Source organism: Zootermopsis nevadensis, unplaced genomic scaffold (assembly GCF_977971745.1).
Source record: "Zootermopsis nevadensis isolate Lab colony 2312 unplaced genomic scaffold, Znev_1.0 Znev_ptg000020l, whole genome shotgun sequence".
In the NCBI taxonomy this organism is placed as follows: Eukaryota; Metazoa; Arthropoda; class Insecta; order Blattodea; family Termopsidae; genus Zootermopsis; species Zootermopsis nevadensis.
This window is the reverse complement of record NW_028259152.1, coordinates 17,913,177-18,057,355: the sequence shown is the minus strand read 5'-3', so window position 1 is coordinate 18,057,355 and position 144,179 is coordinate 17,913,177. Positions and strand designations below refer to the sequence as shown.

The 144,179-nt window shown below is 40.1% G+C and overlaps 7 protein-coding genes and 1 long non-coding RNA gene across 14 annotated transcripts in view; 6 read left to right on the top strand and 2 right to left on the bottom strand.

Annotated features, from left to right (window-relative positions):
- The first annotated feature begins 30,130 nt into the window (after positions 1–30,130).
- On the top strand, positions 30,131–33,796 carry LOC110834347 (BOS complex subunit TMEM147). Its single transcript, XM_022073422.2, has 4 exons — positions 30,131–30,306; positions 30,401–30,539; positions 32,278–32,499; positions 32,729–33,796. Exons 1-4 carry the CDS (start codon positions 30,230–30,232, stop codon positions 32,978–32,980), a joined length of 690 nt encoding a protein of 229 aa, XP_021929114.1. The 5' UTR covers positions 30,131–30,229; the 3' UTR covers positions 32,981–33,796.
- A 1,181-nt stretch (positions 33,797–34,977) lies between these two features.
- On the bottom strand, positions 34,978–44,838 carry LOC110834344 (DDB1- and CUL4-associated factor 8). The gene is made up of 9 exons (XM_022073402.2): positions 44,132–44,838; positions 42,275–42,533; positions 41,521–41,756; positions 40,517–40,688; positions 39,689–39,854; positions 38,876–39,006; positions 37,756–37,875; positions 36,990–37,106; positions 34,978–36,144 (listed from the first exon to the last, which is right to left on the bottom strand). Exons 1-9 carry the CDS (start codon positions 44,836–44,838, stop codon positions 35,959–35,961), a joined length of 2,094 nt encoding a protein of 697 aa, XP_021929094.1. The 3' UTR covers positions 34,978–35,958.
- A 699-nt stretch (positions 44,839–45,537) lies between these two features.
- LOC110834345 (KN motif and ankyrin repeat domain-containing protein 4) lies at positions 45,538–56,942 on the top strand. 5 transcript variants are annotated; one of them, XM_087352063.1, is made up of 7 exons: positions 45,538–45,678; positions 46,485–46,729; positions 48,184–48,382; positions 50,127–50,245; positions 52,138–52,331; positions 53,673–53,811; positions 55,974–56,942. In XM_087352063.1, the coding sequence occupies exons 2-7, from the start codon at positions 46,551–46,553 to the stop codon at positions 56,080–56,082; spliced, it is 939 nt and encodes a 312-aa protein (XP_087208189.1). In that variant the 5' UTR covers positions 45,538–45,678; positions 46,485–46,550; the 3' UTR covers positions 56,083–56,942. The 5 variants fall into 5 exon arrangements, with proteins under 5 accessions (XP_087208189.1, XP_087208186.1, XP_087208190.1 ...); XM_087352060.1 differs by having other exon boundaries at positions 48,181–48,382; XM_087352064.1 differs by having other exon boundaries at positions 48,181–48,382; positions 53,673–53,818.
- A 422-nt stretch (positions 56,943–57,364) lies between these two features.
- Pcmt (Protein-L-isoaspartate (D-aspartate) O-methyltransferase) lies at positions 57,365–67,072 on the top strand. 3 transcript variants are annotated; one of them, XM_087352065.1, is made up of 7 exons: positions 57,365–57,685; positions 57,894–57,986; positions 58,067–58,203; positions 61,370–61,595; positions 63,151–63,236; positions 63,828–64,000; positions 64,141–67,072. In XM_087352065.1, the coding sequence occupies exons 1-7, from the start codon at positions 57,631–57,633 to the stop codon at positions 64,238–64,240; spliced, it is 870 nt and encodes a 289-aa protein (XP_087208191.1). In that variant the 5' UTR covers positions 57,365–57,630; the 3' UTR covers positions 64,241–67,072. The 3 variants fall into 3 exon arrangements, with proteins under 3 accessions (XP_087208191.1, XP_021929111.2, XP_087208192.1); XM_022073419.2 differs by having other exon boundaries at positions 57,370–57,685; positions 65,819–67,072; XM_087352066.1 differs by having other exon boundaries at positions 57,370–57,685; positions 63,828–67,072.
- A 73-nt stretch (positions 67,073–67,145) lies between these two features.
- LOC110834355 (putative glutamate receptor) lies at positions 67,146–83,207 on the top strand. The gene is made up of 11 exons (XM_022073439.2): positions 67,146–69,060; positions 71,323–71,498; positions 72,080–72,196; positions 73,044–73,244; positions 73,629–73,714; positions 74,163–74,321; positions 74,774–74,985; positions 76,253–76,467; positions 77,793–78,055; positions 78,257–78,505; positions 79,906–83,207. Exons 1-11 carry the CDS (start codon positions 68,865–68,867, stop codon positions 80,045–80,047), a joined length of 2,016 nt encoding a protein of 671 aa, XP_021929131.2. The 5' UTR covers positions 67,146–68,864; the 3' UTR covers positions 80,048–83,207.
- LOC110834361 (potassium channel subfamily K member 13) lies at positions 79,199–111,507 on the bottom strand. Its single transcript, XM_022073453.2, has 3 exons — positions 110,346–111,507; positions 81,884–82,323; positions 79,199–80,672 (listed from the first exon to the last, which is right to left on the bottom strand). Exons 1-3 carry the CDS (start codon positions 110,776–110,778, stop codon positions 80,010–80,012), a joined length of 1,536 nt encoding a protein of 511 aa, XP_021929145.2. The 5' UTR covers positions 110,779–111,507; the 3' UTR covers positions 79,199–80,009.
- LOC147873326 (uncharacterized) lies at positions 93,376–111,537 on the top strand. The gene is made up of 3 exons (XR_015535986.1): positions 93,376–93,530; positions 99,951–100,307; positions 111,471–111,537. It is a non-coding gene; the product is annotated as an uncharacterized LOC147873326 (long non-coding RNA).
- A 4,648-nt stretch (positions 111,538–116,185) lies between these two features.
- Ndg (Nidogen) overlaps positions 116,186–144,179 on the top strand; it is a 31,052-nt gene continuing 3,058 nt past the window's right edge. Inside the window, exons 1-24 of the mRNA XM_022073428.2 lie at positions 116,186–116,481; positions 122,556–122,692; positions 123,388–123,529; positions 124,511–124,719; positions 125,450–125,544; positions 125,951–126,094; positions 126,509–126,742; positions 127,627–127,827; positions 128,513–128,731; positions 129,434–129,527; positions 129,802–129,977; positions 130,746–130,880; positions 131,471–131,740; positions 133,033–133,158; positions 134,697–134,825; positions 135,329–135,457; positions 136,418–136,638; positions 136,882–137,038; positions 137,808–137,936; positions 138,763–138,873; positions 140,222–140,393; positions 141,187–141,362; positions 142,697–142,805; positions 143,716–143,834. Of these exons, the coding sequence (XP_021929120.1) occupies positions 116,290–116,481; positions 122,556–122,692; positions 123,388–123,529; positions 124,511–124,719; positions 125,450–125,544; positions 125,951–126,094; positions 126,509–126,742; positions 127,627–127,827; positions 128,513–128,731; positions 129,434–129,527; positions 129,802–129,977; positions 130,746–130,880; positions 131,471–131,740; positions 133,033–133,158; positions 134,697–134,825; positions 135,329–135,457; positions 136,418–136,638; positions 136,882–137,038; positions 137,808–137,936; positions 138,763–138,873; positions 140,222–140,393; positions 141,187–141,362; positions 142,697–142,805; positions 143,716–143,834 (3,826 nt within the window). The 5' untranslated portion in view covers positions 116,186–116,289. The remainder of the gene's footprint in view (positions 116,482–122,555; positions 122,693–123,387; positions 123,530–124,510; positions 124,720–125,449; positions 125,545–125,950; positions 126,095–126,508; positions 126,743–127,626; positions 127,828–128,512; positions 128,732–129,433; positions 129,528–129,801; positions 129,978–130,745; positions 130,881–131,470; positions 131,741–133,032; positions 133,159–134,696; positions 134,826–135,328; positions 135,458–136,417; positions 136,639–136,881; positions 137,039–137,807; positions 137,937–138,762; positions 138,874–140,221; positions 140,394–141,186; positions 141,363–142,696; positions 142,806–143,715; positions 143,835–144,179) is intronic.

Sequence of the window (144,179 nt, the reverse complement as noted above, 5' to 3'; positions counted from 1 at the left end):
GGATTATTAATTAAACATAACGCCGGGCATTAGGTTTCAACCGTACTAATCGCGTGGTGTTGAAAAGTTTCAGGTCTTAATATTTGATACAATAATGTCCCTTTCTTTATAAAATACAGAATTCATGTAAAATGCTGCTTCGAATAGACCAGTACGAACCAAAAACAAATTTTCTGAACACTTTGTGTACATTAATACCAAATTTCATCTAAATCGGTTGAACATTTTCTGGGGTAAAATATGCTGACGGATAAAATTTCGCAAGCATTTTTAAAAACGAGTCCCTTCTGAGTTACCTCTATCAGACGACAGATCAAGAGCGACACGTTTCTCGGCTGTCCTGAATCAAACCCGTAGCCTTACACGATCAGACAGGTTTACTCAATGGTCCCTTTCTGCTATGTATGCTCGTGGCACTCTCTCTCTCTCTCTCTCTCTCTCTCTCTCTCTCTCTCTCTCGCTCTCCCTACTTTTTCCAATGCAGAAAAAAGTATGACACAAAAGAGAAAATCTCCCTTGGGAACTCGCAGGCACACAGGCATCATGGGGCCAATATAAGCAGTCTTAAAATAAATCGACTTCTTACAAGCGGATATAAGACTTTGCATTTACTTTTTATGTATGTCTGCGCCATTTTATACATTGATCTCTTTCTGTGCGTGCGTGCGTATATACATCTCGTCGTTCAATCCGCTTTTCTTCCCACAGTAAACTCAGAAACACCAAAGGGATACTCAATGTAGCCTGACTGCGGTCCATATATCTAATAAAAGTGTCTCTAGTTAAACTCTTCGAAGCCCATCTTAACAAAACTTATAACTTCAGTTCCTACCTCAAACGAAACACAATGCGTCTCCATTACAAAGATCGACTGTTTGATGCAATTTTGGAAAAAACAAATCGCTGTTTATTCTGGGAATAACATAAAACGCATAAACGCACTGACTGTTAACGCAGATGATAAGCAAGGGACGGAACAACGTTGCTCCGAGATGTTGTTCCGCTAGGGCACACGGGACAAACGCTCCGAGAGTCGAGAAGTTCCCCGGCGCCTTCACAAAAGCCTACCACCAGACGCCATCCTGAGAACTTCAAGCACTCAAAGTGTTAAATGTGCCCAGATTTCCGAACTGGCCTCGTCCCGTCGGATTCTCCGAATAAAATTTTTTATGTACTTCTCATCGATCCCAGAAGTGCTACATGTTCTGCCAATCCCCATATTCCTCGATTTCGAGGTACTGATTACATTCTGTAGAGAGTACACATCACAGTCTTGTTAGCAATCAAATTCTTCAGCCGACAAGCAAATACGACACTTTTTTTTTAATTACATTTTTCCACTAAACGGGTCAGAGAACCCACAATGCGACGGAAGGCTTGCCATGTCACGTAAGAAAACATCTGTAGAGCTGTGCAGAAACTTCGAGAGGAAAAGAGCAAAATTCAGAAGCAAAGGTTGCTTCCCAATTTCATTGCTTTAATCCGGGAACGAGAATTTAGTGGGAAACTGCAGTTTCATCATTTGCTAGCGTCCACCACCTTTAATACCGTGCGATTTCAATAGATTATAAGAGATGCTGGCCTCTCCCTTAGTTACGGTATAATTTGCCCCCCCCCCCCTGGCATGCAAATTTATAAAATGTAAAAGTACTTGGAAAAAAAAAGGATATATTAAAAATTAAAAAAAATAACATGGATAAATTTGATTTTCAGATTAATTACCCGCGCAGACCCTGCGAATATGTTAGGTTTTCGTTCGCCTTTTCTTTGGTGGTAAGAAAGTTGAAACAGCAGCCCCTAGATACAAGCACGAGACGCGCATCTCAACACCCTCGTCCACTGATCGCCCTCATCTTCCTTCGTTTCATGGGTCATTTTCCTATCTGCCACCCCCCCCAACATATCACCCCTGTCCATCCACTCGTCTCCCAGATCAAGAGGGACGTGCTAGCACACAGACCGCGCGAAGATCACGTCAAATACTAGAAGACATCTTCTTACGCGCGATACGCCTATGAAACGTACGCAACTCAACCAAAAACACTTATAACTTTGGTGATGTCCAACGTAAGTGCAGAATACTCGCATGTTCTGTGCCGAAACGGACTCTTTAATGAGCAGACGGGGGGGGGGGGGGGGGGGGGGAAACTAAGTGCGGTTCATGTCGATCAAAACGGAACCACGTAGGTCACTGCTGCACTCATGTGACTCGAGGTCATAGACGGTCCCACGAGGTGTTCTTCGCCCGCACTACATCGTGAGGACTTCATGGTGAGCGGCCACCGGTCCAGCGCCAACAAACTGCCTTCTAGCATTTGAACAGATATACGCGGTTATGAGCGAAATTTTTATACGTCCATACATTTTCGGTCATATTCTATTTTATCGCTGGATGCGAAACGTATTCATGAAAAAAAGTTCTGAATCATTGATCAAATCCTCTCCTTCTAAGGGCCTCTTTCCAAGACGATAAGAGAAATAAAGTTTGCAATAGATAATTCTCTGTAATATGATTTACGATGCTGGATGTGGTTTATTTTTTATTAGAAGTCGCCTATGTGAAGGACTTACTTAACCTCTCTGACCAAACTAATCATGGACGAATACGCGATAAGGGAATTACGCTACAGGGGAGAGGAAACACAAAAAACACGCACTACTAGAGTAGCCCACATTCTTCTATTCAAGTGGGAATAAACCAAGTACGGCAAATGTATCTACAAAAAGCTTAAACTCCGTTCATTCTGAAATTAGTATTAGGTGAAAATTGGGTGTCTGTCCGTTGTTATGACGCAATAAACGTAAAAAGTCGTAAGACACGCTAAACCCGCTTAGAGTCAAAACTCTTCCGAATTTCTTTTTTAACGTGAACATAAACTTCAAACTTTTCAAACATTAAGCCTATTAAGATTAAATAACATTTAAAAATTCAGTTCCTACCTTAAAAAAACACAACACGTCTCCAGCGCAAAGGTCAATGAGTTAGTAGAATTCAAAAGATAGTTGAATTAAGCCGTGAAAAACAAATTAACGTGAATAATGAAGATGACTCATCATCATCTGTGGCTCTACAGTGCGTTGTGGGTCGTGGTCGCCTCTTTTGGAGGTCACTTCATAATCTATTTATACATTTGGTAGGAATAATGAGCTATTAGCCTTTTAAAAGTTTTACTGACGTTTTAGAGGTGCATGCTACCACCATCATCAGGCCCTAATCATTCTACCAGAAAACAGTCAGTCATCTTCATATTTGTCATTTTGAGAACCTAAAATCTCAAGTGGTTTGTAACACTCACATGCCATAACAATCCTATAATGCGTCTTACACAAAGCTTACTATAAAATCATTCAGAAGAATTGAAACATACACATTTACTTTCTCCCTTAAATAAAGCGTATCCGTGAAGTTAATTAGGGATGAATCTTATGAACGACGCTACTCATACATTACAATTTCTATACAGAAAGTTTCACCCAAGTCGGCATATGCACAGCAAACACAGTGGCCCTTAGAGTAAACTAATTTGCACATATATGGTATAACAATAGCTACATAATATACATAATAATCAAAATCTATCAAAACAAAGAAGATAATATAATATAATGAAGTCATGCGTAAGAATGGAGTTTTTGAATATTTCAGAAAAAGGAAATCTTCAGTGCATTCAATTGCTGTGGAAGTTTCAAATTAACAGAAACATGTAAAGTTCATGTAGGCCCTTAAGTGGTCCTCAAAATATGTCGATCTAATCTAAAATCAAAATTCTGAACAAAATGTAGTGTGGGTCCACAACACAGAATTCTACAAAAATCAGTCTAGTAGTTTGACCCTTGTTACAAGCGACAGACTGACGTTGAGAAACGAATGGTGCAGGATTCTTTCTTATTCCAGCTTAAAAAAAAGGAGAGCGCTACAGGAGTTAACGCTGTTTCAGTGTAAGCAGTGCTCTTCACCACAAGTACTCAAATTTCAACTACATACAGTTCAATTTATGAATGGGATTCAACCACAATTATTTTAAGAACAACTTGAATCATCTGACTTCCTGGAGAAAAAAAATTTACCTAATATCAGACTTTCTTTTTTGTTTGATGCAGAAAAATGTACTTTCTGTTATGCAATTTCCCACTATTATATTAAAAGAAAATAACATTACAACATTTGAATATTTAGCTTATATCCAAAATAAATACTTCATGCTCTCTGTACAGCGTCGTCAGACGCTCCTTTCACGAAGGGCCACGACCTGGCTCACAGCGAAGACACAAGTCTGAGAGTTACATAGTGACGTACCAAGATACTGATTATTAATGATGTATTTTCAGCAGCATATGAATGTCATGATGACAGTGAATCATTAACTGAAATGACCTTGGCCTGCATGAAGTCCTGACCTCATGGAAGAACTGACCAAAACAACCTCAGTGAGAACTAAACTAGAGACCTTAAGAATATGAAGACATTTTGGTAGACAGATGTTGAGAAATATTCCCAAAGTTAATAAAACACTTTGAGATGACTCGGAACACAACATACAGCTCCTCGTGCTACTTGCCAGTCCTTCACTGTGCGACCACAACTACAGAATTACATCACAAGAGATCAGTAAGGAGTCAGGAAGGACAATGAGAGGCACCGGTTACAAAGGAAAGTCATCGCGCATGACCAACGCTGAGTGTTCATGCAAATCGAGAACACCGAGTCCTCGTTCAAACAGAAGACTAGAAGTTTGAAATACACACATTAACAAGTAACAACAACGAAGAAGTACTTGTCACTGCTTGCACTTGACATCACTTATTTCAGCATCTGAGTTCACAAGTGAAATTCTAATTCTGTTTGTCTCAACAATCGTGTAAGTTTACGAATTTAAAACTATGCACATGTCCCTTCACATTCAAGTGCAATTTCTAATGTGGCGCGCTTGTTCTGTGTACATTCCAGGCTCAGAATGCACAGAAATAATTCAAATCTCTCACTCTCGACACTGAACGTCAGTCAGCATTGCGACTCTGGGCTGACATTCAAATGAGAGACTTCGTTAATAGAAACCCTACTTATGATGAAGTTCACAGTTCACTTTTGACTTCAGGGATCAAATATAATGGCAAATACACAAAATATTAGTATCATGTTCTGTGAATCTATCCAAAATAAATTTGCATCTAAAGCACAAAGCATGCAACATCACATTTCATGCCTTCATTCAAATTGTTTATAAGCGTTCGACAGAACAGACATGAAAAATGCTACGATCCACTGACCACAACAATAACTAATCACTTCCAAAGCATCCGTAACATCTGAAAATTTCTGGTAAGGTGCACAAATAAGTACTCGGTATCATTGTACATAAACTTTATTTTGTGCCGAAGGAGTCGTTAACATGACTCGTTCTGAGAAAACAGTTCATCACCTGATTAATAGTAATCAGCTTGCAGTATTCAATATCAGGGGGAAAACTGTGTGGATTTATTTAATGTGAAATTACATACTTCATCGTTTGTGTGTTACTAAAATAATTCTGTAATTATGAAAAACTATTCAGATGAAGTATCATAACCTGACTCACTGAAATAAACTGGTTACGTAAACTGAAAATAAACCAACTTCATTTAGTTGTACTATAAAACACCTACTCATGCAGTGAAGAATTCTGATTCGTCTTACTGCCAACTGTTGTCATAATCCAGTAAACACGTCGTTTCCATCACCACTGCACCGCACTCAAATCTCACATTTCACTCTCACTAATTATGTAATTACATTTATGAAGCTACATATACATGTGTGTGTGTGTTTGTTTCAAATCAATTTATGTTTCCAGAAAAAATAAAACCTTGCCTGCATTTTGAAATTATGCTTTTCACCAATACACACAACACATACTTCTGACAGGACACAGAAAATACACAAAATTGACACTTTCTTAAGAATTAAAGTAAAAGAAAACTTCACAGACAACTGGGGAGTAAAAGTTTCCACTAAACAGAATGGATACGAAGCCATAATTAATGAATCACTCCAAAACCAGAAGGCGACAGCAAATTCAGAGCACCTCCTGCAGCTGCGGGTCTGCACGAGCGACGGAGAAGACCCGGACAGATTGGGACTCGTATCACAAGGACCTGCAGTCCTACCACTACAAAAGCTACTCGACAACTAAATCAGTAAAGCCGAAGCGCAGACTTCCAACTGAATCTGCGAGCTGTGCGCACGAGGGGAAGATCTCCACCAGGGAGCTCTGCTTTGTTGCTCAATCGATAGCTGATGGGACCACGTCGCACACATCATTTACAAGATTTTCAATAATGCAACCCTTTCCTGCATAAAAAAATAGCAAAAAACCTTCAATCCTTTTATACAACACCCATGTCCCTTTGTACAAGTTTTCAGCTCGTGTGCCCCTTCTATTCAGTTACTCCCCCCTTCAGCAAAAGAGTTGTGGTTTGAAGTCATTCAATTTACTAAAATGAGCCCTTGGGGGGTTGCTTAATTCTGATACTCATAAAAAGTTACTCTTTGGATAATCCAACACATGTCCCTTCTATAAAAGATAAAGAATATTCCATTCAGAACAGCTCGTTCCTTTGTTTCAAGGTCAAATTCTTCAGTTCACTTTAACAGAAGAAAAATGAACATTTAAAATACCAAAATGAGGACATTAAAGTTTAGTGCATCTATACCATATTCAGGAAAAGCATTTACAATTGTCCCAAAAACTTGTTATTGTGATTCTGTGTTCCCTGTTTCCCCATTCTTCTTTCTGTTATACTTGAACTGGTACGTTATGTAAATTTCCTCCATGGCATTTGCAGAGTTTCATCTCCTTTCTTTCTACGCCATCACCTACCTCGCTAATTGAAAAAGTGTCACATTAAATTCAACAACAGGATTAACTGATGACATGTAAATCTGTATCCCCCACCCCTTCAGACATCTACACATTAGAGGAGAACAGTCTTAAATGTGCACATGAAACATGAGCTTTTAATAAAGCTACAAATCATCTTGTCCCTTCACCTCCTTTAACAGGTACCAGGGGACTCCCTTGTTGAACCCTTCATTCACAAGTTATGTATGAGTTTTTTACATAACCTCTCTCTCTCACACATAAAAGGCTTGTGCCAGCTGACACAGGAAGGTGGGGTGATGAAAGGGTAAAAAAGGAGCTTTTTAAAGGGATGGGGTGAGCATGTGCCATGGGGAGTTTAATCTCAATGAAATAACCCTACAATATATCTTCACCCCTTTATATAATGTGGAGTGTGCCACTGACAAACAAAAACTTCCAATATTTTTTTAGCTCCTGTGCTAACAAACATGCTCTGATTTTCCACCCTTGAATAATGCATTACCTAATGTGAATGAAGTTGAAATTGCATTAATTTAACACAGTTAATTGTCTGGATACATAAAAAAATATTTCTTAGGTCTCCCACTCCCTCTGCAACTGCAATGTTAGTTTGAAGGCGCTTTGAACCATCTTTTCTTTTAACGATTCATCCGACAAAAATCCGTGAATTTTGAGAAAGAATTGGAGTCATCAAAATTTGACACAAGGTGTCTTTTGCCCAGTGACAACATGTTGATGGGGGAAAAAATACATTTGTGTGCGCGTGCGCATGTTGTGAGAGAAGTGAATGATCCTGTTAATGACAACCAAAATCAGATGCAGTCGTTACATATTTTTGTCAATTAGTCTTAGGAATGCATTTTGAGGCCCAGAAAAATCAGCACGTCTCAAGAAACAAGAATCCTTTTTTGTTGCAACGTACTTCAGACAGTACAGTTATTTATTCAAAGAAGTAATACATTTTCAAGTACCACCGTATGGGTTTTGTATGATGTTGGAATAAATGTAGGTTACTTCCTGAACCAAGTGATCCTTGTAATGAATATGTTCTCTCTGAGGTAAGAACTGAAATTTGAAAAATTGTTTGGACAAACTTTGGGCTACAAAGTGTTTACGCTATGAGAATAAAATTTATTACCAAAATCTGCACAGTACAGAACACGACTTTATTATATTAGCACTCGAGCCCAACGCAGACAAAGTCTAACGTGACTCGATTATTTAATCATTCAAAATGATATAACCAAATATGAGGGAAGGAATTGTGCTCAGATCATTAATTTTGTTTTTCTTTATTCTAAAATAAAATGTTGGTACCTTTCTCTGATATCCATTCACTCCTGCTTCAAACTGGATGCAAACAAAACCCTATGAACTCTGCCGATTACTTTGTTTTAACTCCAGACATTTGTTGAAGTATGTAATCTGCAGGCTAGCTGAATAAAAATGCAGCAAAATTCTAGTATTAAAGCAGCACTGGCATTAATACACTTTCTTTCAGGCAAAGTAATACAGAGGCTCTCGGACTGCAGTCTGTTAGACCGGGAATAGTCTGGTGGTAACACTGCTTCACATAATTCAGTGCCATCAGGACAAATTTTATCAGAATTGCACATATCCTTAAGATTATGTTGTCGAGATAAATTATTAATGACAAAATTTGCTACTTTTAGAAATCAGAACATAATAAATAATGGAAATGACAACTTATGTTCATGAAGTTGGTATTAGAACTGATCACAGAACTTGGGCATGCAACTGGGTTTCAAACTTGGTCTATCTATGATGTTGATGCAGGGCAGACTTCTTCATGTCTCGCTTATCCTCTGATTTTCATTCGACTTGCATCATCATCCTCCGTTCTAGTTATCAACAGGCCTAACAATTTCCAAATAACCAAATTTTTCAAAAATCAACGTGGAAATTTGTCTGCCAGTGCCACAAACTTAAATTTCAGTGTTGACTGAATGCATCAGTCTTGCAATTTTATCTAGTCTGGTGCTTACCTAGTTAAAATCACCAATCAACTTGATGATGGAAATGGCAAGTACCTCTGAAACACTGAAAAACTTCTACCAGACTACACAGCGCTACAAGCCAGGATACGGCCATCTTCATGTCTGTTGCCTTGAAAACCTCAAATCCCACTCAATAAAGTAGAAAATATATTTTCCCACAATTTAAACCTAACCTCACCTTCAAGCAGTAATACTGCCTCGGTGGACGGATTTAAAAGATTGTCCAGCGCAATACCGCCTCATGTACACAGTTTAAACTTACAAACCGCTGGTCTTATAAAAGGCGGAGGATTTCTAATTCTTATTCTTGTTAATGATGTCATAAATATTAATTTGTGGTATTCACGCTGATCTGCTGTATTTTGCTTTCCTTCCTCTACTGACTGTGATCGTAGCCCAAATTCAAATTCTGACAAATTCATGACTGAAGAAGCATTTGTACATTTTCTGACATGTCTTACCAGGCATCACAAAAGGTACATATATATATATATATATATATATATATATATATATATATATATATATATATATACAGTATGGTCAACACTAGAATGACTTGTGTTACGGCGAGGGCCGCGGTACTTATTTCTGTACTCAGGCACCAACATGACACCAATTTTAAATCGAGGCAGTGCAGCCTCAGTATGAGAATGGTTGATGCCACACTTAAAATATAAAACTTGGAAAAGTTTTGTGGCGGGAAAGTCAGAAAGCAGATGAAGAATTCTGTTCTGGTATTAAAACTCACTAACTTAAAGTTTCTTATTTCTCTGTGGGTCATTTATCTTCAAATTGGGTCCTCAGAGCATAAAGATGTAATGTAACCTCCCTCGTATCATGACTCGAGCTCAATTTCTTTCAAATGGAAACACCTAAACACTTTTATTTTCAGATCAGATGATTCATATATAAAATATATTCTAATAAATGTCTTTCTATAGAAAAATAAAAGAATATAATTACCTAATGAATCATTTAAGGTTTTCAATTCTGTTCTTATTTGAGTAATGGTATTTTAATGACAGAAATTAGTTATAATCAACAATTCTTAATTACAGAACAGTACAAATCAAGTCCACTAATGAGATCTGCATGACTTCTCCAACGCAGATGATCATCAATTTGTACACAATTTTACTCTCGTTTATTGTATATATTGATCATATTGGTTTGTTATTAGAGGGAAATTTTATAAAGTTTGATCAAAGCTGAAAGTAAGATTATTGGCTCATAGCTGTAAAGATAGCTTTGACAATTCTACAAAGCAAATTAAAAACTGGTTCAGTGATTATTACACTAACATAATTTGCAAATATATGAGGTGTAAGGACCCGATTACATAGGTTATTAATGCAAAAGATAAGTCGACTAATTTGATCATGAATTTTATCTAAGTTACAATAATCGTGACTATGATGATTACCTGTAGTTTTTATTGCAAGTAATTGTCATCTATTTTAACACTTGACATGTCAGTTACTAGCATTTCCATCTATTCTATTAGCTACTTCGGTCATTAACATGATAACATCAGTAACGCGATCGAAAAGTAGTAGCAAGAACATGAAATTCCTGTTACACTACCTTTGTTACGTAATGTGTGAATAAAACGTTACTTCGTCATTAGATGATAAAACCGAACGTACTGTACAAGTAGGTCGAAATCGGTAAGTCCATTAGATTGTTAATTCGCTAGTTTTCATCTGATTTATTCCCTTCACACAACATGTAGATTCCCTTCAGCTTTAAATGGATCATATAAATTATGTTGCTCCATGAATATCTTCCTTGAGGAATGGCGGAATACGTAAGCCTGAAAGTGGGACAATATGTGAGCTGCAGTGTAGAATTACATATTATCTTGTAAGTATGTCGTCATCAAAGCATGAGACGGGTAAACAGTGGAAGTGGCTATTTATACAATCACCTTCCACGCTAATGCACGACGTTCTTGTGCCACACCCTGACCTGTACAACTACTCGGCCTCAACCACGAGCGTTTTATGGAAACGGCGTCTTCTGCCGTGGAAGGAGAAGCGACCTAAGTAACTACGGAAGGGCAGTACATAATTATAGCCACGCGAAAGTAATGATGGTCGGTCACAGTTAATTATAATAGCGTTTCACTTACCAAGATTACTCGGAGAAGAAGGTTGAGAATGGTGGAGAAACGCTTGTCACTTGGAGGGAGTTCCATTATTGGTGCGGTCTTCTTTGACATTCCTCACTCTGAATCACTCACACATCACCAGGTAGTATTGTGTACTACTTAAAACAACAAGGCCAACACCAAGCCTCACGACAATCAAATTACAGTCAACATGGCACCACAGAAAACGAAACAAATTCACACACGCAACCTTCACACATAACCGCACTTCACTGCCATCTTGTCACATGACGCTCAAATATTCGTGCATACCAACATAGGACAAAAGTTGCAAAATACTGTCACATTTCGACCTGTAATGTTGATCGATCAGGTCCGTGTGGCTGGATAAACAAAGTTTTGCCAACTTCAGTTCTGACACTGTGATTTATGTAAAACAAGCGAAAGCACAGGCCGTTCCAATTGTACTAAAACAATGTAATCTCTTATTTATTATGAACAGGCCTGTGCGTTTACATTGACCACAAAAACAATAACTGAGAGGGACCGTAAACTGTAGGCGTTCTGGAATAGTGCAATTATTATGACAGTTTTTTTAAATATAGGTTATGAGAGTTATATATTTGTCGATTAAACAGTGCAATGTTATTTACCACTGTGCATTATAAAGTGATCATTTGATGCATCTAACACGTGCAATCGAGCGCATGACAGCAGCAGATCTGCAGACTAGTCTGTACTCTCTAGAATATTCTAGACTCCCAAATCGTCGAAAGGTTGGTCATTCTGACTGACACTAATATGACGTAAAATATTTATGCACATCCGAGACAGCTATGGTGTGGGTTACTACACAGTTCGGTGCCTTCGGTTTAAAACTATTAACATTTTTAAATGAGTTTTTCTCGGCGTTGCTCTTAAACTGCAGAGCGCTCTAAGCAACGATTTATGTTTATGGAACGAATATTCATAGTAAGTCCAAAATTATATTATGGTGCATTCTGAATAGGTCTACATTTCGTAACAAATTCCCGCGCTAACCAACCACTTGACATGCTTACAGCCAATCACCTTATAAAGAAATTCCTCGCCTTTTATGAAAAACGAAGGTTCATTACCGAATTCGTAAGCGAGCAACACCGGTCCCCCATCCTGAGCCACGTGACTCCAGTCCTTGAGATCGATTTTAATATTGTCCTCCGATCTTACTTTTGCAAAACACGCTGTCGCAGTGTCGGTATTTAGAAGTTCAGTCATGGGCCGTTCTGACTGGCACGTACTGTGGTGAAGTACACCTTGAAGAAAACCAAATTTCTGCCAAACATTCTAACACGTTCATCATCTTATATACGCAAACAGAGGGCCAAGAATTAAAGATTAGGAACAATGCAAATTTGTGAGACGTAAGCTATTCGTCGATGAACGCTCATGTCCAGAATAAGATGGCATCGAGCGAGTATAGCATAGGACAGCCTTCTTGGTGTTGATCTTAAAACGTTGTTCAGTAAGACAGTCTGTTGTCTGTCATAATGACGCACTACAATTTAACTGCTCCAATGATACCTCGTGCTGGATCTGAATATATATACAAGGTGAGTCAGAAGTATATTTACAAACTTCGTGTGCGTGTTCCTGGATCAAAAATAAGAAAAAATATTCCTATGAACATGGGGTCGCAAATGTTTCATTTTTGAAATAATAGCCAAAAATAAGTTTCAATGAACGACTTTATGTCAAAGTGAATCCAGCAGACCAAAACCTTTAAATGGGTCCCTTGTCAACTAGGCCTGGAGTGTCGGAAGCTTGCTGACACAGGAGACGGCCTACAGATATGGATGGAAGCCGACAAGGGGTGGTCATCCATCCCTACTAGCGGGCCCTTGTGAACTCTCGTGTTCCGTAACAGACGAAGACTGCCATCGTCTGAAGAACTCTGCTCATGGAGTTACTCAGTCTCAAGACGAGATAGAACTTGGACGAGTTATTTCTGTTCTCTGGCTCCAAACAAATGTTTAGTCAGAGGAGAAAGCCTAACTAAGGACCGAGTGTGCTGTTCACACCCTTCGCATGAGTACGGAACGTTGTCATGATGGTGGCTGACAAGAAGAGAAAATCCTGCCACTTCGACCAGCCCATATTCTGGGACTGAAGTCCGGTCTCCGTGGTGAAGAACCACTGTCTGACTGTCTGAGCGCGGACTGTTTCCCTTCGCTGAGATTTTTCGTGCATTTCTTCAGTACTTTCAGACGAATTCTGGAAAGTTAATAAATTCTGACAGGTTATTTTCCTCGATGTTTCAGCTACAGTTCCTAATAAGGCGGGCAAGTCGTGGCCAACTTCATGGTACTATCCTGAGGAACACCGAATGAGGCAGTGTATCCGCGATTTGAACCACTTACTTCCACATCAAAATTCCAACCTCCCCCAGAAATCCCCTCCAATTTTTCATTCAGAATCATCATCTGCAAGCACCGCACCCATTTGATGAAGCGTAGTTAAATAAATCGACTGGCGTACGACGGAGCTGCCCGCGACAGTTTTCTTGCCGTGTGTCCTCTGTTCAGACGACAGGCTAGCACCCCCCTCCCCCCAATTCCCCCAGCCCAGAACGAGAAGCTGCTTCGGTTGGACGAAGTCTGACTTCTGTCGTAGCGTTTTGGGGGAACTCACAGTAAGATTAATTGATTCATTGTCCGTACGACACCGAGCGACTTAGTTTCGGCAACACGTGACCTGATCAGTTATCATCAGTCGGTAATAATTTGGAAGCAGGCGGCCACGGCCGATTTTAAGGAGGCAACTGTCCTGACAGACTGATGAAAACTACGAAAACCCTCGATCAAGAGAGTAACCCATTCTGAGAGATTGCAAGCCACGCCACTCACTGTGACACGAGGAATTTTAAATGGTATTTTCGTTTCTTCAAAAATGCGTTCCTCCCCTGTACAATATTCTGCTTCTTTTAATCCATCTTCCCGGAAGGGGCATTTTCCTCATTAAACAGTAAAGACGTTGCTTTTTTTTAAAAAATAAATCGTTTGTATCTTTCAGCTGTGATATGCTCAGTTGTTCCAGATCGTAACGCAAATGCTCTATTAACCGAAGCGTGTGACTGAAGTCACAAGTAGTTCTGGCTCTCAGCTTTGCGTTACAGAGCTGTCGTAATGTTATACACAGATCGTTTCCCAGCGACTATATAAGCTCGCGAAACACAGGTGAGATGGAGGCTGCAAGGACCTCTGAAACGTCGGTAATCTACTACGGCGCAGAAGACAGTCATCTGTGACGTTCGCAGGCATTACGAAAGTAATGTGGAGTAGGACATTGCTACAAATTCGGAGAGTCAAGTAGAATACAAGTCTACCACAAATGTAACTGAAGGTGAACAGGTAAGGAAGTATTTCGGTATGAGATCTCGAATCTACGAGCAGGCAAATGTAAATCTCGGCGTGTGGACCACCAGGGCCACGCATTCCTAGCTGTCCATCAAGTAACACGCCTCATTACAATGCACACACACACACACACACACACACGCAGAACAACGTTGCGGGGGAGGGGGTGAGAGCGGCCATATTGCACGTCCCTCGATAATTCTGCCCCCCCTGCTGCGTCCTCCGTCGCAACCTCCACCCTCCACCCTCACTAGCTCTTGGTCACTCGACAACCCACCCCAAGCTGTCCGTTCATTCCACCCCTGCATCCATCTCTTTCACACACGCACAATTCCTCCTACACAAACCGAGAATGGATGTCGGCCATTGCTCAGAGCTCGCCGTCCTCCTCCCCCGCCAAAAATACTTTTGTTAATGTTCTACAGGATGTTTCACAATTCATTGCCCTATGAAACTACGTGCAGAAAAACAATGACCGCTCATTTATCTTCTTTTTCATCGCTTATTTTGTTATGATTTCGTCTGTTTGTCTACTTGCTTCGTCTAATACATCAGATTCTTGTTACGAATCCCAAATTATGGAAGCTGTTTTATGGAACTATTGTACATTGACCGGAAGAGATGGTGAAATGTGTAGAATAACAAGTGACCATCGGAGCAGACAAGCGCTGTCCTCTGCAATGCAACGTGGCCGAAGGTCCGCTTCTCTAACACAATTGTAATTTCGGTTAAATCCGAGTCGCATTTCACGAGTCCAAATGCCTGATTAACAACTGTGTATTCAGCGTAATTTGCAGTTGAATGGGAACAGTGAGTGGGGACAGAATTAATATTCGAAGTTTAGTTACATCCTGCTACAAATCCGTCCAGAGCAGCGTCGCTCGTGTATTGGCCTTCCGGGCTTGGTACACGTTACCACAAGACCCAGGCCCGAGGCACCAAATGGTCTTATCATTAATTTCAGCTGTAAATGTTTAACATATTCTTATCATTAATTAATTACATTTAATGATTATTAATATTGTTTTGAAATCAATTTTATACAAATTCCATCGCGTTTAATTTGTCGGGAAAACACCAGAGTTTGCATCGGTGTCGTATTTCAAAGAATATTTGATACGTGGCGCTCCTGTCTCTTAAGTTTGCGTATGTCGGTGACGTTGCTACTTCCGACTGCAGAACATTAAAAATACGAGACCTGCGTGGCGTTCAATGGAGTAACTTTCATACCAAGTTTCGTGAAAATCCGTCCAGCGGGAATTTTTCCTCTTCGGCGCTGCATTCAGCCCGATTCTGGACGCCATCGCGTCGCAACAGACACGACACGAAGCGAGTTTGCCAGCCACCGCAGCTCAAAGCTTAAGGAAGGCAGGACAACGCGTGAGACGATTGCAAACCGCAGTTTCACGAATCTTCCGTCTTCTGACAGCGTGTAGGCACAAATTGTGGACGTCCTGTACTATGGAATTTGGGGTGAGCCGACAAGCAAAGCATGACGGGGCGAGGGTTGAGACAGTCGCCCAAAAGCAGAAGCAGCTGAGTCCTGGAGTGACGTTAACCAATCCTGCCAACACAATGACGCTCATATATTCAAATTGACAGCCACATTACAGCATCATTATCCTGACTGAAGAAAGCTGCCATAAAGCAGCCGCTGACCGGGGTCGGGCTCACAACGCCGTTTGGCCATCGCCGGAAAGGAACAGCTCTCTCTCTTCCTCCGTCTTCCCTGTTTGTCAGCCCACGACAGATAAATTGGCAGGAGGATCGGGAAGACTTGATGAAGGAGAGTAAGATTGGCCAGACTTCTAGCACGAATCAAGGTGTTAAAGAGGCGTGCGGTCGGGAAATCTGAAGGGAACAGGTTCACTTGGCAGATGCAATCGTACATGAACTGTGATACTATCAAGAATCTCGAATAAATGTAGTGCTTCGTGGTGGTGGCTTCAGGTGCCTCAGAACGGCAGACAATTGTGAACGTGGTAAAGAGCCCGCCGGCTCTGTACCCCACAAAGGGAGGAAGTTCTTGACCAGAAGAGCGACCATCATCCTACAATACTGATATCTTCTTGGGTTAATTTTATCGATTTTAATTGTGTATTCCTAAAATTCTGGTTGTACCTGATCGGTAATCATTTAACCGCTCTGTCCTGACGCACGTCTTCCATTCGGAACAGCTTCACTACTTTTGATCCTTCTAGTGATAATCGAGAATTTACGAACCAAAAATATTGCTTTTGCTTTGAGGAACGCTCATGAAAGAGTTCACGTTGACAGAAGGATTTTTAGGACGCGTGGAAATATTTCCTGTTTCTCACAAATAAGAGGGCGTCAGCTTAGGCGTATCATCCTAATTACTTAATTACGTAATCTAAGTCAAACTGAGCTACAGTCAAATGTATGAGGAAGTATAACTCACGAAATGCAGCTGCAGATGAAGGCAGAAACGAGCTTCGTCCTTCGCCACGTGTAGACAGCGCGTGTCCCTACTCCACTCCTTATCCTGTCCGAATATTCATGAAACGTGAGGTACAAGGGAAACTCAGACTTTCGCTCAGAGCTCAGGGTTGCGTCGGCAGGGGATGGCCACGGAGGTTGTGCAGAAGCGATACTTCACGGCTTCTTAAGGTCTGATTGCCAATACTCGAGATTTTAATTTCTAAGCAACGTTTTGTGCGTGCTGTAGGTAAGTTCACGTACACCCGGATTGCAGGTTCGAATCCAGCTAGGGACGTCTCTTTGTGGTTTTTATTTATTTCTTTTTGATTAAGCAGAGACATTGTGTCAGGTCGAATCACGCCGAACTTAAAAACCTCCATTGGTTCAGAATTATTATGCCCTAATTATGAATTCGAACCAAACAGTAAGCTCAGTGCGATCGAGTGGAACAAGAAGAAGAAGAAGAAGGAAATGAAATACAGCCGCTGCTTATGATCAAGAAATTGCTGGACCGTCTAATGATAACAAACGAGGATCAACCTCCGAGTTCCAGTAGTAAAACACAACGACACAAAGTGACAGAGATTAAAAATGGAAGATGACATATTTTTTAGTTTATGTGTCGATATTCGTCTGGAAAAAGTGTGAAAAGCGTCGAAGCATCTGATTGGCCAGCTCGAACAACAAAATACGTTATCAGTGTTTCACCATGATGAGAGGCGGCTTGTGGTGAAATATCTCATTTCCTGTCTTCCTTGCTAATTACAACCACAACCACCCGCTCCAAACAGCATCAGCAGTTTATGCAGCGTCGTTTAATGCACTAAAGATCTGACGCTATGTAGTCTTCACGCCTGAAGATGGGGGCGGCACTTCTCTGGAAGACGTTGGTATTAACTGTACAGAGTCACAACCCAGAAGACCAGAATCCATGAGAATCTCAAATCTTACTGCAGATACGTCAGTCTTCTGTCTCTCTACCATCGTCAAATTGAAAGATTTCCCTTTCGCGTCTGCGAACAGCTGAACATCGCAGCTGCGAAATCAGTAGCTTACCTGCTTCGAAATCAACAGACACCAGATTGAGACCTCGGTCCAGAGACCGTTTATGATATTCACTGGACAATATGTAATCCACAGGATATTAAAATTTTACTTCTGTTTGTCTGTGATGTTCGTGAAAGGGGGAATTGCATTTACGTTGGAATGTTTGCTGATTGCAAAATGAAGAGATGTATTATTTTCCTTTTGATTTCTTAATTACACGTAAAATAGAAACATTAGCAAATAAAAGTCGATCGAGTGACGTAGGTTCGTGAGATACGTGTTAAGGCGCGTCTGTAAACAAGTTCGACTTCATTTTCCCGCTGTAGTGGACCAGCTCTGACAGAGATTAAATTCGTCCGACAAGTTCTATTGAACATTACTTGCACTGTGTAAAAGAGCCAGTGGATTTCTGGCTTCAACTGAGTCCTGTTGTAACATCTGCGGAACAACTATGCAACCTCCTTGGTCTTGGCTCCCCCACCCTCTTGTTCCACTTTTTAAGACCTTGCAACCTTCATTTCCTCCGAACTCGGCTAAAAAGCCGCCCTAAATAATACGTGATAACCTTGAAAACAGGAATTGCTTTAAAACGTAGGTAAAAACTGGCAGAAAAGAGAGCTTTGTTGTTACAGTACGAACCCTTCGAGATTACTGGGTATTTTTTTATTGCACGGATTATTCAATTGGTCGGCTTTGGGAAAACCGAAATCCTACGCATTTGTGTGGAAAATGCTTTTAAGGTAAGTTAAGGGTAGGATGTAAACTGGAAGCCTTTCCCTTATAAAGCTCATAAAATTGGGCAGTTTCTAGAAACATCAACGTAACACAATTTGGTAAATGAATTTCTTAAAACAGAATGTAGGTTGTGCCAGAGATCTACAGTTTAACGGAGTAAAACAGACGACAAAGGAAGGGAAAGTTTAGAAACAAAATCGACTATAATCGTACGTGAATGTAAATCAGATGAAGTTAGACCAGAATATAAGCCCAATGAAGTTGTAAAGTGCTGATTACCACGAGGAACCGCTTGCTATAATCGAAGCAGTTTAAGCGAACCATAGAAAACAACGGGTAAAATTGTAGTTTTCTTTTCTTTATAGAAAATGGGAAAACCAGAAATTCTGAAGTGCGTGGTAGCACGCTTTCCGCGAATTTGATAAGCTCTTCTTTTTTCGTGAATGCAGTTTCGATTTGTTCCCGCCATTCCCGAATATTCTAACCTCACTACATTTTTCAGAACGTTTATAATGTCCCCTTATAAAAAGATTTTATCCTTCGATACATTTACTTCTGGACGAACTTCCTCAGTTGATATGAGTTCGCCCAATAAATTAACCTCATCAGTGCAGACCAGAAGTCAGGCGTTAGGAACAGTTTTAGGCGACGACCTTCGCTCTTTCATCTACGAGAGTTGAAATAAAATGTGTACTTCACTGTTTCTTCTTAGAGAAACATAAAACGTGGTTCGTATCCATTAGTCGCATTGGCATTCTAAACGATGTGGCTCTCAGGTGCGCAATTTATGCGCGTGTTGACGTATCTCGCGTTAGATGAGGCCAATAAAACCGCGTTGTTTGGATTCCTTACCTGGAAATTTTGTCGGTTGAAAGCCACAGAAGTCGTGTGTTTCGAATGACACATACTGTGATGAATAACAACTATACGGGGGCAGGGGGCCCTGTGCGGGATCTTGGGTCTGAATACACAATAAGACCCCCCCCCACACACACACACACCACCTCTTCTAAAGCGTCTATTCTCAATGAAAGAGTGGACCAAGTACTTGCGCGGGACCGCGTGGTCACGGAGAGATGTAAAACTGTAAGCCGGTTGAGTGCCATTAAGAGACGACAATTGTACATTTATGTCCATACAACAGTCAGTACAAACTACATTCCTGTATCAGAAGACACTTACAACGAATTTGAATTATTTATTCGAGGAAAATAGAGGAGAAACTTATGGACCATTGCACTGTTTATAAATGAAACAGTCGCCCAAGTGGTTCTGCATGAAATTCGAATGTTCATTACTGTGTTCGCAAAAGCCCGTTTCTGGGACCAATTTCATTAATGCAGTCTACACGTTGTGCTACATGGCCGTAGTTTACCTCTGAGCTTCAAGCAGCTAATAGAGTCGTCGCCTCTGCCGTCGAGGTCAACCGACGGTGGAACATTTTTTAACCATGTTTCTGGCAGAAAACGCCTGTCGGCTACGGGACCAACAAGTGCGAGCCTGCTGTGGGCGTGGCAATGTTTCGGCGATCTGATAACGATTTGAGCCGAGACAGACAGCTCAGTCGCTGAAGCTACTTCCTGTGTTCGACCCCCGGAGGTCTCTCTTCGCCACCACTTCCAGACTAGCTCTGGGATCCACCGTCTCCCGACGACCCCTTTTCCAGGCTAAGAATGTCTGCGTCTTCATGACGTGTTGCATAAGCACAGGGACAGCTTTACGTCTCATCGGGTTGTTGATGGAAATATTACTTTGGCTCTTTGGTGGACCGAAGCTGTCGTCTGAGTACGGACCGCGGAAGGTGAAGAACAACATGAGAAGACGTAGTGATTATGGGATGATAAATAAAACATACATTACTTCTGCGTGATTGTTTCGTCAACATTTACAAGAGAATAGCTCATATTTTTTTACTCACCTTCGAAAATTTCCGACATTTAAAATTCGGCTAAGATTACACTTTCATCGTCTTACGGAGTACGAGAATCGCCAGTCCTTGTCTGGTTTCACGTCCCCCCCGTTCGCTTTGATGCCAATTCGCATCAGAATGCATCAACATAATTTGGTCCTTTTGAGAAATCCGCCCGCACCAGCTCAGGTGCAGTCGAGTTGAACAAACCAGAAGGGGATCCTCCCCAGCTTCACCGCTGGACCGTGAGGGAACGTCCTTTCATTCTCAGTCGCTTTAAATATTGTGTATGATTGGAAAGAAAATTGCCCTCCGTCGTCCTTTCAGCTTGTTTTTGTAATATTACGTCGTCCCCAGCCTGAGGACAAACCTACGGACAGCAGGCCGTAAACTTCCTTACAATTTTGCTCTGAAGTTACATAAATAATAGCACGTGTACATTTTCATTCTTCTTACGCTGTTACTTTGTCTTCTCGTCACGAAGTCAGGCCAACACCTATCCTGTTTCGCCTGCAACACTTTGGTTATTGCAGTGGTCTCAATAGACGTTCGGGTCCGTCCCCAGTGAAGACGTTGTTTCGGGCGTTCAGTGTTTTCATAGTTGTTGTTTAAACCGTGCTAACTGCGGCCGCGTTGGCGTCTGCGATCCTGCAAACTGTGTACCGCTGTGGGTCCCAGAAACCAAGTTTGTGTCATTTTCAGTTTCCTTACGTCCACAAGTTAAATCTTATATAACCTGAATCAAGATTTTGTTTGAACTGAATTTTGTTTCGTCACAATGTTCAGAATACCAGACACTTAGAGAAATACCATAATCCTTAAAATTCCACATCCCAGATGTGTGAATGTGTCTTCATTGAGATCATATTTCGCTACAAAGTTGTTACTTTGTGCTCAGATGCAGATGAAAATAAAGCGACGGGACTGTTTAGTAGCTCAGTAAAATCACGCAAATTCGGACCCTCTGTAAATTAGATAGTCTGTTCTTAACGGAGAATTTTGTGTTTTGTTTAAGTAAAACTGAGATTTTTTCCTAAACGAGAATTTAACGATGCTCTTTCCCACTTCCAACGATGGAAAGACACACATAATAAATTTTGTTCTTTTATGAACTACGACTTTAAAACAGCAGTAACCATAATTCCAGCTCTCCAGCGAGTAAGGTCGCCCCTTTCCCTGTTGGTGAGATCAGTGACGTCTTACGGTGAAGCCGGAGACGACGACGACGACGACGACGAAATGTGAGTCTCTGAGGACTGTGTCAGTGAGGCTGTAGCTCCTGAGCTACTTTGTAGTGCTTTTCCCCGCTGCAGAAATGAAAGGTTTCGTGCGTTGTATTTCTCGTAACGTTCCTCTTCTTTCTTTCTTTCTTTCTTTCTAACTTCATCAAAGTCCTTGTCCACAAAGAGACGGCACGGGACATTCTGTTATTTTAACGTTTTGTTTGCCCAGTTGATTGCAAAGTGACCTTTCCTCTCGACCGTCCCCCCCCCCCTCCTCCCACAGCGAGGAGCACAAACAAAACGTCACTAATCATACGGATGGACTGAGGTTGTGTACCAACTACGAGATGAGAATACTGCATCTTAACTTGCATTTACTAACAATTGAGTTATTTCATCACTTTATTATGGAAAATAAATTGAAGATCAGGATGAATTTAATTCGCGTCAAATAAGATTGAGATAAAGAAATTAGTTTCGGATCGGCCTGAGGAAAACATAGAAAAGTAGGATATATATATATAGGAAAGGATAATTTTACCTTTGGCGTACTTTCCGATACAAAATTAGCCACTGAAAACCATCTATCGTCACTTGTTGACGGTCAGACAGCCACAGGGAAATGTTAAAATTCAATTACTGTAAGCATTTCGAAGAGACTCATCACGTGATACACAAGTATTAGCTATGTTTAGCTGTGGATTAAGTATTAAATTCGGATTATCTGATATATTATAACCTGTGATTGAGCAACTGACAAATTTTCGGGCTGCCTGAGAGATAAAGATCTTTCTTGAACTCTCTTTAAGTAGGCACATGTTTGAAAACTTTTGTTTTATTCTTAGAATCCACGTCGCACAGCAAACCAAAGATTTCTTTACGGCCGATTCCGCTCTCAGTTTTCTGTAAATCTATGACAGTTTCGTACGTTTGTTTTTCCAGTTCGTCTCCAAGGTTCTGACCCTGGTCGTTGGCAGTCCACGTGCACAGAACCATCCTCTCGCTTTCTGATGATAGTGATGGAGGGCGCTGAACACATTCTTTAAGAATCCCTAATGTATAACCCCCCCCCCCCCTCCCCCGGTCCTTCGCTGCACTCAAATCCCTTTCCTTATCTCCCGTAATGCATTCACTTAACATGTAAATAAATAAATAAATAAAAATATAATGCGCAGTGCATTTATCAAAATTCAGCTTCCGTGACCAAACAATCTTTGCTGAAAGATAAAGTCGATTGTCCAAGGCCAGAAATCGATTTATCTGTGACAGGAACTGCTAAGACGTGTTTGTGTTTCAATATTCCCTGTCTGCACGCGTTTCGAGCGCGCCTCCAAAAGACTAGTCATGGCTGTCTGTCGGTGGCCTGTAAAGCAGTGAAATATAATATTTTAAATAGGACATTCAGGGCTTTATCTCCTATAAATATAACAATCACAGCAATTTTTTACAATAACTTACCTTAATTTTTAGCCAATATTTTCCAGTAAACAAGATCGCATTCAAAACACGTCAACACAACGAACAATGCAAAGACACTCGCTTACGTTCTACCAGAGACATCTACCAAAAATGGCCGTCCGCAAGGATTGATCCACAACTAGACCGCGATCAACATTCATTTCCCTTACCCTAAGCACGCTTCCCTATCCTTTGAAACTAACAGACAAACAAAACATGGCTGAATGTCTCGTCAGCTTGTAAGTGCAGCGTTTTCATTTGTTTTTCTCTCATATTCCCTCAATTCTGTCCTTCTTCATGAGCGAGGTGTGGAGAAAACGTCACTACCTGATTCAAGATCACCGAATAATGGCCGACCTACGCTTTTGTCAGAATTAAGTTACTGCGTCACTCCTAGCAGTTCTACGCCAAAAGTTTTAGATCTGAACTCTTACGCGGGTGCTTGGCCCCACCGTGAAAGGATCGGGTTCTACCACACGCCATGAAAATTACCAGGGGCACAGAAGTGAACGCGCCCTCGTGCTCACTGCGGGCACAGCTAGAGGCCCTACCAAAGACTGACGCCTTTGTAAAAGCCAGTCTGTGCGTCACAAAAAGACGCCATCATTCGACGAATTCTCAAACCGCGGCCCGCCACAGACCGGTCTTCCTCACTGGGGGTATTGTGGTTTTCCTCAGTCGCTCAAAGGCAAGCATCTGGATAGTACATTAAATTAGGCCACGACCGCTTCCTTGCATGTCCTTTCCGATTCATCGCTCATTAATGAAGTTATCATTCGACACTGCATAATCTGTGGTGCTTACAGCATCTGTGATAAACTACAACAAATAAATAAACGCATTACTTAGTCAACTCTTCTCAGTCTTAAGTCACACAAACCAACGAGCTGAGAAGGTTCAATCTCACTCGCAATTTTCGATCTACACCTTCAGATAATGCTGAATCAACTGCCAGGTTTATTCCCTCCACCCTCCATTCTGCTCTCACATGGCGTCAGTTACTACAGCGCCCTCCCCGAGAAAATCACGGTATTTTGACTTTTAAGTCTCTTCTCCCTTGGAAGTTGACCGCACCAGCTCTAGTCAACAGTGCGCAGGTCAGAGATCTTCACACGTTCCTTTGTGTTTCATTAAGCAGGCGTAATTAACATGTCGACATTTTTGTTGTCAAATAAAAATTATAGGTCTTAACGAGAGAGACATTTTTACCAATAGCAGTCTTGTGAGCGACGAGTCATTATTAATTAATCATTAACGATTAATCTGAGCTGGATCGATGGGAACCAAAGTAGAATCTGCATTACAGCTTCCAGCATGCACTTCTGGTAACAGGTTTGATCGAAATCGGTTCAGAAATATCGCAGGTGACACATGTTGACGGACAGACTACCTCAACAAACCTTTTATGCCTTAAATTCGTAGCCATTACCTCCTAAACATTTGTCTGATTAGCAATTAATTAATCTCCTCCGCCCTAAGTAGTAATTGACAAATCACGTCAAAACCAATCTGTCGTGACCGGCCGAAAGAATTTTCCCTCTGTTTTAATTTATCCGAAAACAGGTCGAACCACGCAGGGAGCCGCTTTCAGACGCTTAAAATGCGAAGGTGCGAACAAACGACGGATTGATTTAAGCAATCCCCGAGCCGATTTGTGCCGCGCGGTGAACGCCTTCACTCAAATCAGAGTTTGATTGATTATTAAGCGGGCAGATCCTGGCGATGTTAGATACGAGCGGCGTGCATCAGAGCTGCTGGTCCAACATGGCGTCCCCTACTTATCAGACTGTCAGTTGCCAAGCCACAGCGAGCGCTCGATAAACGACGTGGAGGGGAGAGAAACGAGGTAAAAGCCCAAAGTATGGACCCACGGCTGTCCCATTAAACCCTGACATCACGTAGTTCCGAAGGCAAGAAGAGAGAGGGAGAGGGAAAATAATAATCAGAGATTCGTTAAACGAGAGAAATGAAGATAAAAAAAGAATGGCAAACCAACGAAAGAAATCCATTACAACCGTCTTTGTAACATTTTCGTTTCGTTTCTTTTCTTTTCCGCAAACTTTTCCTTCTTCACTTCCGCTTTCCTCTAGCTGTCTTCATGCATTAACAGGAAAACGAGAAATCCCCGGAGGAAAACAGACTCCGGCCGGAACTTAGTAACAGGGATAATGCGATTAATGTAACATATGATTGACGTGAGTATTAGGGTCCCGTGTCATTTCATTACCGCGGTCAGATCTTTTTCTCCTTTTCTCTTTTTGTTTCGGGCCAAACAAGTTATTAGCAGCAGCGAACCAGCGATGTAATGCACCTCTGACTAAAACCCTTTCGCTGTTAATAACGGTGTAGCGAATTACGTGAGATGCGTCTGTGTGGCTGAAACTAGAAACAAACTCCTGCACGGTGTCGAAAACAATTTCCGAAACGCAGACCCAACTGAGGTGCAGCTCTCTTACTGCGACGCTCGGGGCACCTCTGCACCCGCGGTGCCGAGTTCGACCCACAGACTGCCTCACCGGAGTGACGGAAGCCTGCCTTTCACAAAGGTCAATTGAAAGGAAAGAGTTTAAGACACAAGTCGGACTCTGTTTCAACAGAGCAGCGTTCCTCTTGCAAATCTGACAGTCGCTCAGCTGTCCAACAAATCCCCAGCCCTTATGGAACCCTCAGGCTAGTCACTGTGTTCTCAGAATTGCATCCTGCCTATGAGTACAGTCCAAGTCTTCACAATCGATTTTGACATCTGTTCCACTGGCATTCTCCACCGGAATTCGTGTATCTCAAGGTCACAGCTTTCTACTAATTTATCAACAACATCTCCCATGATTTTTTTCATACGATCATCTTAAAGCAGCGATATTCGACGAAATAGCAGCCCACCTAGAAATTATGAAGCTCCGAATTTCGTAATTCTCCACGGCGCCCTATCAGAGCCTCCTTCTTGTGCTTAAATGTTCTCGGCACCCTCCCCTCCATGTGAGAGATCAGCTTTGAGACCGATACAAAACGCAGGTAAAATTATAATTGTGCGTTTCAACATCTTCATTTTGAGAGACACGCCTGAAGAAGGCAATTGAGAATACAGCAGTAGCAGTCGCGTACATGCGACTAGGGGTTGTCCTTTAGCTGGGTGTTGGAAACTTCTCGTCGTAAAAAAGGAACGAGCTTCAAGTTTGAACCTGGTCTGTCAAGAGTCCCTGAAGGCCAGTGTCACGGTGAATGTTTTCTGGAATTTCTGTGGCCTTTTCAGACACGAAGGCGGAACTTGTACTGCCCTGACGTAGGGTCTTGTATTGTCCGGCCTCCTCAGGTAAATAAATATTCTTCCTAAACCGGGACGAGGCATACCGTATTCACAGAATGGCTGTCGCCTGACCATAGTCCAGTTCAGCTTATACGTACCTTCACACTAGTTTAAAATTTTAATTTTTAATTCCATCTCAACTCAGGTGACCTGCATGCTACATGTCTCATCAGTGCCACCCATTTTCATTACTTTTTTTTTAAGCAGGGGCTTTGCGAGGAGCCGATCTCCCATGCAAGGAGTCCTGCTGACGAATTCAAAGTTTGGGGATTTAGTTCCGTAACAGAAGAGGCAAATGGCAGTGGCGGAATCAGAGTTCGCTGTTCGCCCTTCGCATTTCGTCTCTCGCCGTAATGAAGCCGTGGCTGTTCGCTGGTTGACAGAGACGACGCGGGCAGGCGTCGAGATCCGGCGCAATCGCCCCCCAATGAGGGCGCATCATTCCTGAATTTGACACGCCCACTCAGGTCCTCATATCGATTGGCATACGAGCATTGTTCACCTAAACTTCGAATGATTCTAGGGTGCATGACACACATTACAAAATTATGATTTCCAAGTGACAAAAGCCCTCCGCCTACCGCGTACGGCGTCTCCAGAAGCGTGGATTTAACGTCCTCACTGATACAATTATGTTACTCTGTCAAACACGGAAAATCCTACATGAACGCACGTCAGAAATCAGCTCTATTACAAATTCATCTTTAAACCACATCGGCCGCCTTCAAGGGTTAAAGTTTGACACGTAAGTGTGCGTTGTAACCAGAACAAGCCGCGAAGGATGCTTTGTTATAATCTGCACGCTACAGTAGGCTCGGGTGGTGAGAAACACACAACGAAACAAAAGTTTTCTTGGACAACCTGAAGATCTGGACACGGATTGGAATATAATATTAAAATGTATCTAAAAGAAAGAAGGTATAAATCACGGACTAACTTCAACTGCCCAGTACGAGGCTTTTGAGAGCTCGGTAATGAGCATTCGGATTTCATAAACGCAGGGAATTTCATGACCATTAACCATCATCGGAGTATGATGCTATAATGAAGTAAAACATGTAAGGTCCAATTCTTTCTTATTATTCTACACATTACGGATTTAAGTTGGTACTAACTGAAAGCAAATTTCGCAGTCCAAATAGGCTTCATGAAGATCAGACGGGACTGAAATAAGCGAGATTTTTGAATTAATACCACGCGCCTTCAAAAATTCGACGACACTCGGATGCATGTTTCTTCTTCGCCGAAAGCTGTACAGAGTAAGGGCTTGGTCGCGGAGGAACGTCGTCCTTGAACCGAACGGCCTGCCCTGAAGTCCTTCTGCACAAGCCACTGCTTCGACGATTAAGCGGATTCTCGTTCAAAGCGCGTTTTTCAACAAAATGTCCTCAACGACCACCCAGTTCAAAGATCTGCTGTCTTTAGCCACTCGTTTCTTCTGATTGGGGTTGGTGGGTGCTTGCCACTCATTCTGGGATTCCGACCACCCCAACATCCGCACTTCTTTCTTCGGTGCAAGCGAACTTTCATATCTTGTCCACGGAGCAAACACTTGCTCAGCATGTCCATAAGGTTTATCACCGTGCTCGTAAAAGCACGAAATTGGACTTTATAAACATCCCCCACCTTCACATCGACTTCTACACGAACCTTTTTAATATCATTATCTAAAATAAACGGACTATATACCCTTACAAAACAGTAAGTAAATTTATAAAGATGACTGCCTTCTGAGATGGTGAGCCGGAGAAATTAACCGACGTTTCAGAGGTGGTTGATGCGTCCGTCGTCGGCGATATCCCAAAAGACAGTCATCCTGTTACTGTAACCTTAGCTATGACAGAGAAACGAACACAAATTCCCGCTCATTTCCGTAGTTTGCTTGGGGAGAAGCGGGGGGGGGGGAGGGGGGGGACAGGAGGCTGCGTGTGTGTGTGTGGGGGGGGGGAGGATTCGTCCCCACAGATTAGCTGGTCCTCACAATCATCTCTCCCGTCATCGCAATGGGGGATGCTGACCAGAGGCAACTCAGGGTCGCAGACGACGATCAACAAGGGGCCGGAAATGCAATGATGAGCACTGCAGCAAGGCAGATGACGCGCTTGCAACTTCGCAACCAAAGCGTCCGAGCTGCGTCTTTCTTGACGTCAGCCGATCAAGAAATTCCCCGCCATTTTCGGCACCAGAAGACTCTCTGCGGTGTTGACAAGTGTCCGCCACTGGACCACGTCACCACCGAGTTTCAAGTTCCCATCTCCTCTTCCTTGACTTTAGCACCGTCTAGTGAAGATTGCAGATAGTGAGTGAGTCTTTCCGCAAATGTCTGCACTCTCCTCTTGCGTGCGTCTTCTGTTTCAGGACAAAATATTTGCTTCAGACTTCCGACCCCAAACGTTCTCAATTTGTAATAAGCAGACGACAGATTCAGCCGGTGAGAGTCATACAGTCAGATCGACAGATTTTATTGTTGTCCGCCCCCCCTCAACACCAAATTTAAAAGAAACCTGTTGAATAATTTCGGATATAAAACTTACGGACAGGCAGACAGACACGATGTCCATGTAATAATTTTATTATATGCATTTCGCTCGAAGAACGCCTGTGGCGAGCCATAGCCTGCGCGCGCAGGTCCTTAGCCTGCGCGCGCAGCCAAATATTTTGCATGCCGACGTAGAGTGCGCTAATGCCACTAGTTTCTCGAGCAAGGAGGCTGTGCCTTGCTCCATCTACACGTCAGGTGATGATCACGTAATTTTTATTCTGCCAGACTGTACGCGATGTTCCTTCGTCCGCCCCCTTAAGGTCCCCAAATGGGAATCCACGTTCAGCATTGATGCTAATCCGTTAGAATTTCAGACGAAAAGGTTTAGTCTGCTCTGAAGATGGAGGCAGCACTGAACTTGTCAAATCTGGTTCTCTCATATTTCCATTGTAATTCCACGTCGTCAGGACTCCAACAATCGCATTATTGGTACCGGAACGACTGGAGTATTAGATAAACCACTAGCAGTTTCCTGATTCAAGAACCGGCGACCCTATGACGTGTCTCACATTACTACAAATACGCAAGTCTACAAATCAGATCATTAGCGTGCAACATTCTAATAAAAGTTTTAATTTCGGTATACGTTATAATCACTTGCATTAAACATTCGTGATACGCTCGAGGTCATAATCTGACGTACAATGCCTACGTCTGCGTGTCGTCCAGAGGAAGTTCTTCCGAATTTAGAGAATCGACTTTGTTTTTATAACAAAGTAGTAGACTACGTATGTAGGGTTATAGGCCTCCTTGTGAAATGGTTTCCAGTAATTTGTAATGTTTCCGGAATGTACATAGGTTTAGTTCTGATCTAACTTCGCGATGACGGGAGAAATATATGTTACAATAGGAAAATGCAGCATAAATCAGAAACAGGTACAAATAAGTAGAGTTTAAATCTAAAAATGATTATCGATTTTTGTGTTTTGTACGTACGATAAATAAGGGGCCAGGTGTTGAGTTTCACGTAAAGCAAGTACTGTCGGCATGTTCAGGACGGCAACCTGAATTATGGGTCCCCCGACATCTAGCGAGAAATTGTTTGAACTACGAATCCATGGGGTGACATCGAGAATCGAAAACAACTTCTCGAAAAATCTAACCACCGGATTCGAGATAACCTCAGTATACATTACGGAGTAAATTAAGTTAATTTATAAACATTATACCATTCCATACAATACCAATGACATTATACCATTTTGGAAACTGTGTCGCGTTAGTTTATGTACCATTTTATCTGACATATAAATATTCTGGTTTGTAAGTACTGTGAAGAACTAATATGACTCGCAGTTCCATACTGAAATTACTGTGATGATGTGCACATGACCATAACCTTGCTTTTAATTTTTAGGTCAGAATATGGGGCCTTTTGGAAATGTATCCAAGCCGGTGGAATTTACGTCTTCACACAGCTGTGTAAAATGCTGGTACTTGCAACTTTCTTCCCTGCAAATGATGGTGGCGGACAGGGAGGCATGGATTTTGTTGGGGTATGATGTAAAAGGAACGAAATTACTTTTATATTGCTAATGGCCCTGACTGTAAAAAGTACCTAGCAGCATAATCGACGAATAAATTAATGTTCCCCTTTAGAAAATGAAGTAAACAAGGGAAAGATTACAACTGAGTGAAGCCTATGTGACTTACACTAGCTCTTCCCAGACACATATTCTGCTATAGATGATTAACTGTAAGTAAAACTTAATTTTGTTGCAGATTATAAATTAACCCCTTAAGCAGGGAGACAGCTTTAATTTAACTTATGCCAGGTGGGTGACTTCAGGTGCTTTGAGCAAGAATGGACTGCATTTTATTTAACTCCCTTTCTGAATTTATCAGACTAAAAGCTCTAAGAAAACGTTTACACAAAAACCCATATTTCACCAAAAAATATGCTTTAGTTCATGTTCTTACATATTATCATTTGGAATTACCTCTGATTTCTGTATCACATTTGAAATTTACTGATATTCTCATTCTGTAAACCTCCTTTGGTGATGTTTATAAGCACCTTTATGGCTATTTACACTTTCTACACACTTCAGTTCTTGTCCTGTTATTGGTCTTGAAGTGAAAGATGTTTGGAAACAAGGCGCTGGACATGTATTTTGTTTTTTTTCTGCTCTTTCTTGTCCATGCCCACAATACTTCTTTTCTGGCATGTTTCCTCATTCTTTTGGTATAGCAGAATTTTTGTGTTTTAAGATACAGAAATTATTGCATTTGCATCTGCCATAATCTCATCCTTCCCTGATAATTATGAAAGTATACGATTTTCTATTAATTATTAATTGGAGTGGAGCAGAGTTTAATCAAAAGAAACTTCAAACTTTTTAAATATCATCCATCTAATGAAAGATATCTGTAATATTCCACCTACTTACAACACAGAAAATTCTGTTTAAATGCCTGGACTAGAATTCATAAAGTGTGGGAAAAGTTTTTTTTTTTTATTTTTTAAATTTTCATTACCTACCATGATTGAGAAACATGGTATCTGTTTAAGTCGTTCCTGTAACACACAGACACGTGCAGAAAATTATCAGCAAGATTTCTGCAGTGTCTGCTCAGTTGGCATTCTGTGGTTATATTTTACTGTAGTCAAGGATATACAAACAAGAACTCTGAGAAAACGTTTCCTTATTATAGTTGGAAAACCTAAAGGAAAAATTATGGCTTGGAAGATCTGTGGTTGAAAGGGAAGCTAATATAAAGCTGTGACACCGTGCATTTGGTTCAGCCGGCTCAGGACAAAGGCTGTTGTGAACACCGTAACCCAGTCACCTGAAATGTCCCTCCATCTACACAGAAATATGGCTGACTGCTTACTAAAACATTCCATGTAATAATATGATTTCACACTGTCCATGAGTCAGCAATAGAAGCAGGAGATTTTTAAGCAATGTTTTTTTGGAGCCATCTATTGAATGATAATAACATACAGGCACCTACATGGAGATTACACAGTGACCAGAGTTCATCGTACGACTTTAAGGCCACGTGGGTGTCTGCATGCTGAACTTGTTAGAAGAATGTAATGGGTTAATGAATGTGTAGGTTCCAGAAAAGGCAGGGAATTTCTTGATCAGCTGTGTAACTATCGGCTTCTCAAGAAGGCACTGCTCCGTGGAGCTACTTCTTCTGGTCACTTTTATCAAGTGTAATACTTTCATTTTTAGAGCCCTAAAATATTTTATGTATGTCACACATACTTTTTGACTGTTTTAGGAATTCCTGAAGGCGACTGTTGAGTTGGCTGACCTTGGAGGCTTATATCTAGTCTTGATGGGAATTCCTGGCAGAAGTCACGCTAAAGTATTGACAGCTGGGGTGGGCTGGGCTGGAGCAGATTTACTACTGTCTCGATTCCTTTTCCTGTGGTTTGGTGCTCGAGGAGTTGAATTTGACTGGATGTATATCCAAAAGAGTTTTGATTCTAACATCAGCCTGGTAAGTCTGCATTTGCTGCGAGGTTCTCACAGCAGCGAAAATTAACTCTGATGCTGTGTAGTCTTGTACCAGCATTTCAGAGGAACGTTAGAATCTCAGGTGCCTGAATTCTAGGTTAACCCTTTCAATGCCAAAGTATTGTGGTTCCTGTACTCGCTCTGATTTTAAAACAATTTTACTTTACAGACATCAGAACAGGGTTATTATTACTGGTATGTTTTGCTTCTAGGTGCAGCATGTCACCACAGCAACCCTTGTATGGCTGTGGTCTCGCCACGATCTCAGTCGCTCATTACTTCCCATCGTTACGGTACTGCTTCTCCTCTGTTCTTACAAGTTTCTATTGATGGAGATTTTTGTTCATGCCACCATCAGCAGTCCATGGATAGAACTGCTAGTCCGAGCCGTACTCACGCTTTGCCTGGCGGTTACTACACTACAGATCTATGCTGGTTTCGCTCAGTCGATTGGCATTTATTAACTGCTGGACATGTGACCAAAGTTTAGTAACAAAACTTTTCTGTGACCTGAAGTTTGATAAATACTGGCGCCAGAATTTCAAACTGGAGTTTAGACATGTTTTAAGGTGACAGTTTGGGGGATTTACCTCATTTGTGCTAGAATTGAGCTTATAACTTTAAAGCAAGAACTCCAGTTCCAATGGCATTGTATCTGAAGTCTTTAGAGAACAAACTGTTGCTTGGTGCTGCCGCCTCAAATGTTCCTCCAGTGATCATGAGTTTGGGGCACTGGCAGAGTGAAGAAAGGAACCCCAGTGCCAATTTTTTTCATCACATATCCCACACAAATTTCCTTGGGCTTGAACCAAGGCCTTTGTGATAAGAAGCCAGCAGCTAACCTCGTGAGCTGTGGCACAGTTTCACAAAACACTGATGTCAAAGGATGTCCAAAAAAAATAGTGTCAACTGATGAAATTAGATGTGTTGATTGATAATGCAACAAATATCATATTACAGAATAACTGGAATGCTTTGTTATAAGAAAACAGTAGTTACAAATTTGATCTCAAAAATTATGTATGAGAAATTATATTACTTTTCATATAAATTGATATAATATGTACGATGGGGTAATTATGAAATAATAACAACTGCTGCGAATACATCAGATTCTGGATCATCAACCTTTCAGCTCTGAATTACCATATTCACCCAAATAAGCGATTCTGAATCTAAGACATCTCCCCACTAAGAAACCGACATTATAGTCTGATTTCAATTACCACAAACGTGAGAGAGAATAAATATTTGAAAAACGCATTATACATCAGATCAGATATCTTCGTTATGGTCTTAAGTCATTGGCTTTTATCCACTTTCACCAATCAGTCTATCTTCACCAGTCCCAGGTTCATCACCCTTACAGTGATATAGCTTCATGGAGAAATTACTGCTTCCAGTTCACAGCTTCAATGTATTTTGGGCAAAATCGTCATAATTCGTATTTCCCGTCCTTAAAAAATATTTCTGCCTCTCCCACTTGCCTCATTTATAGCATGTACACCAACTTAATAAAATCTTAAAATAGGTACATTTACATATGTTTCACATTAAAAGTCAAGACAACCATTTTGTAACTTTGAAATTACAGAACGGAACTCATCTTCCATTAGGATTTTTATGAGCGTCTGTATGCACTTACATCTACATATTGATGTGAACTGATTTGTAATTAGCATTTTGTATTGTATAAGCTATGAACAGAGTACTGGAAAGTTGGCAGTGCACTTCTTGAATGGTGCACCACAAACCACAACTTACAGGCCCGACGACACTCCACCGAGTCAACAGGATATTGAGAAAAACCTAAGTTTGTACAATTTGTCATGTATTCATTATTATTATTATGAAGTAATGATCCAGATGAAAGAACTAATCTTCAGTGTAGTTGTATTTAAATTAAGGAATTACATTTTTGGAGCCTTCCACTACAAGCCTCTAAAAGCTTCCCACCGGAAGGATCGTATTTTTAAGTCTGACAAAGTGGAAGAGGCCGCACGAAGGAGCCCTCCCATCTGAAAGTTCATTACTTTCAGCAGGGAGCCAGCCTGGTGTTCCACTTCTGGGGAGCTGGCAGTATCGGCAAACCGGGGGGGGTGGAAGAATTGGAGACAACCATCAGATCCAGTTATATAGGGTACTGAAGTTCGTGGGCAATACTGGGCTGCAAGCAGACTGAAGAGACTGGGGATGCTCAAAGATCAGGAAATGGTCATCGTGTAAGGGTCGGTTGGGTGCCCACTCCATTCACATTCATCCATCAAGTGATGGATGTCAGGGATTTGAAAGGGCTATGATTACGTGCCATCTGTTGCCAAGTACCGAATCTAGGCGAAATGAAGTAGTCGAGAACATACCCGCATGTTGCTCAGAATGGCTGCCATCTCGTGCCACAAGTCGAACTCAGTATTCCAAAACAATGGATTAAATCTACAGTGCCGAGATTCCTACTCAAGTGTTGCTTTCCATCATAAATATCCTTTATTTTCACTTCTACCTATGTTATATTTCACTGTACATGCTATTAGCTTCAGATTTACATAACTTCTCTTTGCTAAATACATATCACCATTACTTAAACTTGTGAAATTTCTATTTATATCACAACATTTCTGGTCATGCGACATAACTTCACAATGTTAGAACTCAACATGACAGTCTGCAAATACAGTATTTTCTTCACGTATCTATCTGCGAACATTCCTTAATTCACCAAAAAGTGTAGGACCTTTCCATTACTTTCTTGTATAATTAACTCTTTCATCTTATGTGAAAGAACTCTTCAAACTACTGCTGTTTTTTTAATATTGTTATGAGACTGAAGAAACACTCCCTACGTAAATTCAAGGAAAATACAGTCACTATGAAATGCCTTTAATTTATCTTCCTTTTATCTGGGTTATTATGTGCATGCTCTATTTTTAATGCAATACTTGCAAGTAATATCCTCTTCTGTAATATTCTAATGTTATGCTTTCTTAACTCAGCAATTTCTTTGGAAAGAAAACACGTCACACTTTTCAACACTCGGTATAAATAATTCTGTCATCCTTATGCATAACACCACAATTTAACCAATCACAGTTTTATTAATTTTAATTTAGAATGAGGAAAGTCCATTTCTGGTGAATTATTAGAAACAGAAAATCTCTGAGAAATATTTAAAATATTCCTTTTTGTCAGCAAACGTTTGTAAACAAAGGAGATCCTGTGCTACTTTTCAGAAAGGAAGAGACTTTACTAACAAATAGTCCACTGACATCTTGGGCATCGGACTTTTTAAATCAAGGTAATTACAGTTTCTTCTTTAGATGCTGCAATATAAATCATTGATGACCTGCACAGTATTGTTAGAACAAACATAAATAATGTAATAATTATAAATACTCCTCAAAAAATAAGGATGCCCTCAGAAGAGCATATACCTGGTACAAGTTTCTTAAGAAGGGGAGCACTGGACACGCTGCGCTCCGTCCTCACTGTCCGAACTATTGGAGCTCTCGCTGGCAGTCGTGTCCTGGTCAGGTGCCGCTGCAGACGACCTTCGCTCTCCACCACTACTGCCACGGGAGGAATGACTTAGAGGAGCAATAGATGACCACCTTAGTGAGCTCTCATTCCGTGACTGCAGAAATGAAAATAGTTGTCGGAAGGGGCAAATGATTTCCAAAGTATCTAATACATACACACCACAACAAGTGTTCCATGGAGTACACACATTTTCCAAAAGTGTTCAATTCTGCATGTCATCGGCCTTGATGCAGATTTACTGCAGATGTAAACTACTGTTGCAAAAGTACTCACATGTAAATTATGTTTTGTAGTTTGTTGTTAAATATTAGATAATTTGGAATTTTTTAAAAACAAAACCTGTACATCTTAATGATGCCTATTTTATGTCTCATACAAATCGTTTCTTTTTGTATGAAGTATCATTTTTGAGAAATTTTGTAGTTAAATTTTGGTTCTGTATTAAAAGATTATGACCGACTGGTACGCACAATAATTTCATTGCTTGACAACATTAAGTGCAAAGCCCCAAAACAAATTTTTATCAATCTCTGTAGTTTTGGATATGAAAGATGGTAGATGGATGTCTTCTTCACTGCATATTCAGCACTTCATGCAGACAAATCACAAAGATGTGAAGTCATGAGAGAAAGTAGAGGGAAATGAGGACTGGAAATCTACAGTATCCCTGATAATGAATCCCTTATTTATAGAACTAGATGTCTGCAGTATTCATTAAAACACTACCTAAATAAGTGTTATTTGCGTTGTGACAATCTGAATTAACCAAAGTAAAATCTGACTGATGATGAATATTGAAAACCAAATTTAACTAAAATATATTCACTCAAGGGGACAGATGTAGATGCCAAAGCTGAACCCTGTGAGACACGCTTAAAACTAATGTTAGAAGAAGAAGAAGGAGTACAGTTAGGACACTGCAGCTTGAGGATCCCTTACCCTCCTAAGCTCAGTACGCCGAATATGTCGCCACAGAAACCAGAGCATCTGACCATCAAAAGCATCTGGATCTCGCTGACGGTCATGCTCACGGCCCTTGTAATTAGAAACTACAGCCTGAAACAGGAGCTGGATTGTAACTGACATGCTTAATAACATAAAATATTAAAACTATGACAGATTATGGAAATTGGTATCATGTGATATCAAAATTGAACACAGAAATTTCTTACTAACACTCGTGCAAAACTTGTTTGAAAATGCTAGGAGTTTACCTAATTTCTGTTGTCCCACTGCAAATGAGCTGTCATAGAAAGAAAACTTACTTCACTTGAGGTAAATTTCAGCAAACACGTGCCAATTTTTTCATAAAGATTGAATTGTCACATTGGTTTTGAATGAACGAAAGTGTAAGTAAAATACAAGGAGAGTTATCTGGGGCTGTGTATTGGTGTTCTGAATAGTACAAAAAATACTAAATGTGGCATACTGACGAGTGCTGATAGCTTTTGAAACAAATGACATCATCAAACATGTGTAAAAGAAAATTTAACCTATTTTTTGATGTGTTTGGCTGACCAAAATGCATCAGTAATGAAATGCCCAAAGCCCAGCATAAGGGTTGCTCATAAGATAGATGTTAAGGGTTAAGGCAAAGTACTAAACCTATGATTTTTGCATTTCCCGCATTTTTACACCACTCTCCATCAGTTCCCAGAAAAGCGTAAATATGGGGTTCCACTGTAATTGTAGCATATGAACTTACAGATCTGAGACCAGTCATGGTGGGTTCTTGCTCACAGGAAGGCACCCATATTTTCACATCTTCATCCAACCCACAAGTTGCTAGAACAGGAATCTGAGGATGTGGCTCCAAGCAGTTCACCTATAAATAAAATAAATAAATCCGTGGCGTAACAGCTCCAGAGAGCCAAAACCGACTAGCTTGACTGTTGGCCTCACGTTCACATGCCTAACCAGAGGTGAACGATCATCTAACCAGATACAGGGTGACGTGTGGTCAGCACGACGAACCCCCAGCCATTGCTAGCTTTCCTGACCGGATTACGCTACTCATTGTAGCTCCCCAATTTCCTCACGATGCTGGGTTGACACCGGTCCCATACGCCGGTCGAAAGCTCATGAGAAAATTTCTTCTCCCCCGAGACTCGAACCAGCTCGCATTCCGTATCGCCGGTCCGAAGCATGATGCCTCAGACCGCGCGGCTACGGCGCGGGACTGTTCACCTATAGAGAACATTTGTTTTATATTCGCTGTGGGGCATTATGAGAGTTACTTGATATAAAATCAAACTTCAAGTTAACTGAGTCTTTGCTCTGAATCAGTGTCCAACAAAATGTGTTCACATAGGGTTACATTTTAATCTCGATGTCCGGTAAACACCGCAGGTAATTTTCTTAATAAATCAAGTTTCCTTGAAGTTCACTTCAAGTGGACAACTGAAAATAACAAATGAAGAGGAGTGAATTCAAATCCTACAAATCAATCATTTATCACCTTATCTAATTCATTTTCTTACTTCTGTGGCTCTTGCACTGGCCACAGAACGTTTAGGAAAATAATTTTTATGAGGCACCAAATTTAAAGACCAGCTCATTTATTCAACAACAGACGTCAGTAGTTAAAAGAATACTGACAGGCATCAGGACAAAAAAAGTTCTCAGTAAGTTAAATAGCAACAGAAGAAAAGGAAATTATAAGACAAAAGCTGCCTCACCTTCCCAGACATTACGATATATAGAGAAACAGGTTTTGGCCCAACATGGAAACCTAACCCAACTGGTGGTCTCACTTGTCATAAGGTGTCAACTGTGTTCAAATCTACGAGATTATTCGGGGATATAAAACAAGTCTGTGATCTTACCACTCCATTTTCATCTCCAAGCATCCACTGGACAATGGATTCAGTCCCTTTGTCCCAGAAGTAAATATTACCACAGTCTGATCCTGAGACTACATATTCACTCTTGGGACCAAAGAAGGTGATTCCTTTCACTGGAACAACAAAATAAGGCACACAAATACTGCAATAGAACCGTAAACACGGTAACAAACCACATGATGTGTAATGGATATGAAACTAGGAAGTCTGAATTCATTAAAGAGGCCATTGTGACGTAGTAGACATCATTTGCATTCATTCTTGATTTACATTGTTTGAGGAGGCTGGAACAGAGGTAACATTCTCAACTCTTATTTGGGAAGTACCCCTTCATGAAGCACCACTGCATCATCTAGGAGTTGGTGTTTGGAATGAAATCAGTGCAAGATGAATAATTCCCCAGACCACGGGTTGTGTAATTTTTATTTGTGGGGTAGCATGAGAGATAAAGTGTACAAAAGAAATCCCTACACATTACATGAAGTTGAATAAAATATCTGAGAAAAAATGCCCAGGATTTTCCCAGTATAGCTGCAACATGTGCACCAAAGCGTGTTCTCATGCTGTAATGCACGTTTTTGAGCACAAGGGGAACATTTTTGGAGACTCCTCTGAACTGGCAACTTTATATAATTTGTTTTTGTACCTAGTTTGGAATGGCTTTGTTCACAGCCAGCCCGCCACAGCCGTCTGGGTCATGCGAGTGCCATAGGCAGTCCAAACAAAAAATGACAACCTGTATATTTAAAAGACAATACATAAGAGTAAAATAAACATAACCAACAATTCATATACCTGTAGCATTGTTTCTATGACCCTCAAATCGATGTATGAAGTCAGAACCATCGGGATGCCTTGTATCAAAGAGGTAAATGTCTTCATCATTGTATGAGCCAAGAATTTCTGTTCCATTGTAATTGAACACAGCACATGTGACATGAGTGAAGGTGCCAGAGCTTGTCTGTAAGAAAAACACGCATGTCGTTGTAACAGCATGCAGTAAGACGCACGTGAGGAGAATTGCAATGCTAGCTACGGCTCTCCAGATAACTTTTCAGAGAACGAGAAGGATATGAGAGTATATGATGACGAGCGTCAGCAAGAATTTCTGTAAAGAACTAACATATCTGCTTTTCAAATAAAGCGCAGCAGATGAATGAAGGTGAGAAATGAATTCATAACAAGAAAATTCTGCTACTAGTTAACTTGGGATGATATATTCAGGGCAAAATTTCAAACCTTAGACAATTCAGGATAACAAGGAAAGTGGTTAAGGTTTGTTGTTAACAGAAGCCATTTCAGCACTTGAAAAATCAATTAAGGAAATGGGTCTGAAAATTAATCAAGAGAAGACAGAATTTATGCTAGTAGCCCCAAAAAAATAAGAAAGGAAAGTACCGACTCTCACACCTCTAAGGCTTATCGGAAGACTGAAGGAAAGGTGACTGGATGGAGTCAATAGTGACGCCAGGACGAGAGGGATTAGAAGGCGGTGGACAAGAGCTCTGGATAAAGGAAAGTGCCGGAGGCTCTTAAAGGAAGCAGACTCCAAGTGAGTTCAAGCGCTATTGATGATGATGAATCATGCTTATGGAATGAAGATTATACACGATAAAAACTTACCAGGTGTCTAGGGCAGAACTTTTTGAGCTGAGTGTTGTCTGACACCTTCCTTTTATCATAGATACGTATATAATTGTCTCGACCACTGACACAAAATTCATTGTTATTCAGAGGATTCATATGAATGCTGAACAGTGCGATCTTCTTCTCACCATCTTTCACATGCAGAAGCCTATAAAAGATTATCTTTCAGTATATCAAAAACACCTTAAATCATCACAAAAGACGAGGTATTAACTTCTAAATAAAGTATGTATAGCTGGTAAATATAACTCACACAGATACCTCAGAATGCATATTTATTACCTTTTTCTGCAGCCATGGTGATTGTAAGGAAAATGTCAAGTTGCCAGTCTCATGAAAACTAAAGCAATTTGTAACTGTGCTCTAAATGTGTTGACCACATAGAAAAAACTTACAAGATAGCACTATCCACGCTACTCCAAAGAAACTCTACCCTACTGGAAGGCAATTATCAGCTAATTCCACAAGTCGCACAGGCCTTCAGCCAAAGCAATCCTGCCCCTCTGGGTCCAAATCCCAGACAGCCATCCAACCAAAATCGTTTTCGCAAAGGACCTGACGAAACAACCTCTCATCAGCAGCAACAGACCCTAACTTAAAGTCAAGGCTTTCCGCACATCCATGTTTTAGTTGTAAGGCACTGTTTACCATTTCTGGCAATGCGTTTCGTATGCAAGAATGGCGCTACCCGGCAAGGGACGATGTCTCGCGCTTACACAATAAACCACTGGCAGGTGATTAAATGTAAAAGTTTACAATGAGATGGGGCAAAGCAGTTACCAGATCAAATGACAATCATGATAAAAATGGGAAAAAACAGGTACATTTTCTTAGCATGATTAAGATATGCAGTTCTTACAATAGAGTTTTGTGCAGATTTCACACAATAAAGTGTAATACCTTATCACTTGCTCTGAACTTGCTCCTAAAAGAACACACATATTTATAGAAACTTTTAACTAAAGAGAATAATCACGTACTTCTCTGGTTTTTCTTCACGGACATCAAAGCTCATGATGAGCGCATCTTCACCCGAGCTTAGAAAAACATGGGGTGTTTCCTGATGTATAGCCAATTTGTGGGCAGGTCCACGATGCTGACCTAAGCGACGGGTTGAACGGTATAACCCTGTTACGGATAATTCTGCCAGGCGCACCTGTCCATCACGTCCACATGACACAATATGGGTGTCTCCAGTAAATGGCAGAAACTTGGCCTGGAAAATTGTGATCCAGTCATTCTGAAGATTAATCTTTTGCCTTGCAATTCCAATGCTATGAAATAAATTAATTTCAATGCTCTAATGCTTACTACATATTAGAATATCATGTGTAGCAGAATTAATCTCATTTTTCTCATCTTAAGGGTTAGTTACATCAATTCTAAAAAATCTAAAATGTCAGTGTAAAACTTTGTACAAGCAAATGGCTGTCTTCTGGGTTGCTGCCTCCATCATTAGGGCAATAAGTACACCACATGTGTGGAATTGCTTTGAGATACAGGTACCAGTCAGACTAGGCAAAACCTTAACTAGACCAGTAGGGAGTAGGGTCAGGATGCGGCGAGGGCCGCAAGTTCACAGCCAATATTTGTGATATCCATTTTAGATTGTCCTCCCCTGTTTACCACACCTGATGGTACAAATTATACTTTGAGACATACAACACATGTTGCACTGTGGAGATTTCTCAGCCTATCTACAAATAAAACAAATGACATATGCCATAAACTGACCTGAAATACGTTGCTTCTATGACCACTGTCACAAGTAACTAGGAACTTGCCTACTGCCCAGTCCCACACAACTATGCTGAGATCATCTGAGCCACTGGCAAGAAGAGTGCCTGAACTGTTGAAATGAAGAGCATTAACACAGCCTTGATGAGCATCCAACTTGTACATCAACTCCAAGCGCTGGACTGAATGCAGGGAACCATAGCAACGCTGCTGGAACAACTCCGCTCCTCGATAGCGACTACTCACTCCCTTCTGCCTGAAAACAAATCAATATTTTCTACTGCAAATGACTTCAATTTTTCATATTCTTCTGGGCTGTGAAGCTGTAGAAAGTACCTCAGTGACAAAACATACAGTCAGTAACATGAAAATGCATTAAGTCATTACTCAAAATACAGTTATTTCAGAATTATTCTTATTACTACTTTATTTAACAATGCTTTCTCAACTACAAAGATAAAACTACTAAGGTAAAGGGGTATAAGTCCTAAAAGTTCAGCAAATAAAAAACACTTTTCAGAAAGTCTTCAACATATCAGGTTTATTACTGTCAAATTTTATACAAAAAACGATTATACAGTTCAGAAATGTACTTACTGTTCAAGTGTTAATTTTGATCAATTGTAAGTACAGTAAAACCTCTCTAAGTTGAACACTTGCGGTTCCACGAAAATGTGTCCAACTTACAGAGGTGTCCAAGATAAAGGGAAAGAGAAAAATCATATTGTGGTCTAATGACAATATAATCTATTTACTTACTTGAATTAAGAATTAATGACAATAGTATTAATAATAATCTTGTGAAGCCCGCTCCCATGCATTGTACATTAAACTCCAGCCTCAATAAAATTTTCTAAAGTTAATTCCATCAATTTTCGCTTCTCCATCGCAAAGAGAAAAGTCCCATTTCCGTTAACACAGTTTGAACTCAAATGGAAGCACAGTGCTGATGGAGTTAAAACTATCTGCAATTCTGTAGTCCAGTGAAGGCTTCAACAAAAGAATAACCAAATTCTTTCACTGCATTCTAAAGATGGGTTCAATGTCTCCCACCCTCAACCTTAAGTTAATCCTCAAGATAGAAGGCATTCCTCAGTCAGAAATTCAAAACAACAAAATAACTGCAAACATTTACCTGAAAAGTATTGAAGCTAAGTGCATGAACCTGTCCAACTTACAACAAAAGGGGTGCCCAAGATATAGGGTATTGTGGATATATAAAATTATTGGATATTCGCCAGTTCCAATTAAAAGTGTCCAATACAGAGGGGTGACCAACTTGAGGGGTTTTGCTGTATAATGATTTATACTTTCAATGCAGTTTTGAATAAACTGATCCCTGCATATTAAGCACCTTTCTGGTAAGTAATGATGTTAGCATTTAGCATATGTAGGTCAGCACATGACCCGAGTCATTCTACACTTGTACTGGGATAAATATAAACCTAGAGAGGGACTGCATTTTCAGTATCTCTTATAATCTAGGTATGGTGCTTTTCTTGCTCTGATGGACCAATTATAGAAGCATGGTCAAATAAATTGGTAGCATTCAGCTAAAGGCAGGCTGTCATTGTGTGGATGCCGAAAAGTGACATAACTGTGTAAATATGTAGAAAGACACTGCAGAATGCCAACTGTTGTATTTTTTATAAAATGCTTACACTACAAATTCTTTACATCAAAATTTCCCATTAAAAAGCCATGATAAAACCTGACTTCCAATACTAATCTAGCCTAAGATAACATAACCTTGAACTCACATTACCCACCACCACCTTTATCAACCCACATCTCCTCAATTAAAAGGGTACCAAAATAAACAAAAAGAAATGAATAAGAATGAAAGTTACATACCTATTAACAACTTCCTGCATAACAAACCACTTATGTTTGGGTTTCTGCTTCAACAAGACACTGGGTGTAATTTCTTCTTCCTCTTCTTCCTCAGTATCTGAAAGTTCAGTTGTCCTCTCCTCACTACCAGCAGACTCTGATTCCTCACTTTCAGAGGCTCGTGAACGTTTCCTAGTGCTGTCCACCCCAGGAGTTTCTAGATCTGCTGGTTCTTTGCTAGACTCTTCTGCTTCCACATCATCAGGAGCGGAGCTGCTCTCCTGGTGACCAGAGTCAGGACTATTCCTTCCTTCACCTGGTTTTGGTGAATCTTGTTTTGATTCTGCAGTTGTACATTCATCCTCATCTGAACTTCCCCTGCCTAAACCTCTACCTTTCTTAATGCGATAATTTCTGTTTTTGGTCCTGGATTTCAGCTTTGGAAGAAATCCAGTTCCTTTCATAGAACTATTATCACCTTCTTGAAGTCGTCCATTGGCTGTCTTCTGCTTTTTAGATGCATCATCATCATCAGAAGTGTTTTCAGATTTTTCTACAGAGATACCACTATCATCCTTCTTGATGTGTCTTTTGGTTCTTGATTCCCCATATCCTACATCTTCAGCAGATTTTATTTCTACTTTATCATCAAAATCTCCAAGTGGCTCTCCTGAAGCCAAGTTTCCACCTGTATCCTCTATTACAACTTTCTCATTATCTACATCCATGGTGTCTTCTGACTTGGTGCTTGAATCCAGTTTTGGTTATTAAAAATGCAACAAAATTCTCGAAACAAATTCTGATAAACTGTTATCTTAACTCAGAAATGCATTTGTGTTCGTTTCATACTGATGCGAATTATTGTCATGGGGACCTACAATTTAAAGGCAGGTACACCATCAGATAAACTTTTTGACGTATTTGTTTTCGTTAGAACTAAGTAACTTTTACTTTAATCTACAAACACTAATACTGTTACACTGCAACAGTAACATCGACCACCCGTATTATCTTTTATTTGCGCTTCACGTCAGACATATTTTCATCATTCTTAAAATAGTAGTACGGTAATTTGCATCTGGCACAAACAAATATGTAAAACTGGCAACTTTCATTTCTTAAAAGGTACACAGATGACATCAAACTGTATTCCTGGCTAATAATTCGTATTAAGTCCCTAATGGTCTATTCTTTATACTAAAAACAAGTACTCTTTCTATCCCTCAGCACTTCGACGCAATTTCTAATCAGCTGATTCGACGCCATCTCCATCATAACCTTCCCCTACCTACCTGTGCGTCAACCCAAAACTGCGAGTCGGAGTTGGATGCAGTACCCAAATACCTATTGCTATGATCCAAATATGCCAGTTCAATCAGTGCATCATGTTATATTAGCTGCATCTAAACTGTGCTGTGATATTAGACTATGTGTCTGGAAATAAGTGTATTTTGCATTCTCTCCATTCAACTCTTATCGCCAGTAATTGTAAACGAAGAAACTTAAATGACAGTTTCTTACTGAAATATGTGAAATTCCTTTTATACTAGTATCCGGGTGACGACTAGGTAAGTTATTATAAACAAATATTTCACATGCCGGAACTAGTAGAATTATACAAAAGTGGTTTGTGCAATTTCCACAGGATCTACTGATGAAATACATCTGCATTACAGGGTATTAAGAGTATAATAAAATTGACTTGAAATTTCACGCCAAAGATAAGTCAACGAATTGGCTGTTTTTATGCGTATATTCGTTTCTATTATCCGTCTATTTCTAAATTAATGAAAACACTTATATTTCTTCCATTTCCAGTCGAAGTATTATTGAGATACATTTTTGTTATGAAATCTTGAAGGTTGAAACACACTTGAGGAGAAAATCGGAGAGTAAAATATCTGTAGAATTAGAATTTATTTATATTCGTTGGCCCTTCATAGTGCAAGCCAAAGATGTGAAAGCTGTCACAGTACGAATATGAAGACATGATACAATAAAATAAAGTAAATTATGCAGAGTAGAAGGTGTGAGATAGACAGTTTTGCAATGCCAGCTTAAATACTTTTATATCATGATTTAAACTTTTAATGCTGTTTGGAGGAGTATTTTATGATTTGTAATGTGAAAATAGTAATTTTGATTGGCATGAATTAAAGTATTTAAGTCAGCAATGAAAGATTATCTTTTATTTCACTCCTTTTGCTGTGTAGAATAATATACGTCAATTGAAAATTGGATAAAGAATAGTTATATTTTTTATAAGAAGAGTGTTTTAAAGTGTAAAAAAACCCTGCAGAAGGGCTGCATATACTTACACACATACTCTTTATGAAGAAACTTTGACGTGTATAAAGTGTAATTTTTGTTATAGGTGTGAGGGGCATCATAATACAAATGCTGCTGTACCATCTTTGCCAGGATATTAGTTGATGAAATAATGGCACACTACAAGTCCAATGGGTGTCCTTTGAGTTCATTATGGGCAGTGAACTGTGCACGGCAACCAGTTATTTCAATGTTTATGGATAAGAATGCCTTCAGAGGTGCTCCTTTCATAGATGTTTATACTGCAGCAAGCACTGGAGATTATGATGTCATATACCATGTTTTGAATAGGTAACTTGAATTTCAATTTTTAATTTGATAATTTTATGCATATCCCTTATTCCATAATCATTCATCTAGTACAGAAGAATGTGAACTTCTTTGTAAATAACCAAGAATTTTTCAAACTAAATCTGCTGTACGCAGTGTCAACACAAGGCATAAGAATCGGCTTCATAGACCAGTTTCCAGTCTCTCATGTTTTCAGAAGAGTGCATATTTTGGTGGCATCAAAATTTGCAACAGTGTACCATCTAGGTTCATGAGCTGGGTAGCTTAGTCAGTATAGTACCTATCTACGGATTGGATGACTGGGGTTTGATCTTTGACACAGTCAGAGTATTTTTTCTATAGCCTCTGCATCCAGCCTCCTATACAGTGGGTACCAGGGTCCTTTCCTGAGGGTGAAGCTCAGCTGGGGCATGACATTGACCACTCACCCCCATCCACGGCCGAGGTTAAGAATGAGTAGGAGCCATACCTCCCAAGCACCTACATGGCGTGTAGCAGAACTGCATTTTACCATCTATTTTCACAAGTCATACAAATAAAAAGGCACAATTTAAAGTAATGTTAATAAGATAATTATACTCTTTTTACTCTATTGATAAATTTATAGTGTTTACAGATAACTCATGATGTTTATAAAGGTTTTCTCTCTGTATATACTGTAGAAGGGTAGTATCATTTATCTACTGTCGCCCATGGTGGACTAGTGGTTAGCATGCTCGCCACTGGAACCAAGGTTTGCGGGTTCAAACACGGCGGAGGTTGATGGATTTTTAAGGGTGATCAAAATCCATAGCATAACGTTTTTGGAAGGGAAGTAAAGCTGGCAGTCACTTGTCATACATTTATGGCATGTAAAAGAACCTTATGAGCATGAACGAGATGCTACATAAGCAAAATTCAGCAGCAGTTTCTCACCCAAAGTCTCTCCTGATTCTCTACTAGATGGCTCTAGCAGTCAAATCAGGATTGAGTAGAAATTGTGCAGAGGCAGTGGGCTGGCCACTCACTACTCGTAAATGCACACTTTAAAGACAAGGAAACCTGCCACGTGGGAGGAGGCCAAGGCTCGACTTTGGGCCTTTATGCCACAGAAGAAGAATTTATCTACTGCTTTGTAATCAATGGATTTATTTGTAACTTGTCAGTACTGTATGTGAAACCTTTGCTTATTTTATGTGAAATCTTTATAATAGTATGAATTGTACTTGTATATATGTATTGTATTATTATGACTTATTCCACATTCTGTTGTCATGTGGCTAACTTATGGATCCATGGAATGTAATATGTTTGTATAGTTATGGAAGTTATTTTTGCAGTGGTTTTACCTGATGATGGAAGAAAATCCAGCTTGCCAAATTCCAATTGTTTTTAAAGTTTTTTTAAAATTTGTGAACTTAAGAGATGAAGACAAATATCCAAGAATTTGCATCTGTTGTATTTTGTTTCAGCAGTGAAAATGGTAGATTGTTGATGAAGAATATAAGTGGATGGACTCCACTGATGTATGCATGTTACAATGACCATGACAAAATAGTGGAACTGTTGATTTCGTGGGGTGTTGACAGATTTGACTGTAACGGTGCAGGAGAGACACCCCTTATGCTTGCAGCTTTAAATGGAAATGAGAAGATGTTGGGGTTAGTTTATAAGGTAAAGTACTAGGTTCTGTTAAGGGCTTATAAATTGTCTGTGTGCCAAAATATTACATGTAATAGCATATTTTACATAAATCATTACAAATGTGAAACTGTCTGTCGTGGTTATTGTTTCAGTGGGGACTTTTCTGCTTGAATTTTTGCCAAGTCATAATGTTTGTCTTATTTGTAGGATTCAAAGTTTTCATAGCAATGTGAGTTTTGACAGTGGTCTTCTGGTTGTGTGCATGTGTGTTCTAAAGAACACTGAATTCCAGAAAGCCAGATGCATTGAACTTTGCTGTATGGCTGCTGTTTGACTAAAAAAGTGTTATGCGTCATTGTCAACAGTACATTTGTGGTGATGGTATTTTGAACATTTGTGACTTCCCAATAAATTCCACAACAGTTAAGTATCATATGCATCTATTTTAATGCCAAAGAAACGAGTAAATGTCATGCATATACACTTTGAGAAGCCTTTATTACAACTAATGCTGTTGGCTGAAGTGGAAAAGTGTGTTTTTGTCATAAGCCCACTGTGTTCTATGATTTTGGCATTGCCTGTAATCTTCATCAATGTAACAAGACTGGAAAGGTGTGTTTCATGTTGGAATACACACATGCATTCTGATTATGCCTTTTATCGTATTTAAACAACTCTAGATTCAAACTAATCAAATCATGTGGTTTTTCCAAGTACCATAAATCAATAATGACATGTCATAAGGTGCTTTAGCTCTGTGGTAGCGTACAGGACTTACATACATGGGGTTATAGGGTTGAATCCTGATAAGTAATTTTTTTTTTTATTTGTGCAGTCACCATGTTGTTATTTTACATTATACAAAGAATTAATATACCAAAGTTTTATATTTTCTGAAAATATTTTACCGTACATCACTGTATGGCCTTATCACAAGTAGTTCTAATGTTGGTCCCACCTCACAAGTTTGTTCATCTGCCATGTTGGAATTTCTGATTCTAGAAAATTAAGACATACAATTTTAGGGTGGTCTCAATGCCATAACGTCCATACCAAATTTCATCCAAATATGTCCAGTGGTTCTTGAGTTTAATCATATGGGCGGATGGACATGACCGGCCATCTTTGCATTCATTTCATGTATGTTTTAGTTTGTGAAAGGTATGCTGCTCTATTGACATTTAACTATAACTGATAACTTTGTTGGGTTTTAATAAAAAATATGTAAAGTTTTTAAAACTTCATACAATTAATGTAACCACTTGAATAATTAAGATATTTTCATGACTAATTATTTACTTGGTGCATTTAGTTATGATTACTTTCTAAACTCCCTAACAATAACTATTGTGACTCTCTAAGCATAAGTTTATAAAGATTTTGTATTGCATTAATCATGATGCATCTTCACAAATGAATTTCTGTAATTAATAAGAACTGTGTGTGTGTGTGTGTGTTTTGATTTACTGTGTACATTATTTGCACTTCTAATAGTACTTACTACTATTTGCCTTGCCTAATCATTTTGGAATAGGAACTTGGTCTAAGAAAATTTATATAACCTTGTTTTCATTTATATATTTAAATATAATATTATTTCTTTTAACCTAATTGACTGGTGAAGATTAATGTATAATAAATCCATTTTTAGAGTGTTTTATATAATTCAGATGTGTTTCAGTTTTCAAGTTCATGACTAAACTATGTGCATTATTCATTTGAATATATCATCAGTCACATTTTCTGATTTTAAAACATGTTTATATCCTGTTAGGACAATATTATCAACATGACAGACAAACGAGGGTGGAGCGCACTTTTTCATGCTGTATCCAGGAGACGGCAAAATGCTGTTGCATTTCTACTTGAGCATGGAGCAGATGTTAATTTAGTGTAAGTACATCCTTTAATTTAATCGGAGATAAACGTGGAATGTTTCACAACTTTACGTTTCAAATTTCTGTGGGAGTGTAGATGACAGAATGAGAACAAGGGTTAAGCAACCAAGGCATTCAGCTATGAAATAAAATCGAAACATAAATGACATATAATTAACATGAATAACAAAATATATGTAAAAATATAACTTTTATACAGTGATTTCATCATTTTGTACTATTTTAATATTTATATACAGTCCAACTGCAGTATCACATGGTTTGTTGTGCTGTAGTTTGAGATACAGTACATATGGGTACAGTCATGTCCTCTCTGCCCCCCAATTTTGTTTTTGATGCATAACTGAGTCACAGTATTTTTTTCTAAAGTTGTGTTTTGCAGTGTGTGTTAATAAGAGTTGCAGGTGACCAGAAGATGAAGAATCTGGGTCATCTAATTTAACCGTGTTCTTCTAACTCTTCATGGAGTGTGAACTTCAATGGCACTGCTGTCAAATTTAATTTTGTGTAGTTTACATATTTGCATAATACAGCACTGAACACTAAAAGTGCTGGGCTGATGGCGTAAAATAAACATGCCAGTTCTCCATCTACCCAGTCCCAGAAAACGTGTGGTACGGTTCATAGTACAATCTGAATTGAAAAGATAATTTGACAGTCTTATCTGTTATAAAGATATAAAGTCAAGTTGCTTGTAACTTGGATTGTATTCATTATGAGGAGAATCACAGGAAAATAAAGTTACAGATGGCTTACTCTTCATTATGTCTTAGTAGATTGGCAGGCCTACAGCAACGGAGGTGAAGGGAAAGCATCACAGCATTTACAAATGTCGAAGATAAGGGATTTAATTTTTATTATAGTGCAAGAGTCTAGCCTATCCCCCGACACCCTCTTGTATCAACATTGCTGTGTATAAAGTTAAAAATTATATCTGTTGTGGAGAAAATACCACTGTAAATATGTGCAAGAAGTTTAAAATAAGTTCTCAAGGGTTTGTATTATTTGCTTATTATGTTTGTGGCCATGAGTAACCAGTGAGTTGCCTTTAAACTTATTATCCATTATCAGCTTTATAATGACTTAGGGCTTACAGTATGCTGATAAAAGAAAAGGAAAAGTGAAGCTTTAGTTTTTACAAATATCTCTCTAGATAATAAAAAAATTCATACTGGGTGATATGGCGTTACAAAGCTTCAGCCAGTAGGTGGCTCTGCCAACAATAGTGGTAGCAGGGCTACCAAATTCTGCTGGTAGATGACTGTGCCAGCATAAGTTCTGTCATGAGAGGGGAGATGAAATTGATGCCTCCATATTCATATTTTGAGTGTCTTAAAAAGACTTTTGACGCTGATGACAGAGGATTGTAAATGTTTTTGAAAAAATATCTGCTACTAGAACAATGCTTTTGCACTTGCTTCTTTTAACATTAGACAAGATTGTTTTAATGGAGGTATAGCCGCTATTCTTGAGCAATAGTTTTTGAAGAAGTACAACTTAAATTTGTTGGATAGATTCTGATAACACTGTTATAATATGTCAGAATTCACAGCATATAAACTGTTCTTGAAGCTTATTTTCTTTTCATTTCCCTCTTATTTTCATGCAAAAATGCCTAAATGAGGGGAAGGAAAGAAAGAAAGGGGAAAAAGTAATTTGAAGGAAGAATGGGAGGGGAGGGCTGGAGTTCCCAGCAGGGTTGGTGAGTAAATCAAGCGGGGCAGATCACTTGTGCCTCCATGACTGAAGAATGTTAAAATGCATGGTGTATGCACATGTTCATTTATATAATCTCTTAATTGTACTGAAACATTTGACAGACTTCTATGCTTACCAAACATATAAAACACTGGCTTTTGATGACTGAAATGTACTTTTATCTAACAGTGCTCGTGACAATGGTTACACAGTGCTGATGGTGGCTGCAGCAACTGGGAAGATGAGTGTAGTGAAAATGCTTCTAGCTGCAGGATGTAACCCTTCCAAGGTATCTTGGGAGGGAGAAAGTGCGATATCTATAGCTCATTCTTGCGGGTTTTTTGATATCGTAAGAATGTTATCATCCAGCGCCAGGTTTTGTGGTAGGTTATTTTGCTGTGAGTATGTGTTTCCTCCTAATAAATATGGTATTAGACACTTCTTTCCCATTACCTCTTTTCCTAAGTCACTGCTTCTCCTAACTGTGTGGTCATTAACGCTTTTTATAGCCTCCTTTCTTAATTCACAGGGTCATCAAAACTTGTTTCATAATTTCTTCAACCTTACCACGTCACCTCTTTTTCTCAACCAGGTGCTTACCACTCATTTGGTCAACAAAGTAGGTACTTCACCTCACACTCAACTTCTCTATGTAAGGCTTCTAGAACCCTGTTGCACATTCACCCTGAAGATGGCAACTGCATTATTTGCCGAAATGTAAAGCATATGGCATTTGATGTAGCTAATTGTTGAAAGCTGAAGCTATACATTATCACACACTGTTATGTGACATTCTGAAACTTGTTGGATCTTAAATTAATTTATTCTTTTTCTTTCACTTCCAGTTTGTCATCTGACATCCAAGCCTCTCCATCTGTCTGTGATTTCCCAATGATTTTCCTTAGTTGCTCCCCACGTTTAACCTTCCTCTGTGTGTGATATCTTTCGTGACCTGTTGTTCCCCTCTTGATCTCAGCCTCCCTGGTAGGGCATTTTCCTTTTACTTTTTTGTTCAAAACCTGTGGAATTCTCCCTTTGTTATTTCTTGAAATAGCCTATAACATTTTATTCTGTTATTTGTTAATTTGTCTTCCAAGGTGTTTATCTTCAAATTCCCTCCCTTTTGGTTTTTCATTTTATGCACAGTAAACATATCACCTCTGGTGCCATCAGTCTTGGCCCATGTCCAGGTTTCTGCTCCATACATTAATGTGGACACGTAGTAACTTTTAAATATATGTACTTTCCCCTTCTCAGGAATTTTCTTTTCCAGAGCATGTCTGTCACTAATTTGTAAAATTTTTCTGCCTATAATTTCCTCTTTATCAATTTCTCTTGTCAGTCTACTAATATCTGCCTTGGCATCTGCATGTATCACAATTTTTGGCAATCTCCTCTCTTTTCTTTCGGTTACTTTTTTTGTTATTCATCACAACATTTCCTTGTCTCACTCTAAATGTTCGTAATAATAACTATGACGATAATAATAAAAAAACACTCTGTATCATATTTTCAATTGCAAACAATAAAAATTATTCTGATTCTAGTAGGATTCAGTTCTAATGGCCATTGCTCATGAGATGAGCGTGTTAAACTAGGAGCTAAATTTCATTGTAACGAGGTTCTAAATATAATAGTAACAAACAAGATTTATAGGTTTGGAAATGTGTGCTGAATTTAGTCCAGATATCCTTCTTGTTTACTTTTTCTTCTTTTTCTTTCAGAGTTGCACTTGATTGATTTACATAATCTGCTTTGTTCACTGGATCTTATGGATTATTGGCCATTATTTCAAATGCGAAACATAGACATGGAAACCTTCTTTTCATTTACGGAAAATAACTTGAAGGATATTGGAGTCACGTGAGTGGTAATGTTATGTACAATAAAGTTTTAAAAATGCTCTTTTAACAGGAATTATTGACGGTGTACAGTGGGTTGCAGTTGTGAGATACTGAACCAAAAATTATTGCATTAACATTTATATGCGCTTTGTTCTAATATGTTAAGTACAGCATGGAACATTTCATTTTATACATTATATTTGCAGGGTAATATTTTGCTTCTGAGCACGTGATACTTTATATCCATGTTATCTGTATTTCCCAGGTAAAGGTCAGTAGTCCATTACTGACAGATGTATTGGTACAGAATAAGAGGAAACATAGCCCATTCTTCTGATCAGCGTATCTAAGAATTGGTCATTCTGTATTATTTGACGCTTGAGCCAATGATGACACTGTCTTAAATATTCGAGTTTTGTTGTTTATTCCATATAATTAGAAATAATTTGTCTGTGTGTGTGTATATGTACTGCTGCTTAGCTCTGCAACAGTAGGTTTGTACACGTAAATGAGGTATGCAACACAGCAAACGGTGCCTTCGAAAATTTTGTGTATATATTTTCAGTCTTGTTTTCTGTATAACACATTTCCAGTCCCATCTCTTTAAGTATTCAGCTCCTCTGTACAATCAGATGCACCGATAAATTGATATGTAGCTGTTGTGCAGAGAAAGATACGTTTATTTTTAAGAATAACATTGAACTCGTCATGTCTGTAAAATGTATACTAGCCAAACTATTTACCTTCTTTTAGAAGTAATAGTGTCTGAATTGAATGCTGTGGTAAAACAGAAAATAATAAATTTAAATCATGAAGCAACAAGTTGATAACAATTTGTGAAAATTTTTAATGGTCTTCGTTATTTAGATAGTTTTATGTTCACTTGATAAGCAGAATTCATATTTGTTTGTTCAGTTACATCAGTACTGATTAGGGAGACTTCAGTGAGTTTTACAGGTGGTATGGTCATGAACAGAACTTATTCCTTATTGGCTGACACCTTATGCATATCTGAGTTCCATCTTTATTTATCTGACGTTACAATACTTTACTGTGCAGTAAGCGGTCATTTGCTAAGTCATGTTATCTTCCGTGTCAGAATGTCACGTACGAGATACACAGTGGAATTATCATTGTTCACGTGCTATGCCTATTTGAAAGTGTTCCTACGAGAAGTAAATTCACAGCCAAGACTAATGCAGGGGATTCGTTTGCGTGATTCTAAAACTGGTATATGGTGCAATAGAAGTGCACATTAATAATTGGATGTGTTTTCTTCATTGACACCGTTAACTGTTAATGGTACATGGAGCATATACTCCATCTCGTTTTTAACATTCTTTAAAGAAGACTCAGCCACTGGGATCCAGGGATGCTTTGAAGGATACACTTCAGGACAGAATTATCAGTAGTGATCAGTAGCCATAATCCTCCACTGACCGCAGCCCAGGTGATTTTCGGTTGGGAGCGCAAAAGAGTTTGCAGATGAAGACCTCGCACAATTGAAGAACTGAAGTAAAATATCCAAAGTGAAGTTTTCTCTTGTACCAGAGAAAAACTTGAACATGTGAATTCTCATTTTCTATGGTGGTTTGAGCAGGAATGCATTTGGAACAGTGCGTAGTATTTTAAACACCAGCTGTAGTGAGGTTAAGTTTTATCTGTAATTTGTTTAGGCTGTATGCTTATTAGTTCTGCTAGTAATCCAGACCTCAGAGGGCGAGACTTGATGGGAGGAGTGGCCAACTCTTCTGCCTCAGAGGTTCTTTGATTTGTGACTGTGCTGATTTATTGTTTGTAGTGTGTATTTACATGCATGAAGAGCGAGAATAGCTGTCAGTATAACAGGCTGACTACAAATTGAATTACTAAGGTTTCATCCCCAGCAGGGGAAAAGGATTTTTCTTCTAGCCTCTGCATCCAGACCAGCTCTGGAGCCCACCTACCCTCATATCTAGTGAGTAGTGGGGTCCTTTTCCAGAGGGTAAGACACAACTGCGGCATGAAGCTGACCACAAACCCTGATCTAGTGCTGAGGTCAAGAATAAGCAGCTGTACTGCCCAAGCACCTTCACCACGTTTTCTGGGGACAGCTTTGCTTTTCTGTTTACATGTGTGGACTTGTTATGAATTTTATGTGTGAAAAGAGAACACTTTATATAATATTGATTCTATTTTCAGCCGCTTGGGACCACGTAAGAAGATGGCTTCTACTATTTCGCAATGGAGGCAGCAGCGCCGCCCTTCACATGCTCAGTTGTGCCCCATGTGTCACAGACAATATCTGTAGGGATGAACATGTACAGTCTGCCTTTCGCTTCATGATTTTTGAAGTTAAGAGACTGTTGCATACAACAGAAGTATTAGATCAATATGACCAAGTGTGAGAAATGTGCCATTTATTTTATCATTGATATGTGCTCCATTTTATTTATGCATGCATGCATTTATGAATGAACCGATTGATTGATTGTTTTGCCATGTGACTTGAGTACAGTATATATATATATAAGACTATAAAAATTTCCATTCAAGTACAAATAAGGGGAACATTTTTATAAAATAAGCTTAAATTATGTTTTAGGAATTTATTATTTTCAATGATTATTTATTTTATATTATGACAAAATAAGAATTAACATCATACAAATACAAGTAAGAACACTTTTATAAAATAAACTTAAATTATGTTTTAGGAACTAATTAACTACTATGATAATTTATTTTCTGAAGAGCAGAATATTTTTATAAAAGAAACCTAAATTGTATTTTAGAAATTATTAACTCCAGTTATTGTATGTTTTATATTTATGACCTAGAATAACCAGTAACTCCATACAAATACAAACAAGGAGAGATTTTTTATAAAAGAAGCTAAAATTATGTATTAGGAATTCTTGAACTGTAATAATTATTTATTTTATATTTATATCCTAGACTGAATTTGTAAGTTATATATCTAATTATGTTTAATGTATTATATATTTATTTGCTTTGCAATTTGATTCTGGTGAAGTATAATTTTTAAAGTGTGAAGATATTTTTTTATTTGGTTGTGATTTATTAAAATGTTTTTACATCTCATTTATTGGATGTGGTAACTGACACAAGACAATAAATAATGGAGAACAGGTGGGATGATGGATCTAACTCTGTTTCATATGATTTGTGTTTAGTATTTGCTTTTGGATCATATATATTGACATAAAACGTAATTTTTCCTCCATTTAAAGCACTGATTATATCAACAGTAATATAACAGAAGAAAATTGTGACCATTTGTCACTGTAATTTTTTGACGTAAATACGTCTATTTGGAAGGGTCATTCGGCAAAAAAGCGTAACGAAGATGTGTTGCATTACTACTGTCAACAATCCGCTTTCGTTATTGCGGAAAGAGCTGAGCTGTGAATCGCTTGTAGAAGAAGTGCGTCGTAGACTAGATAATTTTGTGCTGGTAAAAACGTTTTAGAATATCACAAGTACTTATCTTATATAACAATTATTACATTATATTAGAGACGTATTTATGTCATATTCTCCGGAACCGTGGTTCCACTGTCAATTTTTTCACTTATCGATAGTAACATCAATATGTCGATATCGTACTTCGAATTGCGTGGCATCTGGTGTTTGAAGAAACAGTTTCATATCGAATTTAAGTAATTTTAATTCAGGGGTTACTGTGCATAAAGAAAACTTTTATGCTAAAAACGAGACATTACTGTTTCTCAGTACTTCATTGTTAATTGTTCTCTATACTATTAAGACAGGCATGTGCTAATGCCAGCTTTGAGTCCAGTATGATTAAATTAGTATCCAGGTATACTGTTCACTCATGCTTTGGAGGTACGTCGTAAGTATCGCGTTTTGCAAGGATCGGAAAACGAATTGTAAGCAGTGTAGTAAATGTGTTTTGCAAAGTTTTTGTTTCAGGTAGTGGATGATATCTTGTAACTATTCGCAAAGTATTGGTAATGTTAAAATTTATAACCTCACTTTTATTTAAAGGTGAAGCTTATATATTATAACACTACTTTCCAGATTATGGAGCCAACCGTATAATTTAATCTATGAAACAGTTCTGCACTCTTGTTGCAGTAGGTGTATTGTGCTTGTACTGTAACCAGTATTACGGCATGGCTTGGAGGTCCCATGGTAGGGATAATGCTGATATGGTCCGTAATTTGAGAGGTAATGAGTAATTAATTATTCGAGTTTGCTCTGTATTGTATCGTATTTAACAGGTGTATAAGTGCACACATTGTTTTCAGCCAATGGTATTATTCGAAGTCAGATTGTGGAAGATGTCATGTTAAAAGTGGACCGTGGAAAGTATGCTAAATTCAATCCATATATGGATGCTCCTCAAGGAATTGGTTACGGAGTCACAATTAGTGCACCACATATGGTATTGTATATAATATAAGCATAAATGTTACTTTAGTATATAGATTTCTGAAATATTGAAACAGTAAAAGATTACATGTCTAACAGCATGTACTTTAGATTAGTTATGAGATATTAAAGTTAACCTTTAACTTACATGATATCATATGCTGGGTTTTTAAATTCATGAACCCCATCCCTCAGGAGACCCATGCACTGGGTTTTGTGTGCTTCAGTACTGATGTGTTTCACTCACAGTAGAACATTGGAGAATATGTCAGAATTTTTTACATACCTGTGTGGTTAGGCTTCAAAGCCTACCAGCATTTCTCAGTTCACAAAGTTTGTATTTTTTGTGGTAAACTTTGAAACATTTAGTAGTACGCAGCCCCACATTACGCTCCTTGCATTTTGCTTGAACTCTTTCATATCCCTTGTGCAGAACAGGTGTGAAATTCATTCTGGAGGATTGAATGTGTTGTCAGAAAGAGAAACGTACTGGATTCAGTAATGTCAGGTAGTGAAGAAGGTCCATTCTCAAGTGTGTGTGAGTATTGGTGGTGGTATCTGTTGGTCTCCTGTACCAGCAGAATAATAACAGATGCAAAATGCTATATGCAGTTGAATATTTGTTGATATAGGGTGCCACATTCTGTATTTTACCAGGTGTATCACCAGTAAATTAATGGACATTCTTGTTTGGCCCTTCTGTTGGCTGTCCCCACTTTGACACCCCCTTGAATGCAAATTGGTGTGGTGTAATCTTGTCTTCCTTGTCTGGTGTATGGTCATGGGCCCTCCTGTTTGTGTGGCTATTCACTTTGCCCTGTTTAGGCACCCCTTGTGTTGCTTTTCAGGGTTCTAGTCATTGTTCATTTGTACCCCTGCTTGTGGATGCTGTGTCTTGTTCTCTTTCCTGTGCATTCGAATTGAGTCCTAGTATGAGAGTGGAAGGAAATGATTCTTATCTCAACGTATCGCAGTGTGAAGTTATTTTTAGACTGCTTTAGCTGATGCGTGCAGGACCAGGCATTTTGAATTCTCAAATGAACTGTTGGAATGGGTACTGAATAAAATTTGTTTCCTGTGTTAGAAACAAAGCCTTTGATGCAAAAGAAAATGGTCCATGACACTTAGCTGGAGCAGCCAGCTGCACTTATCTTTCAGTGTAGCTTACTTATTCTTATGATGTGTCTCTGCTAAAGGGGTCTTATTTCAAGTGTGGAACTTTATGCCTTATGCCATTTTTACTTTCTTGATTTGCTGCCATTCAGTGTTGCTGCTTCTGGTGAAATATTTTATAATCAGAACCACCGACGAAGGACTCTGAGAAAGATTGTATTTATTTTTGTCAGAAGTTTGAACGTGATCACCGTCCAGACAACATACAGCAATTCAAAGCCAAGTACAATTGTCCCAGAGTTCTTGCCACTCTAAATATGCAGTATGGGCTTAAATCTGAATAATAAGCAAGCCGTGTAGTATGGTAGAAGTAAACGTCTGTGAGACTACATGGCACTACAATCCAGAAGATAGCCATCTTCATACTCACCACTATGAGAACCTCAAATCTTACTTATTAAGCAATTAGAACATGTGAAAAATCTAAATAACTGAAAATAAATGAAGTCTGATTATTGCAAAACATCATATACAAATAAATGGGGTTGATCTCAGCAATGGAGTTTTTATTTCCCATTTCTGGCTTAAAAAATGTAATAAATACACTGTATTTTGTAACAACCAGTACCTTGAGTCTATTTAAATGCCAATTAAGTATGAACGTGTGTGTAGACCCCAATGCCGGACGCTAAACGTTAAATCACGATCTTCATAAAGAAATCTCGAACTTGGGCCAGGGGTTGGCCTGTGTCGGTCTCAATATTTATGCCATCCAACAGTCTTTTGAGCGGGCTCCCAGGTCTTCTTCTCCCTCTCTGACGGTATTTCGGCTTTTCTTTCGGTAACCTGTGATCTTTCATTCTAGTTACATGTTAATATAGAATCGTTGACTTAATAGAGTTGACTCGTGCTCAGCTTGCACTAAAATATCGTAATCCTTTCAGTAATATAAACCCTCAGGCCTGTCCAACATGACCAGAGTGGTGAGCTGCACGTCGTACATCACTGTCCCACAGATGGTATTGCCACCAACTGTAGGCATCTTTTGCACTGCCGAGTTCTAAGGTAAAGGCGAGGTTGTCCCTGGTATTAACTAAACACCACACCATGAAGATATATTAAAGTGTATATATATATAGTGAAAAGGTGGCACCACCAATTTTTTTTTGACTAGTTGGAGGTGAGTGGCTGGCTTCATGCCCCAGCCCCTTTGGCCCTGGTAAAAGGGCCCCTGGTACTTATTGGATTGGAGGCTGGGTAGACTGCAGAGTCACTCTGGATGTGGAGATTCAGAGAAACATTTTTTGTACCCGCAGTAATTAAAGTACAGTCAAGGTACAGGCTGAGCTACCAAAGTTTTAAGATATTTGCTATGTGTTCGGTACGCACTGAAATATGAACATTTGAACTTTTTATTCTATGTTTCAAATTACTTACCATGGCATGGGAAGTTAAAAATTTTGTCATTCTTTTAATGACAAAGTTTTCTGTGTTATGTGACTGATTGACATTGATATTGGTTGTATTTCATGTAGTTACTAATTTGTTATGAATGTTGCTTTCTGTATGTTGATTGTGTACAGTAAAAAGTAAAGTTTGTCCCGCTACACGCCATGTAGGCGCTTGGGGGTGAGTGGAGGTATAGCTCCTCTCTTTCTTGACCTAGGCACTAGATGGGGGTGAGTGGTCAGCATCACGCCCCGGCCGGCTTTACCCCCGGGAAAGGACCCCAGTACCCATTGTAGAGGAGGCTGGGTGGGCCCCAGAGCCGGTCTGGACGCAGAGGCTAGAGGAAAAATCCTCTCTCTCGTCGGGGATCGAACCCCGGTCGTCCAGCCCGTAGCTAGTCACTATACTGACTGAGCTAACCAGGCTCTTGATTGTGCAAATACAGATGGACGAGAGATGGGAAAACCGCTTTAAAACTGAGTTATCAGAGTCAGTTTGGGAATGATGCTATGAGATTAAGTTAAAGGTTAACAGACAGGTTGCTGAGTTTTTACAGAAAAATAAATTCTGTTATTCTGTACTTCACAGATTGTTTGTAACTGTGCGTCTTGTTCTAGCATGCGCATGCTTTGGAGTTGCTGAAGGATCATCTGAAGGAGGGCGAACATGCACTTGATGTTGGATCAGGGAGTGGGTACCTGACGGTCTGTATGGCTCTTATGGTGGGAGAAACTGGCGTAGCTGTTGGAATTGACCACATCCCTGAACTTGTGGAATTTTCACGCAACAACGTACAGAGGGACAAACCCGCGTTACTTGAAAACAGCAGGCTTAAGCTGATGGGTGCGTACAGATTTCTGTTATGACGTGAAATATGGTAGGGGCCTTCTTTTAGCAGGAAATGTCGCACAACTTAAAATAACATTGCGAGCACAAAGGTTGAATCTTAATGTAGTAGGCATGCTGAATTGAAGGATATGTTACACTACATGATACTTGAAGATTTCTGGGTCGTTGCGCTGTGTAGTCTGGTAGATGTTTACGAACGTTTCAGAGGTCATACTGTCTCCGTCATCAGGGCGACGACAGAGGCAGTATGACCTCTGAAACAGCACATTGTCTGTATCAACAGCTAAAATTTAGCATAGGTGTCACTGAGCTTATCAAAAAGAGAACTTACATTCAAAATTCCTTCATAATTCTTGTGAGCGTTGTCTGGTATGTGCGAAAGCGTAGAAATCACAGTATATGAAAAAATTGGTCTGTTTTATCGTGTTGCTGTAAAATTGTGTCTATAGTTGTTCGAGATTGGACCAGCAGTCTTTTAATGTGTCCTGCTTATCATGTTCTGTTTGTACAGTAAGAGCCAAAAATGCATATCTCTCCTGTACAGTTACATCAAGAAGTCATGAATGTTCATCATCAAGTGCAAATAAATATTGGTTTATGAGTTTCTGTCAGCAACATGAAGAAGAGCGTGGCGATGAGTCCTTTTTCACGTGGGGTGCCTCTTGTGTTGCCAATCTGCTGCTAGCTGCAGTAAAAAGATTTCCATGGACGTTGTGGATTTGATAAAACATAACCTCACCCTTAAGTTATGCTTTACTTATCACCTGCTTCCACAGTGTCTTCATAAAGTTAACTTTCGCTGTAGATGACATTGCTTCAGCAGAGTTTCCAAAATTGGTTCCTGTTAAATTTATATTCTGTTCTGTTTTATTTCTAATAGTGGACCCCCCCCCTCTCAGCCCTCCACTGCCAGTAAAGCGCAAGCTTGTGAGTGAAGTATTATTTACTCCATCCACCTTACATTGAGATGCCCCAGCTGATGGGAACCTAAATCGGAGAAAATTCGAAATTGGATTTGCGTGTTTGGTTCGTCTGGGCAAATTCCTTATATTTTCTGCCTCCATCGTCCAAGTCAATTTCATCCCACTTATTCAGTGTTGTGCTGGCTTGAATTTGTCTACCAGTCCTTGTGTGAGGTTATGTTTGTAATCTCTGCTGCGCGTACAGGTTGTGCTGTGGACAGTGTCTCCTATCGAGAAGGTTCCTGTCTGGTGTAGTATTTGTCAGTGGAATAGAAATGGTGTGTTTGGTTTTGAAAACCATCCTAATTGAACTTTTCAGGTATGTCCTTTGCGTGGGGATGGCCGTAATACCAAGAGGTGTTCTGTCTGCGTGTGACATTTCTTATGTAAAACAAACAAAGTGTTGACAAATATTCAGGACAAATGCGTGTGACAGGTTTTCCTACTTTTGGATTGACTATGAATATTCACCATGAACTTTTATTTCATTGTCATACTTGTTGTCATATATATAGCCTTTATGTAGTAAAACATTTGTACCTCTTCTCTTACGAACAGAAATGTCTGATCCTTGTTTCTTTCTTCAGTTGGAGATGGGAGGCAAGGCTATTCGGTGGACGCTCCTTATAATGCGATTCATGTTGGAGCGGCATCTCCTTCACTGCCTCATGACGTAAGTTGTTGCTAGTCGAATCTGACTTTTTTCTTTGAGGACTCTCAAAATTATCCTTATAAATTGTACGAACTGAAAGAAAATATTGAGACTTGCATTTCAGAAATTACGCAAACATTGCTTTCTTGTTTTGCGTTATACATGCGTAAAAGAAAAATTCGTGATCATGATTATAGTTTTTCTTGATAGAAATTAAACTCTGCGGCATTGTTATCGTGATTTGTTGATGTGAATGGGAGTGAGTCGGCATTGGGTTATGCAACTTTTCATTACCTTGTAATTTCTGCTTTCTTAGAAAGAAAATTTTCTAATAAAAGTTTGGATTTTACTACAGAAGCTATCGCCACACACAACTTTGTTTCCCTGCCTTGGGTTGCACTGACGTGTTTCTTCATAAGATCACAAATCTTAAAAGTCACCAGGATATCGCGGATTCTAATGAGATGCTGTGCATTCTGTATTGTCACTGAGCAGTCTCTTTTCTTTAATTTCTTTGTTTCCGCTTTGCGTAGTTTTCTCTTGGCTGATGGAGTAATGACTTTGTGTTCTTCGTTGTTGCGGTGCTAAAAGAAACTCTTGTTTGCTCTCTAGCTCATAGCGCAGTTGAAGCCCGGAGGACGTTTAATTGTTCCTGTGGGTCCTGAGGGCGGTAATCAACAACTGGAACAAATTGATAAGAAAGCCGACGGATCCGTGGCACGGACGCCTCTGATGGGCGTGGTATACGTTCCCCTGACGGACAAGGACGCGCAGTGGCCTGGAAGGTGGCAATTCTGAGTAGTTACTGCATAGCTTGCCTGCTTACCAATGAAGCACTTGCATGATACGTCCTTCTTGATTGCGAAGAAATTTGTTGAGTTTTTTTTTGCTACCAATGACGTGCTTACAATTGAAAACGTTCCAGGTTTCATCAGAATTCCACCTCAGATGCTCCCTGCCACGTGCTAAATTGCTCTCTGTTGTTTGTTTTAAGCGTTGTCTTTCTTCCATTAATCTTCAGGTGAGTCGCTTTCTGCCCTTCTCTCGTACTTTCATTTTCCCGCTGTTGGTCTTTCAGTTGAAGGTCGTTACTTTTTCGCGAATAGTTTCCGACTGCCGTCTGGTGAAAGCAGGTGGGACGTGCGTGTCCAGCCTCGTGTTTTGTAATCCTACGTTGAATTTGAATTTGAATGGGAAACATGATGAAATAAATCATGAAAACATTAAAGGTTAAATACACGTTCGTAATTAATACAGTAAGACAATTCGCCTCGAGACTCTCAGACCTTCAGAAAACGAGTTATAAAATGGATGGCGTCGTAATTTTTCTGAGTAACACGTCTGTTATTTATACAATGTTTTCACTCTTGAAACAAGTAGTTCCAGGTGGATCTCGTAAAGCCCGCTTTCCTTTGCCCTCAAATCTTACTCCGCGCGGTTAATTACGTGGCAGAATCCTAGTCAGGCCAGAATTTTTTGCTGCTTGCAGTCGTAATCCTGTCTGTGTTAAATTTGTTGGACGTAACCTAAATGTTTCACACCAGAGCAGTGTCTGTAACTGTTGGCTTATAAACGACATTCATACAGAATTTGCGGTGATGTTTATGATCTGTCTCCGTACCAAATTTCAAACGCCTCGCTGTAATTCTTTATTAGTTATTGCCATTAAACAGGCAGTTAAATGCAGTGTTGTTTTGTGTGTGTGTGCTCGTTGCCTTTCGTTCAATGCAATTTAAATGCGTAGTAAGAGTCGAGCACGTGCGTCTGTAGAAACAAAGTCGCGTGTTCTTTTAAAATCTACGGGACTCCACCTCACAGGCTTGTGCTTCTGCATTGCTATTTTAAATTGTAGGAAGTAGAACAGAAAATTGTCGAGGTGTCCTCCAGTGGTATAGCGTTTGTACCAAATCAGTCACTTGGTCAAAAATTGAAGGAGGGGAAAAAGTTTCATGTATACGTTACTAGAAAATTTTGCCTTGAATGTTACTACGTTTAATCAGTTTAATAATCATTCAGTTTTTCTGGCTTTTTGGTGAGGGACGATGTCCATTTGCGTAGATAAACGAAAGCTTCATTGAACTTCTGATTATTCAGTGTCAGTAACTGTTCAAATTTGTGGGGGAAAGAAACGAGTTTAGCGAGATTTCTGGGTAAGAGAGCGTTGATTGCGGGGGAGGTCGTTGCTTGTTAGTGGATCGGTTTTGAATATTTTTCTTAAATGTTCGGTGACCACCTTTTAGTTCTTTCGTCCTTCAGTCGACAATTTAAATTTGTGTTGAGGCATTTTGATTTTGGTTCAATAAAAGCTGCTTAAAGTTTTTTAGCAGCTTTAATGATGGATGTGACAGTTTCTCGGGAGACAGAATGCGCGATGCTGTGTTTGTGGTTGGCTCTGAGACCGGTGACTGACGCGCGTTCTCCCGCGTGTCGCGATTTGTTCGCTGTTTCTGCATGCATGAGTTTCTACTTTTATTGTTGATGATGTCACTGAGAACAATTTGTCTTCCCGTGCGTCCCTTCTCCTTTCTGATTTATTGTCTTTCAGAAATGAGCTGTGAGTGGCCACTCCCAATGAAGTAACTCATTTTCTGCCCGTCACCCAGGTGCTGCGTGGTTGCGTGACTCCTCCGTAAGTGGATCTGTCTGATCGGATTAAATCGAGGGATCCGCGGACTGATAACCAGTGAACGTGAGAGTTCTCGAACTGAAAATCACGCTGCGGACCGATATCCATAACAGGACGTCACGAAATCTCGTGATGGCCGTTTGAGTCTTAATTTATTGTAGTTGTGATGTAAAATTTTTGTAGGCAACTCGTAGAATTATTTAAATGGCGTTCTGTTGAATAATAACTGCGTCTGTCTCGTAAGTTGATGTTTCGACTAATGTAGTAGAATCTCGCTCTTTTCACGATGAGGATTTTCTCTTTCAGAAGCAAAATGTTTTCTTGTGATATGTCGAGAAAAGTGCTTGTGCACGTGCGCACACGCGCGTCCTCTTACGATAAATGTCGTGATATTTAAAGTGAAGTTTTGTTCGTATTTTGTGTGAGCTTTAGTTTTCTTGGCTCTGGTGCCATATTTCACTGTCGCAAGTATTTTATGGAAAGGAAATTGTTCGATTTATGCCGGATTCAGAAGAAATGTAAATCTCGTCAAATATTGAACAGGTCCGTTCCGTATAAGCTGTACATTGTGCTTTTTTGCCAGTTGTAAGACGTAGTAATTTAAAGTTAGAAATGAAAAATAAATATTTTTGTCGGAATTAAAATTCTGCTCCGTTGTAAAATATTATGTATGTATTATAATTTACGTTTGAATTTTGAGATTGTGGTTGTGCATTATTTGAGCTACTAAGTCAGGGTTGAGTAGAAACATCGTAAAAAGAAGTCTGAAGGTAAGAAGTGCTGTTTTATGTGCGGGGTTTCCGGTACCTTCAGTTGCGTGCCCGAATTTTATGAGATTCCCAAATTTAATATCTCGGTATTTTCGAATGCAGTCAGAAGCAAAGCTTGAATTAACGATTGGAATTTTTTTTTAAGTTTTATTTGTTGTATCTGATTTAAACTTTTTTGTGTGTTTTGATGGAGTAATTTTCGTATGGTATTGAGACGTTTCAAAATTACTGAAATATTATAAAGGCTTGAAAACTGGGAAGTGCTCAACTGGAACTTTCTTTTTGAAGTACCAGATAGTAACAAGCATGTGATGTCAAGTTCCTTTGTGAGTCTGCGTGTTTTCGTTGAATACCGATGTTTTTATTTTAATTTAAATGGTTCCACTGTGTTTAGTAAGAACAAAGTATGTGAAGGTAATTTATGAAGTTTTTGTTTCAAATATAATATTATTTATTTGAAAGTGTTCTGTTTATGAAACCTCTTGCTACCGTAATACCTTCACGAGATCCTGTCTGAAGCCAGTTCTACTGTTAAGAGTCGAAGTCCGTCGATGGATGGACACGATCACGTAGGTTCCTAAATCCTAATTCTCGATGCTCGCCCAGACCATCGAAGCCCTATCAATTCCACGTCATGTAAAGTGTTTTCTTGCTTCCATCTCGGGTCCAAACACTTGCTTGAGAATTTCTAAGCGCATTAAGTTACTTACTTAACACCTGACACGTGCCAAAATCATTGTCGACCCTAATTGTTTTGACAGTAGATGGGGGTGATGACTGTTTTAGAGGTTTTCCACTTGGTTGGAAGTCCTTCGAACTGGCCACAAAAACAAATAAGAATTTGCAAATTCTTTCTCAGGTCAATTTTCTTTTGTTAACTCGCGTTGAATAAAAGATAGAACACTGTCTTGCACTCGTCTCGGTGTACAATTCAAATCTCCACCACGTGCATGCCAGGAAATGTTCCCAGGCTGTGTGTAGTGGTCAGATATGATTCTTGTGAACGTGCAATCCACATTGCGTTTGAGTTCAAGAACAAAAGTTCTGTCTCATCGATTACGGACGCCTACACCACTTTCTGGTCTACCAATCAGTTTGAATTAGCCTGGCATCAACTCGGAAACTGAGTTTTAAACGTACTTAAGTCTCTCTCTGTTAATTCGCGATGTATAAAAGACATTCACGCTCATTACATTAGAACTAAAGGAAGTAATGTTAGACTCGATGTGTTGTTAGCTGTGGTCGTGTAGGCGTACACCGACGTCGTAGTTAACTGTACTCTGCATGCAGAAAGCGTACTTCCGTCACAAAGTTGTATTAAGAGCTTTACGCGGAGGGATGAAGCTGGACTTAGACGGTTCTGGTTCTGGCCTCTCTGTACGCGTTCACATTCTGGCTCTCAGGGGCTCAGTACGGCGTGTGATCCCTGAGGTACGCAATGCTTTGTTCTCGCCAGGCTTTTTAGTTCAGCTGCGTGTGAGCCATTTTAAAGTTCTATTGATGAAATTATGACCAGGGCTTTGTTCTGAGTACCTTATTCACAAAACTCATTTTATAGGTGCCAGATTCTAAAGCACAGAGCAGGAATGAAATATAATGTTTTACGCTATATTGAAATTTAAATTAAGTTGCTTTGTACAATTTTTTTTCCCCTGGAGTTTAAAAGTGACAGTCAGTGCCGAGTCATGATTTTATAAGGTTTTCTCGTCCATCGACACGCAAACCTGCCCTTGTGGTCACATATTTGTGAGTGTAAATACTGGTGTTTTTTTTTTTTTGTGTGTGTGTAGTACAGTATGAGGCCGATCGACGCTTTAGAAATTTGGGACTGTGCTGCTGTTCACTCAAAAGACCAACTACTTAAATTAAATTAAAACTACCTGTCTAATTAATTGGATGATAAAATTACGTATGAGGAAACTCGTGAGGGAGACAATGAAGTTCTGCGATCTGCAAAGTCAAAAATATCAAACAAGCCGGATTTAATATCGTTAAATGCAGGCTGCAAAGAACGCATGAGGATATTTTGTACATTCCTGAACGAAATATGTCTTTTGAGTTTGTTTTGTAGACACTCAATATCGAATATCGTCCAAGACGGTCAATAGTTTCGGAAATAAGACGGAAAAACTTCGTGCTAGAAGCCCGTGTATACAAAGGCTAAAGGCAGAACACAGAAGTTAATTTGTTTCAGTGAGCGACGTTCATCAAAGGCAGAATACCGACACCCGCCAGTCTCAAACCCAGGGCACGATGTGGCTGTACAGCAGGTCCAGAGGAGAAGCAACTCTTGCTATTCTCTTCCTGACGACAGGACTTCAAGGACGCCTGGCAACGGACAGAAATTGGGGCGGTTCCGTGGATGGTCACTGGGAAATTCTGAAAGATCTGTGTAACTTATGGTCTCTGGAAAATATTGCTTTTATCTACAGCACGTATCCTGAAGAAGGTGAGTGACTTACTAACTACGTAGAGCCCTTCTAAATTCAACACTAATGTGATGTCTTCTGGGTATTTTTCTGGTCTATCGTCTCAGAAGAGATCTTGGGGCTTCAGAATGATATCTTCATTCGCAATAAAACACAAAACTATCGACAAATACAGGTAAAATATTTTACCTGTGTGCGCACATGATGACTTGCTTTGTTACTAATTTTGGGAACTTCAACAGCTGATTCACTCCAAAACAAACTTTCTCATTAACGGAAGTTTTCTCCGTGTAATTGATTTTTAGTGTTTCCGGAGGTTCGTTATTCTACACGCACTTAATGTCACTTACCCGTGGTCGCTTATTACACCGGCTTTTATTATTACCATCGTGTGTTTGCTTGAAAGCGCCCGTACTGAGAGCAAGAAGGAGATATGTTCGTTTAGAAGTTTCTCAGACGCCTTCTGCATTCATAATAGAGCGTAACCTAACCTAACCTAACCTAAACTAACATATCCTAACCTAACCTAACCTAAACTAACATATCCTAACCTAACATAACCTAACCTCACCTAACCTAACCTAATCTATCCTAACCCAACCCAACCTAACCTAAACTAACATATCCTAACCTAACCTAACCTAACCTATCCTAACCCAACCTAACCTAACCTAACCTAACCTAACCTAAACTAACCTAACCTAACCTAACCTAACCTAACCTAACCTAACCTAACCCAACCTAACCTAACCTAACCTAACCTAACCTAACCTAACCTAAACTAACCTAACCTAACCTAACCTAACCTAACCTAACCTAAACTAACCTAACCTAACCTAACCTAACCTAACCTAACCTAACCTAACCTAAACTAACCTAACCTAACCTAACCTAACCTAACCAAACATAACCTAACCTAACCTAACCTAACCTAACCTAACCTAACCTAACCTCACCTAACCTAACCTAACCTAACTTACACGATGGCATTTGTCAGATGCATTCTTTGCGTATCTCGTTCTAATGTGGAGGGGGGATGACCCACGAGGTTTATTTCTGCTATATCAGGTGGTTATGGCACTGGACCACGTGAGATGCGGGCTGCATGTACAACAAAATATGAGGGGCAAAAGCGAGACACAGCAGAATGCCATCCTTGAGAACCCCCAAATACCTTTATCAAGTCGAAAAATGAACACGTATTTAAGCTGGCCTTAAAGTACTTTTTATACCAACTCAATGCGGAATAATTTCTTTGGTGTCCAGTTTCTTCATTCCTTCCTTCCATTCTCGTGTGTCACCTTCCAAATCCTTTAAACTTAGAGTAACAATGAAGAAATATCAGCCGTGCTACGTATTGCGTTATTTAAACATTAAAAGGTGCCTAATGGTAGCATCACGTGTAAAATAGGATATTTTGCCATCTACAGTCTTCCATCAAAGTAAAAAAACATCTCACAGGATTTTCTACAACGCAGACAAACGTGACAAGTGTTATAATCACTCACCGTTGAGGTGCATTCTAAGGTTCTGAAGCATCATAACTTGAAGATTAAGTTGATAGAACTCAGGTATTTAACCCCTAACATCGGCAAGCCTCTTTGTCCCGAAACGTCGTTTTCTAGGACGACGAAGGATACTTTCAAACGAAGTTTTAATCTAACCGAATTTGAGTTTACTGAAATAAGATGGATGTAAAAGTGACATGCCACCGTACAAATTGATCGCAAAGTTTTGCAAGAGATTGACCAGATCAAATGTTTCGCTCGGTCGCCATTTCTGTTTGCTATTTTACGTCAATATTTTCTTAACGTCTTCCGATCTAATTTGTTTAGACGGACAAGACAAATGACATTTTATCCTGAAAGTACGAAAGTAACGGTCATGATTCGTAATATTTCAAGATCATTAGTTTAGAGTCATTACTAATTTCGTGCATGCAAAATATTTGGACTTACGGGATGACGTTCCTGGGTTACCAAGATGTCGTTGCTCTATGCAGGCGTTCGCGTAGCGAAGTGCAAGACGGTCCTCGATGTCTGGCCAGCACAGGTAATACAAGAAATACGTACAGACTTCGGCCAGGAAACCTATTGGAAAGCATCACTTGGAAGACCAAGAACTGAATGGGACGTGGCGTTAATGTGGCTGTAAGGAAGATAGATGTGAGGGTGGAATTTGTCTCGGACTGGCTCAGGGTCTTTTCCAAAGAAAGGTTTTAGTATTCTGGGCATAGCATTTAAGTCGCTGCGTACCTCACAGTGACGTCACGTGTGTTCTAGAACTACACGTCGGCCAGATCTTAAAGGAAACAGCCGAAATGTTCGCGGACACGGGAGTCAAAGTCCTCTTCCGGGAAGTGCCGCGTCCTTTGGAGCCTCGAACGTTCTCAAGCGTGAGGCGCTTCTCGTTCGTCGTGCCGACACCGGACGAGGAAACCGGACGCTATCTTCAGCAGGCAAGTAGCAGGAGGCAGCACGAGGCCAAACCTGTGTCTATTTCCTACTGTAAATGTGACGAACAGAAACGTGATTACGATGAGATTAGAAGGGGGAATGTTTCCAGAAACTGCCTGTCGTTATCAGTTCGCAAACGGCAGTTTTCGCGTAAGAGCCCGAGGTAAATTATCTCGCGTCGGTCTCTTTCGAAGAGGTGTTGTCGAAAATATTTTGTATGCATTTCTTGTATTCCCTTACGTTCCAAATCATAGCGCCCCCCCCCCCCCCACGTGTCTGTATCTTAACAGACCTGTGTGTCCTCGGTTTGGACAGTCTTCGCTAAAACTGTTCTTCTCAGGTCCAAATATATTTCCGAAATTTGTATTGCCTACTTCCGGTCTACTACCGAATGAAAGAGACCTCGTTTCGTAACCAGAGATTAGTTATAGGAGCGTGGAGACCACATTTCCACAAAACAGTGTTCCATCACTAAAAGAATATGTGTCCTATTTGGTGAAGAGATGGTATTTCAGACTTTGTCTATGGATAATCGTGTTCTTGAAGTTGAGATAAAACGCTGTACCTTTTTTCACGTCGACAGGCTTCTGCAGAATTTCCGGGTCTGTTCGACTTGTTCAAGTGGATCATACTGGAGACGTCAGACACAAACGTCTCCAGTTTTCTTCTGTCCTTGGAAACAATTTCTTTCCGCAGTCAGGCAAGTACAAACATGACGGCAACGATAATAGTAGGATAGAAAAGTTATTCTAAACATCTCCTCATTAGGGCTCGTTACACATCAATCCTCTTTGGGAGCGCGGCTTTTTGAACGAACTCTTTTGACGAAAATAGATCTGCCGAGGTCAGTTTCAAAGCGAATGTTGGAGAAGCAACAACAGAGCTATATTTGTACAGCCCAGTGCGTCACAGAAAGGCTACAAGAAAGTTGAGGGTGCAGCCTACATTCATCCTTTAAAGGCGAAGCGTATCTGAACACGAATATTTAAAAATTCATTTTCTAAATGAGAAACGACGATAGGGCCTAGCCTAGGGATGTGTGGTTATTTTTACTCATAGGTAGGATGGGGCTGTTTTAAAGTCAGAACGAACCGGAAGTCCTCCGGAGAATAATTTGAAATTTTTTCAAGCTGTTTCTTTCATCGATAATTTGTGTTGATTTGATACAACTTTAGATCGACAACTCGAAAGACATTTACACAATATTAATAGTCAATTCAAACATGACGTACTCAGGAATCAAACCTTGTACCTATTAGGCCGATCTCACTCGACTTCCGTATCCAGTTTTGTGTAAAGTAGCTGACAGAAGATAATCGGTTACGTATAGGATCTCCGAACCGTTCACGTCGGTAGGCATTAAGACGTCACCAGATTTGGCTTTGAAGTGGTCGCGTTGCTCCGTGCGGAAATAAGGCCATGTGTAAATTCTGTGGTCGCGTCGTCTTGGTTGCCTATTGTGTAAACAGCCTAACCTGGAGTTGTGCTAGGACAATCATATTCAGCGGTGAGGAGCAGAATAGTTATTCTGTGGGCCATTTGTCCAGGTGGTGGTAGTTACTTCAAGACATAGCACCACCTACACCGCTGATCTGGTCGAGTGGTACCGCGTCGTCCCGGGCGGTCCACTGCGACACCAGCTTTTCGGACGGTGGTCGCGACCTGGCGGCGTCATAACCAGTAGCAAAGACCTCTGGCAACGGAGGAGTGACCTGGAAGGTCTGCAGTTGAACGTAGTCACTGTCGAGGTAAGTGTCTTGTTCCAAGTACAGTCCAGCTACCTCGTGGTGGCCTCTGGTCTGCGCGAGAGGGGCGGCAAGGTGAGAGTAGTGGGGGAAAAGCAAAGCAGTGAGCTCTGATATCGCTGCAGAGCAGATACAGATCAACCGGAAAACATTGGCCGATAATTATTCTGCGGTGACGTGTAACACTAAAAAGTAACCGCTGAACCACTGATGGTGCAATGCCACCCCACACGTGGCTGCCATTTAGTCAGTCAATTGCTGGCCACTGTAAAGGTGGAAACTGATGCAGGACAATGTCATGCTAATCGAGACGAAGTCGGGCCAACCATCTGATAATTATGCGGGTTTTGTTCTGAACGTGAAGGCTGGTTTCCTGACTTTTGACAGGATCCTCCGTTCGTGACGACGCTTCCAGGGCCTCAGGGGTACTTCGTGGACGTATGGCGGGTGCTGGAAGCAGCTCTCAACTTCTCGTAAGTGCAGTCGAACTCCCTTAAGTCTGTCATGAGGGCATGACGTGATGTCGACCTGTTCTGTGTCCAGAATATTACATTACAGACGCAGAGGAGTCGGGAGTGGCGATAAATATGAACGCATGACAAATCATCGAAACAAAATTAATAACTCATTTTCTTCTTTTATTCTACGACAAACGTCGCCGCTTATTCAGTTCTAGGAAGCAAGAGTTCATAAACATCTTCACGGAAACCCTGACTTTGTTTAGTCCAATTTCTCTTTGGTGAGGAATGTCGAAGTTCATTGGTTAGCATTCCTACTCCGGCTTCACGTGAACTTTAAGTAGGCCACGAACACTTGTTACGTAACTTTTTCTGTTTATAAAGTACAAATTTTGTGGTGCCACAAATACCAAATGCATAGGAATGTTTTTTTTCCGGTCACGTGTTTACGTTTTCATTCCAGGAGTAGGTTTTCTGTAATAAACGAGAAAACATTTCCTTCGCTGGAACGGCGATTAGCTGACCCAACCACCAATGAGAGCGCAGATGTGCTGTTGGCAGTCCTGACGGCGAATTCTGTGGACCGGGTGTCATATTTATCGGATCCCGTCATGAAGCTCAGGTATGTAGCCTCAAAAACTGGCCTTGTATCGAATCTTAGGACTTTGGGTGAACTCCTGATCGCAAAAGAATGGAATCTAAGTGACGATTTTTAAGTAAAAACTTAAGATTAATAAGTGAATATGTAGAAATATGTTAAATGTGGGGATGAATAAGCTGCTGACATTACTTTAAACCAAATAAACACGAGAATGAATAAAGTAGAAGTGAAAAAGGATCTGACAATTAAGGATTTGTGACTGCTGTACCAAACAGCAAGGACTAGGTAACTTAGAACAAGTTGGGACATTTTGGTATAGCGTAAAATTTCAGCCTTCACAAGTGACGTCAGAGATCTGGGTGGCTGCGTGTTCCAAGGTAACCATGGCAGTCACAGTAACCATGGGAACGAGGTAGGCTTTCCGAAACGTCGGCGAATGAGCACTGGGTCATCAGATGACGCGTCTTGCCTAGGTTTCGGGTGTACATCCGCAGGCCCGAACTGCCGTACTGGAAGGCGTTCGCGATGCCGTTTGATCTGGGCCTTTGCTGTCTCACCGTCGTCTTCCTGGTGGCTGCCTCTGTGATGCTCGCCTTCAGCTACCGCTGGAGTCACCAGGAAGGACCCGTGGCTCTCACGTTACAGGACGCGCTCCTCGTCGTGTACGGGGCTCTACTGCAGCAAGGTACGGTGGCAGGGCACCTTCCTAGAGGGGGGGGGGGGGGAGGGGGTCACGTAGTTCAACAGACGCACTTTTGTGCCTTCGTGATAACTTCGCCTCGATACAACGAAACCGCAGAACCAAATCAGCAGTCGCGCCATTGTAATTTGTGGAGGGGAAGTTAACACAAAAATGTAGGTTATGCAATTTTCACGTGTTTTTGACACGACGTGGATAAAGTGGATGCTTAAAGGGGAGTGTGTAATTGCCGAACGTTCCATTTCTTCTGCAAACGAATTCTGAGTAGATTTGATACTTGATTGGAGAGGTTGTAAACTGAACGTCGATGGGCGAACTCCATTTCGTGTATTGTCGGCCCAATGGAATCGCTACGTAATATGACTAGAGGAATTTATCAGTGTCCTTAAGAAGCGACTGTTGTGAACAAAAGATTGAAAAAAATGTTGCAGAATACAAAATAAATTAATATTTACAAAATTGTATTTTAAAAATTCCTCGAGAACGTTAATAGCTAAAGACCTCCAACGCACCACGTGACAATTTTATATTCCCGTGCAATGCAACAGTATATTTGCTTCTTGTTCAATCGAAGTGTGGCTGATTCTAATGAACCATCGTGTGGAACGGATTTTCTTTAGACTTGTAACTCTGTGTAATGAACGTTAGTGCAGTATCGGTTAGAACGCTGGCCTTGTAATCCGGGGGTCTCGGGTTCGATTCCCGGCGGTGCCCGAATTTATAACTTGTGTTGGGCAAGGCCGTGGTCTAGGCAACACGGAGTTTTCCTCCGTGGCATCCCAACAATTACTCCATTCACACACAGAAGAAGGCAATGGCAAACCACTTCTGGATCATCTGCCAAGAACGTATATGAACAGGTCCCAGTCCGAGAAGAGAAAAGGATGGAAGGATCCTGTTCATATGGACCTGTCGTCAGACAGAACACTTAAAAAAAATCTTGAAGCCACGTTCAGTTCAGAAATTTTGTCGTTTCGTCTGCTGTTTAAAAACGTAAAGATCAAAATATACAAAACTATAATTTTGCCTGTAGTTTTGTATGGTGTGAAACTTGGTCTTTAAACACAAAGGGAGGAACGTAGACTGACTGAGGGTGTTTGAGAACGGGGTGTCTGAGGAGAATATTTGGACCTAAGAGGGATGAAGAAAGTTACATAATGAGGAGTTTCATAAGTTGTATGTTCTCCTCGCAGATCAAATCACGGAGGATGCGATGGGCCGGCATTTGTTAATTGATTTTTGTGTCGCCAAGGGAGTGAGCGGGCCCCTAAGAGTTGGGCTGCGCGCCTCGTACTCTGGGTGAGTCTCACGTTCGGCGTGCTCCTGTACACTGCCTACTCGGCCACCCTGATCTCCAGCCTCGCCGTCCAGCGCAGCCAGTATCCGTTCCTCAGCCTGGAACAGCTGCTGGAGAGCCCGTTCTGCGTCTGCGTAGTGCGCAATTCTACGGCTGACGCCGTTCTGCGGGTAAGGACGGGCAATCCGCAGGCCACAGACTGGAGCATGCCACGCGGCTTAAAGATAATTTGGAAGTCGTAGGCGCAAATAACGAAAGAATATGACGGTGGGTGTTAAGTAAATAGTGCGGTAGGATGTGCGAGCTTCTGAAGGACGCTCTTCGATGGAGGTCCTTCGTTTGATTGCATTTTCTCCCACATTCTCTCGCTGCCGCTCTGTTCCAGAGGATTCAACGAAGGAACGAGCCAGGCTGGTTGTATGTAGGCTTAATGTAATAATTGCACGACGGGCTACTTACCACAGTTTTCCTTCGATATTATACTCGTGTTATTTATTTGAACGTAATTTACTATCAAACACTTTTCTTGCATAAACTTAACCGTGTTTTCCCGTTATTTTTACACATTAATTTTAATTTTAATTAAACACTCGGCTCTAAGCGAAAAGATTCCCAAGAGTGACACAGCCACACTGTTTAAAGAGTGTTTGTCATTAATGTATTCGACGTTGCCATTAGATACCGTCAATAAAGCGGAATTTAACAGCCGTAAACAAATCGCATTTGGCACTCGTGTAGACGCTCATGCGGGTCGCCTCGTGTCCTTGACGTCGAGCCAAGAACACGCGGCGACCGGCGTCTGCTTCAGTGCGGACGGAAAACAAGGAAAATGTGGAGGTTTTTCCGAATAAATATTTGAAAGCTTTGTTATTGTTCTGTTGTCTAGAAGAGAAGCCTCACAGCTCAAAGTGCCGGACTTTTAAGTTCCACTCTGAATCATATTCTTTTGTCGCCCGACCACTCTGACACTGGAAAATACAGTTTCTCAGCTTATAGTTCGTAGCCCACAAAATCTGGGCGAATGACAAAGTCACGGGACCAAATTGAAAGACGCAAGGTACGCCTGTTATAGGTTAAATGTTTTAAAACGCGTGGCTTTTGTTAGGGCACGCACATGCGTACCAAGGGACGTCTATGAACGGGAAACTTCGAGTTATTAATTTATGAAGTTCAAGTGAACGGACTGAGGGGGGGGGGGGGGGGAGTGATGACGACTCGACAATCGATAAAAAAACAATTTTTGACAAAGTCTGAATGTTTCGCAACCTGGTTTTTGCTTCCTTCTACAGGTAAAAAAATAAAAGGACAGAAAACCTATTTGTTGTGACTTTATTTATAATTTAGACGATGTACAAAGTCCAAGAAAAAATTTCCCAGGAAAAAATAAATTTTATTCACGTGGTTAAAACAAATATGGAGGCAGGAACTAGAGACTTGTCGACTTGTCTATCCTCCCTGATTATTTGTGATCGTGAAACTTTTGTTTTCCCGTCAGCGTTCGCAAGACCGCGCTGTGTCTGAGTTATACGAACAGAAGATCAGAAGGGTACAAAGTTCCCGAGTTGCAAACGTCCCCGAAGGCCTGAAACTTGTGTCCAAAAATAAGGCTGCTGCATTCTTGGATCTTGACGAGCGAATCCGGGGTCAACTCGACGCGCTCGTCTGTCGTCTGGCCGACGTCCCCACCGATCACTTCACTACATACGGAGCGTTCGGCGTCAGACAGGACTTGCCCTACAAAAACGCCATCGATTATTAGTAAGTACTGAAGCCCTCCCCACTGACGTAACTTCGTTAAATTCCTCAATTTTCTACATTCGACGTAGGAATGAAAATCACAATTTCTGAAAGAGTTTAGATTCGTAGATTAGGAACCAAATCTACCTTACGTGGTGCCAGTGTTGATCGCACGCAGAACCACGACAATTGGCGTCGTTGAAATTGTTTGTTTATCCACAGCCTGAGGAAAATGTCGGAAGGAGGGATTCAGAAGCGACTGCAGGGTCTGCACTGGTGGCAGTACGCGACCTGTTCGCGTGACAGAGTCAAGTCCATTCGTCTGCGTCATGTGACTGTCGTGTTCTTTTACCTGCTGGTGGGACTGCTCGTCTCGGCTGCGAAGTTGCTGTGGGAACTCGCCTCAAAGTGGGCACGTCGCCCATCTCACGGCATCCGTCGGGACCCTGGTGAAACACCCTGTTTCCTGCAGTACGCTGAATGATGTTTTTCTTTTTCAAACGACGATAATAGCTCAGCGAGCAAAGAAATTTCCCGTTTTCTATCCAACCCGGAGGTTCATCCCCGATTTCACAAAAGCCCGTCACCAGGCTCTATCCCGAATCAAATAAACCCAGTCAAAAAACTCGCAATCTATCGTCTTTCGATACATTTTAATATTATCGTCAAATCTGCATCTAGGACTTCAAGTTCGTCTCATCCCTTCAGTTTTTCCATTAAACATTATGCACACGATTCTCGTCTGTCCCATCCATCACTTCCTCCTGTGGTTGATCGTGATAATATTATTTGGCGAGGAAAAGAGTGATGCAGATCCTCACGGCGACCGGTTTCATTTGATTCGAGGGCGACTCAGCTCCAATCTCTCTGAACCCGGAGCTTAAAATACGGTTCTCGACGCTTCTCCAGCGGTTCGAACCCCGGCCTCCCATCCTTCAGTCAGTCAGTAATGGCAGAGAGATTCCGCCTACGATCCAACACAGTTTCCTTGGTTTCCATAGCAACAGTGAAATGGTTTAGACCTCTACAAGTCATATTTGTCAATTCTCGAAAACATCTTCCGTAAAATATGAGTATTTTAGTAACGTTAATGGAAAATTAACGTAGCGTATCAATGGGAGTTGCGTGTTTTCAGCTTGTACCAATTAAAACACAATTCACGGATTCAGATTCATGCATGAATCCACTTGGATTTATTTGTGCTCAGTATAACACTTGAAACATTTTCAATACTACGGTTTCCCCATCAATTACAGACCGCAATCTTTCGTGGGGTCTAGAAGCTTCTGAGAATGGCAAAGTATTATTATGGCCGAACTTGTCCATTGCAGGTCGAAACAAATACATATTTTCAGAGCTTATACATCATGTTTCATACGCCCTTCCAACGCAACAAATCTTTTACAGGTTAAATTTGATTCCTTTTTAAAAATTGTCCTTTAAATGTACATGAACAGACTGCTATGGTTTGAAAATTTGTTTTATGTCTCAAAATAACGCTACTGTATTACTTAAACAGAAAATAATGCATTTAATTTCTCCATACACGTTATATGTATTGTGAGTTTTGGCTTGTAATACCGCCCTGAAGATAGAAGAGATAAGTCCCTCCGAAACGCTGGTAATTACCTGCAAGAATACAAGGCTTTAACGCCACAATCGACACCACCAATAATTATGCAGAATTAGGCTCAGTCGACTGCCCCTGGACCCTCCTTTCTTTTGGAGGGAGTCAGGAATATTTTCGTCTTGTCCCCGCTTTATTAATTTAATTCCTTAGAATATCTATGAAATAATGGAATGGAATTATCACATTTGCTGAAATTCCTCCCTGCATCGTCGGAAGTGATCGGATTTCTTCTTTTTCACAGCCCACTCGTATTTGTCCATGCATCTGCACTTCTAGTCATCGACACACCCTCACCAAGTCGAAAGCTCCACGACCTTCTGGAGCCTCAGAACACAGATCTGCCCGTTACCTTCCGCTGCCACTGTCACCTAATTTCTGAGTGACTATTGCCAAAGGCCCTACCGTGCCGGGCGTGAAACTCCCAGGCGGTCTCCGCCCTGAACCGCTGCTTCCTCTCTCGTTGCCGTAGTGACAACCCCCCCTCTGCATCTGAGCCGTCTCGTACAACTGCTTCTGCATCACAGCCAGAGACACCTTGTTGGCCTGCAGGAAGTCCTTCATGGATATCATCTCTCCCGACAGACGCCTTCCTCCGCCGACGCCATCTCCTTCGGAGTCATAACCCATGGAGTCGGAGTCGGCGTCTCTGCTCGACGTCTTGGCATCGCCGTCTGGTACGACGCCGCAGACGGGCGGGCGTCGCCCCAGCGCCGCTGCGACGTTGGGCTTCCGATGACGTCGTAGGTTTGCGGGCATTCCAGCGCTGGATCGCCTTCTTCGGCGCTTTCTTCCCTGCTGGAGCCTCATGGACTGGCGTCTCCAGAGCCGTCCAGCGGCGCCGGTTGCGTCTTCTAAGCACCGGCAGTCCAGACGGACGATCAGCCAGTTCAGTGCTTGTTTGATGACGATGGATGTGACGTTGAAAAGGGAGTAGATGCAACAGCAGCCCAGGACGGTGAAGACGAAGTTTCCGAATCGGTACCAGTGCACGTGAGGGTACGACGGCTCCTGAAACAGCGCAGTTCTCCGGCACTCGGTAGGAACACCCGGAGCCAAACGTAACTACATCCTAAATACTGTCGTTGTATCGAGTAGTAATATTTTTCTTGTTTGCCGTCTGATCTGGTATTAATTAGTCATGTCTGTAAACCCTACAAGTTCTGGATAATCGCCATCTTCAGGGTTAAAGCAATGAAACGAGGTTAGAAAGGCGTACTCCTCGCAGTACACCGACATTCCAAAGGTGTTCTTCACGTTAGTGCTTGTTGAATTTATCCAGTACGATGTCATTGCTGGTCTCAACTCATTCTTTCTCCAATTTTACCCAAGATCCTTGTTGCAACTTACGCCATTACTTCATTAATCATGAGGTTGTACGCGCGCAAGGATGGACGGACAGCCCCTGTACCAGTGCGTGAAGACACCTAATAATGTATTGGCATTGAAGATGGCGATCAGCCGAAACATGTGGAGTTTACGTTCACGAATAATAAAAACCTTCGTGTGATTTTACATGTATTAACACACATGCATTCATGCAAATAGGCGTATATGTGTAGGCGAAGGTGTGTGTGTGTATGTATGTAATGAGGGCCGTGTGATTTGTCGCAATTTTACTCAGTCTCTACATGCGAATACCATGACCATATAATTCCAGATTCTTACCTTTTCTTCGGATGATCAATGAACATTGTAATTAAAACAGCGTCTCTAAATGATTGGATGGGCGCGTCGTGATGATCTTGTAAAAGCCACAGCTGTTATTTTGGCGAGACGTGATGACGTGGTGATTGATTCCGGTGAATACGAAACGACTTGGGCAGGGGAAGGCCATTGCTCTTTCTAAAGTTCCATTACGACATTAGTTTGTAGGGGATGAAGAAACCCGCGCCGGGAAAGTCGATGTCCCACTGGAGATTCGAACCGAACATGTCCGAATGCTTAGACTAAGTTCCTCGGGCCCTGTTGACTTAGTCGCTCTAACAGTTTTTGGCGGAGAGTGTTCTAGACCCGTCATTAAAGCAACTGGAATTGTGTCTTGATAGAAATTGACCGACGTTTGAGAGATGTTTAATGTCTCCATTATCTGGGGGCGATTAGTGATGATGATGGAGGCAGTAAGCATCTCTGAAACGTCGGTAACTACACGGCGCTACAATCCAGAAGACAGCCGTGTTCGTACTCAGCTCCGTGAAAACGTCAGATTCTACTGAGCTAACCTGTGTTGAAACGTAGTCTCCGAAGCCGATGGTGGCGAAGGAGACGAAACAGAAGTAGATGGACTCGAAGAAACTCCAGTCCTCGAAGGGCGTGTACACGGCGGCGGCGCAGAGAGCGAGGGTCACCGAGGCTACCGTGAGGTACAGCATCACCCAGTACACACTCGGTTTCCAGTGATCGAGGCTGGAGTCATCCTCGTCCAGGTCTTCTGGCAGCGAAACCCGGGAAATGCGGGAAGCCCTCCGGGCACCCAGCCCCCCGCTTTCCATGCGCTTCTTCAGTCTCCGAAGGTGCACCATCCTCAGTACGAACGCCAGGAACGTGATTATGCGCTCCAGAAACAGATTGAAGAAGAGAATTCCTCCGGAACAGCCCAGGAAGCCGTATATAATCACTACGGCTTTACCGGCCGTGGTCTGCGGAGTCGTGTTGCCGTATCCTTGAAATAAAGAGCGGGTGGTTAGCGTAAGAGTTGTCTGAGTAGACAAGGAAGTAATCGTGACGTCAGTCCGTGCTTTGCATAATTTTGAACAGAGTTCGGAAATCCACGTTCTGATCTCCCGGGATTCTCTTCTATATATATATAGTTCCGCGGATTTTTTGGTAATAAATAGATGTAAATCTTTGTGACTGATTCCTCTGGTCTGTGTGGTGAACAACGATTTCCGAGTAGAAATCACGAAACCTATTTTCATATTACACAAATTTTTAGCCTTATAAAACTTGTATTTTTAAGTTATTATTTAGGTAATTCAAGTTCCAAATCTAGCAAATAAATCTGGTTTAGCACATGATTCAGCGATCTGAGATTTATTCAGAGATTATGCGATCGAATCCGGGTTTTTTTTTTACTGCGTTAATTTCGTCCTTACATCTGCGGCTAGGTTTTCCACGTGGTCTGTGCTCTCCAGGTTTCCCACCCAAACATTTGTACGTGTTTCTCATTTCCCGCATCATCAGCCTCTCTCTAGGCTGATATCTGCGTAACTTTGTCGGCGAATAAGATTCACGTGTCTCCTTCCGCTTCGAAGCAGTGGTTGTTGTTGTTCGTCGCAGAGCAGGCGCTTCGCTCTCTCGACACCTCGGAGCATTCTGTTGGAGCCGTACTGTGAAACAATTTCCTGTCGTAGGATTGCCTTTGTTTTGCAGGACGTGATCTGCATATAATCCTATGCGCTTAGTGCGATAGGATTATAAATCCAAAGTCCTGGTTACTTTTGACATTAAGCGATGATTGGGCCACATTACAACAAAGGACAGATCCGTGGTGAGACTTAATTAAAACAGCGACTTTCTGAGAATAAAGAGACGTAGAGAAATGGATTTGATTCTTTGGCAGAATACAGAGAAACAAATGTCCCGTATCAGCGATGGAAACCGGAACATTGTAATACGACAGAGGCCGGAACAGGCTACCAAAGTAGCTGATGAGATCTGCAGTGGGAGGTCCCGGAAGCTGACGTCAGAGCGATCCCAAGCAAACGCAGGACGGCCGAAGGGGGGGGGGTGTGGGTGTTTTTCTATTGTATTTATTTATTTTTAATTTTTAACGACTCTACCAGCAGCCGGTGTTTTCCTAGCGGGAAAGGTTGGAAATATTGATTTTACCTTTAAGGCATCTGCAGGTTGGATCGAAATTATCGAGAGGAAAGATAATCATGGAGACACGTTACAAAGTTTTGAAGTTACTACCTGATTCTGCATTGTATCCAGAGTAGTTACACAAAACCTTCGTCCCCGAATGTGAATAATAAAGAGAGAAAATAAATAAATGAAAATACAAAATGAATGACGTTTAGGGCCTATAGACCTCATCGTAGACAAACACGAAACTCACGTCATTTTACAAGACAATAAAATTACAAAGATACAGTTTAATGTCGACATCTTATGTTTTGGCCAGGAAGGCAGAGGAAGAAGGTTCACTGTTTTACCTCACAAGAGGAGCCGAATCTTACGGTTTCGACGTACCACGACGCGTCGTAAGCGGAAAGTCACTTTGCTCAGCAAACTGCGAGATATAGGTGGCAACTACACAGTTTAAACGAGTATTTGTATGAATCCAACATAGACATTAGATGGATATAAAAAGGAAAACAATTGCCGAAGTCACAACTAGAACTCTCATGTTTGACCTTTGCATCAATTCTGTTCTCCTACGCCAACCAACCAGAGAGCGGGTTCAAGCAGGGGATAGACTTCGCCTTCGGTTTGCCGTGGAACCTAGTCGCACGTCTCGGAAAAGACATTAAGCTTTCTCCATCATTGGTTCAAATTAGGCAGATGTGTTGTCCTTTCGTGGTACGAGGCGCGCCCCAAAAGTAAGTTTCCCACTCGTCCCACAGCTAGCAAACCTTATATTGAGCGAAGCGACTGTGCGTACGTGATAGAGCAATGACGTAGCATGGCGCATGCACTAACGGCACTTCCCGCGTTCTCACAGTAGCATCGTTGCAGCTGTTGAAGATGGAGGTTCTTATTCCAGCTCCCGCCGACTGTGAAGTGCGGTCAGTGATAACGCTAGGCCGCACACGGCTCGACGGACAGCAAGTCTCCTGCAGGAGTTCAGCTGGGAGGTGTTTAATCATTCACCCTACAGCCCGGACCTCGCTCCCAGTGATTTCCATCTTTTCCTACACCTCAAGAAATTCCTGTCCGGTCAGCATCAGCGTTTTGAGAATGACAGAGAGGTGGAGATGGTTGTCACACAGTGGTTCCAATCCCAGGCGGCAGACTTCTACGACACAGGTATTCAAAAGTTGGTCCCACGGTATGACAAATGTCTCAATTCCGGTGGCGAATATGTTGAAAAATAGCTGGACACTTGCTGTATCTGTTGCAATAAATATTTCCATGAAATTGTGTTTTGTTTCTGTAAACGGCCCCAGGGAAACTTACTTTGTAGACCAGCCTCGTATTTTACATACGTAACTAATTGTAATTAACGCATGGAGTCCCGGAAATTCTTTGCTGTGTTCGTTGTGAATCGATATTCTTCTACACCGTCCATAAGCACAGTTCTTGTCAAAGGAAACTTACGAAACAGAGCTGTGTGGGGCAGCTAGCCTACCAGTGCTAATTATGGTTCCATTAGCAGGGTGTGTGGGTTTTACAGACAACATTTCCGTTCTATCTTCCCGTATCCAGTTGAAAAACGCGTAAGATTTTTGTAGCAGAAAGCTCGGAGCGGTTGCACTGCTGGTTTGCGGTATCAAAGACTCGTTACATTACTTCGGCTTTGTAGGGAATAATCTCAGATTTCAAAGAACACAACTTGGACTCCATTTTGTCAGTGATGATCGAGTGTTGTTCATGGTAATTTACGTTCTCAAGTGATTGGGTATGTTCTGGACTTTATGGTGAACATAACTTTCTTGAGGGCATTTGTTTGCAAGCACACAACATTTGAGTTACCCCGAACACACACGTTCTACTCAGTCTTGTGCCCGTTGAGATGAAAACTGGGCCCATATGTAAACCAAATTGGTAAGTAAGGACGAGGGCTTTGGTGATATGGGAACTGAGATTAGAATTCAACAGGGTCGAAAGGTGATAGGACGTTGAAACATTTCTTTTAGGGATAAACACATCTACAGGAATGTAAAAAGATAATCGATAAAACATCAGTGGAATTTTTTTAACACTCCGCTGTGAAATATGGGTCATGTTCAGATGCCAATGGCGATCGAAATTAACTTAATTAGAAAAATAACTCAAATGTCGAAGTTACTGAGTTGGAAAGAATATTTTATAGAGCACAAAAAAATCAGTGGTTCAATCGCTAACACATGCAGAGGATGAACGATGACTTCATACAGAAGATGGCCGTCTTCAGGGTTGTAACGCCGTGTAGCCTCGAAGAAGTTTATCAACTTTTCAGAGGTCCTTGCTGACTCCGTCATCGGGGCGATGAGAACGTCTGAAAAGTTGGCAAATTCTTCCAGGCTACACGGCGCTACAACCCTGAAGACGACCAACTTATTCAAGTATTTCGTCTTTAACGTGGTAGGATTCTGAATGTTCGATAAATATGCTTTCAGTCGCTTCCATGTCACACAGAACTTAATATTCCCTCGAAATTATTCTACTCCATGTCGAATCGAGGTCTCATGGAACGTAACCTAATCTCGCCGCAATTGCCCTACAGTCGCGCGCACAAAAAACGTTTCCATCTGGCGTCATTGCAGAGGGCGCTTCGTGCCATTTGTCGGGAACGTTTTCCGCGCTGAACGAGCCAATTTCTTCTGCGAGAGTGAGCAACCATTCACTGAAAGCAAGTGTCGTCAAAGCGGATGCTATGACGACAGCAACGCGGAGTACAGATTCCTCCCTCACGCATCGTCGGCCACACAAACGACACTTCGAGGCCGTGGTACTAGACTCTTCAACAGATCTTGTGGCGAAATCCGTGAGCTGCCAGGCAACTCTCAGTTTGATTTTATCATTCCCTATCGATTAATAAAATCGCATTGATCTTTTCGCGTTAAGCACTTTCTCGTTTTTCAGATCGTAGTGTTCGCGCTCAGGGACACGTGAACCTGCCTTGACAAACGGTGCCCTGCGCCTTGAGGTTGACCCCAAATCTGTTTCAGGCCTTATGTCCGTATTCGTAGTAAACGGTGCCATGCCTACCTTCGTGGAGAGTCGCATCAGGGCATTAAGGACAACAGACGCCACTTTAATTTCCGTCAGCTTCGTTCTATTCAGCAATTTGAAAAAAAAGAGCCTTGTAGAAGTCTAAAAATACCGCGAAACATATTCTCCTCGCCTTATCAGCTCGTTGATCTGCACTTTATGAAGCCGACTGTACATGCAGCATCTGGCTGTCAGTTGAGATTCTCTTGTCGTGAATGCTTTGAGACGGGAGCATTCTAGAACAATCCGTCTCTATGAGCCTAGGACACTAGGTACTCCTAGCCTTGGCTTTTATGTAACATAGAAACGTTGCATCAATGACTAGGAAGGTCGGAAGCCAAGGACAACCGATCAACACTCCAGATTTCGAATCTGAATCTTAATCAAGTAATATAGAAACTTTGTTCAACTCGTTGAACTAGGTTTTGCCACGGTCGGATCAGAACAGAAGTGGAATTTACCGGAACATTTTCACGCAAGAGTAATGCTTGGATTCTGTAAGAATTCTAGTATTCTGTTAAACAACCTAATCGAATTAACTGTCCGGTGCCCAAAGTGTCGAGAAATTATCCGCATATTCAGTACCATGTACATTGGAGGGATCTATTCCAGTCCACACACTATTTACTTTATACAATAAAACATAATATAAAGATAAGTATTTATTTTATTTTATTTAGTGTTCTGTCTGACGACAGGTCCATATGAACAGGATCCTTCCATCCTTTTCTCGGACTGGGACCTGTTCATATACGTTCTTGGCAGATGATCCAGAAGTGGTTTGCCATTGCCTTCTGTGTGTGAATGGAGTAATTGTTGGGATGCCACGGAGGAAAACTCCGTGTTGCCTAGACCACGGCCTTGCCCAACACAAGTTATAAATTCGGGCACAGCCGGGAATCGAACCAGAGACCCCCAGGATTACAAGGCCAGCGTTCTAACCGCTAGACCATCAAAGATAAGTACACCCCATAAAGTGGTGAGTAGATGGTATAATAATAATAATAATAATAATAATAAGTGAAAAGTCAAAACTAAGAAGTTCCTCATTACGTAATTGCCTCCCTTTTCCTGCCATTTATTCTTATTCGTTGGTTCCGATCGTAACTTTTGACTCAACATCACGAATTGTACATCGAGCAGAATTTTCCACATGACATATTTTGAGTTGCATTTCTTTCTTACGTTGGTAACAAATGAATAACTGTCGGACTTCGATGTATGGGCGATATTTTAGACTGAGACTAATGGATCCATCTGTATATATAAGCGCTTGTACATTTAACACACAGACTTTCTGTAACTTAAAGCAGTTAGTTCAATAAATTACGTTACTCTAACTAGACTCTGGGTTGAATGTACGTTCAATGGCCCGAAGTTTGCGTCGAATTTGTGTCGGGTATAAATTCTTCTCTACGGCTCCGCTGTTCGAGCTGTCTGCAGCTCTGCTCAAATAAACTTTCTGTGGGGGCGTAGCACACCGGCCCACTTATTTTTGAACGTCGTTATTATACCTAGTTCGCAATTTTATAAAAGTATGTGTTTTGGTCTAGGAAATATTTTAAAATGAAATAAATGACACTGAAAATAAAGACAGGGAGACGGGAAAGGAAAATGAATACATAAAGTAAACCCAAAAAACATCTATTCTGCAGGCGAGTAATCAGCTTCACGCTCTCTGTGTAAGTCCGAAAGTTGTCCGGACGGGATGGGCGAAAAGAGGGTACCCTACCTTTGAAGAATTTACTGTAACGACCGAGCTGTATCAACTGTTTCATGCCTTTATGTAATTTAAAATAAATTGAAACTTTGTGATGACTTAAGAGTAAATCGTGTATACGCGTCTTAAAACTTGAATTTGTATTCTCTAGGGACTTCATACAAAGTAATTTACACGATAAATTAAACAAATATCAGCACGCTGATGCACTTTTACTCGTATAAATCCTCAAATAACTTTCCATTAAAGATGAAAACGCAAATAATCTTGTAAAAGAACTTTCGTCAGTCGGAAGATAAAAGCTGGTAATGTCTCCAGTCATTGTAATTGATACAAATCGCAAACACAAGGATTTTAAAGGAACGAGGGTTTCCACAGATTCAGTCCCCCTCCCCCCCCCCAGCTAAATCCAAATTTCCCCCCACTCCCCTCATTTACGTCAAACAAAGTGCAGAAACGCCGGTCTATTTATCTGAAACTGAGAATGTTTGGCCTGTGAACATTTTACGAAGCTCGTAAGACCGCTCTTATAGTTCTTGAGTAATATTTAAAATGTTGTTAGTTTTAAAATAAAAATTCGCGTGCCGAAACCTTGCGAGATATTGCACCAAATTCTTTGGATTATGTAATGGCTTCAGACGAAATGCGCGATGCAGATATTTTCGTTTTTGCTGTTGACTGGTTGTAATAAATACGTTTACGGTCAAAGTGTACAAACAAAAGACAGTTTTCAATTTGTATCTTATATGCGTCATGTTTGTGTTTGATTAAATATATTTATTTTGTACAGTCTATACATAAACGTTTGAAGTTTATTGGTGTTGTAAAAATTATATAATATTAAAACATTTTGTTGTGTAAAATATTATATTAGCGCTCTTAATCGTAAATACGATTTTACATTATATTTTTTAGCGCTTTTATTAAAACGACATGTTTCGACGGGTAATACCGTCGTCTTCAGGTTTTTATCAATTTAAAATATTTTAAAAACTATTAGATATTTGATGCAATATATTATAATGATCCGTAGTTCTGTTTGTAGCTTTCCATTTTCATAGTAAGTTGCTTATTGTAGTCAAACGTTATATTTATCTGTGGAATTAATATAATATTTTACACAACAACATGTTTTAATATTATATAATTTTTACAACACCAATAAACTTCAAAAGTTTGTGTATAGACTGTACAAAATAAATATATTAAAAGACAGTTTTATTATTATTATTGTGCAACTGGCAAAACCCCCCCAAAGTTACGACAAAATGTGCTTCGAAATTTATCTCAAGTCTTTTGCTCTGAAGTAGGAACAATGGAACAAAGGAATTTGGGTTGACTGAGCTGAAACAGCCCGTAGTGCATTGAATACAAGAAGAAAACGATGTTTTATGCCAGTCGCGATATAAATAAATTAAAACAAAACAAATAGATGCTTTTACTGTTTCATCTCGTGAGTGAATTGTGTTCCTCGAGAAACACGCGCCAACGTAATGAGACGTTTGAGCGCGGCGATGACTTAATCCCTTCGTACGTCGAACGTTCTATTTGCTGAGAGACAGCGCAGACAGTGGATGAAAAGTCTGTTCCAATTCTGAGCCTCCATGTTGTTGGATTTGCAGACACGTTGGTGATCCAATAATGGATTGTGTAGAGAATAAATTTTGTCACTTTGGGCATATTCACACGCGAACTTCACTAAAATGTGCGTCAGATCCAATTGTTGATTGTCGCTTTCAGAAAGTTGCTGAAGAACTAGGCACAGGCCCAACTTTGTCATTCTTGTTCAGTTCGACGGCCACTTCCGTTCTGAGCAGAGCAGAATCAATGAGCCACATAAGGAACAGAGCAAACTAATCTTAGAATTTTTGCAAAGGCTTTTACCCCCCGCCCCCACTTCTACCTGGCTCCCACATTCCCCTGCTGCTAGAACTCCCACTGACTACTAACATAATTACTCCTGCCAGAGGGGAGGAAGACGCCTATTTACGTCACTTCCTCTCTTTTCTTACAGGATTCCTGAAAAAAAAAACCCTGTTGCCCAGTAATCATCACGTCGCAACGTGTTTCTGCCACACGATTTGAAACAATGCAGCAAGGAATGTGGGCCCTGCTCCACAAAATGACAGTCACTAGATCAAGAAATAGCAGCCAACCAGCACTCACTCGAAGGTCCTTGAACCCCCTGCAGGACACAGCCCTGAAACAGTTACGTCATCCTGGCATTTTCACGAAGAAATTGCGGGACACCCGGTTTGAGGCCGGGATAAGAGCTTGGTACCTGCCGAATACGAGCCAAATTCAGCACCGGCAACTCTTGACAGTCTGGTGGAGTGATAGTGGAACAAGAGTCCTTTGTCAGCGTACTTACATCGTACGCCACTTTTACACTTCGCTCACGGCTTGCGGACAAAGGGCGATGCAGTTCCGTCCTGAGCTCCCTGGAAGGGATAAATGATTCATAAAGGCGTATGTGGAAACTGTGTGAATATTTATAGCTCGTTAATGCACATCCAAGACTTTGAATGTGTAAGCTGTGTCATCATTATTATATGTTCCTTCATCTGAGATTTTCTCTTCACATTTGAGTAACCTGAGGCGTGTTGGGACAGCGTCCATCCCCCAGCCTGCAAGGGCGCACTGCTTGGGAGTCTACGTCACTGACTGGGGGCTGCAAGACCGGGGCTCGTTTCCCCGCTGTGGTAGAATTCTTTCTCTGCGCCACCCACAAAGTCTAAAAATTCAGTAGGTACCAGCAATAAAACAGCTGAAGCGTGAAACTGGTAGTTTACCTAAACTTACAGCCGAGTACGTGGAGCTTCACGTATTGGCGCGGTGCTTAAGGACTTGTGCCACTCTACGTCTTATCAGGGTTGACACTTCTGTTCTGCTTCTGCGCACGGAGTATTGCCCTCAACGCCATCTTTTGACTGTGTCTGTGCACTGTCAACGTAATCGCGTGGAAATCAGGGGGGCGAAGGGGCCTCGCGCCTGTTAATTGTATGAGTCAGATTGCTTTCCTGTCCTTTCCTTGTTGCGTGCTTTCATCTGAGACCTACAGCAATTAAGAAGGAATTCAGAAAGTTTTTCAGTAAAAGCCCGTGGACTGTAAACAATCATTTTCTACACGCCTTCGTAGAATGACATTGTTGATGGAAGATTGTGTTCACGTCACATTACGGGCGATGACGTCAGCAGGGCAACTAACCAAATACATTGGCTGGGTGGGCTGGCACGATAGAAAAATCCCTGGGGGGGGGCAGAGCTCTTGGAGCTATGAGTATAGGGGACTACGGTTTATAAAGCCGGGCTGGGAGAGGGCGTGGGTAAATTACCTGTAGCTTTCGCCGAGGGGCGTAGTTCCGGGAGGAGGCCCCCCGTTGTGGCTGGCTGTACCCCTCGGAGGCAATCCTGGTGTCCCTAAAGCCCAGCGAGGGCATGAATGGACAAGCGCATGAGCATTGACGGGATAAGTCAACACACGTCACACGTTCGTTAATGAAGAGCTGGGTGCAGGTCTGCAGGCGACTCGCGAGCCGTACGTTGCCGAGGCTTCTCACCGCCCCTGGGCTGTTCCCCGCAGCTACTAGGTGGGCGCGTGTTTTACCGCGAAGCATTGCGTAACAAAATTCCTGACGGGGTCGTAAACCCGAGCCCAAAACAACTGGCAATTTCCCAAAAACCCGCGAGAAGCTTTCTCTGCCGTGTTTCTGTGAAGCTGAGACCTGCCAACAGCCATCAATTCACTCCGCGCCGTCAGGCTACAGAGACAAATGAACTCCAGATCGGAGTGAAGCCGTTGAATCGGGAAAGTAGCGGGGAGAAGATCTCAATTGCAGAATCCTTACCACGTGACCGTATTTCACACTGTTGCCTCAGCTTCGCTTTGCAGCGGCGTCAATACTGTTATGGCGTCTCTGTTACACGTTACATAATTTATTTAATGTGTTTCTACTTCAGAAAGCCGCTGCTTTGCCGAAGCGTCTTGGATCCTTGATAGCTCAGTCAGTTTAGTGACGAGCAACGGGCTGGACGACTGGGGTTCGATCCCAGACAGGGACACAAGATTTTTTTTCCTCTAGCCTCTGCGTCTAGACTGGCTCTGGGGCCCAGCCTCCGGTCCAATATTCACGAGAACTGCCTGTTTTTTTTAATGTATCGGACTAAAATTCAAAGCTAATCAATAGCAGTCTATTTGCACACACAATGATTTCTGGTACTTCTAACATTGATGTACGTCTAGTGGTGCTTGGTGCTATCACCTTGATGATGGAGGCAGCAAACACGTGTGAAACGTCCGTAACCTTTTATCAGACTACAGGAGGCAACAAACCAGAACATAACCATCTTTGAATGCAATCATATTTTAAAATTTTAATCATTTTGCACCATATAATGGCATTTTTCAGTAGAAGAAGCTGTTTGGTTTCTGTAATAAGTAAGAGGCCAGAACATGAGGTAATAATTTCGAAACATGTCACCCAAAGGTGCAAAATTATATAACAATATTGAGTTGTATCGGTCGTAAATCATCTTGTTCTCTATTCGTGGACAGCGGAATAGTTCATTCTTATTTTTAAAACCACACTTTGTCTCTCATATATAATGTCAAACACTTATTCTTATTATTTCACAAGACGAGTACAAATGATTGTGACTTCTTACATCTGCAACAACCCCCGAGGGACGAAATTGAAATATTTGACAAGGGGGGCGAAGGAATCTGGGTAATATTTATTAATTGGATCACATGGGCCAATGCTATTGGTAACTACAGCATTAGATTATTTAAAGTAACTATTTTCTAAGTAGAATTTCAGAAATAAGGACCTCTGAAACGTCGGTCAATTTCCTACGATACCACACGGCTCTACAACCCAGAAGACGCCATCTTCGTACTCACCGCCGTGAAAAACTCAAACCCTACTTGCTCTCAGAATCAACATTTCCTCTGACAGCGTTAGCTGAAGGCAACCTCGATGATGTGGATGAACGTCGTGGTATAAGCACTACGTTGCGAGCAAAGAAAATAGTCTAAAATGACACCACTGTTCAATTGGCAAATGTGTTAGTCCAATGGTTTTAAATTTTGCGCCGTTAGGCTTTTCAAGTTGGTATTCTGTTCCGGTAAAAAAATGGCGTGTTGACATAGCGTGGTTTAGAAGTTTCGTGTGCAAAAGTGTGTTTTTTTGTCGGTTCTCTTACGTTTTTGCTGTGACATTTTATCAACATTATCTGCCTAATAGTTGACAACACTTTATTGAAAGAGATATCCAGCGAAGACCTTGAATGTAAGTAATAATAATACTATTTGATTCAATCAGTATGTCTTGCGTTTGTAGATTTTGGCATGGTAATGAAGGGCAGCCAACTTTGGGTAAATGGCAGTCCAGGTTTGCGTGTGAATTCTACACAGACCTAGAAACACGGAGTTCGTATTGTAAACCTTCGGACAGAACCACTCTAAGTGCGCCAATCAGATTGCAGTCCGCAGTGGGAGTAACCGCAAAAGGAAAAGATTTATTTAGGAAGTCAGCAGGAAAGTTGCTATAAGAGTAAATTCAATAAAATAAATATACAAAGCAAATTAAATTAGTTATTTATGAACGTTTACAATGCAGTCGCCATTTGTACGTGCTAATTCTTGATTTAGTGCTTCCATGTTTTGCTAGTTTGTCAGAGATGATTTTACATTGGTTTGCCCCGTGTGTTGTCGAGGCCAGAAAAGGTTTCCGACAAAGGAAACCTTTCGCTGCATTTCCTGTACAATTCTGGTTGCTTTTAATTAAAATTCTAAGTTATTATTTTTTTTAATTCATTGCACACGATTTATACGAACTTGGCCACAGAAGGTTCAATGAAGCTCGAGTTATCACAGATAACGGAAGAGCCGTCTTCAGGTCGTGGTTTTAATTGTAGTGTTCGCTGATTTTCTGTCAAGTTTAGGTGTGTCCAAAGACAGATAAATCGAAACACGTGACGTGGGTGACTCACCTAAGCAGAACTTAATTATTTGATACAAGGCCTGAACTTGCATTCACGTAGTTTGCTGTCTACAGTATTTTTCGATTATTTAGATAACGTAACTAACTCCATGGAGCAAATCCGCTCTTGAGAAGCTGACAGTTGCTCAGTTGTCACTGAGCGCAATCCTGAGCTTGATGAATCCACTCCACATTCTTACACCCCGGCTTTTCAATATCATTTTAATATTGCACAGATATCCCTTCAGTTTATAACATTCTGTGTTAATTTATCTCTCGTATGTGTTCTGCTTCCACTATCCGTCCGACTCTCATTGATTTAACCATCATAAGAAGTCGCCCTGATGATGGAGGCAGTAAGCACCCCCGAAGCGTCGGACAGTTTCTGCCAGATTACACTGCGAAATATCACAGAAGACAGTAATGTGGAGCTTCGTGATTCAATTCACCGTACGATACGTTACCTTACGTTACGTATACTCTTTTTCATGGAGGAGCACAATCTTCTGCGAAACGTCGTATCATAAATGGAACAAGAACTCTGACATGTGGAGAACTTTGGCAGGGCGCAGGGGCCGAAGGATGCGGTTTCACACACGTCTGTAAAGTCGAAGGAATTAAGAAGTTTTTCTTATCCATACATTACTCTTCACATGTGGTAGCCTTTCTGTGGTTTCTGATTTGTTTCGCGTTTACGTTCTTAAAATTCGATGATTATATTGTCTGATAAATTTCAGACAGGTTGACAGATTTTCACGAAACTCAGAGCGTCCGTAATGCCCACGGAGGCGCTCCAGAGTTTGTTATTTTTGTAAGACTTGGGGTTCTCACAGCGGTGAGTATGAAGATTCCCGTCTTCTGGGTTGTTGCGCTGTGTAGTCTGGTCGATGTTTACCAACGTTTCAGAGGTCATACTGCCTCCATCATCAGGGCGATGAGTATGAAGATTTCTGTCTTCTGTGTTCTTTCGCTGTGTAGTCTGGTCGATGTTTACCAACGTTTCAGAGGTCATACTGCCTCCATCATCAGGGCGATGAGTATGAAGATTCCCGTCTTCTGGGTTGTTGCGCTGTGTAGTCTGGTCGATGTTTACCAACGTTTCAGAGGTCATACTGCCTCCATCATCAGGGCGATGAGTATGAAGATTTCTGTCTTCTGTGTTCTTTCGCTGTGTAGTCTGGTCGATGTTTACCAACGTTTCAGAGGTCATACTGCCTCCATCATCAGGGCGATGAGTATGAAGATTTCTGTCTTCTGGGTTGTTGCGCTGTGTAGTCTGGTCGATGTTAACCAACGTTCCAGAGGTCATACTGCCACCGTCATCAGAGTATGAAGATTTCTGTCTTCTGGGTTGTTGCGCCGTGTAGTCTGGTCGATGTTAACCAACGTTTCGGAGGTCATACTGCCTCCGTCATCAGAGTATGAAGATTTCCGTCTTCTGGGTTGTTGCGCTGTGTAGTCTGTTAGATGTTTACCAACGTTTCAGAGGTCATACTGCCTCCATCATCAGGGTGATGAGTATGAAGATTTCTGTCTTCTGGGTTGTTGCGCTGTGTAGTCTGGTCGATGTTAACCAACGTTCCAGAGGTCATACTGCCACCGTCATCAGAGTATGAAGATTTCCGTCTTCTGGGTTGTTGCGCTGTGTAGTCTGGTCGATGTTAACCAACGTTTCAGAGGTCATACTGCCTCCGTCATCAGGGCATTAAAAATAGTCCTGCCATCGTGGTGTACTTGCGAACTTCCGAGGTGGGAAAGAAGCTAGCGCCAGAAATATTTTGTGGCGTGGCTTTCTGAAAAATGTGCTGTTTTTGCGAAGGCGTGATCTTTTGTGTGGGAAAAATAAATAAAATGACGTCGCTTATGATCGACATTTTCTCTCGTCTGTTTTCCATTTTCCATACGTGTTTTCGTTCCCTATTGAACTTGTGCCACTCGTCCCTCGCCTTAATTAATTTTGCTTCAAAGAACTGCCAACACGCCCGTCTCGATCCACGGGGCTCTGCGGGACGCCGAGTCGGTCACTGCTTCGCCCCGCAGTCGTACCAGTAAACACGAACGTCGGAAATATTTCCCGTCAAGCGGCCATTAACTGGGAGCGAGGAAATGTTTTCCCCGCTTAAAGCGGAAAGCACCAGACAATTAAGCTCTCCGTCAGTTTTTCTGGGCCGTGAATTATTTCCAATTATTTCTTATCACTGAAGACTTGTTTTCATCAAGGAAGTAAGGTTAGAATCACACGTTAAAAGCCGTGTCATTAAAGTCTGTACAAGTCAGCAGACACCTTTAATTCTTTGTAACACAGTTCTAAATTTTTGTCAGTAATCACGAAGACAATCGAGAAGAACAAAAGAGAATCTTAGTTGCGTTAATCTGTTAGTTGGTCTTATTCAGTAGAACTGACTGATAACTGGCGCGTGTTTTTGGACCTCCAGAGCTCCAAATTCTTTGTATATTATGGCATCAATTTTTGGGGTACTCCCCTGTACCCGCACGCAAAGTAAAATTTGACTTAGGCCTGTCATTTGAATAACAATCTTAATAATATTATTTATTCCACCTTTCTCTCCTTCCACGTCTCATTTCCTTGAAACCCACATTTCTCAAACACTTCATTCGTTGTTTATTTAACAACGCTTTCAACAGCTCACATTAGGCTTACATAACGTCGAATAAATGGACGATTAGTTAACAGCTTCGATCATGTCAGTTATTATGCGTTCCTTCCACGAAATGAGCAGATTTTGAGCTGTCCGTCTAAACATCCGCATGATTTATATCAGAAGGGGTGGACAGATTTTTATTAAATTTCAATCTAGCGGGACAGATAACCCATTCATTCAGTTATATGCAATACTTAATAAAAGTCCACTTATGTCGGAGTAATTAATAGTTAATAATTTATTGTTCCGCAGTGATTGGAGATTTGTAACTGTATCAATGCGCAAAATAGACTTGTGTGTGTACAAGAACGTGGCCTACGTATGCCAGAGCCAAATACAAATTTGCAGTACGTAATTTGTCTTATTTGTGGTAGGTGCACTAATATTGTACGGCACTACGTCGTGGTTTGCCTTGAGAATGCGGCAACTTACACCACACAACTGTTGCGAGAGTAGTCGATATACAGTGTTGCAGGCGTACTACTAGACACACGTTAACAAAAAATCGCCTTGCGTTTGAGTGTTTGGCTGTCTTTTGTGTTTCGGTGGTCCGGATGAAAATTTGCGGTATTTCTAGGAAGCAAAAGATGGATTTGCGTGTCTTTATTTAGAGACTGGCACGATGGTGTTTTGTTACAGCTGTACAGTATTTATCGTTGATTAGTAGTTTGAATTGGACAGTACGCCTCATGAACGTCATATCTTTTACGTTTTATTGTGTTTCAGAGGGAGATATTTTTCTGAAATTTAGGACATTTAAAATATACTGCACGCCTATATTAATGTGTGGAGCCGAAACGTCTACATGGGCTGAGGCAAAAGGACGGCAGTTGAGATGAAATTTGTAGGAAGTGGAAGAAACCAGTGAGAGAATGAATAAATTTGAAAGCAAAATGAACCCTCCGAAGTCGAACGTCGCCCTTATAAAATTTAAGAATTCAGTTTTTGAAAATAATCGCTGTTTACAGTGAGACACGAACGAAACCCATGGGTACCTTCTGTGGGCAAAATGCAGAGTTACTGAATGTTAAAACAGATGGTGGTTAACGCCCTCAAGATGGAAACAACAGACTAGGAAATACGTCGTACTGAAGGGTGGGAGAACGTGGGGAGCAACTGAGGAGAAGCTGTGATAAGGCGAAAGGAGGGGCTTGGTTTTCAGACGGTCGCGTAAGGAGGCGGAAGATTAACTTTTATTTGCTGGTCGACTAGACACGGGTGAAAAGACATTAATATAATTCTGTTCTGTGGGATGTGTCTTGAAATTCTGATAATAGTTTAACGAGCTAATTCTGAACCACGTGAATGGTCAGGTGGTTTCTAAGTCTGGTATTCGAACGTTTCCGGATATAGGTAGCCCTCGATTTACGCCGGGGATATGTTCCTGGACGAACCGACGTAAATTGGAACGATTTTATAATGTATATCAGTGGGAAGTCAATGACACGCGTTCCCAGCACCCGAACATTCACGAGTAATATAATGGCATTACATTTAAAGCTCTGAAATAACGTAAATAAAATTAAAAACAATCTGGACTTAAGTGGGATGAAGTGAAAACTTGAGCTGCAGAATTGACGGGTTGGGACGAAAGTAGGGGCGGGGGGGATGTAGACTGCATTCATCCGGCTCAGGATAATCACCCGTAAGAGGATCCTGTGAACACGGAAATCGACCTTCGGGTTTCACAGGAGGCGGAGTATTTCTTGCCTAGGTGAGCTACTCTCAGCTTCCCAAGGAGGATTATCCTCCGTGGAGTAATACGTTATTTTACCAAAATGTATGTAAACTGTTTCACCGATTCGTTTCATCAGTAGGTTGCTTTGCAGACTGACATTGTAAATAAAAATAGTATTAAAATATATTAAAATTGTCCGTCAATCACAATAAAGTAATATAAGATAATTAAATGGTTAAAATATTATCCTTTGTTCCGCATCGAGTACTCGATTTACATATGGAACATTCTCGACATGTTTCGGCTTTCATAGAGCCGTCATCAGGTGTATGTTATAAACAATATGACGCACCTACAATATCTTATTGTAAATAAAGTTAGGCGAAAAAGTGCAAAAACCTGGAAGTCTTGGGCTGTCCTGGGTGCAGCGTCCAAGCACTCGCCATCATTCAAATTCAAGATCGTTAAAAGGATAGCTACTGAAAATGCCAAATATGGGTACTTCATTTTGTAGATGACTATCCCGTAGCAACGAAAATAATAAATTGGAAGCTAGTGCAAGCTGTAAGATGGAAGAGGCTCCCTCTAAGGTACACATTTATTTATACACACTCCCTCTGAGTGCGGCACGTTCGGTTGGGGGGGGGGGGGACTGAACGTTATGGAGGATATATTTGAGAAGTATACTGCGTTCCAGCGTTTTTGGCCGCTGAACTTTTGTGAAATGGAACCTCGGAACGAGTCACTTACCAGAAATTTGCTGGAAGGGATGGCAGCAGGCCGCGTACAGTACACTCCAAACAAAATATCATCACGTTATGTAACACAGGAAAGTCGATTTCAATACACTACAAATCACTAGAAAATGATCACTGCAGAGAGTATTAGATAATTGTATCTTCTTCAGAACTCTTCGGTCCTCTTCCACTCCTCGCAGACCATCGCTTTGTGACATTCACTCGATTCATCACTTCCGCTGCTCCTGTCTTCCCCATTATCTTCAATTATAATGCGTTCAATGGCGTCTTCGACTACGCCTTCTCGCTCGTAATAAATTTGTTCCAGTTTTTCCACGTGCTGACATACATTCTCCCATTCCTCACGTCCAATTTCTTCGAATCTCTGGCGACACAGACGCTCGACGTCCCTAATCTTAAATGTTGTGTCCTTCCTTGTTTTACGTCTGCACAAATAAGTTCAGTGGGGTTTAAATCGGGAAGGTACGGCGGAAGTCTCAGCACAGGACGTTCTTTGTCTGCTAAAATGTGATCAGTAACATAATATTTGTGCTTTGATTTATTTAATTTGGTTAAATCGTACAGTTGTCACAAAATGGGATGTTTATTTCCAATAGCCAGGCTTTCATTTCGTCCTTCTTTGTGTTAGATTTCGGTGGTTTTGTCATACGAGGCGTTATCAATGACCAGAAAGGAGACTGCAACGAACAGGTGCCATGTTGTTAACACAGCTCAGTCACAAGACAACAATTATCAGGCTTCCACACCGCTGCACTGCCACAGACTGTACTGACCGACGGAAACTCCTTCTTTGATTGAGTGGTCCGCATACTGGGCTCTCCCTAGAGGTCAGCGGCCATAATCGGTGGATCCAGTTCTACCGCTTGCTGTATCCTTCAGTAACTGCATTTTGCCACAGAGTGTATTGGGCGTTTGCATCGTTCTCGGAATAAACAGCATCAATGAACTGATCTTTGTAATGGAAAAGCTCTATGTATGCTTTCAGGTAAGAACTGGATTTTTATGGCCTACGTCATTCGGTGCTTCAAGCGTATGTTTATTTCCTTTGTCACCTTAGAAACAGATTTGTCAGAGAAAGGGAAATGTAAAATGTTCGCTCGCCTCTGTTTAATGTTGAGGTTATGAAGCCGTGATCAAGCTCCATGTCCCGGCGAAAAATATTCACCTTACGGGAAAGCTAAGTTGTTATAACACCAGGGTAGTTTAAGTAACCTGTAGGAAGGGATAATGAAAAGTCCTTCAGCAGTTCGCCTTTAAGCCCCGTACCCGAAGATCTTAACATTCGAGACTTTAAGATTTACATTTTCATTACCGTCCTAATGTCTGAAACAAGGGGTCGACAAACGTTTTATCACCGCGGGCCGCATTGGCTATTCACATCTTCGTCGGCGGACACGGGAAATATATTAATTAATAATGTAGTGGACAGAAACGGAAATAATTTCTTTAACCGAAAAGTGCTAGCAACAGCTGTCTTTCTCTGTTCATCTGAGTTGATAATAATCTCTTCAATAAGCATGTGACGTACCGAATTTTAGAAAAGAAACGAACATACTTAACTTCATAGAAATTAAAAATGTTAATTAAAATGTATTCGGGAAAAAGAAGTATCGTACAATTCCTATAAGAATACAGCAGTGAAGAATCCCACAGACATTTATTATATCAACATATTCCCGGAATATATATTTAAAATCGAGCACAGTTTCCAAAATTTAAATATAAAATTACAAAACGAAGAAGCAACTAAGTTTAATGTAAGATATTGTAGGTGCGTCATATTGTGATTTTATTTAAAAGTAGTATTAAAATATAAAAAATTAAAAATTAGTAATTAAATTAAGAGTTTATAACATACACCTGATGACGGCTCTATGAAAGCCGAAACATGTCGAGAATGTTCCATATGTAAATCGAGTACTCGATACGGAACAAAGGATAATATTTTAACCATCTAATTATCTTATATTACTTTATTGTGATTGACGGACAATTTTAATATATTTTAAGTTTAATGTGTTAATGTCCCTGAAAGCCTGCGCGTATTTGAATTTAACTTCGTCGTAACAATACTTAATTGCTGGTCCGGATGTTCATCGTGTAACTTGGGGGAAAGAACTTGTTTTCCTAAAACTGAAAAGGACTGCTCTGAATTTCCTGATTTTTGGGAAATGCTTTTATGTTAAGGTCAGATTGCTGAAAGACATTTTATAATGAATCATTAGTATGTTGATCAGTTACTGATCTTAAATTCATCGATGTCACTGGCGTTTGTTTCGAAAACTTTTTGAGAGAGAAGATTTTTGTTGGAATGAAAGTGAAAATCATAGAACGTTGATGGAGCAGTTAAATAATTTCTGAAAAGGTGTTGTTTTGCCACACAAATTCTGCTCTTCAGCGTGTTTATTTTAATCAGTTTTAATTACATTTTGAAGGCCTCGATGTCTTTGGTCTGCCTGTAATGTCGCTGATCCGCAAGAACACGGTAATGGTTTCGTAGTCGACGTTTCGAACCATAATCCATGAGAAATGACGAATTTTCGTCACCATTACTATGTAATTTGGCTTACCATTGTAACAGTTCAAGAAATCCTTTGCCCAGACGACTTTCGTCTATAACTTTACGCTTTAAATTATGTACAAGAAAATGCATGAGGTTTGAAAACTGTGAATTAAAATGCACAGTGACGCGTATAAACATTGCACGCTTACGTCTATACAAGTTTTGTTTCGTTAGAACTTTTTTTGAGATTGTTTGCCCTTCTCGCATTGGCTAATTCCCTAGTCACGTGACGGGCTATATAAAGAGTTTTTTTAGGGCCAAATACAGCTTGCGGGCCGCAAGTTCTCGACAGCTAATTGAAAGCTCAGACGGGCCATGTCGATGGTTTGGTTTGTCGATTTATCGATGAAGCCAACAGACGAGAGTTTAGCGTGGTAGGATTATTTGAACTGTGAAGATGAAAGACCAGCCGAGGAACGGACGCTATCCCGAAATTTTCCTGGAAGGGGGGGGGGGAAGGGAATTACTGCGACTCGGTGAAGATTCTCGACTGCTCGACTGGCAAGTCAGACCCCTGATTTAACCTGCTCCAGGGATTTTCTAGAGCAAAGAAACTTTAACATACTTTTGTTTACATAGAGTATATTTTATTTCAGAATTCTTGTTTAGTAGAAAATGAAAATTTTATGTTAGATGAGCCAGTTAACCAATTTCTACCAAAAATTTAAGAAACTACAGATAGTTTTAAACAGTTATTTATACGGTAACTCACAATGACCAAATGTTCTAGCCATGCAAAGTTCAGGTCTGAATTAAGAACCGTTCACAACTTCGTGACTTCTGTGTGTAAAATTCGTGCGTTTATGTAGATTTTAACCAGACCAAGAAAGTAAGTAGGATTTGAAGTTCCCAGGGCGGTGAGTACGAAGACGGGGCTGTCCTCTGGGTCTGGCAGAAGCTTAGAAGCGGATTAAGCGTACTCATCGCCCTGATGATAACAAGGAAGTGAATTGTTCGTCACAGTCCAATGGCTGTTCACGAATGGCTGCCCTGTCTCTGTCCAGATTATGCCGCAGAAGTGACTCGGGATGTTTTTTTTAAATTGTTTATCCGGCAGAAGTCGGGTTATTTCTGCCACTCGGGTCATTCGCCTAACATCACGTACAGTGTGTCCCAAAAATGTTTACATACAACAAAATGAAGCTATTTTAATAATAAAGTAAACCATTACATGCGTCAGCATTGACACTCAGATGTTCAAAGTGACCAGCTTTAGCTACGTGGCGGTGAGCAACTGTCTGACTAGCGGCTGTGTAGACAACGTTTTGGGACACCCTGTATATATTGCTAGGTTCGTACATAAAGCAGTGCAGTTCAGGAACTGAGAACAAATGTTGGGTAAGTGAACCAAACATGTTTTTTTTCAAGAAGTCACTCTTAAAATTTAGAATTTATTTTAAATAATCTAAGGGTGAATGTTTATCTGTTTATCCTAAGCTCAGAGGAGTTTCCTGAAATCTGGTAAATATTTCTGTACCGTTGATTTAATCAAACGTGACTTGGTTGTTTTTGCACTGAGGCCCATCCCGTGATTGTGAAATTGTCTTTGGAATTTATTGTCGAAATTTCGCTTCTGCAGGTACGAGATCCGTAGTATTGCATATTTATGAACTTTCTCATACCAGGCATGTAACTAGATATCTTTATTATGGCTTACGTCCTGAATGCGATTACACAGTGAAATAAACTGAAGTCCAGATGAACAGAGACACATAATCACTGTTAACGCAAAGCGATGTACGCTTTATATATTCAGAAGTTCAGTTTTTAAAATTTGTTAATATCGATTTGAATGTGCGATGTACACGGCTTCGACGTCGTTAGTTTCAAATTTGAAAAGCTTTTTATTAATATACTAGGATGTGTTACAAATAACATAATTAATAACACTACATTCATATTTGTGTAATATTAGAATTAATAAGATAGTGTAATTGCGTCATATTGTGAATATTATAACAATTATTTATTTTAATCCGTCTTATCACAATATTTAAAATTTCTTATAATTAAGATAATAAAATATCATTGATGTTCCATATCGATTGATCGATTTACATCTTGTTCCAATCAATCGATATGGAACATCAATGATATTTTATTATCTTAATTATAAGAAATTTTAAATATTGTGATAAGACGGATTAAAATAAATAATTATTAGAATTAATATTAGGATGACCTTGATAAGACACGCCTGCAGAGAATTAAATGTACGAATCGAAGAAAAGCCTTTGCATGTTAATATGCACACAAGTTAACATTTTAGTCGTTTTTATGGACTATAATCCGCGATCAGTTTTGTCTGCATGTCTTGCATCTGATCTCTCTCAGTCGGCGGCACATAATTTACTTTTCGCTTAGTGCGTTCGTGGGAAGCATACATCTCTCTTTAATACTGCTCAGTATTGTTCTTTACGATGAATAGTAATTTATTCACGGAAGGTTTCTAGTAATAATTCCCTTGGCAAGATAAAGACAGGCCGAAGTATTTTCACGGTCCAGAGGACACAACGAGCTGACGTTGTTTCTCGATGAGACGTTTCGAAAACTTCACTGCGTCTTCCTCTTTTAAGTAGTTCACGCTGAACCTCTGGTTACGAAACCGTTTTTCACTTGACTCGTGTTCTGTGCTAACCTTCGAAAACTTCCTTGTCATTAGTCTGACATCTAGCCAACCGTTTCCTCCCCTCGTTTTATGCAAATATAATTGCATTATGCATGAACACCTTGGATAATCAGGCTAGAATAACAACATTGCATCAAAAGCTGCGAAATAGGACAGTAAGATGTGTCCCAGATTAAGACGAACTCTGGTTGCCTGGATGAAGGCCTAATTGGCGTAATCGAGGTTACAGAATTTGCGTTTCTGGATCAAAGATGTCTCTAAATTTCGTTGTTATAAGCCACTCGAGGAATCAGAACAACCTCCGCTGTCTTAATAATGTTTATATCGATTACTCATTAAATTCTAAGTTGCGTGGTTACGCCACCAGAATACTCGTTATCGAATATCGGCCTGATTTCAGGTTAACTCCGGGTCTTTCGTGGTTTTAATCGATTCCTACAACATTGATAAATAGATCACAGATAAAACTATTCTTTAATGGAGGAAAGAAGTTAAAATTAAAATCACCCAGAAGTGAAAAATGAAAAATAAAATCGTGTAAACCCCCCCCCCCCCCAACCATACTCATCACTCAACTATGGCTTTGATGAAACGTTGCTAATAATGCAAAAATTGTACACTTGGCGCCGGATATTGTGAATTCCATTAAAATTGTATGATGGTATGATGACTGGTACAGCGGAATGTGACGACAGAGATTATTAGTAAAACTTATCAATATCAAATTTCATGGAAATCCATTCAGCCGTTTTCAAGTTGATAGAGGCGGACGGAGGGACGGAGATATTTTGCGCTCCTCAGGGATGCCAACTGTCTACGGGTGGTAAATATATAGGGGGAGCGCGGGAGGAAGCTTCCGTGTTCTGTCTACGGTACAGGAACCCGGATTTTTCCTGGGGTGACCTGATTAAAATCACTAGAAACCTTAAATCGGAATAGCCCCGTGTTCGAAGTAAAATTCGAACGAGTGGGCCACACAGTGATACCACTACACCACGACATTCTTAGTGATTTGTGGAGTTCTACGGAAAAGTCTCTGTAGGCATGACAAATGTACAAAATGGAAGGTTTGAGAAGAGTGTAATGGTAAATGCGGTTCAGATTGGATGTTATCGTTGGTCACTAAAACTTATTTGCCTTAGAATTTACAAAAATCTAATTTATAAGATATTGTAGATGCGTCATATTGTGATTTATTTAAATAGTATTAAAAATATATTAAAATATTCGGCTATATAGCCGAAACATGTCGTAAATGTTCCACATGTAAATCGAGTACTCGATAAGGAACGTAAAATGATATTTTAATCTTTTAATTATCTTATATTGTGATTGACGGCCTATTTTAATATATTTTTAATACTATTTAAAAATCGAATTATTTGAATCACGAAGTATATCTAAACAATACTTAATTAATGCTAATGCCTTATTTCTTACTCTGTAACAGAGCGGAAGTGGCACTGAGCTGTTTGCTTCGTATTTTGTAAACGCGCTGTAGGAACTGCTCGTGTTCGTCTGTCAACGAACGAATGTCCTGGCTGTTATTTCCGCTTCCTGGCGGGAATGTTGGTCGAAAACCCGATTTCTGTGCCACTTCGTTCGATTAAATAATCCATCGTCCCTTGAGACTGCATTTCTGAATCTGACATGGAGTACACACTTCAGTAAGCGCCTTACAATTCAGAAAAGTCGCACTTTAACGTGTTATTTTCATCAATAAGCCAAGCGAGCCTAATCGATCTATTGCGTAGTTTAATTTTCTGGCACCAAAAATTATTTTCTATCCTGACCCAATCCAATGCAGTCTGTCGCCCCATCTCCTTAATATCTATTTTAATATTATCCTCCCGTTTTCGCCTACGCCGCCAAAGTGATAAAACTTTTTATATGCATTTGTTATCTGTATCATGCGTGCTACAAGCCCCACCCTTCCTCCCTGATTTTATGACGTAAGCCATTAATTAATCCCTAGGTTACTTAATGACGTCATATGAGCTGCAATATATTTTATCGCCGTTTACGAATTTCTTAAATTGAAGCATTCCCGTTGGGTCTTCGCAGTATCCATTCGTTATTCTTACTATATTCAGGTCTCGACTAAGAGGAAGTATCATCGGCTACGTGTTTCGACGTTTGTGTATCATCATCAGACCATTTCTTATTAGCTAATTTGAGTTTCCAAGTGCGTTGCTGTATTATGTATGCACAATTTATTGTTTAAATATGTATGTAGGTGCTATAGAGTGTCCTGATGATGATGCACGGAGGTCGAAACATGTAGTGACATGATACTGCGTATAACAAAGAGACGTGTATGTAGATGGCGATAATATTAATATTGGCTAAGGGCAATTACGTGATTTTCTATGACATCCCCCGTTTTATTTGTAAGTGTTCGAATTGGCATATTATTCAAGACCGCCTCAATTTCTGGTCCCTCTGTGGCAAAGTGACTGCTCGTTGCTGCTAAGAACTTGCATTTGTTTGAAAATCTGTATACTAAAAGATACCACTCGGACTGTCCTTGCGGTTCGCAGGCAAAGTCGCCAGTAGCTGGCACATTGTTTTTATGTACCAATATCTTATTACTTTTATCCTCAGTATCATCGCCCAGCATATTTTATCTGTATACAACCTGGTGGCTGCGTCGAAAGGTTAATATATTCCGGCTCGATTATGTGATCATCCGCGCAAGAATCCGGTGCGCTAGCTCGCGGCTGGATGAATTGTATTGCACGTAGTGAGGATGTGCATTACTTTAAGACTTTAAGAAGCGTAGAGTTACAAGTGGAACTTGTTTAAGTAAGACAACAGACATTTCATTTTATAAATGCCTTTCGTTTAAAACGAACGAGTTGAGAGAATTCTTTGGCACAGTATTTTGTATGCATTGCATGTAATGAATAGTTCTTAACAGGGGAAACAAATTTAAGCTTTCTGGAACTATGCTGTTCTCTTGACGGCCGTTTTCCGATAAAACAGCATCCAGTGTAATTCACAGAAAAAGCTTCTGAAACGTCTGTTTGAAACGCTTCACCGATGGTGGTTGGAAGTACGTACATTTTATTGCATTTCTTTGTTTGTTTTTGTAAATGAGAAATGGAAGTGTAGCGGTTTCCTGTGTTACAAAGACGTGCTTGCGTTTTGCATCGCTGTTACAACTGTGTCAGCTTACAGCATTCCGAGCCCATTTGGAAACTGTGTGTGGGCTTCGCGGTCCGGAATGCAAATTCCAGTCTCGTTGAACCTGTCGGGTGATACATGTGCAGGCCTCAGTTGTATGCGTCCTTATCCTAGGGTTTTATCCTTTGTGCGTTCCTCGCTAAAAAAATCTGCAATCTTTCTCCATTTTCTGCATGTTACTTTCTTGTTGTTATTGTAGAATGCCCCATTTTTTAAGGTTCTGCATTCATGTTGTTATATGAAATTAACGTTAAAATGATTCGATTTAAACTAAAATTAAATTGGCTGCACATTACTTCGCGTAATCCACCAATATCACGTTTAATTAAAATTCGTGTTTCTGTTCTCGAGATGCTTAAAGCGTACGGTCAGACAGACAGACAGACAGAGCAATTTGATAAGCATCTGTGGGATTCCGAATGCTCCTGAGAGGAAACTTAACGTGGAGGAAGTTTTCTGAGGCTTATTTCAGTGACACACTTAAAATCTTGAATAGCAAAGTTGGCAGTGTAATAACTAGTTTAATGTACTTATAATTAATGCAGTTACAGTTAATGCTAAGCAGCTTTTAAACTCTAATGGCAGCGAGAAGGGAACAGAAAGGATTTGGTCTCGTGGCTCTTTAGAAAGTTAGTTCACCGTAAAAGTTCTTCAGCCAACCTCGCAGACCGCTTTGAGCTACAACCAGTCACGGGCGCTTACTGACAGCGCATGTTGGATGCCACTGAAACCTCGCCCTCCTGAGGATGGTCTCCCGAATCTCTGATGTAAGAATATCAGACCTTCAGAGCTCACAGGCGTCCTCTCTTACAAAGTCTGTGCATCGTGATGGACAGATTTTGTTGTGTGTTCTGCTGGTAGCATTTTTCCTGCCATTTTAATATTAAATCCGTCTTAGACAACAGAATAACCAAAGTTAAATGTGTTTCTTTACTGTGTCAGAAACTTTTAAAAGATAACCTAAATGCTCAAATAGAATAGTGATGATCATTGTGAACTTTTGAATAGGAGGCTGGGAAAGATGTCCTAGTGGTCCAGTATCCTACTACGCGAAAGGTCACAGGTTCGATCTCAACTGTGGCAAACAGACTTAAAAAATAAATGTTAATACTACCACAGCGACACGATCTTGAGCCAGCGTAGATGTTTGCTCAACTTTCGTCTTAATGTTATCCTTCTTAGCATTCCAAGTGAATTTTTCAAGAGCTTTCTATCGAAATTGTCCTTGCATTAATCGAATTCCTCAACCCAGACAGTGTGGATATCACAAAGACAGGAATTTGTTGGCTTGTGCAGGATCACCTAACAACTTATTCTTATGACAGCGGGCGCTTGGCTGAAAGACGTGAAAAATCTTTATACTAAGACAATTGTACAGGGCCGTTTATTAAACTAAATTACGTGCAGTTAAAAATTAACGTGGCGATGAGACACATTTACGCCTTTTGAGATATTTATCTTCTTATTAAATTTTATCTTTAATCCATAAAATGCATTATGAATCAGTTTAATCCTGTAAAGTCGAAGATCTTCTAAACAACCTTACGTGTGAAGTTGAAATGTGGGTTTGTACGTTCGTACGCTCAGAGCCCAAGAATTTTTATGCCTCAAATCTAAAAGTTCTTCACGATGGTGATGAGTCATTTGAATAAAAATCTTCTTGGATATTATCCATCGTCTGGTCCGGAGATAGGGAATAGCTCTATCTAGTGGGCCCAACTGATTAGGAACCTGAAGACGGAGATAGAGCCCCATCTCCGAAACGTCGTTTTATATTTTATTGACTAGACGATGGATAATATCCAAGAAGATTTTTATTCAAATGCTTATATCGATTTGCACCGAATTTGACAAACTTATTTCTTGAGACTAAGAAGAGGTCATTTGAGCGTCAAAACTCCGGAGATTGCAGGAACTAAGGTCACAAACGAAAGCTCCCCTAGGTTCGAGTCTCGGTAAAGATTTTGGGTTCTGGGAAAATTGTTTCTGTACTATTCAGCGATACGTAATAGACAGTCAGGAAGACGTACATGATATGTTGTTTGCGTGTTACGCCACTGTGAGCTGTGGTATCCTAACCTAACCTTGCTAATTGCACGAGAGCAAGGATTATATGGCAGAACAGTCTTTGAGTTGACCTTTCCTGACAAATTCCGTGTTGTAATAACTTTCTGACAGACAGACAGACAGACAGGAAGGCGCATATATTTTTGCAGAAGGAATGGATAAAGCCATGACGAATATCTTTTAAACGAATTGCTGCAGGTAATTCTGTAACGATAAGTGATCGCGTGTTTACGTATTCCATTTTTCTGTGAAATTTAACGATGCGTCTGCATGTCGGATGATTAGGCGAATGGAAATCTCCCGGGCAAGAACGAGTACCACAAAGAAAACACAGCACTTCACCGTTTCTAAGATCATTTTGTTAACATAAAATACGCAGACTTTCGTATTGTCAAGCAGGTGGGACAGATATGTACCACAAGGCTTTAAAGGGTTAGACAAGGTCTGTAGGACCTAAACCAAGAAACAAAACTCGTCATTGAAGCTTCAGAGAAACACAAATTTAGAAGCGATTGATATTATTCACGTACACGTTAAGATCAACATCGCCACTTAATTAAGCGCATAAATATGCTCACCTATTGTTGAGACGATGGTGCCCACGAAGTGGAAGCTTCCAGCGAAGTCCCACCTCCTCCTCTTGTGTATAATACCCGCAGAAGTAGCATTGCCGTACGCGTAGAGCAGCTGGTGAACTTTGTCCATGTCCAGTGCACTCTGGTTTGCGCCCTGGGACGAAATTCGCTCCTCGTTAGTGTCCTCGCCCGACGTGCAGTTGACTTCGTTGCCATGGACACCTGTGTTGTTTCCAACTTGTGTCAACAGGAACACATAGTGACGACGGAAATCTGAGTAGATTCGCCAGAATTCACGAACCATTCTGAGTTCTTCCTCGCCCTCGAGGTACTGAAATAAGGTAGCGCCGGCCAACATGTAGAGGACGAGGACGATGGCCAACAGAAGGAACCTCGCGTTGTCCTCCGTTAGGTGCAGCAGAGAGCAACAACCCATTGCTGAAATGAACTGTTCCTCAGTGGGTTAGGTATCAACACACCTCCTCGACACGAATTGGGCCTTTCCTTGTTGAAACTGTTCTCTTATGTTTGAAATACAGATACAGATTTTAAATATTGTGACGTGCAATTTGAAGTTCTGGATATTATATTAAGTTCATTTAAACAGATAACATTAGCTGAAATAAAAGAAGATTAAATTATTGATGTATGTTGATAAATTTAAATGACGTAATGTACACAAGGATGTTGCAAGAAATTACAAATTTGTCAAAGACAAGTCTTGAAATAGAAATGAAACAAGTAAAAGGCTAGTTTGCGCACTGTGAACATCCCTTCAAAATATTAATCAGTTTTTTTTATTTTAATTTTTGTACGCTACGCCACTAACAATTCAACACAAATTACGCTGGCTTCAACATTTGCCAGATCTCCGAAATGCAATAATACTGAGTTGGCGATATTTCGTACAACAGCACAGTTAACTGGTGTCTGTATTAATTTTTTTACAGAAATAATGTGCATTCATATAAAACCAAAGTTCTGCAATTTCCAGCAGCTAGAAATTTCAGCTTAAGGACTGATCCTGAATTCGCTACATGGGACACCAATAATTTTACCACATGTAATTCACTTTATGATGTTGATACACTTTTTCTCACTGTATTAACTAATCTGAATTATCGACAGGTTTTTATGGAACACGAAGGGAAAAATTCCATACGAAAGATAATTAACCCCAGGCTGTACTGAATTGTGGTTCACGAACTTCTGAAATAAAACAGCACACAAGCAGTGAATCGTTATCACATTCCTCCGAACTGTTAATAATCATCTGATGACTTCAGATCTTGTACAGAATATCACGCAAGTAATAAACTTCGTTCGTGTTCACTAATTATGTGTCTTATTCAGGTCTCCCCCCCCCCCCACCCGATTTCCGAAAATACCACAAAACATGATCAGTAGTGGCAGTTATGAAATACTTTTCCGTAAAGTTTTAAGGAATGTTAACGGACGGAGCATGACGTCACAGGCCGAGGTTCGAAGCGCCACGGCGTCGGACGCGAACTGACGTGGCTTCCCCTACCGATTAGATAAGCCCGCAACTCGGTGACCACGTGTTCCATCACAGAAGCTGAGTGCGCATCGCCAGCGAATATTGTCCTTAGGGAGGTGGCTCCTGACGCCAACTGTGAAAGAGTGAATCGAGATTAACTGAAACGATCGATACCTCCGTGGTAAATCGATTATATTTTCGTTCATATTTCAACCCTTTCCATGTTTTTTTTTAAAAAAAATTTACTTTTTCGTCTGCATGTCGCGAGTTTTTCCCCAGATCGGGTACATCAGTGGTCTTCAAGATCACATTCTGTCACGCAATAAATCGGGAACGACTGAACGGATTTGCATACAATTTGACATGTGGAATATTGCATTTGAGGCCAGTCCATATGCGTGGTAGTTAATTTCCTGAAGTCGGTAGTAGAACGTGACGAACGTTTAAATGTGTGAGCTGGGAGGATGGATCCAGCGTGATGCCATTACCCAAGATTCCTCGCAACGACTTATGACGGCATCAGTTCTGATCTCCTTGTCCAGAACGACTGAAGGATTTTACATGACGTTTGGTACGGAGGTCATGCCATTGGAGGATCCCCCAAACTCCTACTTCTTGATTCCGTAGACTCGGCAATGCCATCGTAACGTCGTCTCTCCTGCTCCGAGTATGTTGATTACGTAAATCCCAACTGTTATATTTAATTAGAAGTTATAAAACCACGCCGAGTTCTTACAGAAACAAAGAAGGCATTATGGTAATGTTGTTCTTCTGAGTTATGGCGCCACAAGAATATTAAATTACAGAAAAAAGACATTAGGTTACCTAACGGCTTGTAGTTCAGTTTGGTATCTGTAGAATAAATATTTTCTTTTTAATTCTTCAGTGAACTGAGTGGATATTCACAAACACTTTCTGGGCACTTAGAAAGTGTTGACGTTTTCTTGTACAGGCTGTAGTTGGTCAATTATTTCAAAGACTAAAACAAGACGAGTAAAAACTCATGGAGGAGACTGGAATAAAAAGAATCTCGGGAAATATGCGACTCTGTTGATAGGGTAGGGAGCTCAGAGGGAATAATCGCCCTCAAAAATAGCATCAGAAGTCGTAGGATTATTTTTTTTCTACAGGCTGAGGAAACTGAGAGATGGCAACGTTGGAAGATGTACGAGATTCCCTCCCCGTTTACAAAAGTAGCTTACAGCCATGGACTCTGAACTCCGGTACAGCTAATGTCAAAGAAAGACAAACACACAGTTCACATCAAGAGTGGCATTTCTTCAGAGTTCGCTTGAAGGGGTTCCGATAAGAATTACCGTGGCCCGTGTTGAAAATTTCGCTATGCGGAGTCTGTGTTTAAATTATAATACCCTTGCATAAAGCACATAAAATGAACGCATAATGATGAGTGCCTTGACTTTGCTCGTTCCGCCCACATTTCATCTCCAAAATTGTTCAACGGTTTTGCATTACATTTGGTGCTGACCAGTTTGGGCACGGAATTGAGAAATGGAAATTTAGTTTTCAATGGTTCAGGTTTTTATAACACCAACTTTTCTCGACCTTCAATTCTGACTTTGTGTTTTACTGAAAATCGGCGCATCGTACAAAATATTGCCTAATGACGTAAAATATGGATGCCTTTGAGATGTATAATTTTTATTTTATTAGTTTTTGGTAAGATTAACTCCATATGCGAATGAAATTATTGGGGATCATCAGTGTGGGTTCAGACGAAACAGATTAACAATTGATCAGATCTTTTGAATTCGTCAGATACTAGAGAAAAAGAGAGAGTTCGGTGGGACCGTACATCAGTTATTTACAGATTTCAAAAAATCCTATAACTCGGTTAAGAGAGAAGTGCTATATAATATTGTCATTGAATTTGGATTACCAAATAAGCTAGTGAGTCTAATAAAAATGTTCTTCTGAGTTTCGATCTTCCGAAATCTCTTCCTGGCTTCAAGGAATATCGTGCAAAGTTTGACGCAAACCAGTCTGTCCGTCTGGATCTATAAAACCAAGACACACACGAGTTTCGATGGTGGTACTCTGGGTTCATTCTGCTTTCACCCTGAAGATAGGGGAATCATGTTCTTCGGAGACGCTGTCTTGATACCAGAAGACTTCACGGCGAAACAACTCAGAAGACCGCTAAATAAATAAAGTTCCCCCTCAGTTTTATGGCAAGTAATTCAGCGAAGCTGGCCCCATCACTGTCTGGGGTATCATGCCCTGTGTGACGTCATACCACGGGCCGCAGTCCTGAAGATGTCCTGGACCTAGGAGAAGCAGCAGTGCAGCGAGTGTTTCCTCCTGGCGGGTGGACAAGCATTCAGATGCCGTCGTACTGCAGCCAGGCTGTCTCTTGCTTTTGACGAAACTGTATCAGTGGATAACATTAATACAGAGCCGATCATAAATTAAAAGTGGAATGTGACTAGCCAGTCCAGACGTGTGTCTGAGCGTATGTGGAGCCAATAGGCCGACGTCGTCCTGCCCCAGATTATTCACTAAATTCCTGAGGAAAACCGGGTAAACGTCAGTCAGATACTTGGTCTTCTTTCTGATTCGCGATATCCCGTTGTCTGGAGCGTTCGAACGAGGTGGCGAGGAGTAAATGTCTTTCCACTGTTTCTCAGATTAACGCCAGGTAACGGTGTAACAGAACCGAGGCTTATCTCAGGCACTCGCCGTCCTCCCAAGACGAATATCGAAATTCAAAACTGCACGAACGCAGTGAGAAGACCCTGCTTCTACCGGGTGGACAAACTGGCACTGCCTGGGGACCTCCGTAGCTGCAAATGAAAATGTATTCTCACCCCCACTCCAGTTAAAAAGCGGTGTTTTTCGCTGTTCCCAATCCCCCAAATTTCATCTAGACTCTCTCTCTCTCTCTCTCTCTCTCTCTCTCTCTCTCTCTCTCGTTCGGATTCAAAGCGTAACCTTCTGAAGATGTCAGAGACGATGAAACATATACAGGACTCTTCAGCTGTCTTTTTCCAAGAAACTGTTTTATTTTGTACGATCTGAAGCTTTCACGGCGACTAAGTATAATAAAGATCCATCTCCTGGAACTCATACAACTACAGTACCCTGAGGACGAAGATGGTTCTCGAAACATTGGTCTTTTCTTCATTAAGCCACCTTAAAAGGCGTGGTAGCCCGAGAAGAATTTGTTATACTGTTTTATTTTGTTGGAATTTATAAATATTAAGGTTTCAGAGAAGACGTCAAGGCACTTAAGGAAATACTTTACAGCGTGGATATTACTCAGACTCCGAGTTACAGATATTAATTACACTTACATGTACAAAGAACATGATGTAATTACACAGAATTGACTTGTTATTGTAGTGACCTGTCTCAACTTTAACACTGCAGACCTACTTATCAGAAATGTGGTTAGTGACGGTTTTGTGGTAACAGTAAGAGACCATGCGCGAAAAGGGATCAAACAGTGGATGCAGACATTAGAAGGGCAATGATTAGAGTCACGGCATTAGTTCAGGGCTTTTTGCAAGATTATATTCCGACGACCTTGTAAGCTGCATTAGAGTTGGCCAATTTTAACCAAAATCCAATTTCATATGCAGTTTTATCTGTAGCTGCTTTGTTCAGGCGTCGGAAATAGAGAGGTCGAATAACCTGGGAATAGATAACAGGGTAACGTTTAAAAAGGTCTTAGAAATTGTGTGGACTGGAGGCGGGCTTTTGTGAACAGGGTGATGAATCTTCGGGTCACGCGGAGTAACTCGGTGGCGCAGGAGATTGCCTGAAACGCTGCCAGTTGCTCAGCTCGTTAAGACATTTTGTGACAGAGCCTGAAGGTTCATTACCGTCGTCACAGGACCGAACTCTGAGCTTACAGAATCCAGATCATACCCTATTTATGGAGACTTTTTTTATTTTCATGCTGTCCCCTCATCTACGACTAGGTCTTGCGAGTAGTCTCTTTCTTTCAAGTTTCTCGGCCAACATTTTTTTTTAATTTGCCGCTCTTTCTACACGTCACACCCATCTCAACCTCGCTGAATTAATTTCTGTAATATTATTTGGCGAATACTAAGAATTGTGAAGTTCCTCATTGCGGAAATTTCTCTGCTCTTCTCATCCCTCAAGTACTGATATTATTCTCAGCACTTTGCTCCCAGATGCCATCGATATTTGTTATTCAATTTGGCGAGAGACGGAGTCCGACGCCCGTGTAAGATGCAAGAGCGAACATGCCGTTTACGTCTTCAGATGGCAAACCGGAAGTCAGAACTTCCCGAATTCATTCTGCTTTCAATCTGGTCAGGGCGCTCAAACGAATGGCGAGTGAGTGCGGACTACATCCATCACTTGCGCGCCAGTGCCCCAGCAGAGCGAGCGCTCTGTGTGGTGGGTGGAGCGGAGTCTGGAGACAGTTGACTGTGCAGAAGGCGCGTGTGGGGAGCCCAGAAGATGCCTCTCGTGATTTCGCTCTGTGTTGCGTTGTGCGTGTCTCTGTGTTGTGCCATCCCGCGGGAATTGCTGTACCCCAGCGGGTTCCGAAACGACCAGCTGCTACCTCGCGACCAGGATGAAGCTTCTAGTCCTGAGATAACGCTCCAAGTACCGATCGTGTTCTACGGCGAGACGTACAACACCATATATGTAAGTTCGAACCACTTTTAATGTCACGTGTCGTGTATTTCTCTCCTGGCAGTAGGCTCAGTTGTAAATCCAAACAGCGCCATCACTCGGTCCGATATTGTCCGTGTGGGACCAAAGATTCGCTGCCAGCAATGTTCAATATCTGGCCCTGTGAAATCGCCCGCGAGGTTCCGTGTCACTGGACTGCAGTTCGCACCCTCACACGCGATTCATTGCCAGTTGTCTCAAGTGGCTTCTTCCCTTTTTTTCCGACTAGAACGGTGAACGCATTACTCATCTAACTCATGCGTGCTACACGTCCCGTACATCTTGTCCTCCTTGATTTCATCACCCTCGTGATTGTGCTGTGTGACGCTCACTGTCACGCACTTTTCTGCACGCTTCTCGTATTTCATCTGTTCTGTGCTCGCACGCCCAGTTTCTAATTCGACAGCATCCGACTGTCTGTGGACCACACAGAAGGCATGATGGCGCTGTTGAAGGGGCAAGCACGTCCACGTCTCTGTCAGTGCTTGACTGCACCCTCTTCTTAGCAAACTTTAAAGTATTCGTTGTAATACGCGATAACACAGGACGAAATTTAACTCGTATTATAATTCTACGTCTTCGATGTTCATAAACCAAATTCTTTATTGTAATTCAGAAGACACGGGAGGTGCAAGACAGGGGCGTGAGGTACAGAGCTTCGTGTGGCCTCTTTGTTTTGAAATTACCCTCCTACATGACAAACACGTGATGGTTCATCATGACTGGATTCAATCTGATTAAATCTAATTCGTGTCTTTACAACATATTTCTCAAAGCGTGGTGGGTAGTCTCCTGTCTCGGTCTAAATTTTGTATGAATTTGTTGTTTTCATAATCGAGCGAAAGAGAGATTTATGAAGTGTTGTTATTACTTTTCAGATGTTCAGGGTGACGTAATTACTTTGAGCAATGACTTGGAAGGAAACGGTTCTAATCTGTTTTAGGCAAAATTCCAGAATTTGCCAAAAGGCTTACTGAGGAAAATCACGAAAACTGTAGGACAGAATATCATATCTCCAGAATCGAACCCGGAGATTTCCTGGCACAGTCCCCAGTCGTCCTTTGACCATCAGTGTTGATATGCATCTGTGTCAAATGCTGTCAGGTTTTCCTGACGTCTCTTCGCGATGTGTGGCTGGCGACCTCATGTGGGTTTTAAGCTGCTTAGACCCCAAACAGCGAACCAATCAACTACGCTGTGCCTTCACCATTTCGACTGAACCAGCTGTTGAGTTTATCCCCTGTCAGGCACGCACGTGGCTTGCAGCCCTTGAAGGTGGTGAAGTTCGCCATTCATCTCTTTGCCACACTGATACCGTCTCCTTGTTTGTTCGGATGAGATGTCAACTTCCGGCTAGGCAATTTCGTGCCCAAAATCGAGACGGGATTGAGGAGGACGAACGTTACCGGTGCAGGAATTCGTCACCGTCAGACTGACCTATCACAGAGCGGTGATAATGTCAGCAACAACACCTTCAGGAACGCGGCCACTGTAAGAACGAGCAGGTGGGAGGATAACAGACTGGAAACAGGACCCGGTAAAGCCGAGATGTTTGCTATTGCCGGTATTTGATTTTTTCGTCCTTTGATACCAGAGAGTTTAGTAGAAGTTATAATAAGTGAGCGAATTTACCGAAAACGTGACTTGAAGAAAGAAAACTCTGAAATGTCGAAGATGCTGGATACGTAGAAACAGATCACATTGTGTGTGGCGGATCGCAGTCGCGGAACACGCACCACAGCGGGGAAGATTCTTCCGGTGTCACAAGTATTCGCCTCAAAAACGCCTGTCTCATTAATGAAAGCGGATAACGCCTCGCCTTGCACTCGAGACGTAAAGGAGTCCAGAGCTGTCACTTAGTGCAAGATTCACTTGGCGATGGTAAATAATAAATAACTTCGAAATTCCATTATTTTCCAAGTTGTCTCGTCCATGTAACTCATTTCATGAATTTCTCACGCTGCTCGACCTGTTTAATTCGACGAACGAAAAATAAATGGTCGCGATTATAAATTGTGTATTTCGTCTGTTTTGCTACTAAATATTCCTCCGAAACACCCTTAATTTACAGCATTTTTGACAGGCGAATTTTTTTATTAGGCAGATAAAAGGAAGATTCTGGCCTGGTGGTGCTTCAGAGATCATAATTCCCCGAACGCTCTGATTTTCCCACGTCCTCAGTCCAACACCCCCGTTCCCAGCTCCGCAGAGTTCAGCCCTCAATGCCTCGTCTGGAGTTGTCGCATGTGACAAAGAACTTCCCCGCTTGCAACCAAATGCCTGATCCTCTTTAATTAGGAACAGTGTCGGGCCGGCACAGACCGAAGTGAGGGAGGAGACCGCCCCCGCAGTTCTAAATCAGTCGCTTTGAAGTCCTTCGTGCAAGACAGGCTCAAAGCGAAATCATTTTCATGGTCTCCTTTACTACGGGGAATATCGAAGCTCTAGAAATGCAAGTTGCATGACGCCATGGACTGTCGGATGGGCGGGGGTTGGCAAGTCTGAAGGGAAAAAACCACTAGGAAAACCTAGACGTAGATGGGAGGGTAATATTAAAATTAATGTTTGGGAAATTTGAATTAGATACGCCTGGCTCAGGGATGCCTTGAAAACTTGGTAATGAACCTTAGGGTAACGTAAAAGACGGGAAATTTCTTGACTAGTCCCTCAAGACGAAATATTTTCCATGGAGCTCGTTATTTTCGGAATAGTCCATATTTCGCGTTGTGATTCATAGAAGGAAAATCTTGGAGTTAACTTCTTTTGACATCAACTAAGTTACTTCAGGACACAAGTAGGTAATACAGTCAATCCTAAGGGAACTTTTAGAGTTCAACTGATATTCCTTTGTTTCTCGATTATTCGGCTCAAACTGTAATAACGTACGCCACTTTTGAATCTCAGTGATCGTTTAACAGCGTACGATGATTTAAAAGTGCTCTTTGATTGGCAGTGCCGGTGCCCTGGTGTGAAACTAAACATTTATTTTATTTGATTTTATTCATTTGTTTAACGACGGTATCAGGCCTGATTTTTAAGCTAATAAAAGGCTACTTATGCATAAATACAGGAAGGCCACTTCAGTCTGGGATGATATTTTGGTGATCGTAAATGAGAGTGCGTCAGTGCAAACCTGAACTGCTGCATTTGAATCACCAGGAATCTGTTCATTCAATCGACAGTCGTACAAGATTTTTAATTTTTCATATAGTTGACAATGTAGTGCTGTACCTCTTCAAATTGTCATGTCGCCATCTTTGCAGATTCTCTTCCGTCTGCCTCAGCATTATTGCAAGAAGCAACAGTATTAGACTCAATGATGGTGCCAACTGAGAATCCATATCTTCCCATGAATCAAGGCATGAAGGAAACTCCTTCAGTTCAAGGCAGACACATTGGACAGACAGAGCACCAGTAACTCCTTCGACCTAACCTAACCTAACCTAACCTAACCTAACCTAACCTAACCTAACCTAACCCAACCTAACCCAACCCAACCTAACCTAACCTAATATGAATGGGCTAGTTTTCCAGTACCTATTGTGATCCAAGCGAGGACGTAGACAATAATTAAAAGGTTGTAACTGTTGGTTTTCCAAAAGTTACAGAAATTTGTGCTCGTTGTTAGTCACAGGTATTATACCTGATATTATGTAAATGTTCAATGAATTTCACATTTTCATATATGTCAGTGGCGAACAAAGTCAAAGTTTTATTGTCACAGACAATGTTTCCTTAAGTGGAATATATTCCCAGATTTATCCCAGAGATGGAGTGTAGGTAGAAGATCTTACTGTCGAATACGCTGTGTACGCGTAGTACATGATCTTCTGAATTCTAAGTATACGTTTCACCAGAAACCTTTACACGAACATATTGTTTCTAAAATAAACTGTTTGGGGTTAAAGCAGACTAGAAATAAAAATGGGATTTCCACGTTGAGCACCATAGAGGTTTGTTAACATCCAACTAGTGTTGTGAATACTGGTAGTAACATTGATGCCATGCACTCAATATTAGACCTTCTTATATGCTTATTTCACTTAAAATTTGGTTTCTGTGTGTGTTGTAACTTAGCAGATTACTCATTTGTGATATTCTCCTTTGAATGTAATCACAGAATGAATTATTTACAAATTAATGCACTCGATAAACAAGGCTAGACTTGTACTTAGCTTATCTTCCTGTTTTCATTAAGGTCTTTTATAGAGGTTATCTCAAATGCCCATAGGGTTCAAATGTGTCAAGGTCAGTCCAATAGATTACATTGTTAATGCTCTGGTTTTGAAGAGATTTATTTGTTTAACTACTGTGGCAACATTGGCGCAATTATGAACAATTTTGAGCACACATAAAGAGTCATTCAGATCAAATATTTGATTTTGCTAATTTACAGTTAAATTTGAGCTGCCTGAAGGCAGATAAAGGTTTCCCAAGCTTGGGGCCTGGTCATGGCTGAGCCCCTTACACCATATCATCTGTGCCCCTACTGATTTGGACCTGTGCGTGATCCCACATCCCTTCTAGTTTATGATTCATAATTGTCCTTTCATCCCATGCCTTCTCCCAGGGTTCAAAATATTTTTGAAAACATGGTAGTCAGGCAGATATTTGGGTCACCAGAAAAAATATCAATTTGAGGAGGAATTAGCCCATTCAGAAAATCTGGGATGTTGAGCTGGTTTGACAGGCCAAAAGAAAATAATTCAGGTGCTAATATTCTGGAAGCAGGTGAGCCACATTTAATTGAACTGCATCTGCACATCTGTAAACTAACTCTCAAATGTCAAGCAGGAATTAGTTGGCATCTAAAATTTTCTGTTTGCCACTGGTCTATAATTTTTTAGCCCTACACTCTACAGTTGAAAGATTGGCGTGTACTTACCAATAAATTAATTACTGGAAACTGGTAGGAGTGAAGCTGACTGATCGTCTATTAAAAGCGCCCTGTCTGTGAATCTAATAGAGAAAGAATGCTGCTGGAATAATTAAACACTAACATTGTTACTGTACAGTGTAACACTGTTCATTGTTCTGATTTGCTAACCACTGCAAAGTTCCTACGTGTGTAGACTCTCTAGTAATCTTATCATCTAATAAGAGGTGAAGTTGTCCCTGATGCACACTAAGCGCTTCACTCTGAAGATGTATAAGTCTGTGAATGCGTGGCTCTACCCTTTCTTGATCTCAGCACGGGCTGTAAAGTGGCATTCTGTATATTTTAGGTAACAGGCTGGATGGGCCTCAAGGCTCATCTGAGGAAAGTCTCTTGCCTCTGCCGAGAGTTGAACCTCATTTGTTCAATGACTATCATCATCATCAAGTACTTGTCTTGAAGATTTCTGTCTTCTGGGTTGTTGCGCTGTGTAGTCTGGTCGATGTTAACCAAAGTTTCAGAGGTCATACTGCCTCCGTCATCAGGACGATGATGACGGAGGCAGTATGACCTCTGAAACGTTGGTTAACATCGACCAGACTACACAGCGCAACAACCCAGAAGACGGAAATCTTCATACTCTGATGACGGAGGCAGTATGACCTCTGAAACGTTGCTAACCATCGACCAGACTACACAGCGCAACAACACCGAAGACAGAAATCTTCATACTCTGATGACGGAGGCAGTATGACCTCTGAAACGTTGGTTAACATCGACCAGACTACACAGCGCAACAACCCAGAAGACAGAAATCTTCATCGCCCTGATGATGGAGGCAGTATGACCTCTGAAACGTTGGTTAACATCGACCAGACTACACAGCGCAACAACCCAGAAGACAGAAATCTTCATACTCACCGTTGTGAAAACCTCAAATCTTACAAGGTTTAACTCAGAATTGGCCCTTACCTCATTTGTGCGATGCACCTCTTCTTCTCCTACCTGTTGGTGTGTACTGGCAAAGTCTTATCGCGTATCTTCTTTCATCCAGTTAATTTGATATTCAGCTGTTTTGTCTAGGACGTTAAATTTGTATTATGGCTGACAAAATAACACATTTAGAGTAATAAGATATCAGATTATTACATTGTGATTTTTCTTTCTGCAGGTGAATTCTAATGGTTTGCTGTCATTCCTGACAGAGATTCCGAGCTTCTTTAACATACAGTTTCCTTTAGACTACCCAGTCATCGCGCCTCTGTACACAAATGTAGACACTAGGGGCAGTGGTACTGTCTACTACAGGTATTTACTTTTGATAAGTAGCAAATGAAATATGACCATTGTGCGGAGCCCAATTAAAATCTGCCATCCAAAGTCTAACAGGCATTGTTCGTGCAAATCATGAATTACATCTTTTGGACTCCTGAATCCTTGCACTACAGTTTGGAATGTTTTTGTGTGAAAAACTCTTAGTAATAAATGAGTGGGTTTTTTGTCATATTTTAATAGGGCTCTTCTCGTACTGGCATTGTTACCATTATGTATAGGTTGATGAAGAAGTCTCTTTTCTCTTCTTTTCACAACCAAGGGGATGCTGCAGGGGGCTCGTAGGGGCTTCCACAAGTCCCTTGTTAAATATTGGCCAATTATCCAAGCCCAATTTTATCAACACAGAAAATATCAAATGATACAGGCGATACATGAGTGTATTGATATTGATACATGCTTGCTCCTACTTCCAAGTACCAAAATGAAAATGAAAAATAAAATATACTTTGCTGGTGTGAGCCCATTTTTAATAAGTTACATTACATTTACTTTTTAATTTATAGCCAGCTGTTTCCTCTCTTCTAATGTCTGCTGGTGTGTGACTAAATCATTGTGTTCTGGGCCATTCCATTGCTCTTTATCCTTTAAATTTTATTTCTAAAGCCCTTGGTCAATCCATTATCTTCACATGCCGAGACTACTTGGCATGCAATACTTTTCTTTTCCAGAGAAACTCAGGATGCTTCATTGTTACAAAGGGCAACGGAATCAATTCATCAAGCCTTCAGTTATGCAGCTTACTTCGAAGCCACAAGTTTGTTCATAGCCACTTGGAAGGATGTTGGGTACCATAATCAGGGTGCCGATAAGGTATTTTTCTTCTAGAATTTTGATTGAACCAGTAACAAGAATAAATTGATTGGAAACTAACAAGATACTGCCTCTGGTGACTGAAATATGAATGTGATGGTTAGCTTCTGTAATTTCTGTCTGAAGTATATCTCCTTTGCAGTGATCAATAAACTTAATTTTCTTCATTCACAGGTCTGATCAAATTGGCAGCATTCCATAACAATTTTATGAGTATAATGTCTCTAATATAAAAGTAACCCATAACAATAGCATACATTATTATTTACATTTTAGAGTCACATCAGGGATGGAAGACAGTTGTTATGTATAGACTGAATAGGATAACCATATAATAGTTATCTCTACAAAATTTGACCAAAATTTCATAATCAAAACCAAATTCGTTTCAGTATACTTTTAAAAGTCAATTTTAAATAGATGATATCTTCTTCTTTTTCTACGGCTCTCCGGTCTGTATTCGGTCCATGGCCTCCTCAATTCTCTTCTTCCATTTAGTCCTATCCTCCGCTGCCTTCTTCCAATTTCTAATCCTCAGGAGCAGTGTGGCATCCATTTGAACTGCATCCTCCCATCTGTTCCTGGGTCTTCCAACTGGTCTTCTTCCTCCGACACTTAATAGATGATATAAGTCATTAAAATTTATACCATATTGACTCACTCACTTATGATAATTGAATGCGTAACCAGTACTTGACAATTTCTTGGTGACAGTGACCTTCATAGGGTTGATAATTATAAATAAATCTCAGCTGGAAAACATAAATTAATATTTTATAGAGCAGTGAATAAAATTAAAGTGCCAGAATTGCCATAAAATTATTCTAAATAATGACTACTTTACTGGTACACTAGGGTGACACATGCAGCTGGAACATGCTTGACAGTGTGATGGATAAAGGTTAATGGAAAAATACTGAACATCTGTTCATTTGCTGCTTCAAGACTGGATATTTATAATGCGAGAATACATTTCTGCAGGTAAATACTTTCCAAGTGGTAATAGCAAGTGATGGATCAGACTCATATGTTGAGTTCCTGTATGCAGATAATGGCATCCAATGGATCCAGGGGACTGGGCAGTCATCTGGCCTACCTGATGCGAGAGCACAGGCTGGACTGGTCTCAGGTGATGGCCGACTCTACACCCTTCGAGGTTCTGGAACTGACCAGATTCAAAACCTAGACAAGTATGAAACATTCATTCATAAACTTTATACTACTAAAGAATTATTTTAGGAGACTTGTCTTAAATTCAGTTCTTTGGATTTTAATTTAATTGTATACTTCAAGTAAGGCGTTGGCTGTGTCTGTGCTGTTAGGTGGAATAGTCGTCAGAATGAAGGTCAAGCTACCAGTTAATTGCTATGAAACTTCATATGCTGTGCCTGTATCCAAAAAATCAGCTAAATTCACACACGACCTTTACAGATCAAATAGACAGTAAGTAACCTTACCCATAGAACAGACTGCTTCATTTTATTTGTTAATTTTCATCTGTTCATAAATTTTGCCCATCTATTATGATTGATGATTGAAAATGATAGTCAGGTGATATATAATAAAGCTGAATAACACATTTAATATTTTTAACCCAATAATATTTGATATTGTACTCTTTAGTTTATTACCACATCAGTATACAAGCCACATGACTACCTAAAACAGTTTTAAGTTGAGCTATCAACATGTTTTGGTGGGATTTATATATTTCTTCTATTTGGAACATCTCTCCAAACTGACAGACTGTTCACCTGTAAAGAAGCATCTTCATGGTAGATATACGAACAGATGACAAAGAATTTATGTGTGTATAGCTTGACTGAATTGTACTGTGGTATCTTTTTCTTTGTTTATATCCAGAGCACATCATAGAAACTTATCCAAAACAGCATGTAATAAGCTGCTTCTGATTTTCAGATGGTCCAATGTTGGTGTTAATGGAGTATGGATATTCCATATTGGGCAGACAAGCAGCAGTGGTAATATTATGCCACCGGATTTGGAGGTTGGAAGTAGGTGCATTACTGTGAAGGCATGACATTACATCTTTACTCCTCCTCCTCCTCCTCCTCCTCCTCCTCCTCCTCCTCCTCCTCCTCCTCCTCCTTTTCCTCCTCCTCCTCCTCCTCCTCCTCCTCCTCCTCCTCCTCCTCCTCCTCCTCCTCCTCCTCCTCCTCCTCCTCCTCCTCCTCCTCCTCCTCCTCCTCCTCCTCCTCCTCCTCCTACTCCTACTCCTCCTCCTCCTCCTCCTCCTCCTCCTCCTCCTCCCCCTCCCCCCTCCCCCTCCTCATTCCTTTTACATTTTAATTTCATTTTGAGGTTCTATCTACTCCCATTGTTATTATGAACATTTTTCTGACACTCCCTATAATTGCAGTTGTGAGACAGATAAAGAGCTTTATTTTTGTTGTCTTATAGGTGAGGCCACCACAACAGACACATGTTCTGTTGGAGCCACAACCTGTCATAGTAAAGCCAGCTGTGTCGACTATCAAAATGGAGGTTTCTGCTGTATCTGTCAGCATGGCTACTTTGGTAATGGATTCAACTGCTTGAAAGAAGGTATTATTCCTGTTTTCTGTAATAGCATAAGTACAAATTTTTGAATTTATTTCAGTGACTGTCATTTATGATCTGAAGGCTCCTATGATTGAAATGTGTCAAGAAGTCTCAAAATGGAATGTGTGAACTATGAATTAGGCATTCAGTTAAGTCTGCAATAAAGTTGTCATTTCCCATTTTATGAAAGTTCATAATATAATACACAGCGCAATAACCCAGAAGACGGATATCTTCATAATATTTTTGTTTGGAAAACAGATTTTTACTTCCAGTAAATAGCAACGCAGTAAAGATGTCACCCAACTCTGTTCATGACAACAATAGCTGGCCCTTCATCAGTCATCTTGGATCATTTAAAAAATTTGGCTTATAAACATGCTGAAGGTACTGTATTATGAAATTCTTTCTTTGCAGAGATTCCCCTAAGAGTGAATGGAAAGATTATAGGCACATTGAATGGTCAGGAGTTATCTCAGCAAGACCTGCAGTCTTATGTCGTGACCACTGATGGGCGGACCTACACAGCGCTGTCACATGTTTCCCAAGACATTGGCTATGACATGCAAACCCTGAATGTACTGGGTGGAGTTATTGGCTGGTTGTTTGCACGACCTGTAAGCAAGGCAGTCAATGGTTATGAACTTACAGGTGGGCATCTAGTAGGTTTGCTATAAGGGGACAAATATTATGATGTCAACATTGATGAAAACAAATAGAGATGATTTCAACACTGACAGAATAATGATGATAATGATAGTGATGAATATTATAGTATTGTAGATGATCAACAAAAACTTAAATATCTATGGTCATATTTGGGCATATGTCTTGATAAGAATGTTCCATCATCAGGTTTTGCCGGCTGTGTTTGGAAATAACTGTGATTTGTATACATTGATCATTGATAAAGGACATTGTATATCAGAAGTGGACAAATTCATAATTTTTAAAGCCACCTGAAATGTTTAATGCTGAATGGTCAACAGAATAGAAAGTTATGATTGATACATGTAAAACTCACACTTGTGTTTCCAGGTGGTAACCAAATGATATGTTGAGTAGATAAACATTTTAGTGTTTGGTATTGAAAGCTCAAATCATACAGTGCAGTCTGTTTACCACGAGTGTTCTGCCTAACAACGTATGCTCAGAAATAAATTATATTAAATTTATTTCAAGATAGTATCAGTCTGAAATTCCATTACTGCAGCAGTAGTACTCTGCCAACTCATGTCCATATCTCACTCCCTATTTTACCACTTGGTTTAACCCATATTTTTTATGATTTCAAATACACACTCACAAAATTTCTATATATTATGTCACTTATTTGTTTGTCTGTTATTTTCCAAATCTCTCTCACCATCTGGGTTTATTAGAATTCCTAAGTCGTTAATACATTCTTATTACTAAACTATAATCATAAGTAGACATAATTATATTTTATACATTATGTATTATATATAGTGAAGTAATTAATTAGAGATAAGAGCATATTTCTATATAAATCTTTAAAAAATGACTCATTTCAGGAGGAATTTTCAACCATACAGCCGATATAACATTTCCACAAACGGGACACAAAGTGACAATTCGCCAGATTTACTTTGGACTTGATGTATTTGACCAACTGCGTATGGAAGCAGAAATTCGTGGTTCTCTCCCCACCATTCCTATTGGCAAGAAGATTCATGTTGGGGACTACGTAGAACAGTACACTAGAACTGCACCTGGTGTGTATAATTGTAACTCTTATCAGCAACGATCACAATCAAATGTTGGAAATGATCTGTTTCACTAGAGTATTCTACTTCAATAAAGTCGTAACAGTACATATGCAGCATTGATAGGTACAGAATATGTTAAGTTAATTCTTGTTTCATTGTTTAACAACATTCAGTGTTCTGGACCAAATAGACATCAACATTAGTGTAAGGAGTTTTGTCAGATGTAGTTAGTAAATCTGAATTTTACATAGGTTTTAAGATAATTGAAACTATAAATAATTTTATATATGTCAAAAAGCAAAGTAAAATTGACTATAATAATTTCTCCCCACTTCCCTTCTTCACAATCTCATTCAAAATACAATTTAATAATATTCTGACTTGGCTAATACCATTCATGAATTAAATTATTGGTGGACATGAATACTTACTGCATTTAAACATGAACTATTTATTACTTTTCTGTATACAGTAGATACTGGAAAAATTAAGGCTTTGATTTAGTGCTGTACGACAATATGTTATTGAAATTCAATATGAAACTTATTAAGTTAATTACTCTCAAGGTGACAAAGTTAAGTTGTTTTTGTAATTTAGAGTTCTGCAACATCTGGAACTAATAATAATAAGAATAATAAGAATAATGATAAGAACTAAGATTTTGAGTGTTGAAAAAACCTTTCACTTCCAGGCCTCATTCTTTCACAGTCATCATTGAAGTTCCAATTGGATGGATCACCCATAGACAACCCGTTCAATGTAGAACAAGTGATTCGCTACAATGAGTGCTTATATTCTCCAAAAAATGTTTCAACCTATCGCCTAAAAGTCGCCAGGAATTTTATCAGCTATGAAGCTCGTGAGAAGATCATACGTTATGCCATGACAAACAAGGTCACTTCTCTTGGAGGTAAGGTGCAACATAGTACCGTATCAATCTTTAAGGACCAAAAGGGACATATATGTGTGTGTGAAATGTTTTTGTTACTAACCAAATTGACACATTTGTCGTGTTACACCTTGTTATTATTCAAAATGTGTACGTTCAAATAAAAAGGGCCTCAAAGGTAACTGTCTTGTCAGTTGTGTCTTGTAGTCTGGTAGTAGTTTGCTGATGTTTCAGAGGTCCTTGCTGCCTCCATCACCATCCTGATGGTGGAGGCAACAAGCACATCAGGCTACGTAGCGCAGCAACCTAGAAGAGCGCCATCTTTACACTGGCCACAGTGAGAAGCTGAGATCTGACTTTAACAGTGCCTTGTGCATCTGATATGCTTCTAAGGCTTCATATATTGTCCCACAAAATATCATAATCAAACAGAAATATCTAAAGACACTTAAAGAACTGATATCATCACCCCTTTCATAAAATCCACATTTTTTTTATTTCATTAAGATATTGGTGTCCTGCTTGAGTACCCACACACAAAGTAAATGTGCCTTCAGGTGACAATTCAAGAACTGAATCTGTTGAGTATTCACATCTCTTCTTTGGATTTTATTTAATGGACTTCATATTCCATTGGATTATGTTCACCATTGATCTGATTTTACTCCTTATGTATGGTGTCTATCAACCTCAAGTATTAGCATCTTTGTTTTTTCGTTATAGATGAAGATCCATGTAGAAGTGGGAGGTCAAAGTGTGGTGAGCACAGTTCATGCCTTATAGAGGGAGACAGTTTCAAATGTGTTTGTAACCCTGGGTGAGTTGTTACGATATTAGTAATTACATGCGACTTAATTTTGGAATAAAAAAGATGAATTCCAGATCAAGTAGGAGTTTACCTGCATTTCAGAGGTCCTTGCTGCCTCCGTCATCAGGGCAATGAGTGAAGTATCACCCTGATGATGGAGGCACCAAGGACCTTTGAAACACTGGTAAACTTCTACCAGACTGCATATTGCTGCAACCCAGAAGACTGCTATCTACATTGAAAAAGGAGGTGGGACTGATAACGAGGCTGTGTTTCTTTGCAGTTACCAGTATCTCTATGGAGATAATGAGGGTGAGGAGTCAGCTGTTTGTGTGGACATCAATGAGTGCAGTACTGGGACTCACACCTGTGACAGTAATGCCATCTGTGTCAATGAACCGGGGAGCTTTGCATGCCAGTGCAAAGCAGGGTATACTGGAGATGGAAGTCAATGTGAACGTAAGTACACCAGTAATGTTTGCATTTTATGTATGAATACAGAAGTTGTCTTTCCCTCTGAAACATCTTGAACAGCTGTTGTAATAAGTGCAAATATTATTCCAATTTAACAGCTGTGAATGTAAAACTTTAAGCCTTCTTTGAACAATGTGCATTAAATTAATTTGTAATTGGAAGTTTGTTTGTCTGCTCTCATGTTTAAACTTTAAATCTAAACAGGTTTCAGTTAAATTTGGTGTTTGGTTTTCACGCTGAAAATTGGCAGGTAAATTTAATTTTGATTCATATCAGAACAATATAATCCATATGCCATATATGTGAAGTTTGAATCACATTTTGTTAGCTTTGTAAATACAGAACATTGTACAGCAAATGAATGCATAATATTGTAGTGGGCGAAAAAGCTTACGAGCACATAAAACAGGAGTCCTCCCAGCACCTTGTAGCAAGCTCCAAGCAGCTGCCCCCTCTTACCCCTACAGCGCACCTCTGGAATGTCAGTGTACTCCAAAGAGTATGCCTTTCCAATCTGTTGTCCTCTCATTCACTGTTTTTAAACTTTCGCATTTAAGAAATAATTGTGAAGTATATGAAGAGATCACATGCCATTTGATATCAGTTGTCAACACACAGTTTATTCACATGATTAACTTCAACATTGCCCTTAACGGGGAAGTTTGGGATATTTGAACTGTCACAAAAATTCAGGATCAGTACTTCTTGTATCAGTGACTGGTAGCCTGCAGATATGAACCGCTTCCTTCACAGAGCTGCTGAGTTGTGAAGACCTGGGCTGTCACCCTCATGCTGAGTGCATTGAGAGGTATCCAGGGGACCTTCAGTGCCAGTGCCTTCCAGAATATTCAGGAAATGGATTTCACTGCACCCCACTTGCTGCTCGAGGTTGGTACCTTTAGACTTAGTCTTCACGTTTACGTAACACGTTGTTCCCCAGAGAAACTGCCACAAACACTATCTGAAATATCTCAGGAAATAATTGACTGATAGCTGCATAAACAGTAATCTACTGGCCAGCATGCAACGCAGCCCTGTTAACATGTAAATGAGTATATAGATCTCTTCACATGTGGAAGTTTGAAATAATGGACTTTCAAGAAGGTAATACATTCATTCTTCTTGATGTTAGCCTTTTCGAAGTGCTTTTAAACTTATGGTGTACTGTAATGTTTACAGACTCGGTCTGGTTAAATGAACATACTAGAGAGGAAGTAAACAGTTTCAGTAAATAATGTTTTTTAAGCTGGCATCTCATAATAAAAATTATATTTTTAAAAATGCATCCATTGCATGGATTTTCTGTTGAACCTCCTTACCTGTCCCAATAATATGCATTCTTCTCACTCTTGTGTTTTCAGTAAGACTATTTGGTGGGCTGTGCTTTCAAGATTGCATCAAATTATGCAGAGCTTGGATGAAATAACAAGATGATGGCACTTCTTAAAATAACACGAGTCTCATTCCTCTGTTTACAGAAACATGTGATACGGCCAGCGATTGTTCTCCATATGCGGCCTGCACTTTCAGCGATGAGGCTGAAAGCCATGTTTGTGTGTGTGTGCCTGGTTACACTGGTGACGGCTACAACTGCTACGATGCATCAATAAACAATGAGAGCAGTTCGCCAATTCCCGCATGCTTACTTGGACTCTGCTGGTGTCCTCCTGGACATGAACTTGAGGACAAAACATGTGTGCTGAAGGAGGAACAACTACCTGAAGAAACCACAGATGGAGATCCACAAAGTAATCGCAGTATAATTTATGTTAAGTTTATTTAAAACTGTAATTTTGCCCTTTGTTTTGTATGGGTATGAAAATTGCTGTCTCATATTAAGGGTGGAGCACAGATTGAGGGTGTTTTATGAACAGGGCCTTGAGGAGAATTTTTAAAACTAAGAGGGATGAAGTAACAAGCGGCTGGAGAATGTTGCGTAATGTGGAGCTTCGTAATTTGTACTCTTTACCAAGGATGATTAGGGTGTGTAAAAAATGTTGGTTTGAAAGCCACTATTAAGACCTAGATGTAGATGGGAGGATAGTATAAATGGATCTTACGAAAATAGGTTAAGAGGGTGTAGGTTGGATTTATTTATCTCAGGATAGGGACTGGTGGTGGGATCTTGAGAACATGTAATCGGCCTTTGGGTTCCATAATAAGAAGTAAATTTATTGACGACAAGAACGACTCTCAGCTTCGCAGTAGGATTCTGCTTCATGGAATTAGTTCGTTATCTAATGTAGCAACATTTCACTGCTTTGTCTACAAATTGAATGTGCCATGTGTTCAGTCTGGGCTTTCTTAGTAATCCTGTTTACAAGCTCTTATTACTCTGATTTAATTTCATATTTCCCTCTAAAGATCCTCCCCACACTCTTCTCCCCCTCCTTTTTACAGCAGTATGACAATGTCTGTGTTTCTAATGCACGGGAAGCCCAGTTCACATGCATTGCTGTCTTTGTCAGTGCTTTGAAGATTTCTCATAGCAAACATTGTGTCAAGAATTTTAGACTTGCTGATTTCTTCATTACAAAATCTTCCATTTCATCATGTTCTAGATATGAAAGACAGTTCTTTAAAGATTGGACTCAAATTACTGGATTCACAGAAGACCATGCATAAGATATGCTGTATATTACATCCAATACTGTAATTTTCTTCCACGATGATATTCATCAGCAATAGTTTTGGTGTCTGGCTTTTTCAGTCAATACAAGTTCCATTTTTTGTTTTCTGGATGCATTTCCACAACACATGAATGTAAAGCGTTCTGTAGTTGATTTATGTCTGGGACTACACTTTGCTGTTTCATATGCAAGGGTTTTTGTTGGTAAGCAGATATTCTGCACACAGATAATTGGTAGTTTACTATAATTTAAAGATTTTACTGTCATGTCAATTGTTGATACCCTCAGAATATTAAACAAAATGGTCACTAGGCAGTATTTACAATTTATATTCTGCATCCAGCTACAGTCCAAGACCAGGCTAGTATTTTAGAGTCTGTTAGAGTGTACTCATATAATTACTGTTCCAGTATCATGCAACATTGTAAATACATGTCATCCACATGCACAGTGTGTGTTCATCCCACCACGAGGGCAGTATCAGTGCCAGTGTACTGCGGGGTATGAAGGTGATGGATATGAGTGTGCAGAAATTGGTAAGCTTATAGCCTGCTCTTATTTATGAAAAGAGAAATAGACTCTTTAGACCATCCTCTTTTGGAATACACTGACAGATATTCAGAAAGTTTGGTATGAACAGAATGCCATTTGAGGCCACTCCAGTTTGGTGCATTTTAATTTACTGCAGTCAATAATAAGAGGTGGGAGGGACACTGACACCACTTAAAAATTAAATGGTTATGGTAACAGATCTCTGAATAGTGTGCAACTTTTACTTAGGCAATTTATTTTTGAATATGTAAAATAACTACATGGCAGTCATGCAAAATTTTTATTTACCTTTGTGGTAATAACTAATGAAACATTAAAGTAGAATATGAAATTTTGTGTGAAGATACATTACACGTTCCTACAAATTATATATGGCATATTTATTTTGTAAGTAAACATTTACAAACATGGTGACATTACAAAACTGTGGGAATATATCTGACAAAATCAGCATATACAAAATCTGTAGTTAATAAGTTCTTCCCAAAAGTAAAATAATGATAATATTCACAATAAAAACGATCTGTAACATATATGCAGCTTCAACCAATAAGGACTCTAACTTAAGTAAAATTTGATCCTATGACCATGTATGCTCATGCCCAGCATATTAACAGATACATTAAAGTGCATTTAATTGTTTAATTGCTAACTCATATCACCTGAATATTATTATAATATCAGTTCAAAACGTCTGTTGATGTCCTCCGTTTAGCAATTTTTTTTTACGAGTGCCGAGGAGCTAGCCCAACGCCTCAACCCCCAACCTGGAGGACCAGGGTATCTTTCTTAGTCTGACACCTCACCTTCGGCCTGACTAACAAGGGAGGCCCTACCAGTAGCCATGCTCTTTACTGCCGTGGTGGTTATTTATCTTAAAATTGAATATATCACAATATATCTGTGTTGTGATGTGCATTGACTTGGTCACTAGTGTAGAAATGAACCCGATGGTGATTGTGCGGCAATTGAAACACGTCACTCTGAAGCGATGATAATGACTTGCTACAGCGATGTAATAGACACTGGCGATACTGCCGTGTGACAAGTGACAGAATATTAAACAAAATTATATAATTAACATTACTCAATGCTGCAGTACAAGAGTATGTCAGTACTTCTCTTATATTTTTCGGTGCTGAAAATCTCATACATGACATAAGTAAAGTTTCAGCTTACATTTGATCCCTTCTATTTCTCATCACAGTTATGTATTTATTAATTTGTAAGTGTTGTTGGATATCTGATCAGATGGCAGCACACGGTGGAAAGTGATTATTGTAAGTTCTTTATAGAATGTGTCGTTCAGTGTTGATTTTCTTGTTTGTAGTTACAAAATAATTATATTTTCACTTTCCTCTGCTGTTTTCCTGTCACATAGTCTAGTATAGTATTGTTGTTATTGTCGTCATTATCATTATAATTAATGTGTAATGTCCTCACAGTTGTATTTTAGACTTAGGATAAATTTTCAAAGATGTTAAACTATTCAATTGTCATTATTGTTGATGCTGTTGTGCAGATATGTCCTGTTTGCAAGTTGACATTTGTGATATTCATGCTACTTGCACATACAATGAAGCAAGAGGAAAAGCGATATGTATATGCAACCCAGGCTACCAGGGTGATGGAATTCTCTGCACACTAACAGGTACTGATATCCCATTTGCATATTACATGCTTTAATAATGGCTTGTGTCTTGGAGTGGAATAACAGACTTTTAAGTCTAGGGATTCCCTTATTTGTGTTCATCTGAATATACGTACAATACTTCACCAAATAAATTGCTTTTTTTTCAACATATTCTACAAATATCTGGTTTAAGAAAATAATTTTGTGTAAATCATACTATTTTCAATTGATATTGTCAGTCATTAGTAAATATGAATATTTGATGTATGTCTGTGCCATATAACCTCACTTAGGTTCTGCGTCCATCATTCTCAATTTATATTGTGTGGTACAACAGAACAAACATACTTACATTCCATTCCATGGATCCATAAGTTAATCAGATGACAATAGAATGTGAAATAAGTCATAATAGTACAATACATATTACACATAAGTGTTAAGTTGGTTGTGACTCATCTCTTCAGTTGCAGCAAACTTATATTGTTTTCACAACTAATACTTTCTTCTGGCTATGACAGATGAATGTTCTTCCCCTGAGGACTGTGGCAACGATGCACGGTGTGTCTGGAGTGCCAGCCATGAACAGTATGAATGTGTCTGTAACCCTGGCTTCAGCAGAGAAGGTCCTGTTTGTGTGACATTAAAAGGTCTGTAAGGAAACATATGTAGGTGTGTACTACTTAACAAGTTACATTTGTTTGTTTTTTATTTCATGCTTCCTCTGTAGACGTATATAGTTTAAATGCAGAGAAAGTAGTATAATAGTCCTTTCTAAGTGACGGATGCTAAGACATCAGAACTTGCATATGAACTCAAAAACTTTCCATGTATTATTGTTCATATTTAGTTTCTTTCTTGACAATAACTTCATCTTCCACACACACATATTTAAATGCATGAATATATTATTTCATAACAGTATTCCTTTCTTGCCATATTCTGTGTATAGTACGGTTCTGACAATGATAATGAAGAATGTTAATCTTAGATAAACGTTACTCAAGATATGGGCTTAATACTAACAGGACTATGTAATAATCATTTACAAACCAGAAGGAAAACATAAAATATTTTGGCAATCCAAATTTATTAATTCGAACACTCAGAATACCTTCTTTGCAGCTATTACATACATTCATAACCTCGGAGAATGACTATTAAAATCACTCCATCTATCCATACTTGTGAGACAGCTTAAAAATGGATAAACTGATTTTGATTACATTTGATATTGGAAAATTTTGTGGAAACTTGTCAAGCCATTTAAATTTTTATTTATATTGAACAATTTTAAAGACAACTTTATATGAGAGTGTGAACACTTTCTTTAAGTGTGTTTGTGGCATTGCGGAGGAGTGTCTATTAAAATTGCTCTGTCCACCCTTCTTTCTGTGCACACAAACAACCTAAGACGGATAAACCAATTTTTCTTTTACATTTTATATTGAAGAATTTTGCAGAAAATTGTCTATTCCCTTGTCGTTTACTTATCAAACTAGATAATGGACAGAAGTAAGCTTGAGGAGTATCTTTTATAAATATCATACACTTGCTGATCTAGCACTGATTTAAGAATCTTATATATGACTCTTCCTGACTGTGTACAGATTCAGGCTGCAATGTTGTTAACGACTGTGACTCCAACGCTCAGTGTTTGCTTGATCCTGCAACTGAGGAGCATCATTGTAGGTGCAATGCTGGTTTCTCAGGAGATGGAAAGACTTGTGCCGCAGATCCTATTGGTTGTAATGTTATTAACAATTGCCACATTGCTGCAGACTGTGTTTATGATCAAGGTGCAACAGGATACCGGTGCAGGTGTAAGAAGGTGAGAACTTCTTGCATGGTGACATATTGCCTGCATTATTGACAGCACGTAACACAGTTTGTTATAATTTAGGATGTTTGGAGACCTAACCTGTATCAAGTTTAGATAGGATAGGATATCACAGTGATCACTCATATATATTATGTAATAAACAAGATGGATGGAACACATGGACCCTCGAATGTTATTTTATAAGTTGTTATTTTTCTAAGTAGTAATATTTGTTGTGTTGTATTTTTTTAGGGTTATCATGGAAGTGGAGTGCAGTGCACACCTGATGTATCGTGTCAGCAAGATTCAAATTTATGTGGCTCTGATTCTAGTTGTGTCCCCACAGCTGCAGGTTATTATGAATGTCAGTGTAACAAAGGTTTCACTGGAAATGGAATTGTATGTAAAGGTAAGTTCCCAGTCTTTAAGTATGCCACAATAGTGTCATTATAATCACCAAGAATTGAGTACGTCATTAGAAGCATTAACTGTCAAGATAGTGCTTCGAAAAAATAGGTCACGTGAATCAGTTGAGGAACATATTTCAATATGTATGTTGCCACGTAACTGTGCTCCCTAAGACCCGTTTCCTCCTTAAATTTCTTATGAATTATATAATGATGATTTATATGATCTTGACTTGAAATAAAGAACAGATGTGTGTGGATAACATAGTTTTACATGCTTTCAGGTCTGATTTGATCTGTCCGTATGCTGTTTAATTTCTTGAAATACATTCTTGAAACTACTCAGATCATTTTTGTTCACTTTGTATATTTGATAATATATACATTTTTCATCTGTACATTTACTGAGGATAAACATTAAAAATTGATACAAGTTGCTATTTCAATTAATGTTATATAAAAATTGTCTGCTGTATAGATGTCAGACTATGGATCAGATATTGCTGAAAAAGAAGAATACATTTCTCAAAATTGATGACTTTCAGGTTCAGTCCCATATGGTCTAATCCATGTAAATATTAATCCACCAGTGAGAATGAAAATGAATATTTTCTTATGGGACAATACTAGCTTTTTTAGAACAAGACAAGTATAAGGGCTGTCTCCTTGAAACATGCAAGAAGTTTTTTCATAATTATATTCACTTTTAGATATTTCTGGTATATGGCACTCACATTAAGACTTATTTAATTTTTCCTTACTTGATTTCAGCAATACCAAAATATGCAGGAAATTTTCTACTTCTGAATCAAGGAATGGCAACACTGCGAATTCCATACAACCCATCATCAAGTAATCCAGGTCAACCAATAACAATTCAGTATTTTCAAATGGCAATAGGTATGTTGTAAGCTCAGTTCTGTAATTTCATAAAAAAATAATAGAAACTACTTTCCCAGGACACTGAAATATTTTGTGTAAGGACAGCAGAGACTTAGTACAGTTTTATTTATATATAATTAGTTTTAAGTTTTTGGCATTTGAATAGAGGTGAAAGTTCCATCTTTAATAATACTCATAAGTTACACAGATACCAGCTCTTTGCACATTGTTTGATCTCAATAAACTTTTTGCAATGTTTGGTAAATACCAATAGCTTCCCCCCCCCTTCCCCACTAAATAATTACTCTTGATTCTCTGTTACAAATTTTTTTGAAAGGAATTAAAAAGCATTATTATTACACATCTTTACAGACACATTTAAGTACTGTGAGTGTGTTCCATCCATTAGACTCAGATATTATATATGCAAATATAACACCAATGTAATGTACATAAAACTTTATTAAAAGTGAGAGACATTATAAAGCAAAGATTTTTTGGCAGAACTCATAAAGCCTAATTTTCTATTGTAATTTTCTGTTCCTGTAAATCCTGAGTTGCTAATGCCATATACAAATAATGTAAATTTATAATGGATTATCCATGTTGTTTGGTTACTCGTGCATCTTCTCTCCTTTATTAGCCTGGATAATCAGGAATTTAATGTACTGCTTTTATTCCTTGAGAAAGATAAGACTGTTGAGTGATAATATGATACATGTTTTATAATTTCTGTTTTGAGATTAGTATAACATAGTTCAGTATAAATGTATTATTTTCCAATTATATGAGGAATGTTCACAATGATTTATAATTCTTTAATATCTGTCCTGTGTGCTTGTAGGAATAGATGTAGACTGTCTAGGAGGTCGAGTCTACTGGAGTGACATTACTGGCCAAACTATCAAGAGCTCAAAATATGATGGAACAGATGTACAGGACTTCCTCATTTCAGGTATGAAGCAAACATTATATTTAGGCCTGTTCATCTTATAGTTGGTTTGAAGTTCGTACCACATTTCCAACAGATTTATAACTGTCTTCCAACCTAAAAGCTGAAAATTGTCATTGCAAGCCTTGGAACTAGAAAGCATGTTTTCTTTCTGTCCCAATGTTGAAGAATTAAGTTTCTTAAGCCTCAATGGAGTGTACTATATTTGAAAGCAATGTTTTGCTCACATTTCTGGAGTTATCTGCCCCTTAAAATAATGTAATGTTGCTTTTCTTTAGTCAAATAAAGAAGTAAAGTGAATGGATAAATGAATGAATTAATGTATGAATAAATTAATTAATTAATATATTGGGTCTGATGTATGTAAACAACAGAAGCTGGGACTTGACTCACTGGTCTTATACCTTCACCTTCTGCATTATATCTGTTTGTACATCATGTCTGATCACTCTCTACAAATCCATTCCAGTATTTTGTGCCCTTAGTCCATCTACTAGTATGTTTCTATTTACACATTGTGTCAGCTCAATGATCAATTTTTATATTCTTATTGTCTACCCTAGAGTGATTCAATTTGCATTTCATATCAACTTAAACTAGTTTTCCCTTTTTGCTTTTCTGTTGTGTATCTTTCCTCCTTTGTGTCAGCTTTTCCATGCTTATTATCTACATTTATTTAAATGTCGGTTAAGACCCCCTGCACCCTAATATTGTATAGTTTCTGTTGGATATTGTGTGTTCTTTAAACAAAGTGAGTAGCGAGAATGCATTATGGGCTGGTTGTGTAGACAATGAGGTGCTGTGATCTGGTGTCCAAAATGGGAACTATCAAACAAGGCAAATTGAATACTTCTAAATACACACTGCAAAAAAAAAATGAAATGCACTTTCTAAGCTTGTTTTTAAGAGTCCTTTCCTATTTTTCTTGTATTTATTAATTAACCCAGTTTACTGCCAATTTTCACTATTCCTGCACTAAGCTGTCATCTTCTGTTCATCTGTAACTTTTCCCCTCAATTTCTTCACATTCCAGAATATGCCATGGTTCTTCCTTGTTTCTGCAAACTGGGCACAGCGCTGCTTCCATACTCCTCCCAGATCTCTTCAGCCTCCACACTGACTTTCAACCGCATTATTCCCCTCCTTTCATCCCTCATTCATAATCCATTATATTCTCTTTCTCCCAGTTTCCTTTCAAAGAATGATTCTTTTTTCCCTCGTATTTGTTTCCATATTCTGCTTTTCTATAAGAACACATCCTTTACCCTTGATGATATTTCTCAGTCACTTTTACATGCACACAGATCTCATTAGCATGTAGAATTCTCACCTGCTCCTTTTAATTTGCCAGATATTGGTTCACCAGAGGGAATCAGCATCGATTGGGTGTCAAGAAACATATACTGGACAGATTCAACAAAGGACACTCTTGAAGTGGCAAATCTTGATAACAAACTGAGGAAGGTGATCATTTCTGAGGGACTAGTGAATCCTCGTGGAGTGGCAGTTCACCCAGCAAGAGGGTAAGCTTGCATATTAAAATTACACCATCATAATTAAATGTGTAATTCTTAACGTCTGTCACCTGGAAAACAATCCCTATGCAAAGCATTACAGGTAACATGACTCATTTTTAGCTATGAAAGAACATAGCAATTTTTGTAGAAAACCTGAGCTTAGTGGTTGAAAATATAAAGCAAACCATGAAATTATTTAAGCGGATGGAGCAGTAATTATGAAGAATGTAACGGTGGGTTCTGAGGTTTGTTTGCAATGAACTTGCATAAATTGTTCCTGTTAACCTCCATCATGCCTGTAAATCCATCCATGTCACATACAACAACTTCAGGAATGCTGAATGGACTTTCATGAAATTTGATAATGAGGAACTACTAAAATTTGTTAACACATTCCATTTTTCATTAAAACTGAACAAAAATAATGGGAATGTTACATGAATATGACACATTCTGAAATAACATTGACGAATTGTCAGATGCCCTGATCATGCAACCATGTGGGCATATCCTTGTAATTATATATTTATTCAGCCAGACACCACACATCTAGCACATTCAGAGGTCACTGATAAAAGACAGTTGTGATATCACTGGCATCATTAACAAATGTCTAAGGTCATGTTTTCTAACTAATACTTCCACATATAGAAGAGATATTGGAATATGTGTAGAAGTCAGAAGGCATGTACTTAGAAGATGACTACATTTTCTTATGGTTGTGTCATTTCAGTAAAACTTTTATTACTTAAATTATCAAAATAATTTTTTAATTAAAGTTTTTGTTTAAACGATGCAGAAAAGTGTTCTGGTCAGACTGGAATCGTGAATCACCAAAGTTAGAGTGGGCAAATGCGGATGGCACCGGTCGATCTGTCTTCCTGAAGGGAACTGCAGTAAAGCTTCCAAATTCACTGAGCATCGACTATGACCGAGATGAACTGTGTTGGGCTGATGCTGGAACAAAATCTATTGGTAAGGAACTGCATTACCCTGATTAAATAGTATATATATATATGTCAAAAGCCTCATGTTAGCTTTGAACATTGGTGTTGTCAATGTATAAAGTAAAATAAATTACAGACATTTAAATCAAGGAGGATAAAATGGGTAGGACATTTAGGTAACATCGGATAGATTCGATCACAAAACATGAAAGGAAGAGACCAGTTTGGAGATCTGTGTGGCGATAGGAGAGTTATATTGAACTTTATTTTAAAAAATAGGTTGCAATGGTGTAAACTGCATTCATGTGACTCAGGACAGGGACATGCTCTTTTGAACATGGTAATAGACCTTTGGGTTCCATAAAAGATGGTTACTTTCTTGACTAGATGAATGAAGGACTTTGCTGCATGGAGTTTATAGCAGTCCTTTGTGAGCTGGCTCCCGTCCTCAGATCAGTTACTGGCTTGCTGGTGTGCCGACAGTGATATTGATCATGATGATTATTGTTGATGAATTTTTGGTTTCCTTACTAGTGACTGTAATAGATAGTGAGGTTATGGGATGTTTGATCATGAGGATATCTGAAGCAAGGTTTGTGGATTTTTCAACAATGACATTGGTTGCTAGGATACTGTATGGCTGTGTATTCCTGCCCTTCTTCTTTAGTGTGTGCCCTGGTTACAGCACACTTGAGGTTACATGTGTTGATCATTTATGCCAGCTGAGAAAAATACCTGATAGTACAAGCTATACAACCAGGCACTATGTGGCTTAGTGTTCTGGTTATAAAGTTCTTGTCTTGTGTGTCATAATTAATTAGAAAATTTGAACTGTAAACGTTTGCTCTACAGTCAATGCTAGTAGCTTCTTGAATTTTGTTATATCATTCATGTTGATTTTAGGATAATATTAAAAATGTTCACCCATGTCAGCTGATTGCACTGAGTCTGTACTTAAGAGGATGGTAGACCAACTCTGATTTCAAGATTGTTCCTAGTATGAAGAAAACATTTTGGATGATGAAAGATCATGACTGATTCTTGTGAGGCAAATACTAAGATTAAATTTCTGATTTGTGAGTTGCATCCATGAGAGCTACAGTATAATTTGCTTCGCTTTGGCATACCACCTCACTATCTTGAATATTTCATTCTTATTAGGTGACTTAATTTCATTATTTAAACAGAAATCTCATCATTTGGCTGTGACTTGAAATCTATAACTTTCCATGGGATATAAACTTTCTTGCTATGTTTGAGGCATAATTCAGGCCTGGAGCAAACCAGGGTTACAGGGTAGCTGTTTTCTTTTCACTGTTAATGCATGATAAGTTAATCAGTTTGGTGCATGCCATATTACAGAATGTGTGGGAATCAGCACTGCAGTTAGGAGGACAGTCGTCGCAAACTGCAGTTATCCATTTGGACTTGCGATCTCCCCTCACAATTACTACTGGACAGACTGGGACACGTAAGTTCTTCAGCAATAATAAAAAAAATATAAATGGTTCCTTTTATTCTGTAAAATTTTATTTTAACTAAAGTAACCCATCTGAAAATCTGTTACACCCTTTATCATTGTGTGAATTGTTCAACTAACGATGCAGGTTTTTTTGTACAAAATGATAAAACTGTATGTTTATTTGGTGTTCTGTAATTGGTATTTTATAGTACCTTAGCTAACACTAAAAGTAAACAGAAGGTTGCTAGCCATTTAGTATCATTTATAACATGTGAGTTTATGTATTTAAATATCTCCTCTACCTATTCATAAACTTTCACTTGAGAGCTTATCATATTACTGAGCCTGGTCCCAAATTCACAATCAACATGTAGTCCGAGCGACATCAGGAAAACATGCTGTCAGCTGCCACTCAAACATGCCTTCAGATAAAAGAGGCTTGTAGTCATTGCTGCTTGCAATTATTTAGAAATGATCTACAGCCAATTAATACAAGTTAATGAACAAACTGAAAAATAAATGAAGCAATAAATAGCGGTAAAGATAATGGAGCTTCCCATAACTGACTCATGAAGTCCACTTTGCTGAAAGATGGATCATTTGAGCGTAATATTCTCCATTCTTTGTTTAAATATGACTGTTGGTCTGTATATCAATTAAAACAATAAAAATTACAACATTACTATGTATTTAAATTGGAAGTTTAAATTATTGCATAAATCATAGAATTTATGGCAAGGAAGAGTTGGTCAACATTTTAATTAAATGCTGTTATGTCAACCATTAACAATCCAATTGTGTGTAAAATAAACACAATTTCAAGCACAAAAATACAGAGACATACAAGTTTTATAGTAAAACTTTCACTTTATAAAATATTTCTTTTAAACATATCGTGCACTTGTCCTTTAATTTACAGGCATAAGATAGAGAGTGCGCAGAAACCCTCTGGGCAGGTAAATAAACCCATCACGGTTCCTCTTGGGGGCAGTGGCAGGATGTATGGAATTGTATCTGTTCCTGAGTACTGTCCCCAGTGTAAGTATATAACAAATATTTCTGTAGACAGTTTTTGTTTTGTATACATTTTTTAAGCTTCAGGACATATTCTTTAATTATGTTCTTTGGAACTCCAAGATCCACAATGGCTTCTTAGTAGTTCTGTAGGTACATTTTATAATGGTGGATTTAAATTTTAGTTCCATTTCAAGTAAGAATTGTTCTACTGGAACTGTAAATTCAGAAGCTGATTTTACCAAAAACATCATGGTCTGTTGGTTAATACTCCCATTTTGTGCTTGTAAGGTCCTATGCTCAAATCTCATCACAGAGATCAGCTGTCCTAAGGTTTTTAATTTCTTGCCTTGCTCCCTTCGAGGCAGA

Coding starts and splice junctions, on each gene's coding strand:
- Pcmt (XM_087352065.1), top strand. CDS start 57,631: ATGCTTTGGAGGTACGTCGTAAGTATCGCGTTTTGCAAGGATCGGAAA. Junction 57,987..58,066: donor TATGGTCCGTAATTTGAGAG/GTAATGAGTAAT, acceptor CATTGTTTTCAG/CCAATGGTATTATTCGAAGT. Junction 64,001..64,140: donor GACGCGCAGTGGCCTGGAAG/GTGGCAATTCTG, acceptor AAAACGTTCCAG/GTTTCATCAGAATTCCACCT.
- LOC110834355 (XM_022073439.2), top strand. CDS start 68,865: ATGTGGCTGTACAGCAGGTCCAGAGGAGAAGCAACTCTTGCTATTCTC. Junction 72,197..73,043: donor CAATTTCTTTCCGCAGTCAG/GCAAGTACAAAC, acceptor CCATTTGTCCAG/GTGGTGGTAGTTACTTCAAG. Junction 78,506..79,905: donor GAAACACCCTGTTTCCTGCA/GTACGCTGAATG, acceptor TCTTTTTCACAG/CCCACTCGTATTTGTCCATG.
- LOC110834345 (XM_087352060.1), top strand. CDS start 46,551: ATGGCACACTACAAGTCCAATGGGTGTCCTTTGAGTTCATTATGGGCA. Junction 46,730..48,180: donor ATATACCATGTTTTGAATAG/GTAACTTGAATT, acceptor ATTTTGTTTCAG/CAGTGAAAATGGTAGATTGT. Junction 52,332..53,672: donor ATCCAGCGCCAGGTTTTGTG/GTAGGTTATTTT, acceptor TTTTTCTTTCAG/AGTTGCACTTGATTGATTTA.
- LOC110834344 (XM_022073402.2), bottom strand. CDS start 44,838: ATGGATGTAGATAATGAGAAAGTTGTAATAGAGGATACAGGTGGAAAC. Junction 42,534..44,131: donor ATGCAGGAAGTTGTTAATAG/GTATGTAACTTT, acceptor ATTTGTTTTCAG/GCAGAAGGGAGTGAGTAGTC. Junction 40,689..41,520: donor CGTGAAGAAAAACCAGAGAA/GTACGTGATTAT, acceptor AATCTTTTATAG/GCTTCTGCATGTGAAAGATG.
- LOC110834361 (XM_022073453.2), bottom strand. CDS start 110,778: ATGGGTTGTTGCTCTCTGCTGCACCTAACGGAGGACAACGCGAGGTTC. Junction 82,324..110,345: donor CACCATCGTCTCAACAATAG/GTGAGCATATTT, acceptor CTTTATTTCAAG/GATACGGCAACACGACTCCG. Junction 80,673..81,883: donor GAGACTACGTTTCAACACAG/GTTAGCTCAGTA, acceptor GCGCTGTTTCAG/GAGCCGTCGTACCCTCACGT.
- LOC110834347 (XM_022073422.2), top strand. CDS start 30,230: ATGACATTATACCATTTTGGAAACTGTGTCGCGTTAGTTTATGTACCA. Junction 30,307..30,400: donor ACATATAAATATTCTGGTTT/GTAAGTACTGTG, acceptor TTTAATTTTTAG/GTCAGAATATGGGGCCTTTT. Junction 30,540..32,277: donor GAGGCATGGATTTTGTTGGG/GTATGATGTAAA, acceptor TGACTGTTTTAG/GAATTCCTGAAGGCGACTGT.